The 131,628-nt window shown below is 49.7% G+C and overlaps 2 protein-coding genes across 7 annotated transcripts; one reads left to right on the forward strand and one right to left on the reverse strand.

The window, feature by feature from the left end:
* Positions 1-256: 256 nt before the first annotated feature.
* On the forward strand, positions 257-88,366 carry PALD1 (phosphatase domain containing paladin 1). Of its 6 annotated transcripts, none has more exons than XM_027962460.2 (21): positions 257-315; positions 6,346-6,454; positions 45,607-45,820; positions 50,950-51,052; positions 52,300-52,479; positions 53,496-53,660; positions 54,519-54,679; positions 54,881-54,956; positions 55,636-55,787; positions 56,131-56,230; positions 56,434-56,526; positions 58,417-58,512; positions 58,947-59,075; positions 59,560-59,676; positions 59,755-59,910; positions 60,224-60,406; positions 61,526-61,666; positions 61,888-61,959; positions 66,339-66,479; positions 84,574-84,729; positions 86,530-88,366. In XM_027962460.2, exons 3-21 carry the CDS (start codon positions 45,636-45,638, stop codon positions 86,680-86,682), a joined length of 2,559 nt encoding a protein of 852 aa, XP_027818261.1. In that variant the 5' UTR covers positions 257-315; positions 6,346-6,454; positions 45,607-45,635; the 3' UTR covers positions 86,683-88,366. The 6 variants fall into 6 exon arrangements, with proteins under 6 accessions (XP_027818261.1, XP_027818263.1, XP_060262572.1 ...); XM_042240759.2 differs by lacking the exon at positions 257-315 and adding an exon at positions 429-716; XM_027962462.2 differs by lacking the exon at positions 6,346-6,454.
* Positions 88,367-110,282: 21,916 nt separating this feature from the next.
* On the reverse strand, positions 110,283-114,881 carry PRF1 (perforin 1). The gene is made up of 3 exons (XM_004021436.5): positions 114,818-114,881; positions 112,710-113,249; positions 110,283-111,920 (listed from the first exon to the last, which is right to left on the reverse strand). Exons 2-3 carry the CDS (start codon positions 113,243-113,245, stop codon positions 110,792-110,794), a joined length of 1,665 nt encoding a protein of 554 aa, XP_004021485.2. The 5' UTR covers positions 113,246-113,249; positions 114,818-114,881; the 3' UTR covers positions 110,283-110,791.
* Between the last annotated feature and the right edge of the window lie 16,747 nt (positions 114,882-131,628).

The following is a 131,628-nucleotide window of genomic DNA, read 5'->3' on the forward strand; positions in this document are numbered from 1 at the left end:
AAAGCAGAGAGCGGCGAGGGCCCGCCGATCTCCCGGGGAGCTGGAGTCTGGACGGGGGTGTGGCGCCGAGAGCTTTTGCTTCTTTCTCCTGCCAGGGAGGCTGGATGTAGGGTTTGGGTTTCTTCCAGAAAGAGCCGAACTCATGACAAGGGAAGCGGAACTGGTTTCCCAGGCGGTCTCCCCCGCCCCAAACTTTTCCTCCTAGGCGGAGGGTGGGCTGGCGGAGGGAGGAAGCGGGGCCGAGAAAGGTGGGGCCAGCCGTTCCCTCTCCCCCTGGCAGCAGCGGCTCTGGAATGCCAGTCCGGACGCTGCTTGGTGAGTGTGCCTTTAAATCCGAGACCCCCGCCCCCTCGGCGGCTGGGGCCGGGGCTCTGGCTGGCTGGGCGACGGCGGGCGCGGTGATTGGCGGCCCCGCCGGGTCCGCCCCCGGCGTGGGGGTCGCGGGGCACCGGGAGCCGAGCGGCGCGCTCCTGCTGGGGTGCGCGGCTCTCTGCTCAGGCGAGCGCGGCCTCCTGCGCTTGTGCCCTCGCCTCGTCGCGCCCGGCTTGCCAGCCTCCGGAGCCGCCTCTGCCCACGGATGGGCTGGGGAAGTTGGGAGGAGCTAGCCGGAGCCAGTACCCGGCGCGACCCGCCGCTGCCTAACTCGGTGCCCGCAGTTCGGGCGCCGCGCGCCTGCCGCAGGAGCGCGGATGCCCCCCGGAGCCGCGGGCTGGCAGGTACCGACGCGTCAGGACCCGGGGCGGGCGAGGGAGGGCTGCTGAGGGACTCTTCTCGGTACTCCCGGGCCGGGGCTGCTCCGACCACCCACTCCCCATCCCCTAGGTCACAAGCCTCCCTGGGCTCTGTGGAGAGGAGAGAGCCTGGCCCCCTCAACGAAACCCGCACGGGATCGGTGCCTGGGAGAGAAGCGGAACCACACATTTTAAACAGGAGTTATTGAGGCGTTCTATCTGTCCGGCTCTGGGCTACGCACTTTCTCCAGGAGCTTTCTCTCCGGCTAGGGTAGATGTGGGATGGCGACGCCTCCACCCTTGATGGCTGGTTCTCGGGTGAGACCTGAGAGCTGGGCTTCCTGTGCAGCTGCGGCGAGGCAAGCAGCCTCATGTTCCACACCTGAGGTCCCTGGGCTCCTCTTTAGGCGCTTGAGGTCCATGGAACTGGGAAGAGTCCAGAGATCCCAGTGGGTGCAAGCTTTGATGTTGGGCCGCATCTGGTTCTTGCCTTCTGTAGGCCTGGGTCTCCCAGGGGAGCCCTTTTTTCATCTTCAGAGGTTTTTCTTGAAGGGGCAGGCGGCGTGTCAGAAAGCGGAGTGCAGTGTCAGGGAGAGGGCTGCCCTAGACTCTTAAAAACATCCAGGACGATTGGAACATGTTATTACCTCTTAGGGAGTCAGAAATGGAAGAAAAGCTCCCCTGACTTCAGGAAGCTTCCAGCTTCTTGCTCTCTCCACCAGAGTTCCAAGCAACAACTCCTTGGCTTCCTGCAGAGCAGCCTGGACCCCCGAGAGCATCTCTTAAATGCCAGGCACTGGGCTCTGCCAAGGAGGATGGGAGTGGTGGAAGGGGTTGGAGGGTTCTCCACTTAGGTGGCTTAGCCCCTCTGTGCAACCCCGTGGGGGGCGGTGAGGGGGGTGGGATGCAAGGCGTAAACACAGAAAAATTTCGTTACTATAGGACTAATAGTAACAGTGGAAATGCCAAGAGAATACACATGATTAATTGCTGAATGAGTGACACAGGCTGTAACTGCCAGGGAAGCTGGGATGCTGTTCTCATGCAGCCATGCAAATATGTTTGAAATATTCTTGTTCTGCCTCCATACCCTTCTTTTCTGATTACCCTGATGCTTAGGCCCTCTCACCGCCTCCAGGGACAGGGAGCAGCAGAAATGTGCCCCAGCCCCCCTCCCAATTGTTGGTGTTGTTTTTTTTTTTTCCTGCTGACTGAAGCTATTCCGGACTTCAGGAGAATTACATTTGGTTTCTGGGGTCAGGCTGACCATAGGACCTTCCTAGCTTCCCTGGGGCTTCTGAGGCTTGGGGTCTAGATCCAGCCTTACAGGAGGAAGTCCTCACTTCCTTTCTGAAGAGCCTCTGTCTCTGGGGGCTGGGGATGAGCTTGGCAGGCTGGAGCCAGGCACCATTTCCTGTGAGTGCAGACGGACAGTCTTCCTCTCGTTGGCCATTGGGGTTGAAATTGGGGTGTTGGAAGTGGACAGACCCGGCAGAACTGGCTTGAGGTTAGTGATACCTGGGACATCTCTGACTTCACCTCTGAGGTTCTGCTGTGCTTCGGGCTCTGCTCCCTCCCCCATCATCCCTGTCGAGATGTCCTGGAGCAGTGAGCTCGTGCCTGTGGCCTTGGACACTGTTCTGGGAGTGGGAGTTGCTGAGCTTACCCTTTAGCCCTTGGCTGGCACTGTGAGTACTTGGGTGGACACGTGCCCACCTGCCTCCAAACAGGTGGCGCCCATGGGGTCACCCAGGGACAGGTGGGGAATGCTGGTGTGGGCAGAGATGTGTGCCAACGTGCTCAGGTTTATAGCTGCGTGGGCTGGGCCGGTGAGGAACTGGATACAGTGGACATGAGGGCAGACACAGGAAGACAGTGGAGGTGGGCAAGCAACTCAGGGCACAGACACGTGCAGGGGCAGACAGTGTGAACAGACAAGCGGGGACAACGAATGGGCTGCAGATACCGTATAGACAGATCTATGCCATCATGGAGACTTGGCTGGCAAAAGTGGACAGACGTGTTGGTGGGCTCAGAGGAGCATAGACAGGGATGTGAGCTGACATTCACTGATGGGAGACATGGAGCCACATGGATGTGGCTTGAATCCCTGGGCAGACGTGGAGTTGGCTGTGAACACCTGAAATGCAGACACTTAAACCTGCTGAGTCACCGGCAGCAGAAGGCAGAACACAGTCAGAGGTGGGCACCGAGAGCTGCGGTGCTGGAGAAGACTCTCAAGAGTCTCTTGGACAGCAAGGAGATCAAACCAGCTAATTCTCAAGGAAATCAACTGATACTGAAGCTGAAACTCCACTACTCTGGCCACCTGATATGAAGAGCTGACTCACTGGAAAAGACCCTGATGCTGGGAAAGATTGAGGACAGGGGGAGAAGGGAGTGACAGAGGATGAGATGGTTAATGGCATCATTGACTCAATGGACATGAGTTAGAGCAAACTCCAGGAGATAGTGAAGGACAAGGAAGCCTGGCGTGCTGCCGTCCATGGGGTCACAAAGAGTTGAACAGAACTTAGTGACCAAACAGCAACAACCAAGATGTAGTCCAAGGCAGGCACTGTTGAGTTATTCCTGTGACTCTGTGTGGCAGCGGTGGCTGAAAGGTGACTTGTTTGGGATAGTGGCTGTGCAGGTGCTGAGTGGTGTGGCTTCATTTCTAGACTCCTGCTTTGGGGTTTGGAGACCCCAAAGGGCTCAGGATCCTCTGTTTAAGCCTGAGAATTCGTTGACCTCCCTATTCTCTAAGGGCTGGGCGCATGCCTTAAGCACCGGCAGGGGCTCCTTGAACTTTGAGGTTCATCTCCTCTGGGTCTGCACAACTTCTGAAGTGAGACTGTGCGGCCGGGATAGGGGAGGAACCTGCTGGGGACTCTCCTTCTTAGCCTAAACCTGAGGGTTTCTTGCAGGGAAGGGACAGTCCCAGGGGGCAGGGGGGAGAGAAAGAATAGACTTGAGCTGGATCTTTGGTGAGACCTTTGCTCTCTAGTGTGGACTGTCCCTCCCCCAAACCCTGGACTTGGACAGGGAAGGGCCCCGCCCCACCATTTGGCTCTGGCCCAACCTGGAGATGGGAGATACAGCTAACACTGACTCACTGTGTTACCTGGGCAAGTTACTCAATGTCTTAACTAACTCATCTTTAAAGTGCAACCCCTCATCTTTAAATGGGGCCAGTAACCCCTCACCCTTTGGGTGTGGCGAGGGTTTAATGTGAGTGGAAAGTGTGTGGCCCAGGATCTGGCACAGAGTGAGCCCTGTTGGTGGAACTTTGGTGACTGGACTTGCTCTGTGGCCAGGACTCCCCAGAGCTGGTCAGCAGCCAGGTGGCCAAGCCCTGGGAAGGTAGGCAGGCCAGCACCTCTGATTTGAAAGCTCGAGGGCTTTGTTCTCCCCTCTCACCCCGCAGTCACTCCTTAGCCCTGTGGGACCTCTCCACGCTTGCAGGAGGCTGTATGAAGCTCGGGCCTGGCCTGCTGGCCTCTGGGAGGGGAGCCAGTGGTTTGCTAAGAATAGCCCCAAATTATGGCTCTGCCTCCCAGTGGACAGCTGTGTACCTCCCCAGTCTGGGCCAAGGGGCTGGCAGATGGGCCTTTTGTGTTTCTTGTAACTGGCACTCAGCACAGGGATGAGCTTGGGAGCAGCAGGCTGGATCTGGGCAGAGGCCTTGCTGTTCTTCCTAAGTCTTCTGTTGGGACCAGGGAAAGAGAAGGCCCAGGGAGAACTAGCCTTTAAAACCCCCGAGTTCCTCTTCCACTCAGAGCTTGTCCTGACAACTGACCATCTTCCTACCCGCAGTACATCTTAGTGATTAAGATTACTGGGTCCAGAACCAGATCACTAGGGTCTGAATTTTGGCTTCCTCCCTCACTGGCTCTGTGGCATTGGGCAACTCACTTAACCTCTCTGTGCCGGATTCCCTTGTGTAACAGGATTAATAATAGTAACTCCCTTAGAAGAATGTCACAAAGATGAAAGGAGGTAGCATATGGAGTGCCCTCGCAGTAACGTGTGGCTCATAGTAAGTGCTCAGTAAACATTCGGTGCTGCTGTTATCATGATTAGAGTGATCTCAGCAGAGCGACAGGCCTGTGAAACCACAGAGACCAGGCTGTTTGCGCAGTGGCTCAAGGTGAGAGGGCCCCGGGATGCTGTCTTGGCTCCAGTTCCTGGCCTTTCATGCCCCAGGTTCAGTGTGAGGTGCAGGGGACCAAAGGTGAGTGAGACTCAGTCCCTGCCAGGTAGAGAGGCACCTGTGTACATTCTACCGTTGGAACCTGCTGGGGGCCGTGTCTGCTATGGTCAGAGCTGAAGGGAGGGAAGGGCTTGCCTGGGCACGAGGTGATGCTTCAGGGGGGCTTTGAAGGATGGCCAAGAGTTTACAAGGATGAGAAGGGCTTCCCAAACAGAATGAGCAACCCATGCAGAGATGTGGCATCTTGGCATGTTTAGGGAACTTGAGCAGATCCACAGACCTGGGGTGGGGCCCAGGCTCAGCTTTCCCGGCCTGTGATCTGCTGTTCCACACTGGGCTCAGAGGCAGCCCTGGCCTCCCTCTTAGGACGTGAGACGCCTAGAGGCCCCTCCTTTTACTGTAAGGAATCTATTTCGCTGTCGGTCTCCCCATTCTCCAGGAGACCTCCCTGCCCTCTTATGAAGGCCTGCCAGCCCTCTCTGTGTGTTAGTTGTCATGTCCAGTTGTGTCCAGCTCTTTGCGACCTCATGGACTGTAGCTTGCTGGGCTCCTGTCCATGGGATTCTTCAGGCAAGAATACTGGCGTGGGTGGCCATTCCCTTCTTCAGGAGATCTTCCCGACTCAGGAATTGAACCTGGGTCTCCTGCATTGCAGGCAGATTCTTTACCATTTAAGCCACTGGGAAAGCCCCGCCAGCCCTCCCTGGGACCCCTCATTTTTGACCTGGGGGCTCCAGACTGCCCCCATTGCAGCATCAACATGCCTATTTTTGCTCTTAGCTGAAATACCTATGGGTTAACAGATCCCCTTTCTCAGGAATGAACTGAGGCCTTTGAAACTTCTCCTAAGGAATGTCTGATAGTGGAATGCCTGGACCTTGGAAGTTGTTTTATTTTCTGTACCTGACATGTGTACTGGATTTTCAGCCCCTGCTGGGGCTGGAGCTGAAGCACGCTGATGAAGGAGAGACACGGGGCATCTGGGGTTACCTCCATGCCCGTGGCCGGCAGTAGGGAGCATCTGGGAACTGGGTGTGCCACTCCTGACCCTGTGGGCTCCCAGGGAGCAGGGCTTTTGGAAATTCCAGGCAGAGGGAGGGTGTGGTGCTAGGACGGCTGTGGGTCCATGGCTGGGCTTCCCGCCCTCGCCCATGAGAAACAGGCTCCACTGCCAAGAGGCTGGTGCAGGGGCATTTAGGGGGGAGAGAAGTGGGTGCCCTCAGACGACCCTGGGCTTTGCCGGCCTCTACATGCTGCTGGGCTCTAGGCTCTGCATGTCTGCAGGCGGTGGCCTCTGTCCGGGCCCTCCCCAGAGTGGAGGACGGGGCCACTGGGTGTTTTTGAAGATTCTGTTTAGAAAGCACAGAGGGGAACCTGTCCTCCTCTTTTCTTTTCCTGCAGAACTCAGAAAGGCGTGAACCCCTCTCCTGCTAGTCACAAAGAGGCTGGTGGATGTGTCTACTCTGACTGCCGTCTTGTAGTTGCTGAGGCCTTCTCCTGGGTCCCTGAGGTTGGTGCTGACTCCTTATCTCCCTAGGGCCCTGACTGGCAGGGCCCAGAAGACCTCATCCAGCCTGGATCTGATTGGGCTCATCCCCACCCCCATCCTGGCTGTAGCTTTAGTTTGACCACTTTCTTGCTGATGCTCGGTCCCTGCCACGGCTGCAGCCCTGTCTGTTGATGGAGTTCACAGCCTTCAGGAGCCCCTGCGGGTGCCGCACTGCTGGCTCACTCCGGGGTCTGTGGGGAAGCTCTGGTTTTCAAATGCCCCAGAGAAAAAGGCCCAGAGCCCTCCCTGGAGGTGGAGGCCCAGCATTGCAGAGCCTCCTGGAGATGTCCAGAGCAACTCTCTCACCTCTCCTGGGCTCTAAATCAGGTCTAAGGTGCAGGTGGATAAACCCAGGACTAGCAGTTGACTACTTCCTCTGAGCCCAGTTTTTCCATCTGCAATATGGGCATTATAATGTTTCCCTTGTCTACTTAAAAAGTTAAAAAAAAACGAGGTGAAATTCACTTGACGTAAAATTAACCATTTTGAAGTACAGCTACAGTGGCACTGAGTTCATTCACAATGTGTGGCACCACCTCTGTCAAGTTCCAGAACATTTTCATCACTCCCAGGGAGACCCGCTTCCCCATTAAGTGCTGACTCCCTCACTTAAGTTTTATTGAGGTGTGCATACCATAGCATTCACCTAGCCTACAGGTGCAGCTGGCTGAGTGTTGGCGAATGTCATGGGCATGCAGCCCCCACCCCAGTCGAGTGTGGGCACACTTCCATCACCCAGAAGTTTCCTGGGGCTCCCCTGCAGTCCGTGGTTGCTCTCACGCCTGGTATCTCCTGTCACTCTGGTTTTGCTTTTTTCTAGATTTTCACGTAAGTGGACTCATCTAGTTAATAGGTATTTTTTATTTCTGCCTATTTTATTCAACGTGATGTTCTTTTTTTTTTTCAATTTGTTTTTGGCTGCACGGAGTCTTCTTTGCTGTGAGTGGGCTTTCTCTAGTTGCAGTGAGTGTGGGCTTCTCTCTAGCTGTGGCGCATGGGCCTCTCATCGCGGGACTTCTCTTACTGTGGAGCAAGCACGGCGGCTTCAGTAGTTGTGACGCTAGAGCCTAGGTGCCCCAAGCCATATGGGATCTTCCCAGACGGTTGTTGAATCCTTATCCCTTGGATTGGCAGGCAGATTCTTTTTTAAAATTAATTAATTTTTTATTGAAGGATAATTGCTTCACAGAATTTTGCCGTTTTCTGTCAAACCTCAACCTGAATCAGCCATAAGTATGCATATGTCCCCTCCCTTTTGAAACTCCCTCCCATCTTCCTCCCCACCCAAACCCTCTAGGTTGACACAGAGCCCCTGTTTGAGTTTCCTGAGCCCCTACAGCAAATTCCCGCTGGCTATCTATTCTACATATGGTAATGTAAGTTTCCTTGTTACTCTCTCCGCACATCTCACCCTCTCCTCCCCTCTCCGCATGTCCATAAGTCTGTTCTCTGTGGCAGGCGGATTCTTAATCAGCGGGCCACCAGGCGAGTCCTCAACGTGGTGTCCTGTCATGTGTTCTAGGAGTGTATTCCTTTTTTTGTTGCTGGGTATGTATCCCAGTGTGTGTAGGGCCCATAGCTTGCTTACCGAGTTCCCAGTTGATGGATATCTACCCTGCTTTTGAAAATGTTTTCAGTTAAAAAAAAAATTAAGTGGTTATCTTTACAAAGGATTCGGGTGGTAGCTTCCTAGAGACAGGGAGTGAATTGGGAAAGCCCTTCCATTCCTTACTTCCTCTCTTGGCCCGAGGTGTCTCTGTCAGCAGTTTGTGGGTATCCCCCCAGTCATCTTTTCTGTGCCTCTGTATGCATTTGTGTAGTTTTAATTTGGGGACACAGAATTGCACTTGGTCCATGGCTCTGGGGCCCACTTCTTCACTTAGCACTTTTTGGGAGTGTGGCCAGCAGAGTTATCCAAGTTCTATACCTTCCCTGGGAGCCATCCCTGAGCTGAGGGCCCAGAGGAGGGGGTCCTGGGCCAGGCAAACCGGTGTCTACTCCTCCCCCTCCTCTGGCTCCAAGCTGGGGCTCAGTGAGCCTTTGGGGGAGACAGAATGACGGCTTTGTGGAGGTGGTCAATTCCAGGCAGGTTTCTAGAGGAGGAAAGCATTGGGACAAAAGGGGTCAGCCTGTTATGGGTAGACGTGCACTCCCGCTGGCTTCCCCAGCGCCTCCTACGCAGCAGCTGCCAGCAGGGGCTTCCTCTTCCTGTCTCTGTGAAGTGTCCCTGGAAGCGATAGGCCGAAAGAGAGGGAGGTTTGCTGGGTGGACAGAAGATGGACTGAGGCCTCCCTTCTTGTTGCAGCAGAGTTGCCCCTTGCTGAGGCTGGCTGCAGGCAGCATGCTTGGATAGGGTCCCTCTCCTGCGCTGCAGGCTATGCTGAGCGTTTTTGGGTGGAGGGCGGGGATGGCAGCTGCCTACCCAGGAAGGGGGGCTGCCTGTGCTCAGTTTTGGAGTGCTCCTGCCTCTACCCAAATCCCAGCCAGTTGGGTCGCTGAAATGCTGAATCTTTATTGTCATGCATCCTCCCTTGACGCTGCCTTTGAAGTATACAAGAATCACATTCCCTGCATACTTACTGACACTGGTTGTATTCATTGTTTTTAAGTTTTTCCCAATTTAATAATTCAAAACAGTGCTTTAATACTGTTCAGGAGATAGGAATCCTGAGTTGTGGTGTCCTAGGGCAGCCACCTGCTCACCCAGGGAGGGCTTAGCTTGTGACTTAGGGTTCCCTCTTAGCCTCTTCTGGCTCCAGAGCCCTTTGGGGACAGTATAGGGGGACGGGGATGTGGAGTGGGCCTGACAGGGAAGCCGTGAAGAGGTGGGTGTGTTCATTTCTCTGTGATTTCTCTAGCTTCAGTTCAGTTCAGTTCAGTCGCTCAGTCGTACCCGACTCTTTGCGACCCCATGAATTGCAGCACGCCGGCCTTCCTGTCGATCACCAACTCCTGGAGTTCACTCAGACTCATGTCCATCGAGTCAGTGATGCCATGCAGCCATCACATCCTCGGTCGTCCCCTTCTCCTGCCCCCAATCCCTCCCAGCATCAGAGTCTTCTCCAATGAGTCAACTCTTCTCATGAGGTAGCCAAAGTACTGGAGTTTCAGCTTTAGCATCATTCCTTCCAAAGAAGTCCCAGAGTTGATCTCCTTCAGAATGGACTGGTTGGATCTCCTTGCAGTCCAAGGGACTCCCAAGAGTCTTCTCCAACACCACACTTCAAAAGCATCAATTCTTTGGCGCTCAGCCTTCTTCACAGTCCAACTCTCACATCCATACATGACTACTGGAAAAACCATAGCCTTGACTAGACAGACCTTAGTCATCAAAGTAATGTCTCTGCTTTTGAATATGCTATCTAGGTTGGTCATAACTTTTCTTCCAAGGAGTAAGCATCTTTTAATTTCATGGCTGCAGTCACCATCTGCAGTGATTTTGGAGCCCCCCAAAATAAAGTCTGACACTGTTTCCACTGTTTCCCCATCTATTTCTCATGAAGTGATGGGACCGGTTGCCATGATCTTCGTTTTCTGAATGTTGAGCTTTAAGCCAACTTTTTCACTCTCCTCTTTCACTTTCATCAAGAGGCTTTTGAGTTCCTCTTCACTTTCTGCCATAAGGGTGGTGTCATCTGCATATCTGAGGTTATTGATATTTCTCCCGGCAATCTTGATTCCAGCTTGTGTTTCTTCCAGCCCAGCGTTTCTCATGATGTACTCTGCATAGAAGTTAAATAAGCAGGGTGACAATATACAGCCTTGACGTACTCCTTTTCCTATTTGGAACCAGTCTGTTGTTCCATGTCCAATTCTAACTGTTGCTTCCTGACCTGCATACAGATTTCTCAAGAGGCAGGTCAGGTGGTCTGGTATTCCCATCTCTCTCAGAATTTCACAGTTTATTGTGATCCACACAGTCAAAGACTTTGGCATAGTCAATAAAGCAGAAATAGATGTTTTCTGGAACTCTCTTGCTTTTAACATGATCCAGCGGATGTTGACAATTTGATCTCTGGTTCCTCTGCCTTTTCTAAAACCAGCCTGAACATCAGGGAGTTCACGGTTCACGCATTGCTGAAGCCTGGCTTGGAGAATTTTGAGCATTACTTTACTAGCGTGTGAGATGAGTGCGATTGCTCCGTAGTTTGAGCATTCTTTGGCATTGGCTTTCTTTGGGATTGGAATGAAAACCGACCTTTTCCAGTCCTGTGGCCACTGCTGAGTTTTCCAAATTTGCTGGCATATTGAATGCAGCACTTTCACAGCATCATCTTTTAGGATTTGAAATAGCTCCACTGGAATTCCATCACCTCCATCACCTAAGGCCCACTTGGCTTCACATTCCAGGATGTCTGGCTCTGGATGAGTGATCACACCATCGTGATTATCCGGGTCATGAAGATCTTTTTGTACAATTCTTCTGTGTATTCTTGCCACCTCTTCTTAATAGCTTCTGCTTCTGTTAGGTCTATACCATTTCTGTCCTTTATCGAGCCCATCTTTGCATGAAATGTTCCCTTGATATCTCTAATTTTCTTGAAGAGATCTCTAGTCTTTCCCATTCTGTTGTTTTCCTCTTTTTCTTTGCACTGGTCGCTGAGGAAGGCTTTCTTATCTCTCCTTGCTATTCTTTGGAACTCTGCATTCAGATGCTTATATCTTTCTGTTTCTCCTTTGCTTTTCACTTCTCTTCTTTTCACAGCTATTTGTAAGGCCTCCCCAGACAGCCATTTTGCTTTTTTGCATTTCTTTTCCATGGGGATGGTCTTGATCCCTGTCTCCTGTGCAATGTCATGAACCTCATTCCATAGTTCATCAGGCACTCTATCTATCAGATCTAGTCCCTTAAATCTATTTCTCACTTCCACTGTATAATCATAAGGGATTTGATTTATGTCATATCTGAATGATCTAGCAGTTTTCCCTACTTTCTTCAATTTAAGTCTGAATTTGGTAATAAGGAACTCATGATCTGAGCCACAGTCAGCTCCTGGCCTTGTTTTTTTGACTGTATAGAGCTTCTCCATCTTTGGCTGCAAAGAATATAATCAGTCTGATTTCGGTGTTGACTATCTGTTGATGTCCATGTGTAGAGTCTTCTCTTGTGTTGTTGGAAGAGGGTGTTTGCTATGACCAGTGCATTTTCTTGGCAAAACTCTATTAGTCTTTGCCCTACTTCATTCCGCATTCCAAATTTGCCTGTTACTCCGGGTATTTCTTGACTTCCTACTTTTGCATTCCAGTCCCCTATAATGAAAAGGATATCTTTTTTGGGTGTTAGTTCTAAAAGGTCTTGTAGGTCTTCATAGAACCGTTCAACTTCAGCTTCTCTAGCTTAATGCTGTTCAAAGCTGGGTAATAGGTCGACTCCCCTTCCCCCACTCTTAAAAACAGCTTTATGGAGGTTTAACTCACGTGCTGTACAATTCAGGCATTTAAGGTTTACAATTCAGTAGCTTTCAATGTATTCACAAAGTTGTACATCTTTCACTACTGTCTCATTTTGCAATATTTTCATCAGCTCAGAAAGATACCTTGTACCCATTAGTCATCACTCCCCACCCTACAAGTTTACTTTTTGTCTCTATAGATTTGCTTATTCTGGACATTTTGTATAAATGAAATCATAAGTATGTGTTTTTTTGTGGCTTTTTAAAGGAAAAAAAGCCTCACTTGTTTATTTGAATTTTCTTAAACTGTAACTTAAAGGTACAAATATAAGATTAAGTGTAAGTGCCTTAGACATGTTTACATGGCTTTTACATAACTATAAAGCAAGCATGAAATAAAACCAGAGTGAAACTAATAAAACCAGAAAGCCAGCGCATTTCAGATGAACAATGTTAATTTAATTGGAAGGATGTGAACTGAAACGAAATTGCCATTGTTGGGTTGATGGCCGAGAGCTGGCGCCTTCTGATTCCCCTGCTTCTGTCTTTTGTGCCTGCTGTGCAGAGGGGCCTTAGAAAAGGGGCTGGCTGGCTGGTTTGGGGTAATTCTGATTACAATTGTCCCTCTGAAGCATCTTTGGCAGTGGGATTGGTTTCAGGACCCCCATGGATTCCAAAGTTGGATTCTGAAGACAAAGACCCTGAAGCCCCTATGTAAAATGGCATAGTATTTGCATATGACCTATACGTAGCCTCCCCTAGCTTTTAAATCATCCCTAGATTACTTATAATACCTAATATAATGTAAATGTTATGTAAATAGTTGTAAATGCAATGTAAATACTATGTAAAAAGTTGCCAGCACACAGCAAATTCAAGTTTTGTTTCTTTTAACTTTCAGGAGTTTTTTTTTTTTTTCCCCAAATATATTCTGAAGATGCAGAACCCAAAGATGTGGCTGGCTGACTGTACTAACATTTGAGCCTGAACTGCCAATGAGTAATCCCCCAACTGTCTGTTTTAATAGAGCATCACTTTATAACCTGGAATGCTAGCTCGTTTGATCAAAGATAAGGCTGAAATAATGGTGTTATCAAAATCTACACATTGTTGCTCTTCAACCCACTTGTGGAATTTGGCACAGAGGTGGGCTTTGCTCTGTTCGCATGGATGAACATAGTCCTGACTGCTGAGAGACCAGGCTTTTGCACTGGGCATGTCCAGGCTGCTATGCTGGCTCCGTTCTCCGCCTTACACCCCTTCTCTTATTTGAACCACAACCTTGTCATTTGGCATTCACAAAGAAGGAACTGAATCGTGAACACAGGAGCAGGCTCGAGCCCTAGATTGCGCTGTAGCACTTGCTTGGGAGAGATAGTCATTTGGATGCATGGACATGCTCTCAGTACTTCTTTTATGAGGTGAAATTCATATAACATAAAGTTAACTATTTCGGAGTGTACAGTTCAGTGGTATTTTGTATATGCACAAAATTGTGCAAATGTCACGTCTACCTAATTCCAAAACGTTGAAAAAATTTCTTATTTTATTGTGGTAAGAATACTTAACATGAGAACTACCCTCTTAACAAAATTTTCAGTGTATAATATCATTTTTGACTATAAAGACAATGTTGTGTAGCAGATCTCTAGAGCTTATTTTCCTTGCTTAACTGGAACTTTGTGCCTGTTTATTAGTAACTTCCCATTTCCGCCTCTGTCCAGAGCCTGGCAACCACTATTCCACTCTGAGTTTATGAATTTGACTATTTTAAAACAATTTTATTTTATTTATTTTCGGCTGGGCTGAGTCTTTGTTCCAGCGCGGGGGCTCTCTTCAGTTGAGATGAGCAGGGACTACCCTTCCTTGCGGTGTACAGACTTCTCACTGTGGCGGCTTCTCTTGTGGAGCACGGGCTCAGCAGCTGTGGCTTGAGGGCTTAATTGCCCCACAGCATGTGGAATCTTCCCTGGCTAGGGATCGAACCCATGTCCCCTGCATTGACAGGCAGGTTCTTATCCACTGTACCACCCCTGGAAGTCCTGAATTTGACTGTTTTAGATACCTCACATAAGTGAAATCATGTAGTATTTGTCTTTCTATGACTAGCTTATTTTACTTAGCATAACAACCTCAAGTTTTGTCCACGAAGCATACTGCAGAATTTTCTTCTTTTTAAAGATTGAATAATATTCCACTGGGAAGCACCAACCGGCTTTGGTAAAGTGGTAAAGAACTCGCCTGCCAATGCAGGAGATGTAAGAGACGCAGGTTTGATCCCTGGATCAGGGAGATCCTCTGGAGCAGGGCGTGACAACACACTCTGGTATTCTAGCCTGGAGAATCCCATCGACAGAGGAGCCTTGAAGGCTGCAGTCCGTGGGGTCGCAAAGAGTCGGACGTGACTGGAGCGACTTGGCACGCATGAGCAATATTCTGTTGAGTCAGTGCCCCGCATTCTCTTTATCCATTCCTCCATCAGTGGACACTTGGGTTGCTTCCACCTCTTGGCTGTTCTGCCTAGTGCTGGAGTGAGCATGGGTGTTGTGCTGATGCCTCTTGAGATTCTGACTCAGTTATTTTGGATAAATACCCAGAAGTGGGATTGCTGGATCGTCTGGAAGTTCCATTAATTCATATTTTTAATTTTTAGGAACCTCTGTGCTATTTTCCATTCCCACCGACAGTGTGCAAGGGTTCCAATTTCTCCACATCCTTGCCAACGTTTTGTTGCCTCTTTTTTTGATAATAGCCATCCTGACAGGTGTGAGGTGATATCTCACTGTGCTTTTGATCTGCATTTCCTGGATGATTAGTAATGTTCAACATCTGAGACATATTCATCACCTCAAAGGAAACTCTGTATCTATAAAGCAGTCACTCCTGATTACCCGCTTCCCCCAGCCCCTGGCACCACTAATCTGCATTCTCTCTCTGTGGATTTACCTATTTTGGACTTTTCATACAAGTGGAATCATGCAGTATGTGACTCTTTGTGTTTGGATTGTAACGTATGAATATACCATGCTTTGTTTATCAGTTTATTATTTGATGGACATTTGGATTGCTCCTACCTGTCAGCTGTTGTAACTAGAACATTTGTGTACAAGCATTTGTTTGGATACCAGTTTTCAGTTCTTTTGGGTATGTGCCTAGGAATGGAATTGCCGGGTCATATGATAATTGTATGTTTAACTTTTTGGGTTTGATATTCCTGAATTGGGGCTTCCTTGCTTGCTCCGATGATAAAGAATCTGCCTGCAGTATGGGAGACCTGGGTTCAATCCCTGGGTCAGGAAGGGACCCTGGAGAAGGGAATGGCAACCCACTCCAGTGTTCTTGCCTGGAGAATCCTGTGGACAGAAGAGCCTGGCAGGTCCTTCGGGTCACAAAGAGTCAGACACGACTGAGCGACTAACACTTTCACTTTTCTGGGATTAGGTAGCCGTGATGGTTGCACAATAATGTGAGTGTGTTAAATACCACTGAGTGGTATAATTTATTTCTTTGTTTTAATATTTTTATGTATTTATCTGGCTATGCCAGGGCTTCCCTGATGACTCAGTGGTGAAGAATCCACCTTCAGTGCGGGAGACCTGGGTTTGATCCCTGGTTTGGGAAGATCCCCTGGAGGAGGGCATGTTAAGCCACTCCAGTATTCTTGCCTGGAGAATCGCTATGGACAGAGGAGCCAGGTGGGCTGCAGTTCAGGGGTCTGAAAGAGTTGGACATGACGAGCGACTGAGTGCATGCCAGGTCTTACCTGTGGCGCATGGGGTCTTTGTCGTCATTGCAACATGCGGGATCTTTCAGTTGTGTCCTGCGAACTCTTAGCTGTGGTGTGTGGGATCTAGCTCCCTGAGCAGGAACCGAACCCCTGCATTGCGAGCAGAGTCTTAGCTACTAGGCCACCGGGGCAGTTCCTGAGTTGTATATCTTATAAGGGTGAGCTTTATGGGGCATGAATTAAATTCCCATGAGGGAGTGGGTGAAGGAGGGAAGAGCTCCTGGGTCCCAAAGCAGATACCCTTGGAATCTGGGTTTGAGTCCTAGTCTCAACTCTGAGAAGCCCGGAGTTCTCGTCACCTCTTGGGATCGTGCAGACCCCCTGGCTGGTGGGGACGCTGGGTTTAGCCCCCTGGTCCCTGACTGGGATGGTGGGTGTGAGCTGCCTGCCACCCCGCTGTACCTCATCCTGGCCCTTCCAGCTTTTAAAAGAGAGGTGCTCACTGTGAAACTCAGTTCCCTCAGTTTCCCCACCTGTGAAATGGGTCCATGAGCAGCCAGTCATGGCCGTGGCCCGGGCTCTGTGGGCAGCAAGGCCTGTAGCGGGTCGTACATGCTGCCGTGATTTCCCTCTGGCCTCCCTTCCTCTCTCTGACTTTCATACCGCTTCCCAGAGGGAGCCACACAGGCCTCTGGATCAGCTCTTCTTTCTTTTCAGGTCCCCAGGCCCTGTGGCTTCCTTCTGAGATTGAAGTAGAGACTGCAGCCTCCCACCCTTCTCCGTCCGCTCACTCCTCACCACCCGTGGCTTCCCTTTGTCTCGTCTCAGGGAGTGGCGGGCCTGTCCTCTAGTTGTTCAGGCCAAACCTGAAGTTGCCCATGGTTCCTCTGTTTCTCTCACATCTCAGCAAGCCCTTTTGGCTTCACCTTCAGAATAGGTCCAGAGCCACACTGCAGGTCCGAGCCATCAGGATCTCCTGAGTGGTTGCAGTGGACTCGTAACAGGCTGCTGGGTTCTGCCTTTCTCTTCTATCCTGTCTGCCGAAAAGACTCATCTAACACAGCAGCAGGGTGACCTTATTGGAATGTCAAAGTCAGATCAGGACAGTTCTCCGCCCCAAGGCCCCAGTAGTTCCTCATTTACCTGCAGTGAAGGCCAGTGTTCTTCCTGTGGCCTCCATCTAGTACTCACCTGCTTGCTCCCACCTGGCTCCAGCCGACCGGCTGCCGCATGGCTCCTTCAACACAATGGGAACCCCGACCGCAGGGCATCTGCATGCTGACCCTGAGCAGCGATGCCTGTCCTCCCCAGAGTCACAAAGCTTGCCTTGTCACTTCCTTCTCCTCCTTACTCAAACGTGAAGCCTGCCCTGGGTGCAGTAAAATTTCATAGCTCATTCACAGAGCCTTTTTTTTAAATCACTCATCGCCCCCTGATATGCCATATATTTTACCAATTTATAGTTTATTTCTGTGTGTCCAGCTAGCATGTATGAAGCAGAAATTTTATTCTGTATTGTTAACTCCTAGAACAGTGCCCTTTATATCGTAGCTGTTGTTCAGTCACTCAGTCCTGTCTGACTTTGCGACCCCATGGACTGCAGCATACCAGGCTTCCCTGTCCTTTACCTTCTCCTGGAGCTTGCTCAAACTCATGTCCATTGCATTGGTTATACCATCCAACCATCTCATCCTCTGTCGTCCCCTTCTCCTGCCTTCAGTCTTTCCCAGCATCAGGGTCTTTTCCAGTGAGTCAGCTGTTTGCATCAGCTGGACAAAGTATTGGATCTTCAGCTTCAGCATCAATCCTTCAATGAATATTCAGATTGATTTTTTTTAGGATTGACTGGTTTGATTTCCTTGCAGTCTAAGGGACTCTCAAGAGTCTTCTCCAATATCACAGTTCAGAAGCATTGATTCTTCGGCACTCGGCCTTCTTTACAGTCCAGCTCTCACATCCATACATGACTACTGGAAAAACCATAGCTTTGACTATAATATGGACCTTTGTTGACAAAATAATGTCTTTGCTTTTGTAGTATACTGTCTAGGTTTGTCATAGCTTTTCTTTCTCAGAGCAAGCGTCTTTTAATTTCATGGCTGCGGTCACCATCTGCAGTGATTCTTCAGCCCAAGAAAATAAAGTCTCTCACTGTTTCCATTGTTTCTCCATCTATTTGCCATGAAGTGATAGGACCAGAGGCCATGATCTTCATTTTTTGAATGTTGTGTTTTAAGCCAACTTTTTCACTCTGCTCTTTCACTTTTATCAAGAGGCCATTTAGTTCCTCTTCACTTTCTGCCATAAGGGTGGTGTCATCTGCATATCTGAGGTTGTTGATATTTCTCCCGGAAATCTTGATTCCAGTTTGTGCTTCATCCAGTCCGGCATTTCGCACGTTGTACTCTGCATATAAGTTAAATAAGCAGGGTGACCATATACAGTCTTGACATACTCCTTTCCCAGTTTTGAACCTAGTCCATTGTTCTGGGTCCATTTCTAACTGTTGCTTCTTGACCTGCATACAGGTTTCTCGGGAGGCAGGTAAGGTGACCTGGTATTCCCATTTCTTCAAGAATTTTCCATAGCTTGTTGTGATCCACACAGTCAAAGGCTTTAGTATAGTCAATAAAGCAGAAGTGGATGTTTTTCTGGAATTCTCTTGCTTTTTCGTTGATCCAGCAGATGTAGGCAATTTAATCTCTGGTTCGTCTGCCTTTTCTGAATCCAGCTTGAGCATCTGGAAGTTCTCGGTTCACATACTATTAAAGCCTGGCTTGGAGAATTTTAAGCATTACTTTGCTAGTGTGTGAGATGAGTGCAATTGTGTGGTAGTTTGAACATTCTTTGGCATCGCCTTTCTTTGGGATTGGAATGAAAACTGACCTTCTCCAGTCCTGTAGCCACTGGTGAGTTTTCCAAATTAGATGGCATATTGAGTGCCACATTTCCACAGCATCATCTTTTAGGATTTGAAATAGTTCAGCTGGAATTCCATCACCTCCACTAGCTTTGTTTGTAGTGATGCTTCCTAAGGCCCACTTGACTTCACATTTCAGGATGTCTGTCTGGCTCTGGGTGAGTGATCACACCATGGTGGTTATCTGGGTCATGAAGATCTATTTTGTACAGTTCTTCTGTGTATTCTTGCCACCTTTTCTTAACATCTGTTTCTGTTAGGTCCATACCATTTCTGTCCTTTATTATGCCCATCTTTGCATGAAATGTTCCCTTGGTATCTCTAATTTTCTTGAAGAGATCTCTAGTCTTTCCCATTCTATTATTTTTTTCTCTTTCTTTGCATTGATCACTTAGAAAGGCTTTCTTATCTCTCCTTGCTATTCTTTGGAACTCTGCATTCAAATGGGTATATCTTTCATTTGCCTTTTGCTTCTCTTCTTTCCTCAGCTATTTGTAAGGCCTCCTCAGACAACCATCTTGCCTTTCTTTTTCTTGGAAATGGTTTTGACCGCCACCTCCTGTACAGTGTTACAAATCTCTGTCCATAGTTCTCCAGGCACTCTGTCTATCCTGTCTAATCCCTTGAATCTACTTGTCGCTTCCACTGTTATTTGTCCCTTCTATTTGTATTTGTCACTTCCACTGTAAGGAGTTTGATTTAGGTCATACCTGAATGGTCTAGTGGTTTTCTCTACTTTCTTCAATTTAAGTCTGAATTTGGCAATAAGGATTTCATGATCTGAGTCACAGTCAGCTCCCAGTCTTGTTTTTGGTGACTGTAGAGAGCTTCTCCATCCTTGGCTGCAAAGAATATAATCAATCTCATTTTGGTATTGACTGTCTGGTGATGTCTATGTGCAGAGTCATCTCTTGTAGATGCCCCAGCAACGTTGGTAGAATGGCTACATGAAGAGGGAGTGGTTTGGCCCATTGTACAGATGAGGAAGCGGAGTCTCAGAAAGGTTGACTTGAACCTAGTCTCCTGACTCCTAGCCCAGTGCTCTTTTGCTGAGCCATAATTCCACCTCCTTCTCCCTGTAGCCCTGTTTCCAGGGACAGGCATGCTAAGCCTCTGGGGTTTGAGGCATCCAGGCTCCCCATAGAAGCTCCCTGTGTTAGCATGGTGACTGTGGAGTTGGCATTCATGTAGGTGATGGAACAGCAGGCCCTGTTTGCTGAGTGTTCACTCTGTGCTAGGCACTGGGCTCAGCAGGTTGGGTGGATTTATTTCTCAGCTGAGGAGGAGGGTTTGTCATTTACCTTCTTGTGAATTGGGCCTGGAGAGTTTTCCTGTGGAAGTAGAGAGCTTTCATGTGGGCGAAAATGAAGAGGATCTGTAACTTATTGAACCAGTGAGGCTGTGGGGAAACTGGCCCTCTTAAATGATCCTGGTTGCTGTATGGAGTCCTGCAACCTTATGGAAAAGTAATATGGCACGATCTACTCTAGTTTTTTAAAATGCACATGCCTTTTCATCAAAGCAGTCCAAATTTCGGTAGCCTATCCTAAAGAAGTAGAATGATCAGGATGTAAGACTTTGCTCCAGAGACCACCCTGCCTCCTTTCACTTCTGTGTCCTCCTCGCAGCAGGACCCTGGCACGGCTGTATCCTCTGCCTGGCCTGCTTTTCGTGTGGCCCAAACCTCCCTGTTCTTTGGATGCCAGTGTAGGCCTTCTGGGACCATCATATCTCAAATATAGACGGTCCCCAACTTACGGTGGTTTGATTTAGGGTTTTTTGGCTTTATAATGGTGTGAAAGTGGTGCATCCATGGAAAACTATATTTGGAATTTTGAGTTCGGATTGTTTCCTGGGCCAGTGATGTACAGTGCACTCTTCCCGTGATGTTGAGTAGCGGCAGGTCCATCAGCCACGCCCTCAGGAGGGTGAATAATCAATACATATGTTACTTGCATGTAACAGTCATTCTGCATCCACACAACCCTGCTGCTTTTCACGTTCAGTACCCTAAAGGGAGTTGGGATTCGACATTGTTATAAAATACATAGGCTTTGTGTTAGATGATTTTGCCCAGCTGTAGGCTGATGTAAATATTCTGAGCGTATTTAAGGTAGGCTCGGCTAAGCTACGATGTGTAGTGGCTAGGTGTGTTTAGTGCATTTTTGATTTGTGATAGTTTCAACTTTTGATGGGTTTATTGGGACAGGAGTTGGTGATGGACAGGGAGGCCTGGCGTGCTGCGATTCATGGGGTCGCAAAGAGTCAGACACGACTGAGCGACTGAACTGAACTGAATACTGTTGTAAGTTGAAGCTCTATATGTCTTTTCCTATCTTATTTTCTAGCTGAGCATCTCAGCCTTCGGAGCCCTCATCATAGTGTACACAGTGTGTCATTATTGTATGTATTTGTTGATTTCCTCCCTCCCATCCTTTTTCTCTGTTGTGGGAATGTCTGTTCTCAGATGCCTGTCTTGTCGACAGGGTCAATAGTAGGTATCTGCTGAATGAGTAGTGATACAATGAAATGGCACGTCACCATTAAACAGAGTTGGAGATCTGTGTAGTTAGTTGGAGGGGTTTTTGTGTTGTGATGTTAAGGGAAAAAAATCTTGTTATAGAAGGATGCTTAAGTGCGGGGCTTAGAGAGGGAGGGAAGGGCATAGACTTTTTTTTTCATGTGTTCTTGTTTGACTTGTGGCATTAAGTACAAATTTCATGATGAAAAGTTTGGCCGACAACAACAAAATCACAAAAGAAAAAAATCATATTCAGTCAGAGGGAGCATCAGCACTTGAACCCTGGTCCTTCTGACTCCCAGCTCGTGTTCTTACGCACCACGCAACACTTCTATAACCTTTCCACAGCTGGCTTCTCAGAGTCACCTCACTGCAGTTCGCAAGACAGAGTATGAGTTACTAGCTGTTTGTATTTTATTTTGTAAATTGAGATAATTTTCAGACAGTAAATCAGGGTGTAGTTTGATGAATTGTTACAGGTGTATCCCCTGTGCAACCCATATTCAGAGCAAGATGTGGAACATTATCAGTGGCCTGGAAGGTTCCTGGTATCCTTTCCCAGCCAGTTACTGGACCCTCCCATCCTCTCAAGTGGCCACGCTTCTGAGTGCCTTTCAAGGATTGGTCTTGTTTGTTCTTGAACTTTATGTGAATGGGATCATACAGTATGAGGTGTTTTTATCTGGCTTCTTCTGACTTTTTCCTTTCAACGTGAGCCCTGCGATTCATCACTGATGCTGCAGCTTGCTCCTTTTCACTGCTGTGTAGTATTCCACTGTATGGATGCATCACTATATATATATATATATATATATATATATATTTTTTTTTTTTTGTAGCTGGACTTTTGTCTTGTTTCCAGTTTCGGAGGGATTCTGAGAAAAACTACTGAACACTCTTGCCATCTCTTGGTGGACACAAACACTCGCTTCTCTAGGATGTAGATTCAGGGGCGCTTGCTGGGTGATGGGGTAGAATCCTGGTTTTACAAGGAAGGCAAAGAAGATTTCAGAAGATCCAGAAGGGGAAATGACTTGCTCAAGGTCACATGGTGACTTACGGGGGAAGTTCAGTCTATCCACCCACCCCGCCAAGGCCTCTTACCTGTGGGCTTACCCACTTTCTGCCCTTGGCCTGCTTCTTCCCAGCGTTGGTGGGTGTTGGTCAGACCCCAGCTCACATAGGAAGGAGCCTGGCTGGCGCTGCCTCCTCTCACAGCCCTCCCAGGCAGCCTTTTGTCTCTTTGTCTAGCTTCCTCCACTCAGGTTGGTGCTACCAACTTCCTGGCGGGTGGTGCCTTTAGCTTTTCACATACCTATTCCAGCTCTTGATCCTGAGCTCTCCAAGGAATATGAACATTCACAAAAAATGTTCTTAATGGGTCTTAAATTTTTTATTGAGGTAAAATATACAGACCATAAAATGGTACCCTTCTAACCGTTTCAAAGTGTACAATTCACATTGCTGTGTAACCCTGATCACCATGCAGAGCTTCTTCATTTTCCCAAACAGAAACTGTGCCTGTTAAACACTACCTCCCCACCCCCTGCAGCTCCTCGCTGCTTTCTATCTCAGCGAATCTGACTTCTCTAGGTACCTCATATAAGTGGAATCATTGTAATTGTCCTTTTGTGTCTGGCTTTTTACACACTTAGCATGTCTTCAAGGTTCATCCAGGTTGGAGCATGTGTCAAAATTTCATTCCTTTTCAAGGCCTTCATTGTTCTTTTGAGCACATTTTAAAGGCACCTCAGATCTTCAGGACTGAGTCAGGGGATCAACTTGACAGTGTGAGTGAGAAATAAATAACATTTATTCACATCTACTAGGCGCCAGCCCTTCCCTTATGTTGTCTCATGTAATCCTCTCCACATCCTTATGGAATATGTACTAATATTATCCTCAACTTACACATAAGGGTATTAGGCTCAGAGAAGCTCACTAGCTTGGCCAAGGTCACACAGCAGGCCATTGGTTAGCTGGGATTGGATGCTGAGTCTGCCTGCCTGCACAGCCTGTGATCTGAGTGCCCAGCACAAGCTTAGAGTTGTTGTCTTGAATCCTCATCAGCTGCTAGGAGCTGAGTATGGAGCCGACAGGTGCCAGCTGGCACTGAGGAGGCAGTGGCAGCGGCCCCTCCTCCCTCGCCTGGGTCCCTCTTCCTGGACCCTGGCTTCTGTTGAAAGTCCCTTTGTGAAGCAGCGTTCTTGGGCCAGATAGGGAGCTGCAGGGGTGGGTGTGGGCCTCAGTGTCCCCTGCACTTAATCCGGCACAAGCCTGGCCGGGCAGTCACCAGCAGGATGTCTCTCTTGGCAGACCTTGCTCTGGACAAATAGCTACCAGGAGCTCTGGGTTTGAGAGGATAGATAAACAGGAAGAGGGAAAAGCTTAGAAATATTTTTCTTCCCGTTCTGTGCCCTGGTGTTTGCTCCCCGCTCTTTCCTTGGCCGCTGGAAATTTGAGGTGGTGGAGCTCTCCACCTGTCAGAAACCACGCTGAGGCTGGGGAGCCGAGGCCGGCGCTTTAGGTCTGAGGGTTTCAGGTTTTGTTTTCCCTGATGGGCTGGGCTAAGCGTGGGTCTGGCCTGGGTTTGAATCTTGGCTCTGCTCTTTCTTTGGCATGTGATCTAAGCTGACTCACTCCGCCTCACCGTGGGTCAGAATGGGGAGATAGCAAACTGAATATGCGTTGAACACGGGCTGTGGGTGCTCAAGTGGCGTGTACAGGGATTGTCATCTCAGTTAATCCTCGCAGTCCTCCAAGTGGGGCCGGGGTTTGTCTTTATGTGACAGCTGTCGGAGCAGATAGGTCAAGTGTTTCTGTCAAGGTCACACAGGTGGGGGTGGTGGAGCTCACGGGAACCTAAGTGGCTATGTACATAGGGCCCTGCTGTTTTATCAGTTTGGTGTCTGGTGCAGACCTGGGTGCAGTGGACTATCAGTTCAGTTCAGTTCAGTTGCTCAGTCGTGTCCAGCTCTTCGCGACCCCATGAATTGCAGCACGCCAGGCCTCCCTGTCCATCACCAACTCCCAGAGTTCACCCAAACTCATGTCCATCGAGTCAGTGATTCCATCCAGCCATCTCATCCTCTGTTGTCCCCTTCTCCTCCTGCCCCCAACCCCTCCCAGCATCAAGGTCTTTTCCAATGAGTCAACACAGGTAGTATGAATACCTTTCCCTTCTTTTTTACAGAGAAATCAAGTTGAACTGGGTGTGATGGCATGGTGGAGTAAAGCCCGCTGAAGTCTAGGCCCCAGATGTCCCCCTTGCTAAGTTGGCTCCCCTTAGGTTGCCTCCTCCATGCAGCCATTTTGGGTTGACACAGGGCATTGTCATGGCTCTCTCCTATTGCCTTGGCCTGGACAGCACATCTCACCCCACAGAGCAATATTCTAACTCTCTGGCATGGTCCTCAAGACACTTGGGACTTAAATCAACCTTACCTTACCTTGTATTCTGGCCTCGCAAGGCCAGAGTAATATTACTTCCTGGGAGGCGCTGCACAGTGCCAGGCATCTCTCTCTCTACGCTGTTCCCTCTGTGCTGAATGACTTTCTTATCTGGCATATGTTGCTTATCATTCAGGGCCCAGCTCAGTGGCCTCCTCTTGCAGGAAGTCTTCCCGGAGTTCCCAACTCTGAATTAGCGTCTCCCTCCTCTGTGCAGCTCAGGGTAGTGGGAAAGGTCTCAGAAACCCTGCTCTGTTGTCAGCCTCTCTGAGCCTCACTTTTCATCTGTAGGTTGGGGACCCAAGGACAGAGGGAGAGGAGAAAGCCTTCATTTTCATGCCCTGGCTTGTGTAAAGGTGGCCGGGGCCAGTGAAGCGTGGCCGCCTCAGGGTTAACTCCCTGCCATGCCAGGGGCGGAGGCGAGGAGGACTGAATGTGAAATGAAGTCACTTCCCCGCCTGGGGGTCTGCCGTGTGCCTGGCCTTCCGCAGTAAATCCTGTTTCCTCCTGGGCTTCTGTGTGCCCACCCACTCCTGGCTCCCATGACCCTGAAGGTCATCAGCAGGTGGGGCTCCCCATGGAATGTTTGGCCTGTCATTCATCCGGCAAGATCACTTCCTGTCTGGATAAGCCAGCCACTTTTCCTGCCATAGCCTTCCATGTGGGGGTTTCACAGGAATCATGGGTGTGGGGCCCAAGGGAGGCTACCTGAGGTCAAGTTCAATGTCCAGCTGATGCCTTTTATTCTGGGGGCACTGAGACCCAGGGAGGGCAGGGCACTTCCTGAGGTCAGGACTCTGGACCACACTGCAATTGTAGGGCCTCTATGGGTTTCCCCTGGGGTCGCAGGCCTGCAGGGTAAAGGAAGGAGGTCGCTCGGCCTCCCTGGGCCTCCTTTTCTTCTTCTGTGGAACCTGGGGGAGCCTGCTGTCAGATCCGCCTCCAGAACTGATCTGGTCAGCCCTGGACGTCCTTGACCTCGTTTAGCCCTCACTTCGCTGCAGGGACCCTGAGTCTCATGGAGGTTCAGGAACTGACTTGGGTCTCTGTCGGGAATGATGCTGAGGGTCTAGCCAGGTCTTTCTGACTCTAAAACCCTGGTTTCTTCCATCTTCCAGGGAAGGTATTTAGTTTTTGCTCAATGACAACTCAGGAACAGCCTCTTCTGACCTTTTCCTGTGGATCATGGTCCTCTTGGGCTGTTGAGTTGACACAGAAGCCTGGTTCCTGGCATCAGTGTGGTGTGCATACTGTGAATGTCCTTTTATCCCCCTCTTTTTTTTTTTTTTTTCTCTGTAAATAGTCTCTGTTCACATAGTAAAATCAGAGAAATAAAAGATATGCAGAAAGATTAGGAAAATCATCCATGGTCCCACTTCCCAGTGATAACCACAGTTGACCATTCGTGTTTGGAGATTTGTTCTTCCAGACATTTTTCGTTGTGTCGCGTGAGTGCGTGTTCTTGTACAGGATCCCTCTCTCCTTTTTAATGGGGCAAAGCTCTAAATTGCTGTTTAGTGTCTTTTCTTCCCCTCCACCAAACTAAACGTACAGTAGATATTTTCCTATCAGTAAATAAGGGGCTCCTTCTTTCTTTTGAAACTCTTAAGTTGGAGCTTAACAACACATCACGGATGTACAGCTTGATGGTCATACGAATTGAGCACAGCCTTCAGAGCTTTACCAGGTCAAAGAACATAATTCCTCCAGCACCCTGGCCCTGTACCCCATCGCCGCCCGCTCCTTCCTGCTTCCAGATGTGACTTCCAGCTCCCTGCACCAGTTTGGCTTGATTTTGAGTTTTAGACAAATGGAATCATATAGTGTTTGCTTAGTCTGGCTTCTTTGGCTCCACAGTCTGTTAGCGACGGTCATCTGAGGTTCCATCTGTTTGAATGATGATGTGATGACGTCTGTGGTATGTTCAACTTCGACCACTGTTGATGTGAGAGATGTTTCCAGTCTTTGACTAATGTAAACAAAGCTGTACCGAACACCTTAGTGGCCATATCTTTGAGTATTTCCTGTGACTTGACTGGAAAATTGCTGAAGAGTTGTACATTTTTAAGGTACTTTAGAATTATTGCCAGTTTGTCCTCCAGGGAGCCATGCCAGTTTACACCTTGCCCCGTCCTTAGGAGGACGCCCATCCCTGCCTGGCACCCTTGCAGAGACCAGGTGTTTTCACCCTGCTGAACTTGTGAGGCCATGAAAGGCAACACGTGGCAGCCGCTCCCAGTTTTAAAATTACAGCTTAGGGTGAATATCTTTTCTCACATTTATCAGTCATTTGTATTTCTTCTTTGTTGTGTCTTTGGGTTTTTTTTTTTGGTTTTGTATGCTTTACTTTTAAGATATACTTGTTTTCTCATTTTAAAAAATCCCTCTATATAAAATGATAAATAATAAAAATATGTTGAAAGTATTTTTATCTGATTTGTCAGTTGTCATATAACTGTGGTTTTTCTGTGTTAGATGAAACCTGACCATTAAAAAAAAATATTTTTAATTGGAGGATACTTGCTTTACAGTGTTGTGTGGTTTCTGCTCTACAGCAGTGTAAATCAGCCATAAGTATACATATATATCCCCTCCCCCTGGAGTCTCCCTCCCTATCCCCAGTTCCACCCCTGTCGGTTGTCACAGAGACCAAACTGAGCTCCCTGTGTCTACAGCAGGCTCCCACCTGTTCTCTGTTTGACACTTGGTAAAGCATCTCTCAATTCATCCCACCCTCTCCTTCCTTTGCGGTGCCCATAAGTCCATCCTCTATGTCTCCGTTGCTATTCCTCCTCTGCAGATAGGTTCACAGCACCATTTTTCTAGACTCCATAAATATGCATTAACATATATTTGGTTTTCTCTTTCTGACTTACTTCACTCTGTATAACAGGCTCTAGGTTTGTCCACCTCAGTTCGGCTGACTCAAATTTGTTGAAAAGCTGGCTATTTTATAATGAAGTCTGCTCTATCAATATTTTACTATATTTATCCCCTAGCATTATGCATAGAAAGTTCTTTTCTGCTCCAGGATCATCTACATAGTTACTTAGGTTTTCTTTTTTCACTTCTCTGGTTCCCTTTGTAGTCTGCCATTGTGCATCCTTCTCTGCTTACGTTGGGAGCGTGATGTTAGGTGAGGGACGGCTTAGTGGTTAAGAGCATGCGTGCACTTGGAGGCTTTTGGCCACTTGTGTACCCTTGAGCAGATTATGCAGTCTCTCTGTGCCTCAGTGTCTGTACCTGCAAAAAATGGGATGCTAGGCCACAATAACTGTTGGGTTATGGTGGGGGTGAAACCGTGGCTATTTGCAAACTTTTTAGTCTCAATACTGCTTCCCTTATACTCGTTATACCCTTCTTTAATACCCTTTTTATACTCTTAAAAATGAAGCCTCAAAGAGCTCTTGTTTATGTGGGTGATATATTTACAAATTGATATTGACATGTTAAGAATGGGCTTCCCTGGTGGGTCAGAGGTTAAAGCATCTGCCTGCAATGTGGGAGACCTGGGTTCGATACCTGGGTCGGGAAGATCCATGGCAACCCACTCCAGTATTCTTGCCTGGAGAATCCCATGGATGGAGGAGTCTGGTAGGCTACAGTCCATGGGGTCGCAAAAAGAGTCGGACACGACTGAGCAACTTCACTTTCACTTTCATGTTAGGAATTAAAACAGTATACTTAAAGACATATTTATACGTTCATTTCAAAATAACAATAGCAAACCCATTATATGTTACACATAAATAATTTTTTCTGAAATATAACTATAGGGGGATAAGTGGCATTGTTTGGCCAGTCTATAAATCTCGTTAATGTCTGGTTGAATAGAAGACGGCTGGATTCTGATATCTGCTCCTGTGTTTGGTCTGTCATGATATGCTTATCCATTGAAGTATAGGAAGAAAATCTAGCTTCACACAGGGAAGTCATTGGAAAGGGCAGGAATATTTTGTTAGCCTGAGGATGTTTTCCTTTGATGCTGCATAAAAGTAATAATTTCTTAAAGGGACTATAGAATCTGAAAACACATTGATGAACTTTTCATATTTTGTTACATTAAAATTCACTGGACTCTCTGGTACTGTGAATGGCTCTTTGACCAGGTGTGGTTTGGTGACATATATCAGTGATTGGGAAAGGTCATTGAGTTTGGATCTTCCAAATGTGGGACAGCTCATTTCATCATATCCCACAATTGCATGTGTTAGCATCATCAGTTATATCATTGCAAAATCTTTATGTTTTAGGAAGCTTTCAGATTCACAGTGGCTGATTCAGGTTTTCCAGAATTCTAATTTTTCTTTAAATGTTCAAACTTATCACTGGCAACAAATGCTGTCAGTTATTTTCCTTGAAGGGACAGGCTCACTTTGTTTGTTCTGGAGAAAATGTCTACCAGATACCCAGTTCTGAATAACATTTTTTTGTCTGTCAGCCATTCTTTTGCATAAAAGGGATGCTCCACGGACAAAGGGGCTGCTTCAGCACAGTGCAGACCAGTTCACAAGGGTTTATCTTGCAGACAGCTGCCGTGTGCTGGTAACCAGCCCACGTTCTTCTTCCCAGGTTATTACCCGCGTTATTGAAAAGACACATACTTCACTGCTCTATCAAGGACATCTTTAAGAGACGCTGGTGTATTTTGTCTTCTCAATTGATGACCAGCCCAGTCTGGGGCCACTGCTGAGCCTCCTGCTGAGCGTCTAGCACTTTCAACCACTGTGGCCTTTGTTCCTCATGGTGAGAAGGGCAGTGATGTCTTAGTACCTGAAATCACTTTGACCTTGTGCTTCATTCATTGGAGCAAAAGAGCTCTTCCTGGTCAGGGTCTTCCCTCCTCAGGAAAGTGAAGCAGATGTACAGGGAGGTGAGGGAGAAGGGTGGGAGGCCCCCGGTCCTGGCTCTTTCTTCCACTATCTCTGTGACTGGGCAGGTCTCTGGACCTCAGTTTGCTCTTCTGTAAAATGAGAGGGACAGACTGGAATCTCAGAGGTGGGTGTGGCTCTAACTTAAGATACATGTTGCTGCTTAGGGGGAAATAGACCCTGTCCCGTGTCTGCATGTGTGTGTGTGCTGGATGTTGGGGGATGAGACCCAGGGCCGGGGGTGGGCTGGTGTGAGCCCCTGCCCTGGGCCCAGGCTGAAAATCTGAAACCCCTCTCTCTCCCCTCCTCCCCAGCTCTCCCCTGGCCCCGCAGTAGGGGAATCCTGGAGCATGGTGACTTCCTCTGTGTTTGTTCTGTGGCTGAGACAGATGTTTCCTGCAGCTGGCCACTCAGCCTCCTGCCCTATTTTTAGCTCCATTGTTACCCACCCCAGGCATCTGGCTGCCAGCGGTCCGTGAGAGGCTGTGGCCCTGGAAGGGGCACTCTTCCCTGGGTCCAGCTTGTTTTCTGCCTGCTGCAGGTCCCTGGGTTAAGCTTCCCAGTGTCTTTTGGGAAACTGAGGCTGGCTTCAGGAGAAGTGGGAGAGTGTTGGGTGGATGGGGCAGTGGAAAGGGCCCAGGCTGCGGAACCAGAGGCCTGGCTCTGTTGTGTCATGTAGTGAACTCTCTGAGCCTCAGTTTTTCCATCTGTTAAATGGCACAAAAGGTTGTGCGTCTGCCTTTCTCATAGGGTTGTTCTGAAGCTGAAATGATAGTAGATGTGCAGTTCATTTAGCACAGTGACATTCGGAACCTACAACTATTGTGGATTCTACCCTGGGTAGGGGGTTGAACGGGGCGTGGCACAGAGGAGCATCAGATCCAGAGTGGGAGATGAGGCTTGTACTTACCAAATGCCAGTCCAGTGGGTTCAAGGTCAGGGTCGTTTGGGGTCCAGCCTGTGTGTTGGAAGGTTTGGAGGGGAAGGGGACATTTCCACTGCACGCTTATGGATGGGATGAAGGCGTGAGGGTAGGGATGGCATTCCTGGTTGTAGGACCAGGAGGGCAGAGGCATGGAGGCAGGGAAGGGCCAGATGCATCCTGGGAGATTCCAGCAGTCAAGGGCCTTGAGCATCCCTGGTCAGCAGCTCTGGTGTGTTCCTCCCTGGGAGGGGGGCCCCACAGTGGGTCTGGGGACCAAAAGCTTGGCAACCGTCTTTCTGGGCTAGCAGTCAGCACAGCAGCTCTGCTTCTAGTTGTTTTAGACATTGAACTTCTGTGAAAGATTGATTTTGTGTAGAGGGTTGAGCTGCTAAAATCTCGTCCTACCAATCTTGACCAGGCCTCCTACTTCCTAGGTGGACATTAAGTGTGACCCACAGAGGGCTCGGTTGAACTTGAGGCTTCTCAGAGAACCTGTGCTGGAGGGGAACATTTCCTGTGGCTTGACCTGCTCCATCCCATGGGGCAGCTGAGAACTTGGCTTTGCCTGGAGTGTCAGGGGTGTGGAGGGTAAATAGGGGATGCTGAGGGTGGGAGCTGGAGGCTTGAAGGCACGGAAGTCTAGACTGGAGGCCACAGGGCTGGGACGGATGGGGACCAACTGCAGAGTTGGGTCATCGTTCTTCCCAGCTCCTTAAAATGATGCTTCAGGTCCCTGTGGCATTGTTGGAGGTCAGGGATGGGGTTCAAGTGTGAGTTCCCGCTGGCCCTTTGGAGCCCAGTCCCTGGAAGCAGCCAGGATAGTGTTGGCAGGGTCAGGGCCCTAGACGTGGTGTCAGGAGACTGTAGGTTCTGCTGGCCTTGAAAAGCCCAAATGGCCAGCTTCTTGGGGCAGCGTCACTGGGCATGTGAGGGTGTCCAGATTCTTCTAACTTTGCTCTCTCTGGGGCTCTCCCACTACTCCTAATCATAGATGGAGAGGAGTTTCAGCTCTTTCAGGCACAGAAGGAATGTCCTTCCCAGAGTTGACTGACATCTCCCCGGGGATGTCTGTACTCCCCTCCTGCTCTACAGACCCTGTAGGCAGAGTCCCTCCCAGCCGGATAATACCTTCTTGTTTTCTGCAGAGTTGTCCTCCTCAGAAAGGCCTCGAGAGGGACTTGGAGAGACTCCAGATGGGGAGACTTGTGGTCTCTGTCTTCCTTTTTGGAGGAATGGAGCCCAAGCCTCTATCTATAGGGTGGAACGAACGTTTAGCAGCTTGGAACCTTCTAGATTTCTGCAGCTGGCTTGGAGAAGGCTTCTGCATCACATGATCTGTCAGTCAATGGTGGCGTGACATTTGTGCATATCCTCAGCTACCCCATGGGCCCTGGTGGCTGTGGACAGCGTCTTCTGTATTCCTTGAGCCGCTGTGGCCCCAGTATGGGCTGGACTCATGGGATCCTGGTGTTGTTGACCTGCCGGAGCACGACCAGAAAGAACTTGATGTTCTCCTGAGAAAGGAGGAAGAAGGAAGTTGTGCCTTGCAGCTTGTGGTCATTGAGGGCCATCCCTAAAAATAACGGAGTGTGCATTAGTCAGGATTAGATTTGGCTGCGAGAGGTAGGAAAAGCCAAATGACAGTGGTTTACACAAGATGGAAGTTTATTTCTGTGTCCTGTCTGAGCCCGGAGCTCTGCGGTCCAGGCCACGATGTGGTGTTTCTGCTACACAGATTCCCGGGGTGTGGCTTCATGTGCTCACAGCTCAAGACGGCTGCAAAATGTCAGCCATCATGTCTGTGTTCCAGGCAGCAGGCTGGAGGAAAGGAGTAAAGGGGGCTTATAGGGAAGGATCCAGAATTTGCCAAGGACACTGCCCCTAATGTTTCATTAGCTAGGATTAGTCACCTGGCCCAAGTAGCTGCGGGGGAGATCAGGAGTTTGGCCCTGGCTGTAGGCAGCCACACGCTCTGCTAGCTGCCCTGTCCCTCGTCCGGTTTGTTTAATACAGATGAAGGGAGGGAGGGGGGCTGAAGGCAATGTGGGCCTTCCTTTTTTTTGTGGGGGGGCTATGCATCTTGTGGGATCTTAGTTCCCCAGCCTGGAATTAAACCTTGCATTGAACCCCTTGCAGTGAAAGCACAGAATCTTAACCACGGAACCACCGGGGAAGTCCTCACTGTGGGCATTTACTGGAGGTTTTTCCCAGGCTGAGAAGCTGGGCCAGTGGTTCAAAGGTGGCAGAATCTCCATGAGGGAGATTTCTCTGGAGGAGGCCAGTCCTGCCTTGGGACCAGAAAGCCACATGCTCTAGGACAAGAATGGAAGCAGGGGCTGAGCCTAAGAGAGAAAGGCTTTCCAGGGGCTGGAGCCAGCCCGATGGAGTGGTCACAATGAGGGAGGTGGGCCACCTTCTTCTCAGAGGGTCGGTGTGTGCTGAGACAGTGTGACCTTGTCTGGGCTGCTGGGGCCTGGGGGAAGAGGACACGCTTGGGAAAGATGGAAGACCCACAGGTGCAGGGACACAAGTGGACCGGATACAGTGCTCATGGGGCTGGCCCAGGACGATGGCTAAACCGGAGCATGGTCCCCACCTGGCCCATGGCCTGGAGGGTGGCAGGGGCCCCTCCAGGGGCATCCCGCAGCACCCTGTTGTTGGGCATATTTGGGTTCTCTGGAGATCTGGAGCTGTATTTGAAATTCCTTGACGTTCAGGTCCTAGCAGCTGATGAGAATGGAAAGAAAGAAAACCACAGGCCTCAAGCACTTTGCCTGTGTGGACTGAAGACTTTGTCTTTCCAGATGAGATGCCTTCTCTGAGGCTTCAGTGAGGGGAATGTGTGGGAAGGTAGCTTCTTATAAGGTAGCTAAATATTTAAACGTTTTTTAATTTTAAAAATACTTTAAATACCAGTTTTTTATTTTGAAAAATTTCAAACCTACTGAAAAGTTGAAAGAAGAGAACGCAAGCCCCTCCTCACCCGTTGCTAGTATTTGTTCCCTCTGCGTCCCACTCCCTAAACCGTATGAAATTCACAGACGTCAGGATCCTGTACCTGTAAACTTCGGCTTGTATCTCCTGAGAATGAGGGCATTCTCCTCGTTTCCACATTTCATTGTGGCATCCAAGGAAGTCAGCTTATTTATCCAACAAAATATAATCTATGTTCAGATTTTCTGACTTCTCCTCAAGATGTCTATTGTAGCCCCCTGCCCCCATCTCCAACCTAAGGTCCCATCACATAGGCAGAGCTTCCTCTCAGGACAGCTGACCCACCATGGGGAGCTCCTGAGGTAGGGGGCTCCCTAAACCTGGAGGCAGACAACAAGGGGTGCTGGAAAGGGCGCTTTTCCTTCCTGAGGGTCCCAGATTCCAGGAGCGTGCAGGCCCTACTGGAGCCTCTGGTGACACGTGGCAGGGTCTTTGCTGGCGGCAGGAGCCCCCTCTCTGTTCTCCACCTGTCAGGTGAGCTGAGAGCGACGCTCGTTTGCCCCTCATAGAGAGTAGGGGCCTGCTGTTCCACCTGCAGCTTCTCCCAGCCCAGGGGTCCACCTGCAGGGTGATCCCCTTACTCTGACCTTGGCCCCTACTCACTGCAGTCCCTTAGCAGGCTGCCCAGTCGCTCTGCCCTGCCTGCCTTTGTCCCACTTCAAGTTCCATCTCTTGGGGCTCCCCACTGTTTGCAGGCCGAAGTCTGGAACTCAAGGCCCGCCTCACAGAGGCAGCCCACTGCTGAACATATGGCATTATTTCCAAACATTCATTCACCTTCTGATTTTAATTTTAAACCTTTTTTTTTCAGTTTAGAAAAAATGGAAACATTTCAGAAAGATATTCAGCTGGTGAAGTTCTCCTGCAATCTCAGATCCCAGATAGCTTCATTTTATTTCATTAAAATATTTATTTCCTTATTTGGCTGCACTGGGTCTTAGTTGCAGCAGTGGGATCTTTAGTGGGGGCATGCAGGAACTAGTTTCCTGATTAGCGATTGAATCTGGGCCCCTTGCATTGGGAGTGCAGAGTCTTAGTCACTGAATCAGGGAAGCCTCTTTTAATTTTTTTGAATTGACCTCATCCTAGTTTTAAAGAGGCTAAGGAGCAGAGATTGTGTGAAGGGATGGATCTGGGTGACCTGCCAAAGACATGAGGTGATGGGCCACACAGCAGAAACCAGATTTCTGCCTCTGCTAAGCCATATAGCCTGGGGAAATTCACATAGCTGGCCCTGCTTAGCAGTTTTCTTTTGGGAAAGTGGGAGCCATAAACCCTGTTCACCTGCCTTGAGGGTTGTTGTCAGGAGCAAAGACAGAGAAACAACAGAGACACCCCTCCAGGCTGTAGAAATGGAATGATTATCATGGGAACATGAATGACCATAGGCAGAGGGCACGCGGGTGGCAGACACCGAGCTGAGGGTGCACTGGGGGACTAGGGGTGGGTGAGGTGTTGGCTACACTGGGTGGGGAGCTGTGACCTTTGTCCAGCTTTGAAACTGTTGCGAAACATTCCCAAAGTAATAATGTTTGTTGTAGGAGATTTCGAAGTGGTGAATAAGCAAAGATAAATAACCATATTCACTCCCCCAGCTCAGAAATAAATACTATAATGTTTAGACATCTTTCCACCTTGTGTGCCTGCTTGTTGAGGACCATCCTTGGTCCTATCAACAAGGAGCTGGCCAGGGTGAGAGGGTGAAGTGATGGAGCTGATTTGTTCCCTCAGCAAGTGTGTGTCTGGTTCTTCCCTGGAGCCAGGCAGCGGGACCCAGGACATAGGATACCCACTGCTGGGAACAGCATGCAGTGGAAGAGAATGGAGAGTCCCATTTTGTGATGCTCAGAATGGGCAGTGGGAGCTGAGAGATGCGGGTGGGTGTGTAGTCAGGGAGAGGGTCCTGGAGGAGCTGGCGGATAGGATGTGGAAGGGTGGGGAGGAGGGCAGTCCTGGTGAGAGAGTCCAGGGTGGGAGCATGTTTCCCCACACCCTGTTGTGTGGGCTGAGACTGGTCCTTGATGTCAGGCGCTCTTCTGTGGTCCTGGAAGATGCCCCCAAGTCGTCACGTGTTCATCTCAGAAACGTTTCCTGAGCATCTCCTGGGACCCATGTGTGATTTGGTGCTGGGGCCAAGCCGTGGGCACTTTAGGCACCGACCAGCTCTTGGGAAGTTGGGGAGGCTACTGCTGTAGACATAATCCCATTGGTGAGGCAACTGAAAAGTAAAAGGAGGTCATGAGCAGAAGTGCTGAGGGGATGGAGTGTGGACAGCCAGTATTGCCAGGACCTCAGAGAGGCTTCTGAGGCTGGACATTTGAGCCACGACCAGCGGAAGGGGCAGCCGCGTGAACAAGCTCAAGGGTGTTCCAGGCAGAGGAGTGGTGGGTGCTCATGAGGAGGAGAGGGCCTGTGGTGTTGGAAGGAGGAGGTGGACATGACCTGTGGCTGGAGCATCAGAGCGAGGGGAGGGGGCTGGGGCCTGTCTGCCGGGGTGAGGGCTTTGCATGTCACAGTGTGATGGACGGAAATGACATGACCTCCGCCTGAGTGCCCTCTGCCTGTGGTCGTCCGTGTTCCCATGGTAACTATTCCTTTCCTGCAGCCTGCTGGGGCCTTTCTGTGTCTCTGTGGCTTTTCTATCTGTGCTACTGACAACAGCCCTTAAGGGAGGCGAGACAGGGTTTATGACTCCCACTCTACAGAAGAGGAAGCAGCTAAGTAGGGCGGACGATGTGAGTTAGGGCTTTAAAGATCCTTTTGGCTGCTTTTTGGAGGATGGGTGGCAGGGGGACAGAGAGAAGGAGGAAGCCTTCTTTCCTGGAGGCTGCTATTGGTAGACTAGTCAGGGGCCAGTGACCAGCGGTGGCAGAGCAGTTGGACTGACTAAAGATGCGGCTGGGTTTTCAGAGCAAAGAGAGGACTTGCCCAAGGCTCCAGAGAAGAGCTAGACTCTCTTGGTTCTTTTCTCTCTCTTTTTTTTTTTTAATAATTTTTTTATTTAAAAAATTTAAAAAAATTTATTGGTTGTGCTGGGTCTAGCTCGCTGCACGTGGGCTTTCTCTAGTTGCACCGAGTGAGGGCTGCTCTGTAGCTGTGGTGTGCAGGCTGCTCATTGCAGAGGCTTCCCTTATTGCGGAGCACAGGCTCTAGGTGTGTGGGCTTCAGAAGTTGCAGCTCCCGGGCTCTAGAATAATGGCTTAGTGGTTGTGGTGCACAGGCTTAGCTGCCCCACAGCTTGTGGACTATTCCTGGACCAGGGATCAAACCCATGTCTTCTGTGTTGGCAGGCAGATTCTTTACCGCTAAGCCACCAGGGAATCCCCTCTCTTGGTTTTTGACTAAGACCAGAAGCAAATTGAAACTTTCCTAGGTGGCTTACTAAAACAGAGTGAAACGGGGAGACTTACAATTGTGTGTTTCTACAGCAGGGCAGCTGCTGTGGCCCAGCCCCGCTCGGCCCTCTTGTTTGCCCAGCATGAGAGCCAGGGGATTACCGAGCCCACTTATTCCTCCAGACTTTCCTTTGATAGGCAGTGTCTAGATGTGGCCCTGGTCCTGGCCAGGGAGGGTTAGATCTGGTACCAGTCCGTGGTTACAGGGAGTGGATATGGAGAAGGTGGGGAGAGAGTACAGGAAGCCTGGGATCTGGGGTGATGTGAAGGGCAGCTAGTGAGCTGTGCCCTGCTGTGTGTTGAGCTGGGCAGGTGTCACCTAAACACATTCGCTTACTTCATCCCCAGATGATCCAGTTAGGGAGCTGAGTTATAGTCGGGGTTATAGAGTTTATAGTTGGTGAAACTGAGTCCCGGAGAAGTTAAGCCACGTGCCACGTGACTAGCACGCGGTAGGGATGGGAATTTCGGCCCCAGAGTCCGCCTTTCACATTAAGTTTTCTGTCTGCGTCTGTGCTTAGTCGCTCAGTTGTGTCCGACTCTTTGCGACCCCAAGGACCGTAGCCCGCAAGGCTCCTCTGTCCATGGGATTCTCCAGGCAAGAGTACTGGAGTGGGGTGCCATGCCCTCCTCCAGGGGATCTTCCTAACCCAGGGATCAAACCCAGGTCTCCCACCTTGCAAGCAGATTCTTTACCATCTGAGCCATCACACTGAGTTGAAATCACTGTTTCTCCAACTAGGCGTGAGGATATTGGGGAGTTCTCACTTTTCTGTTGAAGGGATTTGCTAGCACTGCCTTCCTGGGGTTTTCTCATGCCCCACACAGAAGGTTATAAGTTCATACCTGCCACAGTCACTGGGCTCAACTCTGAGGAGTCTGAGCTGACCAAGGGGGACCTTCAGGGGCCATGGAGGACTTGAGACTCAGTAGCACCGTCCAACAGGAATATGGGTTTCCCCGCTATCCGAAAGTAGTGTTCTTTGGAAGTTTTTTAGCTGAAATGGCGTTAAGCGGAGACAGAATGACCTTAGGACACCTCTTGCTGATGGACGCACAAAATGAATGGATGTAAAGCACAGATGCTCGCCCTGTGGTTCGGAGCTCTGGGGCTTGATGCTGAGATGCAGAGAGTGGCTCTGGGAAGGATTTTGGCGGGGCCACTCTTCCCACATAGGGTGCACGGCCTCTGTTGTGTCTCCTGCAAGACAAATGCTCAATGCTATTTTTATCTTCCACTTTTTTTTTTTTTTTGTAAAAGCAAAATCCTCTTTGGATTTCTTTTGGTTAGTGAAAACAGTTATTAATGTAGGTCTTTTGGAAGAGCAAAGTGGCATAAAGCGAACTTTCAAAAAGATGGGGGATACCTGTAGAAAGTAAGCCACATGTTTTTTCAATTAATGGTTTATAATGTGATAGTTTCATCATATTTGTCACTTTTAAAAAATTGATTAAGTTTTTGACTGTGCCATGCAGCATATGGGGGTCTTAGTTCCCTGACCAGGGATCAAACCCATGCCCCATTCAGTGAAAACACGGAGTTATGACCATTGGACTACCAGGGAAATCCCACATGTCATTTTAAATAGCCACATAAAAAAGTAAAACTAAATAGATGAACTTAATTTTAGTAACATATGTTCAGTTCAGTCGCTCAGTCACGTCCGACTCTCTGTGACCCCATGGACTGCAGCACACCAGGCTTCCCTGTCCTTTACCTTCTCCTAGAGCTTGCTCAAACTCATGTCCATTGAATTGGTTATACCATCCAACCATCTCATCCTCTGTCGTCCCCTTCTCCTCCTGCCCCCAATCCCTCCCAGCATCAGGGTCTTTTCCAATGAGTCAACTCTTTGCATGACGTGGCCGAGTATTGGAGTTTCAGCTTCAGTATCAGTCCTTCCAATGAACACCCAAGGCTGATCTCCTTTAGAATGGACTGGTTGGATCTCCTTGCAGTCCAAGGGACTCTCAAGAGTCTTCTCCAACACCACACTTCAAAAGCATCAATTCTTCAATGCTCAGCTTTCTTCACAGTCCAACTCTCACATCCATACATGACCACTGGAAAACCATAGCCTTGACTAGTGGACCTTTGTTGGCAAAGTAATGTCTCTGCTTTTTAATATGCTATCTAGGTTGGTCATAACTTTCCTTCCAAGGAGTAAGCGTCTTTTAATTTCATGGCTGCGGTCACCATCTGTAGTGATTTTGGAGCCCAAAAAAATAAAGTCTGACACTGTTTCCACTGTTTCCTCATCTATTTCCCATGAAGTGATGGGACCGGATGCTATGATCTTCGTTTTCTGAATGTTGAGCTTGAAGCCAACTTTTTCACTCTCTTCTTTCACTTTCATCAAGAGGCTGTTTAGTTCCTCTTCACTTTCTGCCATAAGGGTGGTGTCATCTGCATATCTGAGGTTATTGATATTTCTCCCTGCAATCTTGATTCTAGCTTGTGCTCCTTCCAGCCCAGAGTTTCTCATGATGTACTCTGCATATAAGATAAATAAGCAGGGTGACAATATACAGCCTTGACATACTCTTTTTCCTATTTGGAACCAGTCTGTTGTTCCATGTCCAGTTCTAATTGTTGCTTCCTGACCTGCATACAGATTTCTCAAGAGGCAGGTCAGGTGGTCTGTATTCCCATCTCTCTCAGAATTTTCCACAGTTTATTGTGATCCACACAGTAAAAGGCTTTGGCACAGTCAATAAAGCAGAAATACATGTTTTCCTGGAACTCTCTCGCTTTTTCGATGATCCAGCAGATGTTGGCAATTTGATCTCTGGTTCCTCTGCTTTTTCTAAAACCAGCTTGAACATCAGGAAGTTCACGGTTCACGTATTGCTGAAGCCTGGCTTGGAGAATTTTGAGCGTTACTTTACTAGCGTGTGAGATGAGTGCAATTGTGTGGTAGTTTGAGCATTCTTTGGCATTACCTTTCTTTGGGATCGGAATGAAAACTGACCTTTTCCAGTCTTGGCCACTGCTGAGTTTTCCAAATTTGCTGGCATATTGAGTGCAGCACTTTCACAGCATCATCTTTCAGTAACATATGTTATTTAACCCCAATAATATCAAAAGACTATAATTTTGACATATAATCAACTGAACTAAACATATAGTCAACAATACTAAGTTGTTAATGAGATGCTTCACCCTTTTGGTACTAAGTCTTTGAACCCAGTGTTTTTTTTACACTTGCCGTGCATCCCAGTTGGCAGTTACTGTATTGCACAGCGCAGCTCCAGAGTCTGATTGATGGGTGTTAGTCTGACATGCATGCTAGCAGCTGATTTTTATGGAGTACTCACTGACCAGGCCCTGTTCTGCAGGCTTGTCTAATTACACGGTGGACCCTTGAACCCCACAAGTTTGAACTGCGTGGGTTCACTTATGTGTGAGTTTTTTTCATAGATACCTGCTGTGCAGTCTGTGGTTGGTTGGATCCATATACTCGGTACATACCTTAGATTGCATGGAGGGTCAACGTCTCTAACCTTCGTGTTGTTCAGGGATCAACTCTATTGTTTACCCTTCATGGCAACTCCGCAGTGGAGGTACTACCACTGTCCCCATTTCACAGACATGGCAACTAAGGTCCAGAGAGGTAGCTTTGAGGTTTCACAGTTGTTGAGTTCTGGAGTTAAGGAGGAAGAGGTGATGGGAAGGAGCGAGCTCCTCTTGTTTTTAACATTTATTTAGGTAAACTTCATACAACAGAATTCACCCATGTTAAGTGTACAGTTCAGCATTGCCTAATGTGTGTAGTTATGTAACCAGCCTATTCAATATATGGAGCAATTCCATCTCCCAAAGGTGCCCTCAAGCCCCTGTGTGTTGGACTCCCGTGTCCCTGACAACCATCCATCAGCTTTCTGCCCATAGGGTTTTACCTTTGCTTGCTGTCATACAAATGGGACTATATAGTTTGAAGTCTCTGAGGCTTGGTGTTTCTCTTAGTATGATGTTTTCAAGGTTCATCCCATGTCGTGTGTATATCAGTTACTTTTTCCTTTTTTAAAATTGCTGTGTAGTATTCTGTTGTGGGCTTCCCTGGTGGCTCAGGGGTAAAGAATCTGCCTTCCAATGCAGGAGATGTGGGTTCAGCCCATGGGTTGAGAAGATCCCCTGGAGAAGGAAATGGCACCCCACTCCAGTATTCTTGACTGGGAAATCCTGTGGACAGAGGAGCCCGGTGGGCTACAGTCTATGGGGTTGCAAGAGTGTCACACACAGCTTAGCGACTAAACAGCAATTTCATTCTATAAAAGTGCACCTTTTTTTCATCTGTTCACCAGTTGATAGACTTGTGGGTTGACTTCTGTTGGGGCTATGATGAATAATGCTGACATGGTTTCATTTCTCTTGGGTAGTTAGCTACCTGAGAGTGGAAGTGCTGAGTTACGTGCGTGTTTCAATTTGTAAGAAACTACAATGCTGTCTTCCAAAGTGGCTATGCGACATCACACGTAAGCACCGTGTCTCCAGCTCTTCCCCAGCTTTACTAACACTCGATATGATTGGTCTTTTCAAGTTCGTCATTCTAGTGCGTTTTGCTAATGATGTAAGATGCTGAACAACTCATATATGCTTATTTGGCATCCGTATGTGCCTTCAAATCCTTTGCCATTTTAAATTGGATATTCTGTTAACTTAATACTGAGTTGTAAGAGTTGGCACCTCTTTTTTCTTGCTGCTGTTATTCATTCGCTGAGTCATCTCTGACTCTTTGCGACTCCATGGACTGCAGCCTGTCAGGCTTCCCTGTCCTTCACTGTCTCCTGGACTTTGCTCAAATATCCAGTCATCTCATTCTCTGTCATCCCCTTCTTCTCCGGCTTTTAAACTTTCCAGCATCGGGGTCTTTTCCAATGAGTCGGCTCTTGCTATTGGGTTGGGAATAAATGAGATATGTTAGGTGCTTTGCTGTCAGAGGTCCACCCGTTGGTCCTCCTGGCATGCCCCTGGGTCAGTACTCAAGATCACTGGCTATCTCAGGTACCTGTTAATCCCCTCCCCTTTCTGTTCACCCCAGGTAGGCATGGGAAACACATACTCACCAACAGCCCCTGACTTGGCCAGCGGTATAGTGTCTGCCCAGCACAATCTCCCTGCGCTCACAACAAAGGCTCCCCTTTGCCTCAGGCTGGAGTCAGCATGCCTAGCCAGGGGACTTGGGATGGGGGCTAGGGGCCTTGGGTCCCCCTTCTTTCCTTATGACCTCTTCCATTATGACTTGGAGCTCACCGCTTTTCCTCCCTGGACCTCAGTTACCTCATCTGTAGAAAGGGAAGTTTGGACTAGTTGACTCCAGGGATATAGCTACTCTGAATCTGCTCTTGTGCTTTGGTGATGGCCATTTGTGGAGGTTCCTGTGGTCGCAGCATTCCTTAAGGCAGGGCTTAGGATTTTGCAAGAGGGTCTTGTGGGCAGGAAAGGCAAAGAAAGGAATGGGGCAGGGTGATGGCTGGCTCAGGAGCAGATGTCCAGCTTTCTGCTTCAGTTGCAAGAGCCAGACTCTGGTTTGGAATAGCCACCATTCATCTTTTCCAAGCTCACAGGGTTTGACAAGCTGGAGATCATGGTTTCTGTGTCATGTCCAGGACAAAGGATAGAGGGGAGGTGGTGGTTTGAAACAGAGATGGAGAAACTGAGACCAGAGTGGTCCTGGGTCTGATCATTATGTGGTGGTATGAAGGGAGTGATGAGAACAAGCCACGTTTCCAGATGCCTGCAGAGCCACTGTGTGATGCGAAAATGTCTCTGAGCTCAATGGTGACTATGTCCTGGGCTCCGACAGGGGCAGCCTTCACTCGTGATTGAAGGAAATGCTTGCTTTTAGTCAGAAGTTAGGAAACTAAGGCATAAATGTTTGCAAACCATCCAGGCTCATAGGTCCTCCTATCTTACTGTCTAGTCTCATCCTAGTCTACCCCTGATTCTCCGTCTAGCAGAGGATTGAGCAGTAGGGACCTCCCCCACATCTGCCCTTGCTGGCCCCTGGCCCTGACCGTGGATAGCAGTGGTATCACCACTAGGACTGCCAATCTTAGGAGCCAGACCCATGTGGAAGTGGCCTTTAGACTATCTCATCCTTCACTGTCACTTTGTGATGGGGACAGTGAGGCCCAGAGGGGAAATGTAAGTTGCTGAAGGCCCCAGAGCATGGGGCCTGCAGGATGAAGGGCCCTGGACTGGTGAGGCTCACTCTAGACCGAGTTGAAAGAGATTTTTGGGGGGGAGCTGCAGAGGGAGAAACCTGGGAAGCCTGGGGCTTCCCCCTCCTGTAGATATTTCGGAGACAGGTCAGCTTTCAGAGGCTGCGGTCCTTCCCCCACTTCTGCAGCCTACAGCTGTGCACATCTGTGCTGTCTCTGGGCCGTCCTTTCAGGGACCGGCTGGGGCCTGTCATCGCCTCTGAAGCCTGTGAGAGACTAGAGCTGGAGCTGTGGGGGCGGCGAGGTAGAGGTGTCAGGCCCAGCCGCACCCCGTGGGAGCAGGGCTCGGCTTTGGCCTGGCAGCTGAAGCCAGCTGTTGCCTCCTGCAGGTCTTTCCCATGGCCCGTCCATCACTCCCTCCTTTGGGACAGCCACCGAGCCCATTCTTGGAGGTGGCTGTTCCTGCCCTCACCCCCACCCACCCTGCCCGATGCCTCCTTGGCCCAGGCTGCTGAGAGGGGTCTGGGGAACGTTGAGGAGCCATGGAGAGAAGGTTCTGGCTCTGCTGACAGTCAGCAGGAGATCCACTGTGGGGCCCTTCACCTTCTCTGAGCGCCTGAGTTTCTGTTTGGAAATAAAGGCTTAGTCCTTGCACCTTGTACCAAGAAAAAGAAGAAAAGAGAGAAAAATGAGAGAGAGAGATTGGCCTGGGTGTGGAGAGCTGTGACAAGGCTCTTATAAACACAAGGTGTGCATGTTAGCAGACCTGTCACATGCCTGCTGGGAGTTGTCAAGGATGACAAGGCTGGACTGGAGAGAGAGGGGACCCCTTCCAGACTGGGGAAGGAGAGGCAGTGGTTGGGGTGCTGAGGGGGGACAGAATGAACAGTTATTCTGTCTGGGTGACTCTGGGAAGGGGGAGCCTGAGGGCATCGCCCTGGAAGGCTTGGGGAGCACTGCCTTGGGACCAGGAACTCTGACCCCTGGGGAAATGAGGGTGTGGTGAGCTCAGCCTTCAGAGTGACCTGCTTCCCGGGCTCCTTGCTGACTCCTGACCCCACCATCCACTTCCTGAAGTGCTGCTGCTGCTTATGAGAGGGCAGGGCTGGGAGTGTGTGGATGGTGGGGAACAGCTCATGCCCAGATTAGGGCAGCTTGGGGAGGGGAGCAGAGGGGAGTCATCAGGTTCTAAAGACTGTTGTCCCTGTGCTTTCAGAATGGAGGGCTTCCCTAGTGGCTCAGATGGTAAAGAATTTGCCTGTCATTGCTGAAGACCCAGGCTCAATCTCTAGGTCGAGAAGATCCCCTAGAGAAGGGAATGGCTACCCACTCCAGTATTCTTGCCTGGAGAATCCCATGGACAGAGGAGCCTGGCAGGCTACAGTCCATGGGGTTGCAAAGAGTTGGACCCAACTGAGCGACTAACGCTCTCAGGGTGCAGGTGGGAGTGGGAACCAGCAGGCAGGGAACTCCCTCCCCTTCCTGATCCTGGGCCATCAGTGCCGTGGAGACCAGCTGCCACTGGGCTCTGAGAAAGTTCTGTGAGCCTGTCTCCCATGTCTGTCGCCCTCTTCTTTAGTCTGTGTGGAATTCCCAGCCCCTTCCCTTCCCAGCAGCCCTGGTTCTCGGACCCCTGAGCCAGTCTTCCCCACACCCTCTGCCAGCTGTTAGTGGCTCTCCTGGCCTGCTTCTGCAGCCATTCTTATGTTTTAAGTAGGTTTTACTACCCAGTGTTCAGAAAATGCAGATAGGAAAAAGGAGATAGTAAAAACTGTCTGTAATCTCATCACCAGGTGATGACTTGGTATTCGCCCTCCCAGACCTTTCTCCTGATTTGTGCTCACGAATTAAAATGGATTATATCCTATGCTTGCTTTGCAGCCTGTTCCTCTTCCCTTCTGGTTGCCTAGCTTTCTTTCCACATCAGTCAATATATTTTTAAGGCTGTTTAACATTCCACCTTAGAGATGCCCCATAATTTATTCAACAAATCCCCGGTTGCAGGCCATTTCCAGTGTTTTGTTACTATAAATAACATTGTGATCAGCAGAACACCCTTGTAGCCCACTCTGCACACATCCTTCACTGCTTCCCTAGGAGAGAGCCCTGCGGTGGGAATTGTGAGACCACAAGGATGCCCGGCATGCCGGATGTCGGGCAAAAGCTTTGGCTGTTGAGATGTTGTTGGTGATGTAGATGTTGTTGATGCTGAGGTTGTTGATGTAGAGTTCAGGGGCCTTGATCTGCTGAGAACTCACCCCGTCTGGACTTCCCTGGCCTCTTTTGTGACATTCACAGCTATGTTCTGTTCCCATCCAAACCCTTCAAAGCCATCTCCAGACTTCCCTCTGCCTCTGGTTCTCCCTCTGGTGACAGCCTTCCCTTTCTCCCGATCTGGAAGGCCTGGTCTCGATGTGGCCTGACCCAGGTATTTGGAGCCTTGGGTCCTGACCTGGTGGGGATGGTTAGCTCTTTTCTGTCTTATGTTCACTAGGGAGGGGTAAACTGTAAGGGGTCAGGGCTGTATCTGTTATCTGTCCATGTCCATAACTCTCCCCAAAGCAGTAGCAGAGGGCCAGGCACAGGGTAGGCCTCACCCAACACGTGTTTTGCTGAGTGACAGCTGCAGGGTGAGTAGGCCCTCTCTGGGCCTCAGACTGTGTTCACAGGCAGAGGTGAGGGGTGGGCTGGGTCCCTTCCTGCTGTGGCTTTTCCCATCCCCTCCTTGATCGCACCTCCTCTTACCCCACAGGTCTTGGGTCCTGAGGCTGCCAGCAGACTATGGGTACAACAGCCAGCACAGCCCAGCAGACGGTCTCGGCAAGCGCCCCCTTTGAGGGCCTCCAGGACGGTGGCTCGATGGATGGTCGGCACTCACTCAGCGTCCACTCCTTCCAGACCACAGGCTTGCACAACAGTAAGGCGAAGTCCATCATCCCCAACAAGGTGGCCCCCGTCGTGATCACGTGAGTGGCAGGACAAGTATGACCCTGTCCCCAGAAGGCATGGCTGGGGGGAGCTGCCTGGAGGGGTGGTGGCATACAGCACTTAACGTCTCCAATCTGCTTCCATTGAGGAAGACACTGAGGCCCAGAGAGGTTAAGCAGTGTGTCTGGAGTCACACAGCAAGTGGGTCGCAGAGCTGCTGTCTTTTGGGGTTCTCTTAGCAAACACCCTCTTCCAACAACACAAGAGAAGACTCTACACATGGACATCACCAGATGGTCGACACCAAAATCAGATTGATTATATTCTTTGCAGCCGAAGATGGAGAAGCTCTATATAGTCAGCAAAAACAAGACCGGGAGCTGACTGTGGCTCAGATCATGAGCTCCTTATTGCCAAATTCAGACTTAAATTGAAGAAAGTAGGGAAAACCACTAGATCATTCAGATATGACCTAAATCAAATCCCTTATGATTATACAGTGGAAGTGAGAAATAGATTTAAGGGACTAGATTTGATAGATAGAGTGCCTGATGAACTATGGAATGAGGTTCGTGACATTGTACAGGAGACAGGGATCAAGCCCATCCCCATGGAAAAGAAATGCAAAAAAGCAAAATGGCTGTCTGGGAGGCCTTACAAATAGCTGTGAAAAGAAGAGAAGTGAAAAGCAAAGGAGAAACGGAAAAATATAAGCATCTGAATGCAGAGTTCCAAAAGAATAGCAAGGAGAGATAAGAAAGCCTTCCTCAGTGATCAATGCAAAGAAATAGAGGAAAACAACAGAATGGGAAAGACTAGAGATCTCTTCAAGAAAATTAGAGATACCAAGGGAACATTTCATGCAAAGATGGGCTCGATAAAGGACAGAAATGGTATGGACCTAACAGAAGCAGAAGATATTAAGAAGAGGTGGCAAGAATACACCGAAGAACTGTACAAAAAGATCTTCATGACCAAGATAATCATGATGGTGTGGTCACTCATCTAGAGCCAGACATCCTGGAATGTGAAGTCAAGTGGGCCTTAGAAAGCATCATTATAAACAAAGCTAGTGGAGGTGATGGAATTCCAGCAGAACTATTTCAAATCCTGAAAGATGATGCTGTGAAAGTGCTGCACTCAGTATGCCAGCAAATTTGGAAAACTCAGCAGTGGCCAAGACTGGAAAAGGTCAGTTTTCATTCCAATCCCAAAGAAAGCCAATGCCAAAGAATGCTCAAACTGCGGCACAATCACACTCATCTCACACGCTAGTAAAGTAATGCTCAAAATTCTCCAAGCCAGGCTTCAGAAATACGTGAACCAAGAACTTCCAGATGTTCAAGCTGGTTTTAGAAAAGGTAGAGGAACCAGAGATCAAATTGCCAACATCCACTGGATCATCGAAAAAGTAAGAGAGTTCTAGGAAAACATGTATTTCTACTTTATTGACTATGCCAAAGCCTTTGACTGTGTGGATCACAATAAACTGTGGAAAATTCTTCAAGAGATGGGAATACCAGACTACCTGACCCGCCTCTTGAAAAACCTATATGCAGGTCAGGAAGCAACAATTAGAACTGGACATGGAACAACAGACTGGTTCCAAATAGGAAAAGGAGTACATCAAGGCTATATATTGTCCCCCTGCTTATTTACCTTATATACAGAGTACATCATGAGAAACGCTGGGCTGGAAGAATCACAAGCTGGAATCAAGATTGCTGGGAGAAATATCAATAACCTCAGATATGCAGATGATATGACCTTTGTGCAGAAAGTGAAGAGGAACTAAAAAAAGCCTCTTGATGAAAGTGAAAGTGGAGAGTGAAAAAGTTGGCTTCAAGCTCAACATTCAGAAAACAAAGATCATGGCATCCGGTCCCATCACTTCATGGGAAATAGATGGGAAACAGTGGAAACAGTGTCAGACTTTATTTTTTTGGGCTCCAAAATCACTACAGATGGTGACTGCAGCCATGAAATTAAAAGACGCTTACTCCTTGGAAGGAAAGTTATGACCAACCTAGATAGCATATTGAAAAGCAGAGATGTTGCTTTGCCAACAAAGGTCCGACTAGTCAAGGCTATGGTTTTCCAGTGGTCATGTGTGGATGTGAGAGTTGGACTGTGAAGAAAGCTGAGCGCTGAAGAATTGATGCTTTTGAAGTGTGATGTTGGAGAAGACTCTTGAGAGTCCCTTGGACTGCAAGGAGATCCAACCAGTCCATTCTAAAGGAGATCAGCCTTGGGTATTCTTTGGAAGGACTGATGCCAAAGCTGAAACTCCAGTATTTTGGCCACCTCATGCAAAGAGTTGACTCATTGGAAAAGACTCTGATGCTGGGAGGGATTGGGGGCAGGAGGAGAAAGGGACGACAGAAGATGAGATGGCTAGATGGCATCACCAACTTGATGGACATGAGTTTGAGTGAACTCCAGGAGTTGGTGATGGACAGGGAGGCCTGGTGTGCTGCGATTCATGGGGTCGCAAAGAGTCGGACACGACTGAGCGACTGAACTGAACTGACTAGGTCATATTACTGATTATGTCGTGGTTGCCAAGGAGTGTAGGAAAGGGAGGAGTGGCTGGCCGGGGGGAGGTTGGGATACTCTTTTGAAAGTAATTTTTTGCTGAACTTTTTAAAAGGAAGTTTATGTACTTCAGTTCAGTTCCGTTGTTTTACTTAGATACATAAAATTTAGAGTTTTTCTCCCCACAGTCTGTAATTATGGTTCAAAACTGAGGTTGACACCAGGCTGTTATAGGGCCTTGGGCTGAAAAAGCTGGAAGCTGTTGGTCAGCTTTCCTGGAGGGCCTTCAGGGACTTTCCTGGAGACTGCTGCAGGTTTGTTCTGGCCCTGTCCTTTGAGAGACCTGGATACCCTGCATGTGTCCTGTGGGCCAGGGGAAGGAGCGGGTGCCGAGAGCCTGAGGCCAGGGAGCCGGGGGACACTGGCTCTGTTTCCTGGTCAGTTGGGAAGCCTTGTTTTTCCCCGCATCCACCCACTGGGCTCTCTGCCTTTGGACCCCTCCAGGATGGAGGAAGGTAGACAGGATTAGCTAAGAACTGGATGTGTTCCATGGAGTGACGTTTGGTGGAGGCCTGGCAGATGGGGCTTTCTGTGTAAGGAAAACTGAAGGAGTGATAAATCCGGCCTGCTGGCCTTGGGGCCTGACAGGAAAGCTGTAATCATAATACATTACTTTGCTCGTGATAAGGGGAGGAAGGAGATGTTAAATAAAAGGGACCTGATATGTAGTCTTTTGACTAGCACACGACAGAATTTGGTTTGGGTCTTGATCACAGTGTTGGAAATCCTGGGCTCATCTCTGCCTCTCCCCTGCTCTGTGACCTTGGGCAAATCCTTTTCCCTTCTCATAAAGGCTTAGTTTCCTTATCAGGATATGTGGGGATGACATTCAAAAAATTTAAGCATGGCGTGGCTCAGAACATTCTCTGGCCTGCTGTAAAAACCCACTTCAGTGGTATTGTGCGTGCCTCCTAGAGCCAACTGTGACCTAGTGATCCTTGCGTTGTGGCTTGTTTGTGGTAGAAGGGACCTTAGAAAATCATCCAAAACTGGGGCTGGCAAACTGTATCCTTCAGGCCAAATCAGGTCACTGCTTGTTTTGGTAAATAAGTCTTTGTTGGGACACAGCCACGCCCACTCATTTGCATATCATCAAAGGATGGTTAAGGCTGCAGTGGTAGAGGTGAGTAGTTGTAGCAGACTGTGGGGCCCACAAAGCCTAAGTGAGTTAAGTGAAGTTGCTCAGTCGTGTCTGACTCTTTGCGACCCTGTGGACTGTAGCCCACCAGGCTCCTCCATCCATGGGATTCTCCAGGCCAGAATACTGGAGTGGCTGCCATTTCCTTCTCCAGGGGATCATCCTGACCCAGGGATTGAACCGAGGTCTCCTGCATTGGAGGCAGACGCTTTAACCTCTGAGCTACCGGGGAAGCCTTTAAAGTGTTTACTATCTGGTCCTTAGTAGAAAAGGTTTTCTGACTCCTGATCTAATCAATAGGTTTTTAAGATCAGGTATGAAAACTGACCTAGATATAGAAACTGGGAGTTTTGGGAAGGCAGGATTTGCCCGCCATGGGTCATGTGTGAAAGGGAGACAGAGCTGGCTGAGGGACCCCAGGTCTCACGACTCCTGTCTAGTGCTCCCCACCCTACTCATTCCATCACCTTGCCTATCCTTTTCTAAAGAGATGTCAGACCCCAGATCATGAGCCCTGGGAGGCTGTGTCTGGTTCATTGTTATAATCAGCACAGAAGCATTTGGGGTCTGTAATGCACAGCCCTCCCTCAGGTTTAGCATCTTCAGAAATCTGTGTTTTGTTTGAAACGGCCCTGGGTGGAGGTAGAACTCTTGCTTGTAATAGTAATTAGATTACTAGATGATGAGAGTCCCTGAGGCACTGTGCTAAATAAGCAGTTACTTCACTGATGCTTTGTCTTCTCACGGCAGCCCTTAGGAGGTGGGAATTCCTGGAGACTACAGACTAAGTAACTTCAAAGCAGTGGAGTCAAAGTCATACCCAGGCCCCAAGGCCTGTGTCCTGAAGCACTGCACTGTGCTGTGGGATTGTCAGTGTGGGGGCTCTTCTCAGAGACAATCTGATGGAGGGACCATCTGGGGCCAAAGTAAGCCTTGTTTAAGGAGGCTTTAAACAAGACGGCAGCTTCTCTCTACACAAAAGTCCAGGAGGCATTCCAGGCTGGAATGCCTGCTCCATAATCGGCCAGGCTCCTCCTTTTGTGGCCCTGCCATCACCAGCATCTACCTCCTGCCTTCACTTTTGGGTGCTTGCCAGAGGGAAGGAAGGAAGAGTAGAAAGAGTATGTCTTCTTTTCTTTAAGGGAATGGCCCAGAAGTTGCATACTTCTCCCATCCCACTGGGCAGAACTGAATCACATGATCATACTAGGTGCAAGGGAGGCTGGGACTTATAGTCTCCAGCTGGATGGCCCAGTCACAAATTCAGGGAACTATTGCTGAGGGAGAAGGGGAGAGTGGATACTGGGGGACAGTAGGCAGCGTCTGTCATAAATGCATGTGTGGGATGGGGTGGCCCTGCTGTGGGCCTGGTGAGCGTGGAGTGTGTCCTGGCCACTGTGCTTGCCTGACGCCGTCTGCATCCTGCCCCGGCAGGTACAACTGCAAGGAGGAGTTCCAGATCCACGATGAGCTGCTCAAAGCCCATTACACCCTGGGCCGGCTCTCAGATGCCACCCCCGAGCACTACCTGGTGCAGGTGAGGCCAGGCCTGCCCCTCTCTCCGTTCCTGCCTCCCGCCCCTCCAGCCCTCCTTCCTCTCAGGCTCCCTCCCCAGTCTCCCCCTGCTTTCCCCATGGCCTCCTTCTCTGCCTCACCCCATCCTCTGGGACCCTGATCCCACTTGCTCTCAGTCTCTGATACCCTAGGGCCTGTGCTCGCTGCCCTGTGGGGACCCTGCTCTTCTGTTCCCATGTGGCCCTAGCCTGGCCACCCGCCCCCCCCCCTCTCTGAGCACCAAAGAAGACGCACATGGGAACCTGAAGGGCTTGGGGCCCCAGACTGCTCTTCTCAGGCTAGAAATCGTCATCCCATGGTCTTTTGAAGCTTTAGGGCTTCTTTGGTGCATAGATAGAGATGTAGGCATAGACGTACATCTATCTAGATCTGTCTTTTTTTTTTTTTTATCCTTATAATATCCCCTGGAAAGTAAAGTCTCCAAGGGCAGATGAGTTTTCATGTGTTTTGTTGACTGCTATAGTCCCAGGTCCTAGAACGGTGCTTGGGTAATCATGTAGGTGTTCAAAAACAGTCAGTGAATGAATTAATGATAGTCATGATGATTAAACTGTATTTGTTGAAAGAGGGTCTGGGTGGGAGGTCGTGGTGGATGGGGAGGTGGGTGAACGGGTGGATGAGATGACTTCATGGTTTCTTTTTGCCTGGGAATGAATCTCCTGGTTCCTCCTGCTCCCACCTGACCCCTCTTTTCTCTGTGGTCTGCGTCCCCAGCTGGGGAAGGGAGAGACTTGCCCCTATGCATAACTGCAGGCCCCTGGGAAGTGGCTCACACTTTTCTCCTAGCTGGTTGCTGGTGCCCCAGCTGTGATTCCCTACTTGAACCCCTTCTCCATGATCTTTGCCTCTGGGTGAGAGATGTTTGTTTTCTGCCCTGGGGGCTGTAGGCACGCCCTGCAGGCAGCTTTGGTCTCAGTTCCCTGTCCCTGTAGTGCTTCTCCCTGCTCTGCTCCCTCAAGTCCTGGCTCAGATGCCACCTCTGGCCTGAAGCCCTCTTTGGTTCTCCTTCAGGAAGAGTTGTCTTCTCTCTTCCCACGCTATATGACACCCCTGCTGGCATCACTTTGCCCACGAGGCTGTAGACAACCTGAGGACCATGTTCCCCACCCCATCTCCCTGCTCCCCATCCTCTGGGGCCTGGGGTAGAGCCTTGTCTGTAGAAGACGTCCCCGCGGCATCTGAGTGACCCCTGTGGCTCTCCCCTGCCAGGGCCGCTACTTCCTGGTGCGGGATGTTACTGAGAAGATGGACATGCTGGGCACCCTGCAGAGCCGTGGGGCCCCCAACTTCCGGCAGGTGCGGGGCGGGCTTGCTGTGTTCGGCATGGGACAGCCCAGCCTCTTGGGGTTCAGGCAAGTCCTCCAGAAACTCCAGAAGGATGGACACCGGGTAAGCATGGCCGTTTCCCAGGCAGGGGCCAGTCCCCAAATCTGGGGAAATGGGTTTCCCGGAGGGGCAACTGCAGAGGCTCTGGAGGGGCCTGGGCATATTATGGGGGAGGTGGTGACTGGTGACCAGGGCCAGGTGCTGCCAGGCCTTGAAAGTCAATGGTCGTTGTGCTCAGCATGACGGGGAAATTCTGGGCAAGTGTTTATTGTGTTATCCTTTATGGACATGGGAGCCCCGAGGTCAGAAGCCCCTCTATACACTCATAGGATGATGATTACAGCTAAGACTTATATCCTCATGTTGACCCTACATGGGTGGGGCAGCTATTGTCCCATTTTACAGAGGAGAAAACTGAGGCCCAGAGAGGATAAGAAACACAGCCCGCGAGTGGTGTCCCAAGACCCAAACCCAGACCTCTGGACTCCATGTGTCTGCTTTGCATGACTCCTCTCTCCGCCTGCTGTGGCGTCTCCAGGACAGAGGTGGAGGGTCCACTGTCATTGCAGGCTCGTAGTGGGCAGTCTGATTTAACCTGGGTGAAGATGGAGAGGCTTTAGTGAACCAGAGTGACGAGGGGGTGTTAGCTGAGCCTGGATCCCACTCCATTGTCCCAGCAGGTTCTCGAGGGTAGAGCCTGCCCACCAGCTCCCTCTGTCTGTATGGTGCTCAGTGAGTGAGTGATTGCATGGTGGTGGTGGGCATTCATGTCTTCAGCTGATGTTTATCAGCACTTGATTTACTCAGGGCTCTATGTTAGGCTTTGTGGGGACATGAAAATGACCAGGACATGCTTCTACCTGCAAAGACCCTGTAGTCCATAAAGGGAGAAAGCTGTAAAGAGGAGGGAGGGTCAGGAGCTGGTGGCATTTGGCCTGAGCTTTGTTTCTGGGGTAAGATTCAGGTTGCAGGGGCAGAGTGGGGTGGTGGGCCTTCGAGGGGGCCCGGGGAAGGGGTGGTGGAGCGGGTGTCCATGCTGGATAGTGGTGATGGCTCCTTCCTCCTCGGATGCCCGGCAGGAGTGTGTCATCTTCTGTGTGCGGGAGGAACCCGTGCTGTTTCTGCGAGCTGCTGAGGACTTTGTACCCTACACGCCTCGAGACAAGCAGAATCTTCAGGAGAACCTCCAGGGCCTTGGACCCGGGGTCCCTGTGGAGCGCTTGGAGCTGGCCATCCGGAAGGAGGTGAGGGCCACCTGTGTGGGTGGGAGGCCGCCCTCCTGGTAGCCTCGGGCACCTGAGCTGAGCCCCAGCCCGCTCTGCTCTCACCCGCTCATGCTTGCCCACTTAGCTGTCCCACTTGGGCCAGTGGCTGCTGCAAGGCCAGCTCAGGGGCACCAGGGTAAAGACTTCTCTTCTCAGCTCTGTTTGCCTCTGCTCTTTCCCCACCCTGCTTTTCTCCTCCAAACTCAGCATTCTTATTTAGAAAAGGGTCAGGTGGAGGGCAGAGAGTACTTGACTGAAAGTCCCAAGACCAGGTTCAGCCTTCCGTGAGCCGTGAGGCCTGGGCTGGGCCGCTTCTCTCCCTGGGCCTCTGTTTCTGAGGTTCCTCTGGCCTCCTCCTTCACAGCATGGGGACTTGTCCAGGTCTCTGGGGCTGTTCACACACCACAGAGCTGTGTTAATAGTGTATAGAGGTCATGGTGTCCCCCCTCCTCTGAGACATCCCCAGGCAGGAGCAGAGGTCGCGCTGGCTGTGGTCGTTTCCCCGTCTCCTCCTCAGGCCTCGCCCCCTCCAGCTCCCAGCTGACCAGCTTCCTCCTGTCCTTCAGTCTGGCGGTTTGGCCAGTTCCTGCTGCCCACCGGGCAGAGCCCTCCGAGCCTGACCGCGGGGTGGGACGCAGCAGCTGAGGCATAGCTGGCTGCCCTCGGGCCAGCAGTCCCTCCGGTCCCTCCAGCACCGCCAGGGCGCAGAAAGCGCCTCTGGCTGTAGCTCTCCCTGGAGGGCAGGCAGCCTGTCCACGGCCTCCGTGTGGCTTAGGCGCCTACAGAGCTCAGCCAGCAAGGTCCGTCATGGCCCTCTGGCCCCTGGCCTCCGTCTAGATCCACGACTTTGCCCAGCTGAGCGAGAACAAGTACTTTGTGTACCACAACACCGAGGACCTGCGGGGGGAGCCCCACGCCGTGGCCATCCGGGGTGAGGACGACGTGCACGTGACCGAGGAGGTGTTTAAGAGGCCCCTCTTCCTGCAGCCCTCCTACAGGTACTGGGGGCCAGGCCTGTGTGGAGGCCCCAGTGTGCTGGGCATGGGTGCTCCCTGGGCCTGCTCTCCTGGTGTGGCCTCAGTCTCACTGTCTGCATGTTGGGCTGAGTCCCCCATGCCTCTGTCTCCCCTGGGAATGGTGGATGTCTGGGGTATGGGGTGTGTGGCTTACCTGATGGGCTGTTCCCTGTTACCCGGCAGGTACCACCGTCTGCCCCTGCCAGAGCAAGGGGCCCCCCTGGAAGCCCAGTTCGATGCCTTTGTCAGTGTCCTCCGGGTGAGTGGGGTCTGGAGGAGTGGTGGGTGCGCAGGTGCCTGGAGAGTGAGCCTATGTCAGGGCCCTGTCTCCTTGGAGGTGCTTGGGTGGTGTGTCTCCTGGAGGAAGGCCGAGGGGGTTGTGTGTGTCTGTGTGTGTGTGTACTTGTATACTGTCTAAGGACAGAGCCCAGCACGGAGCGTCTGCAGGACTGGGCTCTCTGGCTGTGGCTCGGCTCCTCACTTTGTTGTGTGATCCTGGGTGAATTTCCTAACTCTTCTAGGTCTCAGGTTCCTATTTCTTTATTAGAGCTACAATTTCTTACCCGTGGGTTTGCAGCTGGTATTTCCTGAGGACCCGTGTTGTAGTCTATGCGCCCCTGGGAGGTCGCCGTACTGAATCTGCAATGTAAACTGCATAGCAGTGTAGCTGCGGCCCTGAGTACCCTCTGAGTAGTTCTCACCTCCAGGGCCTCGCTGAGCCCCCTGGAGTGTGCGAAAGGGGCAGGGCCTGTGCTCCTGGGGCTGGTGGAGCAGGCTGAGCCATGGGATTGCTCCAGAGGCTGCTGGTCTGTCCCCATCTTGCCACAGACCGGGGGAGGCATCAATGACATGATGCCCCTCCACCCGCATCCTAACTTGGTCCTCAGCTGAGGGCTTTCTGGTCACACTGTTCCCTGCTCTTCACGGTCCTTTCCCAGGAGACCCCCAGCCTGCTGCTGCTCCAAGATGCCCACGGGCCTCCCCCTGCTCTCCTCTTCAGCTGCCAGACGGGCGTGGGCAGGGCCAGCCTGGGCATGGTTCTGGGCACACTCGTCCTGTTTCACCGTGGTGGGACTGCCTTGCGGCCGGAGTGAGTGGCATGGGAACCAGTGCCCCAAAGGGCTGCGGGGATGAGGGGTGGAGGGGGCGGGCCTCCCCAGGATGCTGGGGACACATCAGAAACCCAGAGCTACAGCTGGATATCATGCATTGGCAGCTCCTTTCCTGGTTTGCATGGACTTCCCTGGGTGACCTGGAGAAAGTCACTTGACCTTTCTGGCCTCGGTTTCCCCAGCAGGGCAAAGGCCTGTTGTTTCCCCTACCTGATTTGGAAGGGAAACTTGAACGTGTAGTCCAGTGCAGTCCAGGTGAATGGGAGGGTGTTGACGGCAGCCTTCGGGAGCGCTGATTATGCTGTTGTCCCTGCCTGTCAGGGCTGCCCCTGTGAAGACCAAGCCTCTGTCCATGGAGCAGCTCGAGGTGGTCCAGAGCTTTCTCCACATGGTGCCCGAGGGGAGGAGGATGGTGGAGGAGGTGAGAGTGGGGACTGGGCAAAGAGCTGGGGGTGGGAGCAGTGGGGAGCACTCGCTGCCCTTGCCGAGGAGCTCTCCTCCCCAGCCCTCCCGTCTGAACTGGTCATTCTCTTTGCCCCTCTCTGCTGCCTCCTGCCATCTTTCCTTGGCCCTGCTCCCTCCCTGCCTCTGTCCTCTCTCTCCTGCCCCGGTCCCTGACTCCAGGTGGACAGAGCCGTCGCCGCCTGTGCAGAGTTGCACGACCTGAAGGAAGTAGTCCTGGGAAACCAGAGGGAGCTGGAAGGCAGCCGGGCACAGGTGAGGCGCGGAGAGCTGCTGCTTTCGCTGGAGCTCGGCAGCCTCGTTGGGTGAGGCCTGTTGACTGGCCCGTTTCAGCCTGGCTTTTCTTGATTGCTGCTGCTGCCTCCATGAGTAGAGAGCAGTTTTCAGAGGAAGGGGAGATAGGGAGCTGGGCCTGCAGGAAGAGAGGAAGTTTACTTTCCCTGATTAGGACCCCTCACTGCAGAATAAACAGGATGGAGGAAGGGGCTGCTGGCGAGGTGCTGAAGGCCTCTGACTGCAGACGCTTTCCAGGCTGCTCCGGGCCCCCTCTGCAGATGAAACGCTTGCTGTTTCATTGGGAAGGCTGGGGTTAGGTCCAGCCCATCTTCTGGAAGAGCAATGCGCTCTGGGCTGTCTCAGCAGGCCCGTGCCCGTGCTCTGGAGAGAGGAGGCTGGCTTGACAGTATTTGCACACAGCTCACGGAAAGAATCTAAAGCCCACAGAGCCTTTTTCTTCTTTAATGCTCAAAGAAATACCTTATAAAAGCAACATTATGGAAACTTGAGAAATCAGAGAAGAAGTAAAGCTGCCCGTCATCCAAGCACAGCTGCTAGGAGCGTTTGGGGCTGGCTTCCTTCAGTTTCCATGTTTCTGATGTTCTTCTGGGGCTTGCCCAGGGCATATTCGCATCCTGTTTGTTTCATGTAACCCTGTCTGTCTTTTCCATGTCATCCCTGCTTGTCGTCGTTGAGATTTATTGCTGTGGAACCAAAGCCATTGTGAGGCTCGGCTTTCCCTGGGCTGTAGGTTAGGAGCAGGGCTCTGGCCTGATTACCGGGCTTCCGTTTCTGGCTCGGCCACCTACAGGCATGTGGGCCTTCACTGCTCTGTGCCTCAGTTTCCCCACATATAAAATGGGGCCACTAGCAGTAACTACTCCGTAGGGTTGTTGTGAGTTAGGGGAGCTCAGGCCATAAAGTCTCAGAAGGGAGCCCACAGAGCACCTGTTCCTGGGCACCCCCTGCTGTGATGTGCAGCCCCTTCCTGTTGCACAGTGGGGTCACCAGTGTACCTACTTTGCATGGAACTGCTTCATGCAAATGAGGCTCTTTTGTATTTAGGATTTTCCGCCTTATAAGGTCTGGATTAGGACTTGACAGACTGTGGCCTACAGGCCAAATCTAGCCCACCACCTGTTTTGATAAGTAAGTTTTGTTGACAGGAGATCTCACCCATCCATTTACGTGCAGGCTACGGTGGTCCTGTGCTGCGTTGGCAGTGTCGAGCTGTCACAACAAGGATCTGGTAGCCCGCAAGCCTAGAATATTTACTGTCTGGACTTCTTTAGAAATAAGTTTGCTGACCTCAGGCCTAGATTCCCAGAGGTGGGATTAAACTTCATCCAAGGGCATGGCCTCTTTTTCTGGGCCTATACAAATCTCACTTACCCTCCAGAAGGTGGTGCTGACCCAGCAGGAGAAGTCTGAGGTCCACAGGTGAAGAGAAGGACCCTTGGAATTCTCTGTGACAGCCGCCTGCCCAGTGGATGCTGGGGTGGGGAGGGTTACAGCTCTTAGGCGGGGCCTTTGGCTCAGGGATGGGTGTTTATACACTTTGCTGCTTCAGCATGGATTGTGTGGGTGGCACTGGGGCCATGCAGCGAGGCCCAGCCTCTCTGGGCACAGTCTCATCGAGAACTGGAATGCTTGGTCCAGCAGCAGCTCTGGTCCCTGAACACGGATAAACCACAGCAAATGGGATAGAGTTAGGTGCTTGCAGGAACTTCCAGCCTGGCAAAACAGTGTTATGAAGGGCAGGGTAGGTTGCCCTCTGGGAATTTCTGAGGCTTAACTTCCAGGGATGGGGTTGGGTGGCCTGAGCTGCCCCATCTTCACCGCTGGCCCTTCTGGGTCCCTCCCTCTCAGGGAAGCAGCAGCCAGCCCGCTGTCCAGCAGAGGGCGGTTCAGAGCCTGGAGCGGTACTTCTACCTGATCCTGTTTAACTACTATCTCCACGAGCAGGTGGGGCTGGGGGATGAGCGGACACACACTCCCTTCTCCTGGGGCCCCTCAAGTCTCCCCACTCGGTGACTGGCATGGGGTCAGTGGGGACCTTTGTGGAGCTGGGGAGGGGAGTGGGGACGTTCGCTGCTTTCAGAGGAAGGTGGGAATGGAGGAAGCAAGGAGAGACCCAGATGGAGGGACAGTCCCTGAGCAGGGCAGCCAAGGAGAGGCCCCATCTCTCTTTCCTCTGGGTCCATCTCTGTATCCTTAGCCAGGGCATCGGGGCCTGGAGGGATCTCGCTCCGGACATCCTGTTGCTCTCTCCCCACCCCCTTGCCCCTGCTCTGGGCCATGATGGGTGTCTCCTGGGTCCCCCACCATGGGGTAGGCAGGAGGAGTTTGGGCTGGCCCCGTGCCCCTGAAATCCCGTCTCTCTCTGCCTCGGGCTGCAGTATCCGCTGGCTTTTGCCCTCAGTTTCAGCCGCTGGCTGTGTGTCCATCCTGAACTGTACCGCCTGCCTGTGACACTAAGCTCAGCGGGGCCTGTGGCCCCCAGGGACCTCATCGCCCTGGGCTCCCTGGTGAGTGTGCCTGACTGACTGGGGAAGTGGGAGTGGGTGTGGGCTGGCCACTTGGGATTGGTTACAGCCCTGATTCCTGTGGGGTTGGGCTAAGCATTGCCCTCAGTGATGATGGGTGATGGGATCTGCCTGTGAACAAAATGGGGCCATTCTCAGGCCTTAAGAAGTGCTTGCAGCTCTGGTTACTGGTCAGTACCTGCTCTTCTGTCTCAAACCCAAGTGCTCTGGGCAGGGAGGGAGTGAGGAGAACTGCTTCTGGTAGCTTTGCCGCCAGCATCGCGTCTTTGAGTCTCAGCTTCCTTATCTGGAGAGTGGGCACCATCGTTCTTGTCCATGCTGGGGTGGTTATAAGGCTCCACGCGTGCAAAAGTGCTTTGTAAACTGTTAAGTGCTGGTCTTATCCCCCATCCCCCACGCCCACCTGGGGCCAGGCTCTGAACCTCAGTGGCTGCTGTGGGTCCCAGGCTTGCTGCTGTCCTGACAGGTGGCAGATGACCTCGTCTCCCCAGATGCACTCAGCACCATCAGAGAGATGGACGTGGCCAACTTCCGCCGGGTGCCCCGTTTGCCCATCTACGGCATGGCCCAGCCCAGTGCCAAGGTGACCGCCCTGGGGGGCACACTTGTGGGGCGGGGGAGGGCGATTGAGCCCTTTCACTGATGGCCTTCCTGTCCCCAGGCCCTGGGGAGCATCCTGGCCTACCTGACCGACTCCAAGAGGAGACTGCAGCAAGTTGTATGGGTCAACCTGAGGGAGGAGGCTGTGCTTGAGTGTGACGGGCGAACCCACAGTCTGCGGCCGCCTGGGCCCCCCATGGCCCCTGACCAGCTGGAGGTGGGGCTCCCCTGCCTTGTACCACCCCTCCATTGGAGGCCTTCTGGGGAGCTGGCCTGAAAGGGTCTTCAGAAGCTTGTATGCTCCTGTTGTACAGTTGGAGAAGCGGGCCCCGAGAGGAGCGTCTCAGGGAGTGAGTGACTGATTCAAGACTGTCGTGCTAGGCCCGGTCTGCTTAGAAACCTAGAGGCTCGAGAAGGTGCAGTGATAGGCCCCAAAGCCAGGACTGTCCTGGCCGCAGCCGGCTCTGGTCTTTCAGGGCTGGCCTGGGGTTTGCCTTGTGGCCTGAGCCCTCTGTCCCACCCTCCCCTAGAACCTGGAGACCCAGCTGCAGGCCCACCTGACCAGGCCTTCCCCCGATGCTGAGGGCCCGCAGACCCACAGGTTCCAGACGTGCCTTACCATGCAGGAGGTCTTCAGCCAGCACCGCGGGGCCTGCCCCGGCCTTACCTACCACCGCATCCCTGTCCCGGACTTCTGCGCCCCTCGCGAGGAGGTGAGAGGGCCGAGCAGCTGAGGCCTCCAGGGAGGGGAGGATGCCCTCGCTGTCTCCCTCGGGCCTGGATCTTGGCTGTGGGCACAGCTCCCGGAGGGACTAAGAGCCTGTGCTGCACGCTTTCAGAGCGGCCTCCATGGTTTATTCCCGTGCCTTCCAGGCTTTGCGTTTATATGTGTGTGTTTTATGTGATGGAAGTGTCTGTGGGGTGGGTGAGCATGTGTGTGCTGTTGGTGGGGTCTGTGTGTGTTCAGAGTAGTTGGGAGTGTGGTTGTGGAGTATGTGTGTGTGTGTGTGTGTGTGTGTGTGTGTGTGTGTGTGTATCTGGCGGCTGTGAGGTGCCGCTTGTCTTTCCTAGGGGACGTATGGAGAGCGGGTTTTGGGGAGTGCTGTGAGGTGGTGTGTGTATGGGGTTTGTGGAGGGGCTGCTGCAGAATGCTTTGCGTGACGGAGGGCATTTGTGTGTGCGTGTGTCATCTATAGGTCTGTGCGTGTGTATGTCTTGTGTAGTCTGTCTCTAAGGTTTGTGTGGAGTGTGTGCCTGGCGTGTATTGTGTGGGGGTCACTGTGTGCCTGTGTGGTGTGTCCGTTGTTGGGGGGGCATGTCTGTCTGCGCCCGGCCTGCTGAGTGCCTGGTGTGGTGCGTGGTGACGGCTTGTGTTTCCCCCGCGCTTGGCTCTGTGGTCTGGTTGCCTGTGGTTTGTTGCCCCCTAGTGGTCTTGTGCTGCAGTGCTTGGCTGAGGTCCAAACTGCCCTGAAGCTGGGACCTGGGGTGGGTCCACCTCGGGTGGGCAGTAGGGCTGGGGGTCCACATGTGGCCTGCGGGCACAGCACATGGCAATATGTATGTTCTCCCTGGCAGGTGGTAGCAGCTGGAGCCTCAGGTGTGTGCTTGTGTGCGCTCACCTGTCCAATGCCAGGTTATATGGGGGTATATATACCCCCTTACACGCACAAGGTCTTGTGTGCACCTCAGTGAGCGGAGTGTGTGCAATACCAGGTTATGAGCCTGACACGACCGGGCACTGGACAGGCACTCCCAGGGCAGCTGCCTGGGCCGCCTCGGGAATCAGTGCAGCAGGAGCACCCGCTGACTCTGACCTCCGTTTCCCTGTGCAGGACTTTGACCGGCTGCTGGGGGCCCTGCAGGCTGCCCTTGCCAAGGACCCGGGTACTGGCTTCGTGTTCAGCTGCCTCAGCGGCCAGGGCCGGACCACAACCGCCATGGTGGTGGCTGTGCTTGCCTTCTGGCACATCAGAGTATGTGAGGACAGGGGTCTGCCCAGGCAGGGGGCCAGCTGGTCCCTGGGGACCCTGCTAAGGCAGGATGGTCTGGGGGGCTGAGCTGGTGCCTGGTGTGGTCCCAGAGGCCCCTCCCATTAGCCCTGGGCAGACGGTGTGTGGGCTGGCAGACCCCCGTATGGGCTCTGGGCGTGGGGCTTGGGGACGGGCTCCCAGTCTCAGCAGTCGTCCTCTCTCAGGGCTTCCCCGAGGTGGGCGAGGAAGAGCTCGTGAGCGTGCCTGATGCCAAGTTCACCAAGGGCGAGTTTGAGGTGAGTGTGCCCCCTAGGGTTTCTGGGGGACACCTGGGGGAGGAGAGAGGGTGAGTCTCCCTGGCAGGTCTGGAGGGATGTTCAAAGCTCCTCCCAAGGCCATCACCTTCTTCAATCTCCTCGTATCAGCACTTCCCTGTCTCCATTTCACAGATGAACAAACCAGGGCACAGGGTAGCTTGGCTCTGGGCCCTGGCAGATGGCTGTGAGAAGTGGGGGCCGAACCCCTCCCCATTCTTCCTGCCCCTGCTGCTGGATGGCTGTGTGCCCTCGGGAGGCCACTGGCCACTGTCTCGTCTAGGCAACATTGATGACCACCTCACAGGCACCTGGGGCCCATCTGTGGCTGGCGGCCTTGTGCAGGGCCATTTTCCACCCACCCTCATTTCAGGTCAGGGTCTTGGATGGACCGCACTGACCGTGCACATTCAGCCACCAGGTACCCTACCCTGCCATGTGTCATCTTCCCTGACACCCTGCAGGGAGGTGGCAGTGTCCCTCCCTGTCTGACGGACGGGGCATGTGGAACTCAGGAGTTGGCATGGGGCTGCCCAGTGTCAGCGTCGTGCTCAGCTCCTGCCTACCTGGCCAGCCTCGCCAGTGCCCCTCTGCCGCCCAGCCCCTCCCTGCTGTCCTGACACCCAGGCCTCGGTGCAGCGCCTCAACCGCCCCAAGCGCTTTCGGCCTCCGGGCCTTTGCCCGGTCCCCTTGCCCTGGACCACTTCTCTCTTCTTTCTCCTGGCTGATTCACAGGTTCTTCTCCTTTGATTTTTTTATTGTGGTAAAATATGCATAACGTAGAGCCTGCCTTCTGGCATTAAGTACATCCATGCTATGGTACGGCCTTCACCACCATCTCCAGAACGTTTTCCTCAGGCCAGATTCACCATATCCCCTAACTCCCCATCATCCCTCCCTCCTCTAGCCTCTGGGAGCCACCATTCCACTTTCTCTCTCCGTGAATCTGACTGCTTTACGTGCTTTCTGTGCGGAGAATCATGCAGCCTCTGTCCTTTGGTGACTGGCTTACTTCACCCGACACGATACCTTCAGGGTTCACTCATGTCGTAGCAAGTGTTGCGATTTCCTTTTAAAAGGCTGCATAACGTTCCACTGAAGTACTGCCCGCGTTTCGTTTATCCATTGTATCTGTCTCTGGAGACCTAGGTTGGCCTCTCCTTTTGGTTATTGTGAGTAACGCTGCTGTGAGCATGGGTGTACACATATCTGTTTGAGTCTCTGCTTTCAATTCCGGAAGAGGAATTGCTGAATCAGTTGGTAACTCACTGGTTATGTTTTGAGGAACTGTATTATTTTCCACAGCAACTGCACCATGTACCTTCCCACCAGCAAAGTACCAGGGTTCCGGTTCCTCCACAGTCTTTCCAACACTTGTTGTTTTCTGTTTTCTGCATGGTTGGTTTTTTTAAATAGCCTTCTGAGTAGGTGTGAAGTGATACTTCGCTGCAGTGTTGATTTGTGTTTCCCCAGCGATTAGTGATGTCGGATGTTGTTTCATTTGTTTTAAGGCCATTGGTTTATCTTCTTCAGAGAAATGTCTATTCAACTCATTTTTGATTGCATTGTGTTGTTGTTGAGTTGTAGGAACTCTTTATATATTCTGGATATCAATTCCTTCTTAGGTATGTGATAGTTTGGGGGATTGCCTTTTTGCTCTGTTGATAGTGTCATTTCATGCAACAGTTTTCAATTTTTTTTTTTTCCACACCATGCAGCATGAGGGATCCTAGTTCCCCAACCAAGGGTCAAATCTGCACCCCCCTGCAGTGGAAGTGTAGAGCCTTAACCCCTGGACTGCCAAGGAAGTCCTCCAAGTTTTTAATTTTGATGAAATTAGTAGATTTTTTTTCTTGTTTTCTGTCCTTTTGATGTCCAAAAAGTCATTGCTAAGTGCAGTATTATGAAGCTTTTCTTCTAAGAATTTTATGGCTTTAGCTCTTAAGTTTAGGCCTTTGATCAATTTTGAATTAATTTTTGTATATAGTATACGGTTAAGGGTCCAAGTTTATTCTTTTGCGTGTGGATATCCAGTATTCTCAGCACCATTTGTTGAATAGAATGTCCTTTCCGCATCTAATGGTTTGGCAAAAATCTTTTGACCGTATACATGGCGGTTTATTTCCAAGTCTGCGAGTCCTTCAGACGTGGTAGTTAGAACTCTCTCCATTCACACCCAGTCCCGTGCCAGGAGCTCTGTATGTGCCTCCTTCTCCACCCTTCACAGATCCCAAGGGTTAGGTGCCCTGACTACTCCCAGTTAATGCAGGGAGCCAAGCTCATCACCCTAGAACCACATCAGGGATGGGATGGGACCCGAGCACAGCCAGGAAGTCAGCCTCTGAATCTGTGTTCTACCGTTACATCCTGTGACCCAGGAATACTCTGTACCCACATCCTCACCCGTCTCTAGCATCCTCATGTCTAGACCAGCTTCCTCTGGGATTAATTGAGGTCTGTCAAGCCCACAGCCCAGTGGGGAGCATTTAACAGAGTATGAAGAGGGCTGAAATAGACATTGGTGCTGAGGGCTGAGGGTATACCTTGGGGGAGTCCAGGAGGGCTTCGTGGAGAAGGTGACATTTGAGTGCATTTTCAGAAGGACGAAGGAGTCTGCCTGGGGCTGTGGGGAGGGGTAGTATGCAGAGAGGATCAAGTGTGCAGAGGAGGGAGTCTGGAAAGGGCAGGAGCTATGGGAGGCTGCGGTTGAGCAGAATGGAAGGGTTTGAGGTGGGGGACACTGATTGTGAGAACCTTGGAGGGCCACACTGTGTATTTGATCTTAACCTTGAGGCCAGTAGGGAAGCAGGGGAGGTTGGGATCAGAGTCTTATGCTGGAGGCCAGTGTGTGAAGGAAGGCATGGAGAGGGGAAGCTGGGGCCTAAGTGAGGATGAGCCTGCCCAGTGAACAGAAGCCCAGTCCCCACTGGTCGGTCTTGGGGACCATTAGTGGTGGAGCAAAGAGGGAAGACAGCAGGATGACCTTGGGTTTCCGGCTGGTGCTGGTGAGCCAAGGAGAGGAAAGGGAGGAACGATCCACCAGGAGAGGCTAAGAGTTTGGTGCCTTGCATTCGAAAAAGCTGCAGCCCTCTGCTGGGGAGCTGCCCCAGGGTCATGCTGGGGGCCTGCCTGTGGTCCATACTCCTCTCCAGTGAGGTGTCCTACCCAGAGCTCAGAATCCAGGCGTGGATTAGCCCAGGGTCCTCCTCTCCTGCCACTGGGCTGTAGCTCCACCCCCGCCCGGTGTGCCAGCTCAGGGCCAGTTCCTCTGAGAAACACAGGGGTGAGGGAGACCTACCTCCCCAGCCCGACCACCAGTGTGATCCCGCTAGGACGCAGCTGTGGGGATGGGTTAGATTGAGAGAAGAGCTGAGTTAGTCCGGTTTTGGTCTTTTGTTCATTTACATCATCCCATGGAATGCCTCCTAGGTGGAAAATCTCTTGCTCTTGGGGGTCTGGGGGCTCCTTGTCTGGTGGGGAGTGGATGTGAACAGGTGAGCACGTGGGTGTGTAAGATGGATGTGTAGGTGGCGGTCGACCTCAGGGCTGTGAAAGGACTATGTGGGCTTTTGGGATGGGTAGACTGAGAGGGCTCCAGGAAGGCGCTGGGCCCATAGGAGGAGTTTTGAGTGAGGCTGGGAGGCAGGTGGGGTCAGACACTGGGCGACCTTGTAGATGTGGGGAAGCTTTCAGTTTTTATGTTGAGTGTAAGGGAGCCAGGAAGAGATTGAAGTTACCCAAATAGGAAGCGCTCACACTTACACTTTTGTAAGGCCTCTCTGGCTACCAGTGAGGGGGAGGAGGCGGGGCCGCTGCAGTGGGTGGGGGTGCTGGAGGCCTGGATCGCTGCTGGCGCAGGGTGTGGGGGTGCAGGGTAGAGTGAGCCAGAGCGAGGTCCACAGCAAGTGACTGGGAGGGTGGGAGGAGCCCTGCACTGCAGAGTGACCTTAACTGGCCTCAGTCTCCCCAGGTAAAGGAAAGCTGTCTACACTGGGTTTCCCAGAGCTGGGTGTCCCCGAAGTGCCTGCAGGGTGGAGGGAGAGCCAGTGGGGCCCCACCTGAGGCTTATCATACGCCCGCTGCTCACCCCGCCAGCTCCAGTTACACGACAACTATCCGTTTTATGGATTAGAGTCCTGGATAAGGTTCCATTTGAAGCAAGGTTCCTGCTGCTTGAAAAAATAAGCCCCTTGGGAGCCCTCGCCTCCGAGCTATCCGGGAACACCCTTGGGTCCCGTCCCTGTCTGAGAAGTGAGGGGCCATCAGGGCCAGTGCGGCCCTTAGTGTGGGCGAGCCAGTTGCTGGCGCTGGAGGCCCCCGACTTGGTTTCTGTTCAGCTCACCCCCTGCCTCTGGCCCCAGGTGGTGATGAAGGTGGTGCAGCTGCTGCCCGACGGGCACCGGGTGAAAAGGGAGGTGGACGCGGCACTGGACACGGTCAGCGAGACCATGACGCCTATGCACTACCACCTGCGGGAGATCATCATTTGCACCTTCCGCCAGGTGAGCCCCGGCCCGCGTGCCGTCCCCACGTGCACAGCCTAGGAGGGGCTGACCTGGGTGAGAGGTGGCTAGGGCGCCCCACAGGACCCACAGGGGCTCTCAGGCCCTTCTCCACCTCCGGGAGGTCAGGGTGATCCCTGCCGTGGAAGCACGCCCAGCCCTGACTTTCCCCAGCTGGATTCTGCGGTGCTCGGTGGGGTGTGTGCGGGGGTGAGGTTCAGAGGATTCGGCAGCTGCTGTGGCCCTGGGATCCGTCAAGGCTGTGACTGCTCAGACGAAACACCCTGTCCTCAATCCCTGTGGTGCCAGGCATTCACCCTCCAGTTTCTGGGCCACAGGAGGCCCTGGGGGTCCTGGGCAGGAGGCAGGTGGGTGGATGGGTCCTGGGGAGCGGCTGTTTAATATCCGGCAGGAAAGCCATCCAGTGTTTTCACAGCTGATGCTGCCTGAGGGACTGAGCATTCAGTTATACAAATCAGAAGTTTTCTATAAAAGTCCAGATTTCATATAAAAATTCAGAATTTCAGCCGATTTAGAAAAAACAAGCCCTTTAGTAAACCATGGTCCCAGGCACTCTCACACGTGGCCCAGCTGGTGCAGTCACATAACCCACGGGGGCTGCTCTGGCCCTCAGACTCCGGCCTCTGGTCTCTGTGTGGAGCATACTGACCTGTCTAATTCTGTTCCTCTCTGACCCAGTGAACTTGACTGTCTGCTGGGCAGAGGAGGGTGCTGGCGTGGGAGGGGACAATTGTGAAGGGAGAGGGAGCTTTGAGAAGACTGTGCCCCAAGTGAGTGAGCACCCCCATGGGTGCTGACCTGCGGTGGGGCAGCGGTCCCCAAGAAGGGGCAGCTCCGAGCCAGCCCCACGCTCAGCCTGCCCTGGGCACGCGTTGTGAATAGCTGATCCAGGCCAACCTTTGCTTAGGGTCACAGATCAGATCACGGATGGGGGAAAGGATGTTTGGCTGGAGGCAGGCCACCTGGGGTCAGTTGGAAGGGATACCAAATTTGGGGTGGGGAAAGTGGTTAAGGAGTTTCAGACTTTGCTGGGCTTTGAAAGATGGGAGATAGTTTTCCCCACGGCCAGCAGCTCCCTTTGGAGTTGCCTGTGGGTCTCCCTCCTGGCGGTCTGGTATCCTGCCACCAGGTGGCAGCAGTGAACCGAGAGCCCGAGTGCTTCCTGCTCAGGAGACGTTGAGAGAGTAGAGAACCAAGCTTCCACTTCTCTCTGTAGCTAGAGGCCTGAGTAGTAGGAAAGGAATGCCTAGCTCTGCTTCAAAATACCGCCGGTCCCCTCCCGACGCTGACCACACTCAGTCAGAGTACCCCTCTTCACAGCCTCTTCCTTCTGGCCCTGCTGGCTCTTTGCTGCCTTCAGGCAATCCAGGGGTCCCCCCACCCCACCAAAGCTGATAGACCCTCCCTCCTCTGAGCTCTGCAGCCATGGATGCTCACTGTGGGGCACACAGAGGGTGCAGCAGGGGGCATCAGGAGGGCATGAGCCTCGGGAAGAGAGGAGAGGTCCCACAGAGCAGGCCTTGAACCGTCCTGATGTAAGGAGAGCCAGGGAGCGTTGCTTCAGATGGGAGGGACTGCCTGTACAAAGGCCAGGAGCTGGGAAAGTGCAGAGAGTTCAGAGGTGGTGAAGGTGCTTCGGTGCCCACGAACAGAGTTGTGTTGGAAATTGTCAGAGATGAGATTGGACGGGTAAGCTGGCTCTGCTCTGTTGGCAGTGGGAGGGGAGGGTGGGGTGGCTGGGACTAAGTGCAGAAGATGCTCTGGCTGCTTTTGGAGTTTGGGGTGTTCTAATGGAAACAGAACCAGCAGAGGACTCTCGTTCCCTCCCCATAAGATCTGGCCACTTACCCCTATTCCAAAGGCCAGGATGGTGCCAACCTCTGCTGTGGGAAGAGGGGAACCCCTGAACCCCATCCCTGGTGTTGGTGATTGGGGGATAAGGGTCTGGGACAGAAGCAGGGTACAGAGTCATTCCCCAATGTGGCCACCAGGTGGCCCCAGTGAGCTGCGCTTAGGCTAAACTCTGAAAAGAGCCCAAGAGCTGAGGGGCCTGAGACACCCTCCAATTCAGTTCTTCTCACCCTGGCTGTACAATAGATTCACCTGGGAGCTTTAAAATAGGCCCATGCCTGAGCTTCATCCCCAGAGAGTCTGATTCAGTTGGTCTACTAGGGATGGGGGTGGCTAGGGCATGGATCTTTTCCTTAAGTAACAGGTAATTCTGAAGAGCAGTTGAGCGCTGCATACTCCAAGCCAGGGCCCTGAACTTTAGGAGGTTCCGGAGTACCTGGAGGATGTTAGATGCATGTTTCTGGGCCCAGCATGACCTTTGCTCCTGTAGGTCTGGGTGTCTAGCAAGCTCCTAGATGCTGCTGCTACTCCTGGGCGGGGGCCACAGGGGGGTCTAACATGTCGTGTCTTGCCCTCTTGATCTCTCCTTTGCTTTTATATATATATATATATATATATATTTTTTATTGAAGTATAGTTCACTTAAAACATTTCAGGGGCATAGCAAGGTGATTCAGTTATATATGTAATATATATATGTTTTCAGATTATTTCCCATTACAGGTTATTATAAGATATTGGCTATAGTTTCCTTGCTCTCTCCTTTTCATAACAGTTGTTTTGAGGTGTAACTCATACACCATACAAATCACTTATTTAAAGTGTGCAAGTCAATGGTTTTTAGTGTATTCACAGGGTTTATAATCATCACCACAATCAAGTTTAGAGTATTTTCATCACCCTAAAAAGAAGCTTCCTGTGCCCATTAGTTATCATTCCCCGATTTCCTCCCTTCCTCCAGCCCGAGGCAACCACCAGTCTGCTTTCCACCTCTGGGGATTCGCCTCTTCTGGACATTTCATATACTTGGAGTTATACAGTGTTTAGCCCTTTGTGACTGGCTTCTTTCACTGAGTGTAGTACTTTTGAGGTCTATTCGACTGTAACATGTATCCGTATTTCACTCCTTTTTGTGACTAAACCCTCTTCTTGTTGTATGGACAGATCCCATTTTGTCTCTCTCTTCATCAGTTGATGGGCATGGGCTGTTTCTGCTTTCTGGCTATCATGAATATAAAGCTGCTATGACATGCATTTGTGTGGACGTCTTTTGTAGGAGTGGAATTGCTGAGTCACAACTTTAGGTTCCATCTTTCGGGGAAACTGCCAGACTGTTTTCCAGAGTGGCTGTGCCATTTTATGCGCCCATCAGCGGTGTGTGTGAGGTTCCAGTGTACTGTATCCTCACTGTTACTGGTGATTGGCCTTTTTTTTTTTAATTAAAAAATTTATTTATTTATTTGGCCATACTGCATGGCTTGTGGGATCTTAGGTCCCCGATCAGGGACTGAACCCACATGTTCTGCAGTAAAAACATGAAGTCCTAACCACTGGACTACCAGGAAATTCCCTGGAAATTGTCCTTTTTGGTCTGTCTAGTCAAGGCTATGGTTTTCCCAGTGGTCATATATGGATGTAAGAGTTGGACTGTGAAGAAGGCTGACCACCGAAGAATTGATGCTTTTAACTGTGGTGTTGGAGAAGACTCTTGAGAGTCCCTTGGACTGCAAGGAGATCCAACCAGTCCATCCTAAAGGAGATCAGTCCTGGGTATTCATTGGAAGGACTGATGTTGAAGCTGAAACTCCAATACTTTGGCCACCTCATGCAAAGAGTTGACTCATTGGAAAGGACCCTGATGCTGGGAGGGATTGGGGACAGGAGGAGAAGGGGATGACAGAGGATGAGATGGCTGGATGGCAACACCAACTCAATGGACATGAGTTTGAGTGAACTCCGGGAGTTGGTGATGGACAGGGAGGCCTGGTGTGCTGTGATTCATGGGGTCGCAAAGAATCGGACACTACTGAGTGACTGAACTGAACTGAACTGAACCCATGATAGCTGTGGTCCAGACGATTAGGTGGCTTCTTACCTGGTCACTGAGGACTTTTGTGGGTAAAATAGGACCTGAAGTCCTTGCCTCCTGTATGGGAGACTGTGTGTCTCTCTGCCCCTCTAGGAGGCAGTGACTGGGTGCTCTGGCAGAGTGTGGAGTGATGGGTTTCCCTAAGGTTCCTGAGTGGGGGTCCAGCAGATCCAAGAGGAAGGGGAGGTGGGGTGCTCTTGCTGACAGAGTCAGTTGGGAAGAGGCAGGGAATCAGTTTGGGGAGTATTGCCATCTTAACAGTAGTCACTCTTCTAACCCATGAAAATGAGGTATTTTTCCCTTTACTTAGGTCTCTAATTTCTTACATGACGTAGTTTCCAGAGTGTAAGTTTTGTACTTCCTTTGCTAATTTTATTCCTAAGTGTGTTGTTATTTTTATGCTATTATAAATGGAATTGATTTCTTAATTTTATTTTTTCAGTTTGTTTAATGCTACTGTATAGAAATACAACTGGTATTTATATATGGATCTTCTACTTTGCAATCTTGCAGAACATATTTTTTAGTTTTAATACTTTTTATTAGTGAATTTCCTTAAATTTTATGTATACAAGATCATGTCATCAGCAAATAGATACTTTTGTCTTTCCAATCTACATGCCTTTTATTAAATTTTCCCTGGCAAGGTCTTGATATACAATGTTGACTAGAAGTGGCAAGAACAGATAATCTTCTCTTGTTTCTGATCTTAAGAGGAAAGCGTTCTGTCTTTTCACCATTAAGTATGATGTCAGCTGTGGGTTTTTCACAGATATCCTTTGTCAGACTGAAGAAGTTCCTCTGCATTCTTAGTTTATTGAGTGTGTTTTTTAATGAAGAGATGTTAACTTTTAACAAATGCCTTTTCTGTTTCCATTGAGATGATTCTTTGGCTTTTGCCCTTATTCTGTTGGTGGAGTGTATTATTGGAATTGATTTTTGGGTGTTAAACTGAGCTGGCATCTGTGGGATAAATCCTTCTTGGTCATCTTGCATCTCTGGGATAAATCCTTCTTGGTCATGGTGTATGATCTTCTTTATGTCTTGCTGCATTTGGTTTGTTGAGGATTTTTGCATCAAATTCATAAAAGCTACTGATCTATAGTTTTCTTTTTCTATGATGTGTTTGTGTGGTTTGGCATTAGGTGATGCTGGCCTCATACAATGTTGTGTGTGTGTGTGTGTGTGTGTGTGTGTGTGTATGTGTGTGTGTGTGTGTGTGAGTTGCTTAGTCATGTCCGACTCTGCGACTCTATGGACTGTAGCCTGCCAGTCTCCTCAGTCTGTGGGATTCTCCAGACAAGAATACTGGAGTGGGTTGCCATTTCCTTCTCCAAGGGATCTTCCTGACCCAGGGATCGAACCCAGGTCTCCCTCATTGCAGGCAGATTCTTTACCATCTGAGCCACCAGGGAAGCTACCCATACAGTGTTACCTTCTAACTTTTACAGACGGGGACACAGAAGCCTAGAGAGGGAGAGAGGGCATCCCAAGTGTGTTAGTCAGCTTGGGCTGGCATACCAGAATCCCACAGACGGCATGGCGTAACCAAGAGAAATTTCCTGTCTCACGGTTCTGGCGGCTGGCAAGTTCCAGACCAAGATTCTGGCTGATCGGGTTTCTGGTGAGGCTCTCATCCTGGTTTCCATACAGCTGACTTCTCACTGTGCCCTCACATGGCCTGTGTGTGCCTGTGTGTGCGTGTGTGCGTGTGTGTGTGTGCAGAGATGGGGGAAGGCAGGAGGCTCTCTGGTCTCCTTTCTTATGAGGACACTAATCTCAGAGGCCATCTAATCATAGACTCCCAGAAGTGCTGTTGTAGAACAAAGACAGGACCTGAAGACCTTATTCCGTATTTCACACACCAGAGTAAACAAAGGGAAGGACCTTTCAAGGGTTGCCAATATGTGATGTTGTTAAACGTGTTCATTTTAAAGGAAGAAAGGAGCAAAAATGAAAACACCCAACTACTATCTAACATGGTTGGTGGTTTATAAAAGAAAGGCTATTTTAATACCAGAAAAGTAGAGTGAGTGTTCTCTGAATAGAGGACAGGCCTTGAAGAGATTTGTATGTCTGAATGCCTGTGGACTTGGGGAACTGGTTGTGAACCTAGATGTGGGACTTGCAGCTTTTGGCAACGAGGCTGCTGTTTACTTTGAAAGGCAGCATGCCTCCCCAGAGTCACCCTACACCTGCCCTGGCCTGACTGGACCCAGAGTCCCTGTCCTGCCTGGGAGCAGGGCGACCTGAGCTGTCCCAGCGGCTTCCAGACTTGAAGGAGCACGTGCATGCACCCCAGAATGGACTTCCCTATGATCGTCGATCCCTGTGTGGACGGGAAGGAAGCAAGTTAGGTTGTCCTGGGTGGACTGGCGCAGGGAATGAGGATGTGGGAGCTGGAGGGAGCTGGGATCTGACCGGGCCACCTTCATCCTCTCTGGCCGCCTGTGTCCCCCACCTGCCAGACTGGACTGTGGCTGCTTCCTGGTAGGGCTGTGTGTGGGAATGGCAAGGGCACTGGAAGCACAGGGCTTGGGTGGTGCAAAGTGAATGCTCCAGAAAGGGAGCCCCAAGGATCTTTGTGGGGCAGCGTATCCTGTGATATCTTCCTAGCTTTTACCCCCTGAACAGACTCTCAGATTTTAGTGCCACAGGGACTGAGAGAGCGTCTGACCACTTTGTTTACAGATGAATAGAGGAATGGGATGCCCAGGCTCCCACATGAGTTATCATAGGCAGAGCAGAGGTGAGAGGCAAAGACCCTCACTCCCAGCCCTGAGCCCCTCCCCTGATGCCTTAACCCCCGGTCTTGGTCCTTGTTGCCCTAGTGGGCTGTGCGGGGCTTGCTGAGGCTCCAGGAGGCAGCTGTTCCCTCTCCCCTTTCCCCCGATGGACTGACTCCTCTGGAATTTGGCAGCTGTGTCTCACTTCTGGTACGTGGCTGTGTATTTAGATCCCTGCCCTCCGGTTTCAAGCCGGAAGCCCTGAGGTGCTCTCCAATGGAGACTGCAGTGTCTGCTCAGAGCAGGCCAGAGTGCTGTATGTATACGCTTGTTTGCCCAGTTAGAGCCCCAGAACCTCTGCCTGGCAATGGGTGTACCACCTACATCAGCTGTCCACGTGCCTGGCAACATTCCAGGTCCAGTCCACACTCCGCTCACCTCAAGGTTTCCTCCCAGGAGCCCACCGCCTTGGGATTCTGAAACCCTCTGCAGCACATGGCTTCCTGCCCTGCACCCCAGAACCCTCAAACAGTGCATTTCCCTTCCCTGCCAGGTCCGACAGTCAGCTTACACCCTAATCGCAAGCAAGTAGGAAAACAGCTCCTGGAACTTGGCGAGTGCACTTCTGCCGGCAGTAAAACCATTTCAGGGCCCTCAGTGGAGACGAGCGGGAGGATGTGGAGGTCGCTGCTCTGTTGAGGATCAGGAGGGAGGGCTCAGAGCGTGTGTGAGTCTCCGTCTGCACGGTGAGGTCACACAACAGTGACGAGGACTGTCTGTTGCTTTTTTGTGTGGTTATGGGAACGATATCAGACCATTACCCAGTCTCCCAGGAATGGTTTCAGTTTGCCTTCTCTTTCTAGTCTTTTGTGCCTGTGCACATACCTCCTCTAACAGGAGGATCGTGATGTGTGCCCGGGCTGTTCACCTGGATGATGTTCTTGGATTGAAACGTGTACTCAGCACATTGCTTACTGAGTGCCTGTCCTGTGTCTGGGGATGGAACAGTGAGTGAGGCTTCACTGAGATTACCTTCTAGTAGAACGAGGAGAGGCTCATTAATAAATAGTTGGGGCTCGTGGACTTTTTAGCCTGTCTGTTGAATACCCTTTATATCTCCATATGTAATGTCGGCGTGATAACGTGGTGGAGTGGGCATGTCCCAGCATCCCCTGCTCTTCCTGTGGAGGTGGCCCGTGAGGCTGCTCCCTGTTGTTCTCTGAGCAGGTGATGGTACCGTGGATCTCACAGCGTGTGCCGCTCTTTCATCCACGTGGCTTGGTTCTGTAGGCTGATTCTTAGAAGTAGGATTATTGACTGAATGGAAAAGTAGGAACTTACTTTCTGTAATTATTTTGGAAAATTTCAAAGTAGGGAGAATAATTCCATGAACGCTTGTGTTCCCAGCTTCAGGAGTCAAGACCAGTCTTATCCCATCTGAAGCCCTGCCAGTGCTGCCCACCACCCTCTCTGGATTCTTTTGAAGCAAGTCCTAGACTGAATGTTACTTTCTCTGAAATATTTCAGCATATACATTAGAGAAGGGATCTTTTTAAAAAAAGACTGTCATATGCCATTATCACACCTCAAACAATAGTGATTTCTCATCCTGCAATACCTAGTTGGTGGTAGATTTTCTTACTGGTCTCCCAAGGTCTTTCTGCAGTTGTATCAGCACCCAAAAGATCCACACGTGGCATTTATCTGATGAGACCTTAAGTCTCAGTGAACACAGAACATTTCCCCTCCTTTCCTCCCCTGAAGTGAAGGTGATGAGGTAACCGGTTATCTTCCTGGGCGGCCCATAGTCTAGATCTTGTCGATTGTGCCGCAGGGTTTGGTTGAGCCTGTGTTGCAGTCCCTGTGCTTCCTGTAAACCTAGAGCTTTGGCTTGATCTGATTTGGCTTGGTGTTTGGCCGGCACAGTTGTGGGTGATGCTGGTGCTGCCGCGGGGCCCTGGAAGGTCCTGTGGTCTCTCTTGTGAGCTGGCAGCCTCTGGCGCTCATCTTCTGGATCCCTTATTTTATTCAGGGTTTACAAAGCGGTGATATCTTGGCTCCCTCATTCCTTCTGCATTGACTGATTGCAGTGCTTCCAGAAAGGGACTCCCCCCAAATGCTGTGAGGACACGAAGGCAGGGCCAGGGCTTGCTTTCCCCTAGATTTGCCATTCCCGGAGGAGCTTTGGGAGGTGCTTCTCTGAAGCCGAAGGGAGGGACTTGGTGAGCCCTAATGTTCCTGCAGACTCGGATGGCACTGGAGTCTGTGTTGAGGGTCTGAGGCTGACTAGGTGGGGGTGGTCTGAGAGAGGGGAGGTGGATGGGAGGCTTGGAGTTGCTGGCGGTGGGAAGACCCAGGCCTCATGTGTCCTTGGCCATCGGGGAGGTATCCTTGCCAAGCTGACTGTACATTCTCACATCCATGGTCTGGCTCAGTCTTCACTGTGTGGCTGTGCCTGGCCAAGGCAGCCTGTAACATTACCTCCATTTGAGGAGGGGAGGCACTGGGCTTGCCCAAGAACACACAGCTGGTAGATGACAGCGGGAGAGGGCGAGACCTCAGCCCCTGACTCCCAGGTCAGGCCCTGGCCGCTGTGCTGCACTGCTGCCCGAGGAGGAGAAGGCACCATTTCCCCTCCCTTGCCCACCTCCAGCCCCACTGGGAGAACAGTACCACCTGGAAACCATGGCCCAGCCTGAGTAGGGGAAGGAGGCCAGAAGACAAGAACTCATCTCAGACTCAGGTCACGGCTACAGAAGGGCGTGGGACCAAACCTGCACACACGTTTTCCGTAGAGACAGACCTTCCCTGGTCCAGCAGCCTGGGCCCCTCTCTCCACTGAGGCCTGCCGCAGGCTGCCGGGCCTCTGGGCTGCAGCTCGTGATGCCTCCTCCATTCCAGAGTGTCAGTGAGATTGGGTCTGGGCCCGATCACCCCACTTACGTGAAGGGGCCAGAATGCTCAGGGTGTTTAAAAGAAAATACCTCAGACAGAAAAATGAACGAGAAAATCCTTTGAACTAAGGCACTCCACGAAGTTGGGGTAGAGGTGAGAAGGCTGGGCCCCTGACTGAGGAGAATCCAAGATGGCCACCAGCCCGCAGTGGTGACACCATCTGGTGAATGAGTTGTTTCCTGCTGGGTCTGGAAAGGGAAAATATTTGTGACAGAAACCAAGGTCAGGGCTCCTGCAGGAAGTCCTGTTAGAATCATCAGTGCCAGGGGTACTTTTCCTTAGCCTTGGCTAGGGATGCTAATTCTGTATTGGTTCTGTGTTTGAAGCAGTATGGTGTGTCTCTCTTTCCTTCAGAAAGAGGCTGAGGAAAACCTGAGGTGAAGGTAGCCACAGAGGGAGACGTAAAACATCCCTTGGTCTCAAATTGAGGTTTGTTTTATAGACTGATGCTTTAACTCTGAGCTGTTCTTTTGAGTTTTCAGAGAACTTCCCTCTCTTTCTTTGGGTCCACAGAACAGCTGGTGAGGAGGCGTGGGTGGGTTTTATTAGACCCATTTTCCTGAGGGAGACACTGAGGCCTAATGAAGTTTTGTGACCAGCTGAAGGCAGGATCAGAACCTGTCTCCCAACTCCTCGGCCCATATTCCTTTCCCTCACTGCCACAACCCAGGGAACGGTTCTCTTGTGGCAGAATTAAAGGATTGGCAAGGAAGCCACCAGCCCTTCCTGGATGCACCACCCTGGGTTGCTAAGAGGTCAGAGAGGTCCAGCTCAGTGCCCCAAGGACTAAGATTATTTTTTAAGAAAAATGTAGCGAGACAGCTCTGGCCCTGACCCCCACATAGGGTCTCTCTCAGTCTCTCCAAAACTCTGGCTTGGCCAGAGTTGTTCCTTGGAGACCTCGTTCTGGTGGGTAAAATGTCTCAGGTCGTGCAGTTAGAGCAGTCCTGGAGTGCTGTGAGCTGTCACGTAAAGCATGTCAGAAGGATCCTTCCTGAGGCTCTTTTAACGTCGGCCCAAAATAGGGCCAGTGGATTGGTGAGCAGCTTTCAGATGGGGTGGGTGTTTGTGGGTCTGTGTGTTAACGTGAATGTATGAATGAGCGTGAGTAGGCTCATGTTCTCAGTCTGAGACCTCCTTAGCTTTTCCTTCTTTCCTATCATATGGCTGAGCTGGAACTGCTTCCATCCTCTGGGCGTACTTGCCTGGTTTCTTCAACAGCGTCCATCCAGTGAGCACGGATGGTGTGCCAGGCCTGGTTTTCGAGCAGGCACCATCAGACTTGGGGTTTTCAGTGGTTTAGAAGGGGTTCACCTCTCAACCCCAGCATATTCCCTGCTCGCCTGATACCCAGCCTGTGTGCTCACAGCTGTTGTTGTCAAGTTTGTGATTGTCACTGAAGTAGACTCTTTCTGCTGATCGTCTCTGTTCCATGCACAAGGGCTCACCCTGAAACCCTGACTCAGACCCTGCCTGGCTCGAGCAGGGCTCCATGAATGTCTGCCCGTAAGTGGATGGAAGGGAGACGAGGGACTAGTCACTGTGTGATTAAACAGGAAACTGGCCCCCACCATCTCTGTACCTTTTGGTTCTTTGTCCTCATTGTTGGTCTCCAGGAGAGGGCGCTCTTCTCCAGTGACTGACAGAGCCCTAGTGGGGGTTGGTAAGCTGGGTGTTAGCCCAGGCTGTGCTGGTAACTTCTGGTGCAACCATGGGCCCATCACTTTGACCTGCCTGGATCTGTGTTTTTCCATCTATCACTTGGGTTCACTGCTGCCGCCCGGCCTGCTTTGAGGGGTGGTGGTGAGCACCAGCCTGGGTACGGGTGATGTGGGAGTGGGCTGTGGGGTAGCTGGGACACCAGGCAGACTCCCTGGGTCATGTGCAGGGACAGTGGGCTCCTGAGGCTGGCACTGTATCTGGTCGGCCCTGAATCCCAGAGCCTGGCCTCCGGGTGACAGCGTTTGTTGGATAAACAGCACACAGAGAAGCCCATGGTGCCAAGTTTAGCTCCTTCATGCTTTGAAAGTGCTGATCCAAATATGACATCTTCAGAAAGCCAGTTACCCACGTCTGGGCTGAGGGCCTAATCCCTCTTGGGGATTAGGTGTGGAAAGCTTCCTTGGGCTTGAGGCCCCTCTTTCCCACAGGCCTGAGGATGGAGTCTGTAGGGACTCATGTGGAGCCTCCAAGGAGAGGGTAGCATTGACCTTTGAGAAGGAGGGTGGGGTCTGAATTCGGGAACCCTGCCCCTTAGGAACTGCCATCTTTTTTTTTTTTTTTTTTTTTTTGATATTTTGGCTGCGTATTTCGGCATGTGGGATCTTAGTTCCCTGACCAGGGATTGAACCCATGTCCCCTGCATTGGAAGCTTGGAGTCTTAACCACTGGCCCACCAGGGAAGTCCAGAAACTGACCATCTTTGAGTGCTGTCAGTCTCCTGACCAGCTGAACCCTGCTTCAACTGGAGAGCAGTGGTAACCAGAGGAGGGCTTGTTCTTGGGGAGCAGGCAGGGAGAGGGCAGCAGGGGGCTCCAGTAATGGTTCCATGATCTTTCAGGCTTTCTCTGGTGCTGTGGGGAGAAGAGACGGCAGGGACGGGGGTGAGGGCAGCGGCAGGGAGGCCAGGCAGGAGCTGTCCCTGAGATGTGATGGCTTTACTGGAGCATGAGAGGTGGGTAGCTTCTGGGGGTGTGTTGATGTAGAGTCGGTGGGATTCTCTGATTGATTGGATGTGGGGCTGAGACCCACTGACTCATTAGAAAAGACCCCGATGCTGGGAAAGATTGAGGGCAGAAGAAGAGGGTGACAGAGGATGAGGTGGTTGGATGGCATCACCAACTCAATGGACGTGAACTTGGGCAAACTCTGGGAGATGGTGAGGGACCAGGAAGCCTGGCGTGCTGCAGTCCATGGGGTCTTGAAGAGTCAGACATGACTTGGTGACTGAACTGAACAAAACTGGGGCTGAGAAAGGGAGAGGTCGAGGAGGAATGTCAAGTTCGGGCCTGAGCAGCAGGAAGGATGGAGTTTCCTCTAAGAGGGCAAGTTATGGGCAGGTCAGATTTGGGGAGGGCTCCCAAGGTCCGTTTGGGGTGCGGGTAGAATTTGTGGAGTCTGAACTGTATCCATGTGGAGCTCACGAGCAGCAGTTGCACGTCTGAGTCCCGATGCAGGTGTGTGTGTGGGAGTCCGCAGGGTCCTGCCTGTACTCTCGGTCCTAGGTGACACTGAAAGGGTGACATGACCTGGGAAGTGAGTGTCCATTGACTAGTCAGGCACCCTCTGCACACCGGGTCCTGTTCAGACACTTGGGGCTGTGGTGGGGAGGCAGAGATGGAAACCTGCTTATAATTTGACATCTGCCCCAGCTTATCATTGTCTTGAGGAGACCAGTCATGCCTTGGAGAAGCAGTCAGAAACCTTCATGATGGGACTTTGCTGGTGGCCTAGTGGTTAAGACTCTGAGCTCCCAATGAAGGGGGCATGGATTCAATCAACCCCTGGTCTGAGAACTAAGATCCCGCATGTCGTATGACATGGCCTAAGGAAAAAAGAAAAAGAAACCCTCATGATGGAATGTATTGTAGTAGTTAATGAATTGGTGCAGAGAATGGGAGCCAAGAAGGGCAGGTTGTGGGACTGGATGGTTCAGAGCCTTGGGAGAACAGGGGCTTGTCCAGGGCCTGGAGGGACAAGATGAACATCACCTGGCCGGGTGAAGGGAGAGAGCATTCCAGACAGGAGGAAGAAAGAAGGTAAAAGTACAGCTCCAAGAGTGAGGCAGGGAGTGGTTGAACTCAAATGTGGTGAAGGGGGCTAGGGTGCTGGTAGGAAAGCTGGAGTTTTGGAATTCATGTCCCAGCTTAGAACTCTGCGACCTTGCTGAGCCCCATCTGCAACATGAGATGACCCTCCTCCCTCATGGGGTCGCTGGAGGGCATATCAGAATCTCATCATCAGGTCTGCATGAACGTGCTCAACCTGGTACCTGCACCCAGGGGCCCTGTAGCCTCTGTGGGGCTCTCCCAGGTGGTCCAGCAAGCAGCAGAGCTTCAGGGGAGCCACTGCAGGCGCTGCTGGGCCCGTGCTGATGCTGGGTAGAATGGAGGTGGGAGAATCCTGACCTCCCCAGCGCCTGGGCCACCTTTCCCGGGCCCTGTCTATTTTAGTGTTCAGTCCCCAATGGGACGAGGAAGCCTTTGCTCTGCCACAGCTAATGACAGCCTGGCCTGCCAGGCCACTTGAAAACAGCCACTATTTTTATCTACTGGAGGCGGCTGGCCTGTCTTCCTCTCCAGACAGTGCTGACACGGGGTGATTTTGAGGAAACCAGGGCTTTGCTAGGAAGGTGGGTCATTGTCTCAAATCATAGACTGCGGTCTGGCAGGATGCACCTAAGGAACCTTCCGGCGGGTGTCAGGCGTCACCTTGACCTGGTGGTCTGAATTTAGAGATAATTCTACCCTACCTTGCCAGTAGGACTTGGAAGGAATCACTTGACCTCTCCATCCCAGATGGTCCTCAGAATCCTTGCTGGAGTTTCAGGGCACAGCAGGATTATGTCCCCCCCCCCCCAGCTGCAGGGGGTACCAAGAGGATAAGGGCTGGTGTGGCTGTGCCCCTGGGCTGAGCCCAGAGCTGGGGCCTCTTCACACCCCAGGACCTTACTTCTGAGTGCTCGAAAGTAGTTTTCAGTGGCTCTCACCTGATGGGACAGTGGATGAACTCCTTTCCTTCTCTCTAAGAAACTGTATTGAACTAGGCTTCTGGCCTTTGGATGGAGATTGGGGAGCAGGGTAAGGGATGGGGTGGTGGATGCCCAGTGCTTCTCAGCATGACATATTCATCCTTAGAGACAGGCAGAATTGTGCTGTGTTGGCCACAGTTGGTATTTAGGTAAAATTTTTTTTTTTAATTTTTGGTTCACTGCTTAATTTCTAAACAAAAGGTTTTTTTTTTGAGCACTTGGTTGCCTGATTCCTAGAACAACAGGCATCCTGGCCTGACCCTGCCCAGTCATCTTCCCAAGGCAGCAGCCATGGGGCCATTCCCACCCTCACATCCGCCGGAAACCTTCACCGGCTCCTCTGTCTGTAGGGTCTGGGCCTCCCCTGGCTCTAGGTCCCCTGCTGCTACAAACCCCTCCCCACTCCCTCCATTGAACCCACCTCACTCTTTGACCCTTGCCTCTCCTCTCAGGACACCTTCCTGCCCCCTTCTTCCTAATGCACCTCAAATCCTCCTTCTCCCAGAGCCCCTTCCTCTTCCAGCCACCCGTCTTGTCCGGATCCTGCCATCCGGCTGCTCTGGGTGTTTGCCGATTGTCCTTCGCCTCCCCCAGACCACAGGCATCTCCGCGGGCAGGGCCTGTTTGTGCCCCACCTTTGTGCTGGGCCCCCACCCCCTGTTCCATGAATGGTTGGACCCATGTGGCTCCCCAGGGCTTATAGGTGTTTCCTCGTACCATACTTTACTGAGCTATCTGACCCCAGGCGATGTGAGGCTGAGAGTTTAAATGGCAGAACTGGGACCAGAACCCAGTCCCATCTCCCAGGGAGTCAAGGCATTGGCCGTGGTCCCCTCACCCCAGTGGGGCCCCACTCACTGTCTGCCTTCCATCCCTGCTCCGTTCGCAAGGCTCCAGAGGTGCTTCTGGAAGGTAATGGGAGGGGCCAGCTGTGCAAGTGAGCGTCCACTCCCGACCCTGGAGCAATGATGACAGAGGCCCCAAAGGCCGAATCACCCGAGGCAGAGGTGGGAGGGGCCACAGGCCCCGCGAGCCTGTCTGCTGCAGCTCACTGTTCAGGGTGCTGTGGGTTGTGTCACATCTGGGGTAAGGGCCCGCCTGGGAGCCTTCCTGAAGGAGACGCATGAGACTGACATTGTGTGCCTGCGTGGGAAGGCTTCCAGCTGTGGCCCAGCTGTTAGGAGACCGCCCTTCCTGGTTCCTGGGGGCTGGGAGTCATCTATGCCCTCCCCTGGGTGCTCCTGGTGCCTGAAGGTACAGCCGCTATGCCGCACCCTCTTCCTGGAGTAGAGAGGGCTGCTGTGGGCCCTGGATGGTGGCCAGGCCTGGAATGGGTGCGAGGTGAGGTGTGGCGTTCAGTCCTTGGGGCTCCCCCTGGGTGGCGATCCATCTGTGGTGGGCTGAAGGGACATGCTCAGGTGTTGGGGTGGACACCCTACAGTGGGGGAGCTGGCCCTGTTTGTCCTGGGCCTGTGCCCCCAGCTACCCGCCGACCCCCATGCTGAGGAGAACCTGGAGAGGCCCCCGAGTAAGCCTCCTTCCTCCTGAGCATCAGTCTCCTGTGAGTCCTTCATTAACAGGTCACCCCTAGTCTCAGACCTTCAGTGGCTCCCCAGTGCTGAAGCCTCAGCCCTAGCTCCGTAGATGCCCAGGGAACTTTTCACAATCCAAAGCCCAGGCCCAGCCTGTGGAGATGCTCGTCTGGTCTGGGGTGGGGCCCAGCCATCTGCATGCAGGGCAGCTGATTAGAGGGTGGCCGTCTCAGCCCAGGGCTGCTGCCAGTGGGTGCCAACCCACCCCTTCGCACCCTCCTTCCAGCCAAGCTGGCCCCTTCCTGATGCCCACCTGCCTCGCACCACCCTCACCTCTGTCTTCCCCTTCTGCTGCTTACTGTCCATCGGAGTCCACGGAAGCCCTCACGGTCCAGCTGCATCCACGCTCTCTGGGAAGCTCTTTAATCCCCTGGCTGTCTCTTTTCCCCTTAGCAGGGACCTCGTGCTCTTCTCCTAGAATGTGTTCGGGGGTCACTCTTTGAAAGGGTCTGTGTCCCATTCCAGCCTCTTCCTTCCCTGAAGCGCTGCACCTCTTGCTAATTCTGTTTCTGTGGTCTTTCTATGACCTGTCGCCAGCCTTGGAGAGAGTGTGTGTGTGAGAGAGATTTTGTTTGTGTGTGTGTATGTATGCAGTGTGTGTGTGACTCTGGTTGTGTGGGGTGTGTGAATGAGGGTATGTGGTATGTGAGTGAGGTATTTGTGAGTGTATACATATATGTGTATGAGTATGGGTGTGGTGTGTACAATTGTGAGAGTCTGTGAGTGGGATGTGTGTTGAGTGTGTGATTATGAGAGTCTGAGTGTGTGTGGAGTATGTGAGTGGCGTGTTTGTATATCTGTAGAGTGTGTATAGTGTATATATGATTGTGAGAGTCCATGAGTGTGTGTGGTATGTGTGGCTGGGTGCATGTGGTGTGTGAGAGGGGTGTGTATGTATGAGTATATGTGTGTTGTGTGTGATTGTGAGGATCTGTGTGTGGTGTGTATATGAGAATGTGGTGTGTGAGTGGGGTGTGTGCATGAGTGTATGTGTGGTGTGTGTGATTATGAGAGTCTGTAGGTGTGGAGTATGTGAGTGGTGTGTTTGTATATGTGTAAAGTGTGTGTGGAGTGTATGGTGTATATGACTGAGAGTCTGAGTGTGTGTGGTGTGTGATTGTGAGGCTCTGTGACTGTGTGGTGTGTGTTTGTGAGATTAAGATGTGTGTACATGTGTAGAGTGTGTGTGGTAATGTGTGCATGAGTGTATGTGGTGTGTGTGATTGTGAGGCTCTGTGACTGTGTGTGGGGTGTGTGACTGAGTACCTCTGGGGTATGTGTGAGTGTGTGGTGTATGTGATTGTGTGTGGCGTTTGTGAGGATGGGGCATGTGTACATGTGTAGAGTGTGTGTATGTGTGAGGATAGGGTGTGTGTACATGTGTATGGTGTGTGTGGTGGGGCATATGTACATGTGTAGAGCATGTGTGTGAGTGTGGGACATGTGTACATGTATAGTACATGTGGTGTGAGTATGGGGCATGTGTACATGTGTAGAGCGTGTGGTGTGTGTGTGATGGGGCATGTGTACATGTGTAGAGTGTGTATGGTGTGTTTATGAGTGTGGGATGTGTGTACATGTGTGGAGTGTGTGTGGGTGTGTGGTGTGTGTACATGTGTAGAGCGTGTATGGTGTGAGGATGGGGTGTGTGTACATGTGTAGAATGTGTGGTGTGTGTGTGGGGCATGTGTACCTGTGTGGAGCATGTGTGGTGTGTGTGTGAGTGTGGGGCGTGTGTGCCTGTGTGGAGCATGTGTGGTGTGTGAGTGTGGGGCATATGTGCCTGTGTGGAGCGTGTGTGGTGTGTGTGGTGTGTGAGTGGGGGGCGTGTGTGCCTGTGTGGTGTGTGTGGTGGGGGGGGGCGTGTGTGCCTGTGTGGAGTGTGTGTGGTATGTGTGGTGTGTGTGTGTGGCATATGTGCCTGTGTAGAGCGTGTGTGGTGTGTGTGTGAGTGTGGGGCGTGTGTGCCTGTGTAGAGCATGTGTGGTGTGTGTGTGTGTGGCGTGTGTGCCTGTGTGGAGCGTGTGTGGTGTGTGTGTGTGGGTGTGCAGTGTGCTGGGGTGGGGATGAGGTCCATTCTGACCCCCGTCCCGTGCCGTCCGTCCTGCAGGCGAAAGCGGCCAAGTCGGAGCAGGAGGCCCGGAGGCTGCGGCTGCGGAGCCTGCAGTACCTGGAGCGCTACGTCTGCCTGGTGCTCTTCAGCGCCTACCTGCACCTGGAGAAGGCCGGCTCCTGGCAGAGGCCCTTCAGCGCCTGGATGCGGGAGGTGAGGGCGGGTCCTCCCTGCGGCCGAGCTTGTGTCTGCTCACTCGGGTCCAGCCGGCGTCTGCGCTGGCAGGCCGTGAGCGGGGGATGCGGAGGATGCAGACAGAGCCGGGCGGGGGCTGGGCTGGGCCCCTGCGCCCTGCATCCCCGGGGCAACGTCGCCTGGGTGCTTCACGCCCACCGCCGTGTTCATCCCTCACCTGCGCCCTCTGGCTTCCCGCTCCCCTGCCGCCTTCCAGCCATGACCGTGGGCAAGGCGCGTAGCCGCTCCGGGCTTCCGTCCTCAGTCACCACGGAAGTACTGTGGGCACAGTGGGCGCCCCCTCAGGAGGCCGCGGCGGGGGTTCTGTGAGGGTCGCGCACGGCCGTCTTCCCCAGCTCGCGTCAGCCCGCCTGCCTCCCGTGGCCGCTGGACGCTCCTGCTCTAGAGGAGGGGTCTGGGCGCAGAGGGGTTCAGTGCCGTGTCCATAGTCAGCGCTAGAGCAGTTGGTTGGCTCCAGAGTCCACCATTTCCGGCCTGGGACAGACATGTCCCCTGCCACCTCCTCCCTCCCCTCTGCTTGGCTCTTCCCGGCTTGGCTAGTTTTAGAGGCAGAGGGGCCGCCTCGGCTCCTCTAGGGTAGGAGAAAGGTCTCCCTTCCTGCTTGGCAGAGTGGCCTGTAATTACCCCTCCACTGGGACGCTGGCCCCTGCTGACCTCACCGGCCTGTCCTGGTGGTTGCCATCTGGGCTCCAGGCTGGAATTAGCTCCTGTGGGCAGGGTGGACGGGAAGGCGGGAGTGACAGGTGTAGGAAGGGTGTGGGGCTTCAGAAGGTGTGTAGGTGGGGTCAGAGCTGCGAGGGGACAGAGGCTGGGAGGCCACTGCAGGGCCCGGTGCCAGGACGGGTGGCTGCTGGGGGTTTGTGCCGAAGACAGGCCTTCAGGTAGTCCTGATGTGGGGGTGGGTCACACCAAGGTCACAGTGGGGCCACCCTCTTGAGGAGGCCTGGGCTCAGCTTCCTCTTGGCAGTAGTAGGGGACCTAGGACACTTCTGCTAGGAGAGCTGAAATAGGGGGAAGGAGCTTGATCCTCTCCCCAGCTGAAGCTGGGTGGAGGGTCGTGGGAGATGTCAAGGTTCTAGCCTCAGGGGATGAGCAGAGGGGCAGGGGGTGAAGGTTGCCTGGGGATGTTAGTTTGGAGTGGAGCCTACATCCTCCCCATCCCCAGGATGGTGGAGAGAGAAGAAGGCTGGTCATTGAGTGGTTTGAGTCCAGGGCCAGGGCCTGGGCCCTATGGCTGTATGGAGAGTATCTAGGGAGGCCTCAGTCAACCTGCCTGAGCTGAGGCCCTTGGTGGGCCTGCCGGGTCCACAGTCGGAACTCATGGCAAAAGGGCTCTTGCCGGCTGCTGCTTCCACGCTGGCTTCCCCAGCGCTCCCCGCAGGCCCAGCTGTAACACCAGGAGCAGCTGGGCTTGTGCTCCTGAGTGTGCCCGTGGGAGCATCGGGGCTGAAGGCATGGGGCGTGCTTGGCCTCCCCCTCTGCTCTCCGCTTCCTACCTGCCCTTACTGCCTGCCGAGCACTTTCTGTGCAGCGCAGCACTCCACGCTGTGCTCTGCCATCACAAGGAAACGGAAGCTCGGAGTAGTTAATCGGAATCAAGATGCAAACTTGTGCAGGTTGCTGAGCTGGTGGGAGGCAGTGCTGGGTCCCAGACTCACACATGTGTCAGTGGAGCCCGGTGAGAGGTGTGACAGAGGAGGGCACGGGACCCGAATGACGCCCTCCCTCCCCTTGAGCAAACTCTCCTGTCCTCCCCAGGTGGCAGCAAAGGCCGGCGTCTACGAGATCCTCAACCAGCTGGGCTTCCCCGAGCTCGAGAGCACGGAGGACCAGCCCTTCTCGAGGCTGCGCTGCCGGTGGCAGGAGCAGAACCGTGGCCCCGAGCTCTCCGCTGCAGGGGACTTCCTGTAGGAAGGGGGCTTCCTGTGGGACGCGCTCCCCCTGCCTCTGTTATCACCGCCTCCCGCAGGCCACCTCCCTCCCCATGTGGTCTGGGGGTACCCGATGCTCTTTGGTGGCAGTGGCCCTGAGAAACGACTCCTCGGCTTCCCAGAGACCAGGGTGGGTGGGGATCCCCTTTTTGAAAGAGTTGTTAAAGGATAGTTGGCCACAGTGATGCCTTGTGAATGGCCGCTCCTGGAGGGCCTGCAGGAAGGTCCGGTGTGGCATCAGCTCTCCAAGGCGCTCACTCCCCAAGCTGCCAAGTCAAACCTCTCGCCATTTCTGTCCTCCCCTCTGCCCTGAGCAGTTCTGATGGCCCCTGGCCTAGAGCAGTCCTGGCCAGTGTTGGTTCCTTCCCTGCAGCTCTCCCACGTGGCTTCTCCCCTTTTGCTGCCTGAGTGTTGCCCTGGTGGCCCTGGGCTCTCTGGGAGATGGGAGATGGGCCCTGGGAGATGGACTTTGCTCTGGCTAGATTTGTTACCTTAAAGGCAGTTTTCTGCAGTGTTCTTGCCTCTCATTCCTTGTCTCAACCTCAAGACATGAGAAAAGAGAACCACATTCCGTGCGGGTTCAGTGGAGGCCTCTGCCCCTCCTGCCTTTGCCTGCTCCCCTCCCCTGGGCTGGCAGGACTGTAGAGGTTTCCATGGAGCTGAAAACAAAAGGGAATCCGTCTTAGAGTTGGAAGGGGCAAGAAAGAGCTCCCAGAGGTGCATGCCGCCCTGTGGGAGAGGCCTGCTCTTTTTCCCTGGAAGCATGGGGGGGAGGTTTGGGGAAGCACCTCCTCCCTGCTCTGCCTGGCCCCCCAACAGTGGTCTGAGCCCCCACCTGGTGTGGCAGGAGCCATGGGGACTCCTGGGTGACCCTGAGTGAGCAGTGGGGTGTGTGAGAGTGGGCCAGGGATGGCACAAGGGGGCACGTGGATTGCAGGCCATCCTCACTGAGCACCCTCAAGTTGCTTTGTGATGGGAACAGAAGAGGCCAAGGCCTGCCGAGTTGGCAGCTGCTGGGACCAACTCTGTGTGGATGGTGGGAAGGTTGCTCAGAGAGGTAGGCGGCTGTTGAGCTGAGCCTGTGGCTCTCCCTCCGGGGACTGGTCTCCCCCTAAAATGCAGGGGCTGAATGGTGTGGACTCTGTCCCCCTGGCCTGGCTCATTGGGGCCAGGCAGGCCTCTTTTGGTTGGACACCAGCACTTGGGCAGAAAAACAGATGATGTATCACCGGTCGTGGTATTTTGAAAAGGTGGATGAGGCCAAAGTTGTTCATATCTACTTAGTATTGGAAAATTTATGACCATTTTGGCTGAATTCTTTTGCAAATCTACTGTATGTCTTTTCACTACCTTTTTAGATTTGTTATTTTTGGTTTTTATTTTTGCATGTAGTAAAAAGTGTTAATTTCTCTGCAGACAAGGTCTAGATGAGGGGTCAGAGATCAGGGCTGAACTGGGAGGGATCCTTTGCGTTCTCATAGTTGGCCCTGACTTTCAGCTGTGCTGGGATTACTCGCTGGTCGCATCACCTCTCTGCCTCAGTTTCCCCATCTGTAAAATGGGAGAATAATACTTGCCTACCTACCTCACAGGGGTGTTGTGAGGATTCATTTGTGATTTTTTTTTAACAGATCTTTTGAGCATTAAAAATGGCTAAATGTGAAGTGTGCTTGGCTGCCAATGTCTTTAGTGTGGGGCAGGTATTACAGAACTGGTACCAGCTGAGGTCCCTGTTCCCTCAGAGTAGGGTGGGAGGGCAGGGTGAGCCAAGAGCACCTGCCCTTTGTGCACCTGACTCTCAGAGAAGGTGGGTTTTCCTGGACATCATTCTCTTTCCTTCACATCCCCAATCATGTATGACCATCTCATTCTGGATGCCCAGGGCTGACGTGCTGAGGAGCCCCTCCTTGAGGAAAGTAATGTAACAGGCTAATTCACACTAAAGTGTGAAGGACTGTTATATTTAGGGAGATGGAGCAAAATTGAATTTCATGGGCTATGAAGCAGACTGAAAGCAGGGTGATCCTCAACTTCTACTTCCTTTTCTCATCCCTGCAGACTTTTCTTGGTCCCTTTAGGCCCCTCAAAGGCTCAAACACATTTGTGTTGAGAAATGGATGTGTAAAGAGGCAGGAGGGAGAGTGAGTCAGGCAGAGTGCAGACCCAGGCTTCTCCCTAGGCTCTTCCAGGATTAGGGGGAATCAGAAATCTGGAATGGAAGTTTCAAGGTCAGAATGGAATCCAGAGCCCCGACTGCACTAAGGTTGGGTTTCTCCCCAGCCTGGGTGAAGGGAGGCCTCCTGGGGTTACTTCCCAGTGCCCTGAGTCCAAGGATGCTCTGTGTGGCTTCTGAATGAGTGCAGTGGTGTGTATGCCCACGTGTGTGTGTGTAAGTGTGAGGGGTGGTCCTGCACTTCTCTGCCTGGGATGAAGGGATTATAAAAATATGATCAGTACAAAAATCTGGGATCCTTGATAGAGATGCGGCAGGCTCTTGGGACGACCTGGATTGGGAACTGGAAAACTGCCCAGGGACCCCCAGAAGCCCTCTGCAGCATCCACGGGGTACACTGCTCTGGTTCCCCCTCAGGAGGACCAGCTGCGAGAGCAGTCAGCACAACCTCCAGCCGTTGCAGCTTCAATCCAGCTCGTGCCAAGGCTACGCTCCCTGTATAGCACCGTCTCTACTCGGGCTCTCCCGGACGATGACCGAGCCCGGCAGGACTCTGAGCCACTAGCTGCACTGTTGCTGCCCGTGGCAGCCTTGCCTGGAGCCTCCCCGCTGGTCTGGCTGGGCGTTCCTCAGACCCGCCCTGCTATGTGGGGCTCTTCCTTGCCCCTCTCTACTCATGGGTGTCAGAGCTGCACCGTGGTTCTCTTGGCTCTTCCTGCCTTCTTCCTCCATCCTCCACAGGGGTTTCCACAAATAAATCTCTTGCGAGTCGATTCCCAGTGTCTGCCGCTCTAGGATCTGAGGGACACACCCTCACCCTCATCTTTGTCTCTCTGGGCAGCTGCTTTGGCCTTCTTTCTGGTGAAGGCAGCCTTCTCTGGCACTGCTTAGGGAAGCCACTAGCCCGGTTTCCAACTTGATATGTTATAGTTCCAGCCAGAATCAGTTGTCTTTCTCTCTCTTTGCATCGCCCTGCCCTTCCTTCTTAAGTGTAAGGCCACTGGGCCTGTAGACTGTGGCTGGAAGGGCAGGAAATGATTGCTCATCTTCCGTATAGAGGAGGGTGGGGTGGGGAAGGCAGGCCTGAGGCGCTCAGTGTGATCTGGGTGGATCACCCCCAAGTCTGCATGTGGCGGTGCCAACCTCTGATTATTTTCTAAATAAAGGGAATGCCCATTATAAAGGTTTTTCAAGATGTACTTCATTTGTCCTCCAGAAGTGTCCTATCTGATGGTCTCAAATAGCAATTAATGAGCTTAAGTGTTTCTCCAGCCTGGCCAGCACTGCTATTACATTTTTTTTAAACTTTATTTTATTTTGGAGTATAGCCAGTTAACAGTGTTGTGAAAGTTTCAGGTGGACATCAAAGGGGCTCAGCCATACATGAATACGCGTGTTTTCCTTCTCCCCGAAGCTCCCCTCCCATCCAGGTCTAGTACATTTTTTTTTAAAGTTCTTGATAGTTTTGTGGCTCAAAATAGAATTTCATACGTGTTTAATTTTATAGTTTATTTACTTATTTTCAAAACTGAAATATAGTTGCTCTACAGTATTATACACTTAAGACGTATAGTGATTTATAATTTTTAAAATTAATTTTTACTGAAGTATAGTTGCTGTAAAGCAACTATGTTATATTAGTTTTCATAATTTTTAAAGCTTATACTTCACTTAGAGTTCTTATAAAATATTGGCTATATTCTCTGTGTTGTACAATATATGTTTGTAGCTTTTTTTATACCTAATAGTTTGTATCTCTTACTCTTCAACCCTTGTATTACCCCTCCTCACTTCCCTCTCCCCACTGGTAACACTTGTTTGTTCTCTATGTCCATGAGTCAGCTTTTGTTTTTTTTTGTTATATTCACTGGTTTGTTGTAATTTTTTAGAGTCTGCATATAAATGGTATACTCTATTTTTCTTTCTTTATCTGATTTATTTCACAAAGCATAATATTCTCTAGGTCCATCTGTGTTTCTGCAAATGGCAGAATCTCACTCTTTTTATGGTTGAGTGCTATTCCATTGTGTGTGTGTTAGTTTATACACACACACACAGACCACATTTTCTCTATCCAGTTGTCTGTTGATGAGCACTTGGATTGCCTCCACGTATTGGCTATTGTAAGTAGTGCTGCAATGAACATTGGGGTACATTTGTTTGAATTAGTGTCTTTGTTCTTTTTCTGGACATATATTCAGGGGTGAAATTACTGGATCATATGGTAGGTCTATTTTTAGTTTTTTGAGGACCCTCCATAGTGTTATTGAAGAGCCTGTCTTTTCTCCATTGGATAGTTTTGCCTCCTTTGTTGAAGACTAATTGATCATAAGTGCATGAGTTTATTTCTAGGTTCCCTGTTCTGTTCCGCTTATCTGTGTGCCCAGAGAGTATCTGACTCCAAGCCTGCGCTCATTTTAGAGATGAATGTTGGTGCCAGCTCTGGGTACTGGAATCCTTTCTGACATTTTCAGTGATAGGAGAGAAATGTCAGTCCTTCTGGAAGTGTGCCTTTGCTGGGGCGGGTTGGGAGGGGGATGAAGGGAAAGAATGATTGCTTTGAAAACCCTCCCATGAGGTCTTGTGGTTCTCAGACTTGATGCTTTTCAAACCCTTGTGTCCTTTCAAGAGGTTCCCCTCAACACCCACAAGAAGGGCTTGTTTCCTATGAGTCACTCTGATAGATTATCAGTGACAGGGGCTTTTGAGTTTCATTTTGTGCCTCCCCTTAGCGTACTTTTTCCCCTACCATCTGCCCACCTCACCCGTTGACCTGCCGTACATGACAGAGTGCCCATGCTATCCAAAAGTAATTTCCGTTCTTTCTTTGAACTAAATGAGACCATCTTCTGGGCTGAATTAGACACTAATAATTTATGAAAACACCCATTTCTCCTTTCCCACCCTAGCATTTGAGGTCACCAGTCTTCTTAATTTTTGCCCATCTGATAAGGGAGAAAGCTGTTTTATTTTTATCTTAATATGGTTTTCCCAATTACGAATGAGATGGAACATCTTTTTATTCCTTTGTTGGCCATTTGGATTTGCTCTCTTATGTGTTTGCTTATTTTTTCTACTTTTTTTTTTTAATTAATAGGCGTAAGATATTAACATAATCTGCTTCATTTGTAGGTAGGGAGATCTGCAGCCAGTTCTTTCTCCTCATTTATCTGGTCTCGTAATTCTTTTGGAGTGTCTTTTGCCAAATTTTTGTATTTTGTGTCCTGTGTCAGCAGACCTCCTCTACCTAGGATTATTGATCTAATTTCTGGTTTTCTTGGATCACTGTACAGTACTGTCCTTTATGTTTCATTCTTTCATTGACCTGGAATAAATGTTTGTGAGTGACATGAGGGACAGAATATAATTTATTTTTTTTTAATGGGTATCCAGTTGGCTCACGTTAATTTATTGAGTAGCCAAGATTCTCTACTCCTTGAACTGCAGTCCTTGTCATTTGATGGGTCCATACGATAGACATGTGGTCGCCATTGCCTATAGCATTCACTCATCATCCAGCCGCCATGTCTGACTTTCCATCCTAATCTAAAAAAATCTTGACTGGATTTTTAACTTTTTAAATCTTTATTACTCTTTTCTGGCCTTTTACTTTTTCTTGGGTCAATTTTGATAAAATACCAACATTTCCCCAGAATAACATATGGACATCTGTCAAGAATTTCAAATTTCTTAATGTAAAATCATATGTAATATTCTCTTAAATATTTAAAAGCCTCCTCTGCATCTGTGGGGCTTCTCCAGGGGCTCAGATGGTAAAGAATCTGCCTGCAGTACAGGGGACCTGGGGTTCAGTCCCTGAGCTGGGAAGATCCCCTGGAGAAGGAAGTGCCAACTGATGCCAGCATTCTTGCCTGGAGAATTCCATGGATGGATGAGCCTGGTGGGCTGCAGTCCATGGGGTCACAAAGAGTCTCATGTGTGACTATCTTCTTTCTCAATTTTAATATTTATGAATATCTTACATATCTTTCTTGGTTACATTTGCAGGTTTCTCTGTTCAATTGTTGCTTTCAAATAAGCTGTTTTCATTCTTCTAAATGTGAACACTGAGAGTTTGTGATCACGTAAAGTAATAGAGGTGAATTTTTGCTATAGTCATGCTGCTTGATTCTGTGAACCTCTTCTGAGTAATATGCCAAAAAGCACATCATGATATCTCTGTAAAACATTAAAAAATTTTTTTCCATTAGCTGTCAATCAAGGGAGTACACCTATAATCTTTTTAAATAAGTTTATTCGTTTATTTTTGGCTCTGCTGGGTCTTCACTGTTGCAAGGGCTTTTCTCTAGCTGTGGCGAGCGGGGGCTACTCTAGTTGCACTGTGCGGGCTTCTCATTGCAGTGGCTGCTCTTGTTGCAAAGCAGAGGCCGTAGAGCTCTTGGCTTGAGTAGTTGAGGCATGGGGGCTCAGAACTTGCAGCTCCTGGGCTCTAGAGCATGGGCTCAATAGTTGTGGGGCACAGGCTTTGTTGTGCCATGGCAGGTGGGATCTTCTTGGATCAGGGATCGAACCCCTGCCTCCTGCATTGACAGGCAGATCCTTTACCACTGAGCCACCAGGGAAGCCTTCCTGTAATATTTTTTTATAAGCAGAGAATTGGAAAACACCTGAATTGCAAAAGGATCTATTGCCTGGATAGTAGAGTCATTAACTCTCTCTTTTCTGGAAAATATGCTTTGAAAAGTTTATTATGACTTGTCAAGTGACTACTAATTATATCTCTTACTCTGAGGTACCCTACTGCTAAGTCACTTCAGTCGTGTTCGACTCTGTGTGACTCCATAGATGGCAGCCCACCAGGCTCCCCCGTCCCTGGGATTCTCCAGGCAAGAACACTGGAGTGGGTTGCCATTTCCTTCTCCAAAGCATGAAAGTGAAAAGTGAAAGTGAAGTCGCTCAGTCCTGTCCAACTCTTAGTGACCCCATGGACTTCAGCCTACCAGGCTCCTCCATCCATGGGATTTTCCAGGCAAGAGTACTGGAGTGGGCTGCCATTGCCTTCTCCCTGAGGTACCCTACCCCCTATATAAATTAGCATACACAAAATAGATGAGAAGAACATTGTTCATTTTAAAACTGTTACAAATATTCCAGTCTTTCTTTTTTCACACTTCCATGAAGTTTTTAAAAACAACTTTGTGGAGGTATAATTGACATACACTAAACCACAAAGTATATAATTTTTTGTGTTGACATATATACACACCTGTGAAATGATCCTCAAGTTAATGAAGAATATCCATCATCTCCAAAAGTTTGCTCAGGACCATTTGTTATTCCTCCTTTCCCCCTTCTCCATCCCTCTCGCCAGGCACACTTTGATCTGCTTTTTGAAATCATAGATTTGTTTGCCTTTTCCAGGGTTTTATATAAATGGAATCATCTAACTTGTACTCTTTGTTATCTGGCTTTGTTCACTCAGCATGATTATTTTGAAATCATCTATGTTTAATATATGTCAATTGGTCATTCTTTTTACAGCTGCATGGTATTCCACCATATGGCTATACCTTCAGTTGGTTAATCCAAATTGTTGCCGGGTATTTGGGTCATTTCCAAATTTTAGCTAGTACAGGTAAAGCTATTATGAGCATGTGGAGGTCTTTGTATGGACATATGTCTTCGTTTCTCTTGGATAAATACTTAGGGAGAGAATGAATGATGTGGTATATGTATGTTTAACTTTTTGAGAAGCTGCCAAACTATTTTCCAGATGGTTTCATCCCCACCAGCAGCATGTGGGAGTTCCAGTGCCTCCACGCCCTTACCAGCCCTGGAATTGTCAATCTTTTTAACTTTAGTCATTCTAATAGGTGTGTAATGGGTATGTTTCCTACCATCTTGTGGCTCAGCAGGTAAAGAATCTGCCTGCAATGCGGGAGACCTGGGTTTGATCCCTGGGTTGGGAAGATCCCCTGGAGAAGGGAAAGGCTACCTACTCCAGTGTTCTGGCCTGGAGAATTCCATGGACTGCATAGTCCATGGGGTCGCAGAGAGTTGGACACGACTGAACGACTTTCACTTCACTTCACTTCACTTCCTACTGCCACCCTCCCAGGTCACATTTTTACTTTTTAAGATTTTCAGTTCATTTCTTAGGGGAAGCCTAAAAGCATGAGACGCCTTGTCTCCTTGAAGACATTAGCGTGGTGTGGATGCTCAGTTGTGTCTGACTGGGTGACCCCATAGACTGTAGCCCATCAGGCTCCTCTGACCATGGAATTTTTTTTTCCAGGCAAGAATACTAAAGTGGGTTGCCACTCCAGGGGATCTTCCCAACACAAGGATGGAACCCACATCTCCTGCATTGGCAGGCAGACTCTTGATCACTGCACCACCTGGGATCCCCTGAAGACATTAGTTACCCGTATGTGAAGGTTTATTCTGTTAGCTCTGTTTTATTGGATGTGAGTTCTTCTCTTTGTTGAGTTTGGGGTTTGTGTTTCATGTTGCTGGTTTTCCGTAGTGGTTGCTGAGTTTGGTTGAGCACTCATCTTTGTCTCAAGATTTGAGGTTATCCTGTTTGTGAGACCTGTGACTCTTTAGTATATCCCAGACGACTGACTGCTGGGCAGGGACGAGTTGTGTTGGTGACAGTGTGTACTGGTGGCTGTCCTTCTGGATAAGGGTGGGTATCAGCCCTGGGCTGCTGCCCTGAGTGCCCCTCTCACTGCTACCACCTGCCGACACACTACCCTGACCTGACCTGGGCTCCTCAGGGGGCACAAGGAGAGCCAAATTCTCCAGCCACTCCGCTGGAATGCTCCAGCCTATGTCCTGATGGGTGTTCAGGCTTCCTCCTGCCTCCTGGCTTGGCATCCCTGAGCTGAAATCTTCCTCAAAGCTGGTTCCTCCTCTCTCAGAGGCTTTCACCTGCACGACTTGTGGGCTGTCATCTCCCCTGCCCATCCAGTTCCGTCAACCTCTGTCTTTCAGGGATTCCTCACCATTTCTGACCCCTTCTAACTCGAGCACTGGCATAGAATCTAACAAATAAATACTTTAAATGATATTTTGAGGACTGTGGGTTGGGAGGGGGAAATCAGAACATATGCTCAATCGTAATTTATGTATAAAAATCACTCACACTATGTAGCTATTGCCCTGTAACGGTTAGGATTCTGGCAACAAACTTGAGGTCCGACGGTGAAGAGAGTTTAATGAAAGGACCATTTGCAGAGGTGTGGGCAGGGTTAAGGGAACCAGTGGTGAGGTGCTCAGGAACTAGTTACAGGGGGAAGCTGTAACTGTCCCTAGACCTAAGGGGGCAAAGGGACAGCACTGTGTTTCCTGCCCCTGCCACAGGGCACTGGGGACCATCCAGCAGAAACTGAGTTGAGGGGGTAACCACAGTCAGAGCAGCATCATTGAACATGGGACTGATGGAAGAGGGGCAAACACTTTGCCTTGCTCTCCTCTCCTGTCCTCTGAGCTCCCATCAGTCCCTTCCTTTGATTGCAGGGGGCACCAGTGACATGGTCTGCAGGGTGGGTCAGCCTCTGGAGAAAGGGAGTGGGGAGAGTCAAACAGGAGAACCAGTGCAGCCTCTTCCAAGTATGTCATCACCTCCTGTGGTTCTACGACAGCCCAAGGGGGTAGGCCTGTTCCTTATTTCACAAAAGAGGAAGCTCAGGCACCTAGATCCAGTGAAACCTCCAGATTTTCCTTCTACTCTTCTCTTTGTTTTTCCTCCTTTCTCCAGCCCACTGCTCCTGACGGTTCAAGTTCAGTTTGATTCAGGTCTGCTCACCCCTGCCATCTAAGTACCCTTAAGATATGTAGAGAAAGGATTCTGACTTCTCAAGATGTTGTGCCCACATTACCTCCAGCGTTTCATTATGAAAATTTCAAAAGTACAGGCAGGTTGGAAGTATTATATGGAGAACAGTCTGTACCTCTGTGCCCATTTCTCAAAAACACTTTCACACTATTGTCCAAAAGCTTGTCTAAACCTCCTCTAACTTGTCAGTTCCTTAAAGCTGCGATCCCCAACCTTTTGGGCACCAGGGACTGGTTTCACAGAAGACAGTTTTTTCATGGACGAGGTGTGAGGGGAATGGTTTCAGGATGACTCAAGCACCTTGCACTTACTGGGTACTTTATTTCTATTATTATTAAATCAGCTCCACCTCAGCTCATCAGGCATTAGATCCTGGAGGTTGGGGACTCTGTATCTCAGGGTCTGTGATGGCCTGGTACACGGAATGTGGTCAGTAAATATTTGATGAGTTGATAATTCACAAGGCATTTGGTGTTTCTCAGGAAAAGGGGAGTTTCATTTACTGAATGCCCGTGGGTGGTTTTCATACATCATGTTGGGGCACTGAATTCATTATTTCACCAGAGCCTCCCAAAACAGATGAGGCTGGGATTACGATCTCTGTTTTATGAGACCAAGAGAGGTTCTGTAATTTACTCAAGGCTCACATCATATCCCTAAGGGATCTGGGATTCAGGACACCAAGATTCCCTCAAACCCATGCTGGTGACTCCGTGCCCTCTCTGTGGCCTAGAGGCTACTTGCGGCTGGGGACTGTGTTTGTGCTTTTCTGAATGTCCCAGGACCTGGCAACTAGCAGGTACACTCAATGTTTTTGGAAAGAATGAGTGAATGAACCTTTGCTGAGTATTTTCATACTGCTGGAATATGTCACTCGCTGCTGGAAATTCATTCACCATGGGAATATGACACCTAAAGGGCGCTCGGGCACCTCTTCACTTAGCAGAGGAGGGGTCTGCGGTTGGAAGGGTGATGACAGCCCAAGTCGTGCAGGGACCAGAGAGCTGACTCCCTGCAGAGCGCTTTCTTTCCCCTTCCTCTCCAGATCTATCTGAGCATCTGCACTGGTACCACTCACTAACCCAGGGCCTGGAGACCCACAGAAACCACCTTTCCTAAGGCTGTGTGGGTGTCTTCCCAGGCCCTAGCTCATGGTGCCTGTCTTTCTTCTTCTTCACTGAAGATCCCCATGGGCTTCAGATGCTTGAAGCTGTGTGTGGAATGGTGTTTATATACTTAGCTCAGGAGAGGATCCAGTGTTTGCGTCCGGCTTTCAAAACAAATACAAAAACTGGGACTCCCCAGAAGTGGGTGGGGGCTCCTTTATGTGTTTCTCCTGAGGTTCCCAACTTCTTGATTGCAGAGACAAATAGAATTTTTCAAAGAATATTAGGTTGTAAACTTTTGCAAAGTTGCCCTACTAAAAAGGAATGAACCCCTCTTATAACACTATCATATCATAAAAGGGTATTTTTAACCTCTCCAAACAAGGACAGATTCTCTGGGGTATAAAAATCATGGGCCTCCCAATTAGATGCAATAGCTATAACACCCTACATGGTCCTTATTTTGCTCATGTTACTCTTGACTGAAGAAGTCGGTGTGGGCCAGTCTTTGGGAATCTTGCCCTCCACTGAGAAGCAGCTGCTTAGAGCTTGTGTACTGGTGGCTGTGTAGAATCCTCCTGAAAGGCACCCCCTACAGGTGGTGGCTGGGTGTGGGTTCTCTTGGATCCCTGGGTGGCAATTTCCACTAGTTTGACTGCCAATTGGCATGAACTCTGGTCACATGGGGAGGTTATATCATTGTCTCTTGGCTTAAGTTTTCTCACAAGAGTTTTGGGTGAAATTCTGGACAATGCATGCTCTAAGTGACAAAAGCAATCTCCTGTCCCTAATTCCCTGGGAAAGGAAGTACTGGGCGGGGGCGGAGGCTGTGGCCATGTGAGACGACCCCGCTCCCTTAGGGTTACCTGGGTCCCTCTGTCCATCTTCTGCTGATGCAGGAGCCAGGCCTTTGTCCCTCCTGCCTCAGATTCCCCTATCAGGGCATTGGGTGGCGTTCTCTCTGGCAAGGTGCACTCTCTCTTTGGCCGGACGGGCAGGCTTGCAGCTTCATGAAGAGGTTTTCCAGGGAAGGCATACTGATGAGGGACTTGGTCGCGAGCAGCAGCGTCTCGGGGCAGAGGTAAGAGCAGAGCAGCACAGGCTGCTGCAGTCGGTGGTGTCTTTGTGGTTCCTGTGGTACCACTCATGGTAGCATCTGTGTGAGTGTTTCTTGAGTGACAGGTGCTATTGAGCATCTCATGCGTTCCTGACAAATCACCGCAGCCCCGCTTCTGTGTCTCTAAAAGGAGCTGACAGTGCTCTCCTGCTCCACACCCTGACTTGCTGCGCAGCAGGATTCCCTAGCTGCCTGTGGGATCTGGGGCAGGACAGGCATCCACCTGGAAGTTGGGCCCCTTTCCGATGCTGCTGCTGCACCCGATGTGTTGGTAAGGTGCTTCTATATCCTGTCCTCTCCCCCACAGAAGCCCACGTGTGATCTTACACCCTGCCTGAGCTGTCAGTGTGTCCGGACAACGTGAGGAACAGCAGACCCAGAGGGGAACTTGCTTGCTCAAGGTCACGTAGCAAGCAAGAGCGTAGCCTGCCACACACATCTAGTCTGGGAGGGCTGTGAAAATGCTCTTCACTCCAGGTGGTACCAATAAGGGCCCTTCTGCCCAGTTTGTTGATGCAACGAAACAGTAAACAAATGCTTTTTGGAAGCAGTTGGACATAATTAGGGAAGAATGGACCAGAACATCTAAATCATTGAACTTTTTCAAGGAAAGCCCTAGTGTTATTTTCAAATACATTACAGATGAGAACCAAGAATAAACTACCGTCTGGACCCAACTAGGGCCCTGCAGCACCTGCTTAAACACCAGATAAGAATCATGCGGGATTACTCTTGGTTTGTAAGCTGATTTGCATGGCTTGCTTAATAAGCACGCTTACATGGTTTTAAATGGTTTCCAAAAGACTTAAAAGCAGTTTGCGTTCCTAACGAAGGTAAAGAATCCCCCGCCATGTCATTCGCCCTGCAAATTGATTCAGCAAACTGTTTTTGTTTTGTTTCTGAAATCATAAACAGATGCTTATGTTTAGACTGCTGGCTCCAGCTTAAACACAGGCTTTCTGTTTCTTCTCTGCCCAGCTTGCTTTTAAGGGGCAGGGAGGGGGCTTCTAGCTGGGTCGGAGTCCTGTCCCTGGGCCCCTCCTGTAAGCTGCCTTCAGCAACTGGCTGCTCCCTTAGCAGTTGGCCTCCTGGGAGAGGAGAGGGTTGTGGGAATTAAAGAGAGCGGCTGATGAGGAGTGAGGCCCTCTGGGTCAGTGTATGTGGCCTGGAGCAAGTCCCACTCCTGCCCTGCCTGTGGGGTCTCTGCCTGGCAGCCAAGGGGGTTAGAGTAACAGAGAAGCATGGTGCCTGACACAGGGATGCCCAGGAAATTCGTGCCCCCTGCTTTCCCTCCAGGCTCCCTGGAATCCCCAGCCAGCCTTCCCCACCCTCTTCTGGTCCAGAGGGTGGGCATGGGAGTTGGGGGTCTGGTTCATTGAGTGCCCCAGGGAGGGGAACCAAGTGCACCCCTCATTCTAGCCCCTGGAGAAGCGATGTACAAACCTGCAGGTGTCATTTTCAAGTGCCAAGGAAGACAATGGGGGACACCAGGGTGCGCCAGGAGACTCCAGTGTAATGTGGACCAGAGTGGAGGAGTGAGGAGCCAGAGTGGAGGGGTCCTGGTGAGAGCCCTATGCCCTGGCCAGGACAGGAGTGACTGAGGGCACCTGGGCATTGCTACAGGCCTGCAGGAGCGAGGGGTGGATGCCCGGGGAGGACAGATGGGGAGGTGGGGAAGTGGGAGCAGAAGCAGGACATACCCAGCGCCATCGGCAGCAGAACCCCTGGTTCGAATCTCTCCATTCCCAGCATAAGCAACTGGGAGACTTTGGACAAGTTCTCAAATCTTGGTTAGCCTCAGTTTCCTCACTTACAAAGTAGGGCTCTTAGAAAAAATAAATGAAATCGTGCATGTTTACACAGCACATGTCTCACAGTAGGCGCTTTAAGAAGTGGTCAATAAAGGGAAAACCAAACGAGAAACCCTGAAGTCGCATCCTCACCTTGGTATTGTCATGAGCTTGTGCGTGAGAGTGGGGTTGGCTCTGGTCGGAAGTCCCTTCCTCCCAAATGCTGGCTCCCCACAGTGGGGATCTCAAATTGTTTCAAGGTAAAAGGAGGAAGAGTAGAGGTGGAGCTGGCCTTTTGGGGGGCTCGGGGCCATGGGGGGCAGTGGGAAGGGAGGAGCAGAAGCTTTCTCTCCAGCCCACCCTCAACTCTTCTTTTCCAGGAGCAAGACTCCAGTGCTTGCTCTCCCACTCTCCCTGGTCTCTGTCTCCCCCTAACCCCACAAGCTCACAGTTACGTGAAGCAGGGGGTAATATATGCCAACATTCACTCATTCAGCAGTGTCTATTGAGTACTTGCTAAGTGCCAGGTCCTATTAGGGACATAGAGGCAGTGATGATCAAGACAGTACCATGCAAAAGAGTCTCAAGGCCTAGTGACAGCCCCACCCATTTGGCTTTCTTCACAGCCCCCCACCCCCACCCCAGGGCGGAGCATTGCTCTAATAGGGAGTTCTGGGAGGGGTGGCGGAGCAGTGAATGGGGCTAGGTCCTTGGTGCTTGGAAGGCTTGGAGTCTCATGACCCTACCATGAGCATGAGGTTGGTCTCCCTAACGGTGGAGAGCTGAGTGGGATCTTGTTTTAGGTCCTGGCCTGACAGGTGGGAAGATAGACACAGGAAGGTCAAGGCAGAGGCCAGCTGAGAAGCCAATGGCAGGCTGCCGGAAATAGAGCGGTGGTTTCTCAAGAGGTTAAACACAGAAATACCATCTGACCCGGCAATTCCGCTCCTTGTTGTTGATCTAAAAGAAGTGCAAGCGGGGACTCAAACAGAAACTTGTACCCCAGTGTTCATCATAGCATTATTCACAATAGCCAAAAGGAAGAAACAACCCAAATGTCCATCCATGGAAGAATGGGTAAACAAAGTGAAATATCCATACAGTGGACTACTACTCAGCCATAAAAGAATAGAGGCCTGACACAGCTGGCAATATGAATGGGCCTTGAAAACATTATGTGGAATGAAAGAAGCCAGAAATGATAGACAAATACTGTATGATTCCGATCATATGAGGTACCTGCTGCTGCTGCTGCTGCTGCTGCTGCTAAGTCGCTTCAATGGTGTCTGACTCTGCGACCCCATAGACAGCAGCCCACTAGGCTCCTCCATCCCTGGGATTCTCCAGGCAAGAACACTGGAGTGGGTTGCCATTTCCTTCTCCAGTGCATGAAAGTGGAAAGTGAAAGTGAAGTTGCTCAGTCGTGTCTGACTCTTCGTGACCCCATGTACTGCAGCCCACCAGGCTCCTCCGTCCATGGGATTTTCCAGGCAAGAGTACTGGGGTGGGGTGCCACTGCCTTCTCCATGAGGTACCTAGAGTAGGCAAACTCATAGAGACAGAAAATAGAATAGAGGTTACTAGAGGCTGAGGAGGGGGAGTTATTGTTACTGGGAACAGCGTTTTTGTTGGAGATAATGAACAAGTTTCAGGTATTGATGAGCTGCCCTGGTGACTCAGAGGGTAAAGCGTCTACCTGCAGTGCTGGAGACCCGGGTTCAATCCCTGGGTCAGGAAGATCCCCTGGAGAAGGAAATGGCAAACCACTTCAGTACTCTTGCCTGGAGAATCCCATGGATGGAGGAGCCTGGTAGGCTATAGTCCATGGGGTCACAAAGAGTCGGACACGACTGAGCGACTTCATTTTCACTTTTCTTTCTTTCAAGCATAGATAGACTCATTGGGAAGGACCTTGATGCTGGGAAAGATCGAAGGCAAAAGGAGAAGGGGGCAGCAAAGGATGAGGTGGTGAGATAGCATCACTGACTCAATGGACATGAATTTGAGCAAGCTCTGGGAGGTAGTGAAGAACAGGGAAACCTGGCGTGCTGCAGTCCATGGGGTTGCAAAGAGTTGGGACTTGACTTAGCAACTGAACAATAAAAAATAGAGGTGATGCTTACACGACATTATGAATGTAATTAATGCTACTGAACTGTATGCTTTCAAATGGTTAAAATGATAAATATTATGCTCTGTACGTGCGTGCTTAGTTGCTCAGTCGTGTCCGACTCTTTGGGACCCCTTGGGCTATAGCCCACCAGCCTTCTCTGTCCATGGAATTCTACAGGCAAGAATACTGCAGTGGGTTGCCACTTCCTTCTCCAGGAGATCTTCCCAACCCAGGGATAGAATCTGGGTCTCCTATATTGCAGGTGGCTTCTTTACCATCTGAGCTACCAGGGAAGCCCTACTATGCTCTGTATGTTGTCTTATCATATTAAGTTAAAAAAAAAAAAACGAGTGGCTGGTGGCATCAGGGAGTTGCTCTTCCTGAGAGCATCCCCCTAAAGTGAGTCTTCTTCACATGATGGCTTTGTGTGGTGATGGTTGGGAAGACTATGAGGACAAGATGTTAGGGGACATGGTGCAGAATACATTCTGGACATCTCAGGAGTCACACAGTGGGACAGCCAGAGACGCATGCTCCTCAGCTTTCTGGGAGACCTCATTTCTAAAACAGGGATGAATACATCCATTTTGTAGGGCTGCTGGGAAGATTAAATGTGCTAATGCAACTAGAGCCATCAAAATTCTACCATAAGCACTCAAGCACTTATTAGTATTTTACTTGTAGTGTTAGTAAGAGAAAAATAAGAGTAGTGTGCTGCTGCTACTACTAAGTCGCTTGAGTCGTGTCCGACTCTGTGCGACCCCATAGATGGCAGCCCGCCAGGCTCCCCCATCCCTGGGATTCTCTAGGCAAGAATACTGGAGTGGGTTGCCATTTCCTTCTCCAATGCATGAAAGTGAAAAGTCAAAGTGAAGTCGGTCAGTCGTGTCCGACTCTTAGCGACCCCATGGACTGCAGCCTACCAGGCTCCTCCGTCCATGGGATTTTCCAGGCAAGAGTACTGGAGTGGGGTGCCATTGCCTTCTCAGAGGCAGTAGGGGGTCTCTCAATTACTGCAACTTGGAAAAATGCCTCACAAAATGAAGTCTCACGAAGCCCCACATTCCCGTGGGAGAAGGATCTGCAGAGGTGGGAGTGACATCCTTAGTGACGGCCTCCACGGAGGCGGGACCTTGGGGGAAGGTCCCCCGTCCACCAGGTGATGATTCCTGTGCATAGAGAGGAGAGGGAGACAAATATGTTTTCCTGGGGGGCCAGCCGTCTTTCATGGTGGTGGATCTCATGGGGAGTTTGGGTCTCCCCGGGGAAAAGTCAGTGTCCTGCCAGTAAGCTGACGTCATGGGCCTCTTAAGAAGAAACAGGGAACTGGCTGTTGTGGAGATTAACTGAGAGCTCCAGATGTGCAGTCAAGCCCGGCAGTAAACAGATTGCCATTATAGTCTGCAAAACAATAGCAGCTGTTCTGGTTTGGCTGGCCAGGGTTGCAGATCTGGCTTTGTGAAGAGAAGCGCCTGTGGAGCAGTACGTCTGAGAATGGGGGGTGGGGGCGGTGATTGTGGGGTTTGCCCACCCAGCAGATTTGGGGTAACAGGGCTGTCGGGTTCTTCAGCCAACACCCACGGAGTGTCAGGGACCAGCCGACTTGAGGACCTAGGGTCAAGTCCCTCCTAGCTGGAAAACCACGCAGAAATCATTGTTCTAGCTCCATGTTCTACAGCTGGGACCTGGGGCCTGAAAGGAGTTTTATGTGACTATGAGGTGCAGAAGAGAACTGGTTGGGGTTGGGGCTCAGTGTTGGATCAAAGTCAAGGTTCATACGGTTGAGTTTCTGTGGCCAGTTTGGGGTGAACCTGTGGCTGGAGTCATCTCACTGCTGCCTGGATTGGCCATCAGTCCTTGGCTGCTCTTGAGGATCCTGTCTCTGATGGAGGTTGGTCTCTTTCTGTGCAACACTAACCCTCATCCTCATCACCCCTTGAGAATATCACCTGTGACCCTGGTCTCATCTGTACACACCCACCCCCCACCCTATCACCCTCTCCCTAATGATGAGAAGCCAGGCAGATGCCCAGTCTGCCCTGTCTGTGCGTGTGGCTGCCTGGGCTGTGGAAGTTTTAGCTGGAAAAGACCTCTTTGGGCAGAGGCAGATGGGGGAAGGAGAACTCTATGAGCAGGTTAAGGTGGTGGGCCTGTCCCTTCTGGGCTCACAGCTTGCCCAGACAAGTGGGTACCAGCTATGCCCCAACTGGGACTTTCTCAGTTGGTGACTGAGCCCATTGAGAAATAAAAGGTCTGGGTAGATGATAATCAAGAGCCATCCCTCACCTTCCATGAAAGCTTCTTGTTTTCACTGTCAGAGAGGAGGATGGCTGACTGACCCAGTCCCCTGTCCACCTTGACCTGGACAGTGGGTGGCCCTTCTGTGGCTCCTTCACACAAAGAGGGATGAGGGATAGCCATTGCCTGGACTGGAGTCAGCTTAGTGGTCCTTCTGCCCAACCAAGTGAGAGATGGGACTGTATATTTAGACACTGTATCCCTGATCCGTGACCACGGCTGGACTTCATAAAGGGGCAGGTTTCTATGTCACATGATGGTTCATGGTTAGAACTTTCCATATGTAGAACAACTTCTGGAGGTATGAGTTCTATCTCTGGGAGAATTTAAGTGAGGCTAGAAGATTCTTTGGTAGAATTCATTCATTCATCTGATCATCCACTGTTTTTCAAGCATCAAACTGATGTCAGGAGCTGGACTAATTGATTCAACTGTGAATAAGATAGAAATGGCCCTTGGCCTCACAGTGCTGTGATGGGGAGATAATGAGGTCTATGGGAGCAGGGTATGGGGGGCCATGACCCAGACCTGCAAGCCAGGCTTCCTGCAAGAAGGCTTCCTGGAGGAAGCCACCTTTGAAAGCTGGAGCCCAAGGCTGAGGAGGACTTAATTTGGGTGTAGGATAAAAATTCCAGAAAGAGGAGGCAGCACACATGAAGGGCTAGAGACAGTGTAGCCATCAGAAGAATCAACTTGCTCAGCGAGGAAGGGCTTGCTGGGGGATGGACTGGGGGCAGAGTTGATCAGGGCAGAATGTGGGTCACACAAGGGGCTTTGAACTTTATCCCAAGAGCCACAAGGAACCAATGAAGAGTTTTAAGTGAGGCAGTGGTGTGGTTTGCTTAGCTGGGTTTCCCCAGAGTCAAACCTTGAGACAGGGATTTGCCAATGAGAGTTGTTTGTGTAGGAAGTGATCCCAGAAAGTACCCCATAGGGGAGTGGAGAATTGAGCCAGGAAAGGGAGACAGCCAAGAGCATGGGTGGTCAAGCAGGTCACCATTGTGGATACTGGAGCTTAACCCTGTTGGGAAACTCTGGGAGTCACTGAATTTGAGTATGTCCCTTGGAGTTATCCCCACCTCCACTCCAGCCCTGAGACGGAGGGAGCTGGGGTATTTATATATCACCTTCCATCAGGCATTGGTTGAGGGCTGTTCTGGGCTGAGTGGGGCATGGCATGATTCCCCAGCACTTCTGGCCTCCCCCTGGAGCCCTCAGGCAGAGAGGCAGGGCCAGCCTGCAGTAGGGCCCAGGGGATTCAGCAGGGTGTGAGCACCACTGTGGCTATGGGGTGGAGGGACAGTGAGGGGTGGACAGGAGCCCGAAGATCAGTGAGAAGGCCACAGGAAGACTTGTCCAAGCAAAAGATGTGGATGGCCTGTGCTGGAGAGGCTGTGATTGTGAGCAGAAGGGGGCGCATGTCAGGAGGCTGAGTTGGCTGACTCTGGTGACAGATGTTGGGGAATGATCACTGTAGAGAGGATTCACAGCCTCTCAAAGCTGCAAGGGGCCCCTGTGCCTCCCCTCGGGCTCTCTCCACCCCCACATAGCTGCTCTCCAGCAGATCCTCCCCTGTTCACACATGTCAGAGACACTGACACGGCCGCCGCACCAGCTGGGGCCACACCTCAGAGACCACGAAGTGTGTCTGCAGGGAGATGAGGGTACTGTGGTAACTGCTTAGAAAACAAAACCTCAGCTGTTGTCAACCCAAGCCCTGAGTCGTGGAAGAGTCGTGGAAGGGCCCAGGTGACGGGGTCAGTGCTCCATGAATCTCTTCCACGCTCACATCATCTCCCCATCAGACAAAGGGCACGAGAAGGCAGATGCTCCACACGGCTTGTCCACTGGCCCCAGGACCCAGTTGACAGAAAGTGCCCGGTAACTGTGGGTGAATGCTGGAATCTGTGAATAGTCCCTGCTTCATGCCCTGGGGAGGGGAGTGCTGGGAGCAATTGAGTGTGGCTCTAAGACAAGGGCCTACCAGGGTGGAGTGGGAGGAGGGCTGGGAAAGGGGGTGGTGTGTTGAAGCAGCAAGGGAGAAGATGGAATGGTGTCATCACCAGGGTTTTTAGTTGCCAGAAATAGAAGCCAAGTCTGGATGAAATAAGTAGGGAAATAATTCAGGCCTAACCAATGATGGGTGGGAGGTGATGTATGGAAGCCCAGCTCCCTCCCTCCCAGCTGGGATAACTCTTTGTTGGCCCTGGTTGCCCACATGGTAACTTGTTGGATCATGCCTCTTTTATGACTACCCTCTCTCCCCTGGCCTACTACCCCTCTCCCCTGCTGGGCTCCCTGGGGTCACCGCCCACATAATCGCCTGGTCTCAGCATCAGCTTCTGTAGGAATCCCATACCAGAGCCAGTTGCATCCGACTGGTAAACCAGTCACACATCTTCTCCTAGTTGCAGGGGAGGTTGGAGAAGGAAGAATCAGGCATTTTCAGCTTCCAGGGCAGAGTGGTCCTTCTTCCTGCCAGACTCACTGGTATGTCATCAGCGCCCCTATAGGAAGCTGTCCGGAAGCTGTCCTAGTCTGTTCTTTTTGCCCCTTCTTCCTGCCAGACTCACTGGTATGTCCTCAGCGCCCCTATAGGAAGCTGTCCTAGTCTGTTCTGGCTGCTATGACAAAATGCCACAAGCAGGTGGCTTATAAACAACAGAAATTTACTTTTCACAGTTCTGGAAGTCCAAGATCAAGGGGCTAGCAGATTCAGTGGGCTTGCTTTCTGGTTCAGAGAAGGTTTTTCTCACTGTGTCCTCACATAGGGGAAGGGGCCAGGGATATTTCTGGGGCCTCTTTGATAAGGGCACTACCCTACATTAAGAGGGCTCCACCTTCATGACTAATTGCCTCCAAAGGCCCCACCTTCTAATACCATCACCCTGAGGATTGCTATTTCAATACATGACTCGTGGGGAGACATAAGCATTTAGACCATAGCCTGGGCATATTCAAATTATAACTTGAGGAGGGTTTATAAAGGGGGCTTCTCAGGTATCCCTAGTGGTAAAAGAACCCACCTGCCAATGCAGGAGCATGTGAGACAAGGGTTCGATCCTGGGTCGGGAAGGTCCCCTGGTGGAGGGCATGGCAACCCCCTCCAGTATTCTTGCCTGGAGAATCGTGTGGACAGAGGAGCCTGGCGGGCTACAGTCCATGGGGTCACAGAGTGGGACACGACTGAGCGACTCAGCATGTGCATGTGTATCTATAAAGGGCCTCTTGACAAAGGTAGGGGGCTGTCAAGAAGCAGAAGGCACAGTGTGATAACTCAGGATTGGTAGTGGTGGAGCAGTCACGTCCCTAGGTCTGAAGGGATGAGGGGAGGGAGCAATGTCTGGAACACAGGAAGAGACATGCAGGGACACCCAGAGAGGAGTGGCAACACAGGGACAGTGATCCCAAGGCCACCTCATTTGTCTCCGAGACCTCCCTCCCTCCCTCTTATCTCCTGCCCGCTGACAGGCTCAGATTGGCCAGCCTCCGGGCCAGAGCAGGATGGAGCAGGGTGAGGATGAGATGTGGAGGGTGGATGGAAGACATCAGGCACAGCAAGGAATTTCCTGAATAAGCGAGGGGCCCCAAGTGTGACAAAGTGTCAGTGGAATGTCAGTGAAAGTGTTGCATTGGAGCTGAGGGCTCCTTGGCTGCCCCTCAACAGCATCAGCCATTCCTTTTCCTTGGTAACACCACCCCTTTCCCTGTGGGCCCTCCTGTCTGAGTCCCGCTGGTCTCTCCAGAGCTGTTCTCTGAGTGGAGCGCCCACAACTCACAGAGCCCTCGCTCGCCACTGACCTCTGCAGCCCTGGCCCAGTCACTTCTTCTGAGCCTCTGCTTGCTTAAATGCAAAACCAGGAGGGTTAATCAGATGACCTCCCAGGATCGCTTCCATAGCACTGACCTTCTGGGAAGGCTCATGACCCCCTTCCAAACAGTCCTGGGAAGGGAGTAAAACACAGATCGTCCTTTTGGGGAAACCAAGGCTCAAGGGGACTTTCTGGAGGTCACTGACCACGTGGGGCCTAGACCAAGACTGCCAATCTCTGGTCAGAGCTGCTTCTGGAGCCAGGTCTGCCCTGGCCCCACTCTTCTCAAGGGTACGGCCCATAGCCATGTTTATTTTCAACAACTACAGCAGCCAGAGGGAAGCTGCATGATTTCTCTTGTGCTCTTGTGTGTGTGTGTTTGTGTGTGTGTGTGTGTGTGTGGTTGTGAAGGGAAAGGTGTAAGAACAGCAGTTTCAACCAGGCTTCTAGAGCTTGCCAATCCCCCTGCCCTACTTGGGGATTCAGGGTGAGTATAATGTCACTGCTGGGCTTTTGAGCCAGTGGGTCCACAGACCTCAAAGGGCTTAATTTATAGGGAGTTTCAAAGAGACCCAGGAGGCCTGTGCCAGCAACTCTGAGCCCCACCGCCAGCGGCCCTGCACAGCCAAATCCCACCAGGTCGAGGAGGCCGCCCACCACATGGGCCTGTGTTCCAGGCACATGAAACTAAGACCAGGTCATGTTACATCATAGCCTGAGGCTCTGCAGGTTCCTTCATGCCAAGGCCAGGAGCCCTTGAAACCACTGCCTTCTCCCCTGGAATTGTAGGATGCAGAGAGCTGTTAAGTCAGCCAGGTTCTGAAATTAGAATTTTCAAATGATTGCTCTGGAACAATCATGACCTGTGTACATGTCCTCTGGCTTGTGCTGCGCTTGCCTATGTTGGTTTATTTTTACAAAGTGAAGGGAATTGCCAACACTTAGGAGTCAAACTGGGATTTCTGGTTACTTTAAGGAATTAGGAAAAGCTCTGGGCTCACGTTCCTGCCTGGGAACCTTTGGTTGTTGCAGAAATGCCCCTCCTCTGCCCCGACCCTGGATAAGACATGCCCTTCAGCTCATCCCAGACTTCACCATTCCCTCTGATCTCCCCGCTCAGAGCTGAGCATCCACTCGTGTTTATTCCTGTTTACGCTGCTCTTTCTCGAATCAGAGAGTTATGAGGAGACTGAGATATTTTGGGTCCTCCCCATTTCCAACAAAATTGGGAAAACAGTTTATTTACATTCCTTGCCTGCCCCTGGGGTCAACCACCTGTTCTGTGGGGTCGGGTTGCTAAGGTCAGAGTTCATCTCCGAGGCTATGGCTGGTCTCTGTTGTCTCCCCTGCTACCACCACCACCATCATGATCATCATCACATCACATTTATTGGTCAGACTGTGTACACGATGAGACGAGTCGAGACAGTCCTGGATTGTGGCTGAGAGGCGAAGCTTGGTGGGCCAAGAAAACAGAGTAAATGGAGGGGCCGGGGCCAAAGAGGTTAGGTCTAATATGATGAAGAATGCATCACGCTAGGAGAGGGGCTGCAAGGGAATGCTGTAAATGACACCAGGCAGCCTGGCTGGAGCAGCCTCCTGGCTTTCTGCCCTGTTTTGACCTGTAGGGCAGTGTAGCACTAGCTGTAGGGCCTAACCCAGCTCCACCTCCGTTCCTGGGCTCGAGAATATTGAAGAGCTAAGGCAGTTTGGACAGGGCTGAGGGCTGGCCTGTAAATTCAGCCACCTCACTGGAAAAAAAAAAAAAAAAGTCTCAGTTTTCCATCTGTCTGATGGAGACATGGAGATGTAGACCCTCTGGGTTCCTGCATGGGACCTTTCTAGTTTGGCACACTGGTCCTCTCAGGACCCACTTCTCTCACCACACTGGCCCACTCCGGTTTCCTGGAGGGTCCCCCAGAAGCCCTTGGGGGGCATACTCCAGGCACCTCTCCCCAGTCAGGTGAGGCAAGCATTTGACCTGGTAGGAGAATTTCAGGAGACCGTGGTTCATGGGGCACGATACCTCATGTGAGCCAGACTTTGGGGTGAGGTCACATGTGCCAAGAAGGTCATCGTCCCAGCCAAAGTCTGCATCCCAGACCTGCACCCTCAGGGGGCCCCCGGTGGCCAGGAGCACATCCCCGAAGTCCAGCCGCGTCATCCACCTGGGGTTGTTATTGTTCCATACTGTGGCGGTCCTCTGCTCCTGGCCGCCGAAGAAGACCTTCAGATAGGCGTCTGTGGCTGTGATCCAGTCTCCCCACAGACCCGATGCCTTGAAGTTCATGACCTCCAGGTGGGCCAGGCCCCTCTGCCGGGGACAGCAGTCCTGGGTGGTGGCTGCTGAGCCAGGACACATGCATTGGCATGGGTTCTTCGGGTTCTTGTGTTGCCCCGGGGGGCATGGGCGGTTGCAGTCCCTCCAGCGCGCCCTGTCAGTCACATACTTACTCACGGCCCGCCTGAGGGCCTCCCGCCGCGGGTCCTGGCTCTCCACAAGAATGTGCAGAGGCTCCAGCGTGTAGTCCACCAGGCCAGGACTGTCCTGCAGTGAGGCCACCCAGGCTGAGAACTGCTCGGGCCCAGCCTGGTTCCCGAAGAGCAGGTCATGCATGGTTGAGTGGTGGCCACCATCGACATTGTAATGGCGCTCCCGGTAGGTCTGGTGGAAGGAGGTCCCCATCTTGTGGTTCTTCTTCTTCTCCTCACATGCCTTGAACGATGGTGAGGCACTGGCGCGGCTGCTTATGCTGACCTCAGCCTCGACAGCCAGGCAGTCCTCGACCTCGTTGGTCGTGAGCCCCTCCAGGGCCAGCTCGCAGGTGCGCAGGGCAGTGAGGGCCGAGATGCGGCCGCCCAGCTCCATGGACCGGATGAAGTGGGTTCCGTAGCTGGAGATGAGCCTGTGGTAGTCGGGCTCGGTGGAGGTGTTGAAGTGGGGGGGCAGCGTCCTGAGGGCCCTCTTGAACTCGGGGTGTACTGGGGGAGTGTGCACCAGGTGAAAACTGAGAGGCGAGAAAAACAGCAGGTGAGCCCAGTGGTGGGCCCCTTTCAGTAACCCCCTGGAGATTGCCCAGGGTCAGATTAAGTGTCAGAGCTAGGACTTGAACCCAGGTGGCCTGGCTCCAAAGCCCAAGCTCTGAATCACCAGTCCAGCAGGGAGACCCCCTCTGCCCATTGCACCTTGGTGACCTAGATAGTTTGTATAGGTATTTCTGTTTTTCTTACTCAAAAAAGTTTGTTTTTTTTTCTCTCTATTTTCTAATTTTAAAAGCAATGCTACCTTACTGTTGGTAACCTTCTGGCTTTGGAACCTAGTCCTGTGGACTTTGTCTGTTTGTCTCTTGGACTGGGTCCTGTGTGCCCAGGCTCCTGACAGCTCTGGCCATGCAGTCAGGAGGTGCCCTGTCTCACTGTGTGGGAAACACGGCCTTCCGTGAGAAAAATCAGGGTCGGCGACTCTAGGTCCCATGGAGACATGCATTTCTCAGGGTGACGAGGTCCCTGAGGACTTGGGGCGTGTCGACTTTGGTTCAACCTGTAGTCATAGCTCCCAGCACAGAGCCTGAGAAGGCAGAAGTGAAGAGTGCTTGAGTGGATGAAACAGGCCCAGGGAAGAGGGACTGAGCTGGGTCTCCTGCCCACTGGAAGCTGGCAGTGCCCACGAAAGAGGGGGTTGGGCATCTCCTCCTGGTGGAAGTAGCCTCCAGTCCCCACCTTACCCTGCCAGGACTCCCAGATCACCCTGAGTTTCCCATGCCTTTTCTCAAGTCCCCTCCACCCCCAGTGCTCACCTATAAAAGCGACACTCCACTAAGTCCAGGCTGAAGCGGTAGTTGTCCTGGTGAGTCTTCTGGGCGGCGAAGTTGGCATCCTGGGAGTGGGAGCCCGCCACTGTCACGCGCACATTAGCACTTGGCTGGGGAGACACGTCCAGCCCCACCTGCCAGTTGTTTTGGATCCTGTTGGCTGCCTCCCCAGCCACATCCTCTGTGGAGCGGCCCTCTAACTTGACCACCCTGCGCTTGCAGCCCGCTCCGTGGGCACGCCAGTCTGTGATTGCCAGGGGCAGGCGTTGGAGGACATCTTTCTGCAGGGCATTGCGGCAGAGGGTGCAAGTGCCGTCGGGCCGCAGGAAACGCTGTGTGTCCACTGGGAATGAGCCTGAGCGCTGGAGGCTGGTCACATCCACGCCCTCCCCTGCCAGCCAGGAGCCCGGCACAAACTTGAGGGTGCGCTGGCACTCAGAGCGCGCGGCTGTGTAGCAGGGGGCAGGGGCAGGTATGGGCAGAAGCAGGAGGATGCCGAGGAAGAGCACTCGAGCAGCCATGGAGCTGTGGAGACAGGGGGCATTTGGTCTCCCAGAAGCTGTGGGCAGGGGCGTGAAGGGTGGCCAACCCTTCCTCCAACTGTAGGTTATCAGGACATATGTGGTGGAGAGGGATGGAGATACATCTCTCAAGTCACTGGGTGTCAGAGATGGTATGGCCTTTACAAATCTGGTCCACCGCCTGCGTTGTACAGCTGGACCCAGAGAGGGGAAGGGACTTGCCCAAGGTCACACAGCCAGGCGGAGACCTTCCTAGGATTTCGAATAGGAATCCAGATGGATGGTTTTGCCCCCAGGACCGCAGCTACTGTTGGTGGAGAGGGGTTCTGCATGCAGAGGAGGGGGCAGAGAGTGGCTGGAGCAGATTTGAGGAGGAAGTTGGGAACTCTAGGATAGCCTGGATTCTGGAGAGGGATCATTTTGGATTCAAGAACAAGCCATGCTTTCTTTACCCACCCCACCTCTCTCACTCCACCCCCTCCCCCATTAAGCTCTTAGCAGTACTGGGGAAGAAATGAGGTTGCGCATCACCATCTTCCTCCCATTGCGCCTTGGGGGCCTCTCTCTGAGCTCATGGAAGAACACCAGCCTGAATTCTAGGATAAAAGCTGCCTGAGCACCTGTGTCCCTAGACCCAGTGTGGGGAGGAGCCATTCGGTTTGCTCTTCTCCTGATGCTCATCTCCTCTTTTGCCTTCCCTGCCCGGCTCTGCTGAATTCTGCTCATATCTGTGAGCCTATCACTAAATGCTTAGCTAAAAGGTTCTTCCTCAAAAAATAAAAAAATAAATAAAAGGTTCTTCCTCAGTTGGAGGTAGCTCAGGAGCCTCACTGGGGCTGCTTATGAACTGGAATCTCCAGTCTATCCCTGTCCAAACTGAGCTCCTCAGAGACTGCTCCCCTCTTGCACCTACCAGGGACAGCAGCTTGTTGGAGGCCCAGGGGATCACGGAGGGCAGGAACCTGCCCTGCATTCTAGCTTGGAGCCTCCCATGCCTTCCCCAAAGGAGTGGCAAAATTCCAGGCAACACAGCAGGCCCCAGGGAGATAAACAGGAGAAGAGGAGTCTTTGGAATGCCCTCAGATCATCTCACTTAGGGAGCCAACGTGGTTCATGACTTTAAAAAACTGAGTCTCGGGACCTTCCCGGTGGTTTGGCAGATAAAGCTCTGTGCTTCCCCTGCAGGGGGTGCAAGTTCGATCCCTAGTCGGGGAGCTAAAATCCCACGTGTTGCGTGATGTGGCCAAAAAAATTATTACTCATTTCCGCCCTGACCCTCATCATATTATCTCCCAGAGAGCCTGTTTCTGGACTTTTTGAAGTTTTAATTTGAAGGGGCCTTAAAGACGATGTACTCTAACCTCTTCATTTTGTATAACAGAAAACTGAAGCCCTGGGTGGGCATGAGTCTGCCCAGCGAGTCAGTAGTAGAGCGCAGTCTAGACGCTGGCCTCTTGTCTTATGGGGCACAGCACTTCCTGCTCCATCAGGCTCTTCCCCAGACAGGCTCTTGTGTCCCTCTGTCCCCACCTAGGGGCTCCCAGCCTCCCTGGCCCCCTGCTTCCTCCCTACCTGGAGTCCGTGCTGAGATGCTCCTATGCAGACACCTTCTCTCCCCACGGACAGCTCCTGAAATGGCGCAGCCCCCCAGGCAGGCTCACCACAAGCTCATCACCCAGGCCACAGCTCACATCACGTCTGCTTCCTGCCCCGCCCCCACCAGCTCTAGTCACGGGTCCCTTGTGCTCTCTCCACTGGCCACCGCCCACCGGCACCCACCCTGTCCTCACCTCCCCATCCGGCTTGCTGACAGCCCTCAGGAAACAAGTGGTGAGGGCCAGAGGCTCATCTGCCAAGCAGCGCTGCCTGGCGCACGGGAACCTGGGGCAAACAGGTGAGGTTTCGTGGGTGGAGCAAGAACACAGGGGTCTGAGAGCTTTGAGATTCAACTCTGGAGTTGATGACAGGCCAGCAGGGACAGTTTCCCTGCTTCTCCCCGCAGCATCGCATGTGTGAGCTGTAAGAGGCAGTGTAGAGTAGGAGCTTGGGAACCAGGCTGCCTGCGCTTGGGCCAGCTCGGCTGCCCAGTAGCTGTGTGGCCTGGTCAGCGTCTTTAGCCTCTCTGTGCCTCAGTTTCCTCATCTCAAAATGGGGCTACCCTTAGTGTGGACCCCATGGGTTATGAAGATTTGAAGGCTTACTATGTGTGAGGTGCTCAGACCAGTGCCTGGCCCTCTGTGAGTATTAAGGCATGTGACCATTCCTTCCTCCCAGGGCAGTGGGGAGAAAATAAATTCTTGTTCAGACCTCTTTGCCCACTTCCTGCCCACACCTGCAGCCCAGCCCCAGGGCCAAGTTCTGGACCCCAAACACATGTTCCAGGACAGCGTCTCCTGCTCCTCAGTCTGTGAGGAGGACCAGTGGCCTCGCCGGTCTCCAGCCTCCGCGCTAGCCCTGGTCTGGAATAGCACCCATAGCGTGGATGGGTGGACAGCTGTGTGACCCTGTTGGGGAGAGGGATGTGGGTGGGACCAGGGGCCCGGGGTCTTCTCCAACTTCTGTCTTTACCTGAGGTTTCCATGGGTTGAGTGACTCACAGAGCAACTTCTGGGAGGGGGGGCAACGTCATAGTGGTCTGAGGTGGAGATAGCTCGGCAAGTGGGGCACCGTTCTTATGAGTTCACCCCCCAACCGCATCAGTAACAGGAAAAAATAGCCACAGGCCCCAGACCACGTGTGACACCACGGGATGGCTCAGTCCTCTGAGTTTATGCCCCCGGCTGTGTCCCCTGCTCTTACGGGAACTGGGGCTTAAGCTGTCTTCTCGAAACCCAGCCCTATCTCCTCTCCACAATGTCCCCCTTTCTCTCTTAGAATTCGCAGCCTCCTGACCCCCTTCTAGTTCCTGCCTGCGGCCAAGGTCAGATATCCAGGCTGTGGAGTTTAGTTTTGCCTGTGTTGAGAAGACCAGCTTAAAGAGCGTGGAACCCTGTAGAAAATCTTTAGGAAGACAGCGGGGAGATAGGGAGACCAGTTCCAATCCCCACTTCAGTGTAGGCTTGCTGTGTGACTCTTGGCAGTAGAGTTTACACACCTTTCTAGGTTAGTTTCCTAATCTATAAAATCAAAGGGAGGACTTTGAAATTTCTAGGGATCCTTAGGCTCCTAATGATGAAATGTACATTTAGCAGTTTTAATCTGGTGTATAAAGTAGCTAATGTCCAACACATGCTGCTTAGGGGCAGTCCATGAAAGAGCATGATGACATTGACGTTCGCAACTTCTGATGACAGCTGTCCTCTCCAACTGAAACTTCTCACTTGAAATGTGTTTTAATCACAGTTTTTCCTGAGAGATGTAAGTTGCAATTTTCAGAAACCATCTGTATGGTTTATTATTAACAACTTTGTTGAAATAGAATTCACATACCATACAATGCACACATTTAAAGTATATGATTCAATGGGTTTTAGTGTATTCACAGAGTTGTGCAGCCATCACCACCATCAATTTTAGAACATTTTCATCACTCCCTCAGAAAAACCATGTACCCATTAGCAGTCACTGCTCATTTCCCTGGATACCAATCTACTTCCTGGCTCCGTGGATTTTCCTTTTAACTGAATCACACAAGGTATGACTTTTTGTATCTGTCGTATTATTCCACATAATATTTCCAAGGTTCATCCTAGCTGTAGTATGTATCAAAACTGCCTGCCTTCTATGACTGAATAATATTCTGTTGTATGGACATACCACATTTGTTTATCCATTTATCATTTGATGGATGTTTTGGTTGTTTTCACTTTCTGGCTATTGTGAATAATGCTGCTTTGAACATTTGCATACACATTTTTGGGTGAGCATATGTTTTCACGTGTCTTGGATCTACATGTTGGAGTGGAATTGACGGGTCTATAGTAACTCTTTAGGAACAATTTTCCTGTGTGCACCATTTTACATCCCACAAGCAGTGCATGAGCTCCCAGTTTCTCCACATTCTTGTGATTATCTGACTCTCTGACTGTAGCCATTCTTGTGTGTATGAAGTGTTGTCTCATTGTGGTTTCCATTTGCATTTCTCCAACGGCTAATGACGTTGAGCATCTTTTCATTTGTTTATTGGTCACTTGTGTGTGACCAATTTCTTTGGAGACCGTTTCTTTGGAGAAATGTCTATTTGAGTCCTTTGCCCACTTTTGAATTGGGTTATTTGTCTTTTTATGATTGATTTATAATAGTTCTTTATTTACTTCAGCGTGTAGACCCTTTTCAGGAATGTGATTTGCAAATATATTCTCCTATTCTATGAGTTGTTTTTTCACTCACTTGATGGTATCTTTCAAAGCATGAATGTTTTTAATTTTGATGAAGTCCGACTTCCCTATTTTTTCTTTTGTTGTTTATACTTTTAATGTTGTATCTAAAAATCTGTGCTTAACCAAGGTCATGAAGATTTAATCATGTTTTCTTCTAAGAGTCTTATAGTTAGCTCTAATGTTTAGGCCCATGATCTCCTTGGAGTATTGTCCAACTTCATTCTTTTGCATGTGGATATGGATTTATATGGGCTTCTCTCGTGGCTCAGTTGGTGAAGAATCTGCCTGCAATGCAGGAGATCCATGTTTGATTCCTGGGCTGGGAAGATCCCCTTGAGAAGGAAATGGCAGCCCATTCCTGGGCTGGGAAGATCCCCTTGAGAAGGAATGGCAACTTCTCAAGATCCCCTTGAGAAGGAGAATCCCATGGACTGAAGAGCCTGGCGGGCTACAGTCCATGGGGTTGCAAGAGTTGGACACGACTGAGTGACTATCATCTCATCTCTTGCACGGAGTTATATTTATTTATATATGTTTATATTTATTTATATTTATCTATCTATCTATATAGATATATAAAGGTTACAAAATGTTTACTCTTGACAGAAAAACTTCATGGATACTCTAGTAGAATGCATGAGAAAGATACTGATCCTGATGGTATCTACCTGCATAAACTATACCTACAGTAGACATGAGCCATAATCAAAGACAGAGATCCTTTAACAAATCCAGTGTTTAGACTGTACTTACTGTGCTTATTTGAGAAATCCAAAATGTAGTCCCAGACATTGTTCCCTTCATCCTGTCGTCATTCTTTGTTCCCTTTTCTTTACAGATTTGTGAAACTTTGGGATTCTTCCTCAAATGAGTTATCCATAGTTATGCTCGAGTCACCACCTTTAGTTTCTTTAAATAAATTGGAATTTTTTCACTTTCTCCATGCTGTGGCAGAGTCTGTGGAAGGCTCAGTCTTTGTAGCTAGGTAGATTTGCAGATTTGTAACTGTAGGGTCCATGTCTTCAATAGCTCTATCTGAGTTTCCGGCTTTTTTTTTTTTTTAATCTGATATTGGTTTTGGCAAGTTACATTTTTTTAGGAAACCTTGTCTGTAAAATTTCACACTTGCAGACATGAAGTTGTTTACAATTGTTTCTTTCTCTTAAAACGTTTTTTTTAAAAGACTGTAATTTTTATTATGGTTTTTCTCTTTTTTTTAGATCAGTTTTGTTAAAGATTTTCATTACTTTTCTCAAAGAATCTGCTCTTGGCTTTATTCATCTTCTTTATTGTATCATTATTTTCCCTTTTGTTCATTTTATTCTTATCTTTTTATTTACTACCTTCTTCCTGTATTCTTTGGACTTTTGTTGTCCTTTTGCTAACTTCTTGAGTTGAATCCTTAGTTCAGTAATTTTCAGTCTTTTTTTTAACTGATGTATACTTGACATGTAAACATTAGTTTCAGGTGTACAACATAACAAATTTTATGTGTATATATTGTAAAATCATTACTACATTAAGCCTAGTTAACATCCGTCACCCTGCTTAGTTACAAAATCTTTTTTCACTTATGATGAGAACTTTAAAGATTTATTTTTTTTAACTTTTAAATAACACAGTATAGTACAATTAGCTATAGCCACCATGCTGTAGATTATATCCCCATGACTTACTTATTTTATTACTGGAAGTTTGTGTCTTTTGACCTCCTTCACTCATCTCATTGACCCTCTAACCCCTATCAATTTACTCTCTGAATATATGAATTTGGCTTTTTTTTTTTTAAAAAAAGGAATCCATATATAAATACGATCATATGGTATTTGTCTTTCTCTGACTTATTTCACTTAACATAATGTCCTTAAGATCCATCCATGCTGTTGCAAATGGCAAAATTTCCTTCTTCTTTATGGCTAAATAATAATTATATGTGTATATAAAATTATAAGATGCTGGGAGGGATTTGGGGCAGGAAGAGAAGGCGATGACAGAAGATGAGATGGCTGGATGGCATCACTGACTCGATGGACATGAGTTTGAGTAAGCTCTGGGAGTTGGTGATGGACAGGGAGGCCTGGCATGCTGTGATTCATGGGGTCACAAAGAGTTGGACACGACTGAGCGACTGAACTGAATTGATAAAATTATGTATATATATGATTTTCTTTATCCACTCATCCATCAGTGGACACTAACGTCGTTTCCGTTTCTTGGCTATTGTAAAGAATGCTGCAGTGAACATGGGTGTGCAGATGACTTCTCAAGTTGGTATTTTTGTTTTCTTTGAACAAATACCCAGAAGTGGAATTACTGGATTAGACTTTCTTCTTTTTTAATGTAAGCACTTAAGCTTCTATGAATCTTTCTAACTGCATCTCTAAAGTTTTGAAATATTTTCATTATTGCCTAGTTTTTTCATATTTTCTAAATTTCCTTATGATTTTTCTTTGACCTATGGATTTTTTTTTAAGTGTGCTTTTTGCATTTTTAGTAAAATGGAGTTTTGCTTTCTTTTGGTTATTGGTTTCTTACATAGTTGCATTGTAGTCGGAAACATGTCTATATGACAACCATTCTTTGATGGTTGTTGAAATCTTCTCTGTGGTCTACTAAATGTGCAGTTTTTGTAAATGTTCCTGTGTACTTGAGAAGAATATCTATTTGCTAATTTTTGGACGTAGGGTTCTATATTCAAATCTTTGGTTTTGTTGATACACTAATTACTGAGAGAATCATGTTAAAATCTCCCATTGTGAAGACAGTGTTCAAGATCTGTGACTTTCTCTCTGCATCTGGAGTTCTGTCCATTTTAGCTTTATGTTTTGAGGCTGTTTTATGAAACAAGGGTAGTGTCATTTCATCTCAGTGAATTTAATTGTTTGTTTAATTGCCCTTTTAATCCCAAATAATGTTTTTGCCACAGTATCCATTTTGTCTGATATTAATCAAACTATCCTAACTTTTAAAAAACTATATTTTTAAACTGTGCTAGATGACATGTAACATAAAATTTACCCTCTTAATCATTTTTAACTGTATCAACTTTCTTTTGATTAGTATTCACTATGGAGATTGGGTTTCCCTGGTTGCTCAGTGATAAAGACTCCACCTGCAATGCAGGAGATATAGAAGACGTGGGTCCGCTCCCTGGGTTGGGAAGATCTCCTGGAGGAGGGAACGTCAACCCACTCCAGTATTCTCACCTGGTGAATCCTGTGGACAGAGAAACCTGGTGGGCTACAGTTCATGGGGTCACAAAGAGTGGGACACAACTGAAATGACCACACACTCACACACTGAGATCTTCTATCTTAACTTTCAAACTCCCTGTGTTCTTATGTTTTAAGTGGGTCTCTGCTAAACATAATTAGATTTTGTTTTGTCATCCAATTTGAGTAACTACATAACTGCATTAAGTCCATTTACATTTATTGTGATTATTGTTCTGTTAAGAGTTGATTTCTACCATCGTGGGTTATATTTTTTTTCCTTGTACTGCTTTTTCTGTGCTTCCCTTTCCCCACTCCTTTCCTGCCAATCAATTCTTTTAGATTGACTAAATTTTAAAAGAAAAAGTACATTCTTTTTTTTCTCTAATGGTTTAGCTCTTAAAATCTTTCTGATTTTTTGTGGTTACCCATAAAAATGCTAATAACATCCATTCTTTGTAAGTATCTTTCTAGGGATACTTAGTATACTATTACCTAAAATCACCCTTTCTCATTCTGAGGGCTATTTTTTTTTTTTTCCAGTATTTTAGTTCTAGCTTACTTTTTCTCTACTAAATTAATCACTATTAGTACACTCAAAGTTTGTTTATATTTCCTTATACATTTACTGATTTCTTTGCTCATTATTCTCTGGGCTTCCTTTGAGGACAATTCTGCTTTTTCTTAAAGTGTGCCCATTAGAAGGGTTTTCAATGGGTGTCTCTGGTGGTGCACACTCTCACTTTCTGTTTCCCCAAACGTCTTTGTTTCACCCTTGTTTTTGCATCGTGATTTCAGCTGACTGATGCTTTGAAGTTATTGCCGGTTGGCATCTCTCAGCTCTTTGAAGTTTTTTTTTTTTTTTTCTTTCTCACTGTTTCTGGCTTCCATTGTTGCTGTAGTTTAAGTATCATTCCTTTTATAGAGAATTTTCTTGTTTTTGTGCAGAGAAGGAACTGTTTTTAAGAGCTTTTCATTCTTTATTTTCTAAAACTGTACAGCAAAGTATGTGTCCAGATATGAATTGCTCTGAATTGATCTTGTTCGGGGTTTATTCCTCCCGCACCTGAGGATTCACATCTTTCATCACTCTAAGAATCATCTTGGCTGCTATCCCATACATCCCATCTTCCTCATTGTCTCCATGTTTGACTTTTGGAATGCCAATTAGCAACAGAACAGGCCTTTTCATTCTCTCTTCCTGATCTATTATATTGTTGCTTATTGGCTACTCTTTGTTTCTCTGTACTGTGTTCTCATCATTTTTCTCCAGTTCTTTGTTTCAGTTCACTGATTCTTACTTTAGCTTTGTCTAATTTGCTATTTAATTCATCCATCGAGGTTTTGTTTTGAGGTATGGCTAAATTTATTTATTTTTACTGGGTTTTTCTCTTTTCATTTTTCAGAAGGCAATTTGGACAAGTCTCGCATTTTCTTAAAAGACCACAGGTATACTGAACTGATAAAATGTATGGGGTTTAGAGTTGGTTTGGAGCTCAGATCCCAGCTCTGTGATTCATCTTTAGCAAGTGAATTGATTTCTTCAAACTTTTTAGTTTCCTCATTTTTTAAAGATAAAATTGATGTATTAATATATTTCATCATTAAATACCAACATCTTAGGGTATAATCTATACTTCTGAGTAAAAGGACTACTGGGTTATAAGACATATTTAAGGATTAGAAGCCTGTTACAGTCACATCAGCAAAACTGCTAGAGACTGTGGCAGGTGAGGAAGAATTCTAGTTTGGAGAGATGTGGAGATCTGAAAAAAAAAAAAAAAGAAAAGGAAAAAACCAACAAGAGCAAAAGTTAGATATGAATATACATTTTTTCTTCAGTAAACGTTTTGCTTTTTCCTGTTATTATGATTTGCTTAAGTTAACGTTTTAAAAGTGAAATTTATTTATTTCAAAAATTAAAAAAATATTATTGCAGTAAAGTCAGTTTCAGTTTCCTCATCTTAAAAAGGGGTTAAAAGTAGCACATAGCTCACTGAGTTATTTTAGGGACCAAATAACACATGAAAAACACATAACATCATACCAGGTATAACATACAAAATATCAGCTACTATCTAAAATCCCTGAAAAGTCCCCACTGCCTGTGGGGAAATCTAGAACTGAGATTTTAGCCTAGATGGGAATACCAGACCACCTGACCTGCCTCTTGAGAAATCTGTATGCAGGTCAGGAAGCAACAGTTAGAACTGGATATGGAACAACAGACTGGTTCCAAATAGGAAAAGGAGTACATCAAGGCTGTATATTGTCACCCTGCTTATTTAACTTATATGCAGAGTACATCATGAGAAACGCTGGACTGGAAGAAACACAGGCTGGAATCAAGATTGCCAGGAGAAATATCAATAACCTCGGATATGCAGATGACACCACCCTTATGGCAGAAAGTGAAGAGGAACTGAAAAGCCTCTTGATGAAAGTGAAAGAGGAGAGTGAAAAAGTTAGCTTAAAGCTCAACATTCAAAAAACGAAGATCATGGCATCTGGTCCCATCACTTCATGGGAAATAGATGGGGAAACAGGGGAAACAGTGTCAGATTTTATTTTGGGGGACTCCAAAATCACTGCAGATGGTGATTGCAGCCATGAAATTAAAAGACGCTTACTCCTTGAAAGAAAAGTTATGACCAACCTAGATAGCATATTCAAAAGCAGAGACATTACTTTGCCGACTAAGGTCCGTCTAGTCAAGGCTATGGTTTTTCCTGTGGTCATGTATGGATATGAGAGTTGGACTGTGAAGAAGGCTGAGCGCCAAAGAATTGATGCTTTTGAAGTGTGGTGTTGGAGAAGACTCTTCAGAGTCCCTTGGACTGCAAGGAGATCCAACCAGTCCATTGTGAAGGAGATCAGCCCTGGGATTTCTTTGGAAGGAATGATGCTGAAGCTGAAACTCCAGTACTTTGGCCACCTCATGCGAAGAGTTGACTCATTGGAAAAGACTCTGATGCTGGGAGGGATTGGGGGCAGGAGGAGAAGGGGACGACAGAGGATGAGATGGCATCACGAACTTGATGGACGTGAGTCTGAGTGAACTCCGGGAGCTGGTGATGGACAGGGAGGCCTGGTGTGCTATGATTCATGGGGTCGCAAAGAGTCGGACACGACTGAGCGACTGAACTGAACTGAACTGAATACATTCATCATGATGCAAAAATCAAAACTATAAAAAGATATACAGTGACTAAACTTCCTGATCCTTTCCCCACCTGCCTAACCCTCTGATTTATATTCACAGGTACCACTTTTTTCTTTTCTTTTTTCTTTTTTGAGTTTTTTTGATATCATCTCAGATTTTTTTCCCACACTAATATAAGCAAATTCTTGTAAATTTTTTTATTTTCTCTCTTTCTCACACAAAAGAAAACATGTTATACATCTTGCTTTGCAGTTTGATTTTGTTATTAAATAATATTCTTTGAAGATATTTACATATCAGCATATAGAGAGTTTCCTCATCCTTTTAGTTTTTAAACACTTGCATAGTATTTTACTATGTAGATGAATATATATATATATATATATACACACACACACACACACACACACACACACACACACACACACACACACGGCTGCAGTCCATGGGGTCTCAAAGACTGAATGACTGGATAACAACAATATATACACATACACATGTATATATATTTATATATACCCTCCATAGGTTTGACATCAATTTTTGTTCTTACAGCAATGCATGTGTAGCCCTGTTTTCCTTAGTCTTATCTGTAGAATATGTGGTCAAACTTCCCGATTTTTGTTCAGTTCATTTTTGCTTTCTTTTTTCTTTTTTGGCCATGTCACATGGCATGTGGGATCTTAGTTCCATGACCAGGGATTGAACCTGTTTCCCCTGCAATAGAAGTATGGAGTCTTAACAACTGGCCTGCCAGGTCCCTCATTTTTCACTTTCAGTGATTTATTTTTTACTTATAAACACTCTGTTTCATTCTGTTCCAGCTTTTGTGATAATGTTTTCCATTCCTTTAAAAAATTTTTAAAACATTCACACATACTCATTTAAAATTTTATGTCAAGTCATGCCAATACCTGTCACCCTTGGTGCATCAGCCTCTCTATGTTGTTATGTCAGCTGAATCTCCCCTCTTAGTGGCTTGTATCTTTGAGTGTTTTGTTTGTAAATTGAGATTGTGTGATGCTTGACTGTCTTCACCTGGGTTGAAAAATTCCTCCAGTTCGATTTGCATTTGGTTTTGTGAGGCACTTCCCAGTTTGACCAACCCAACTATCTGTATTTATTTTTTGGCTTGGCATATTCTGGTCCATACATGTGGCATAAATGTGAACCTCAAATGACGGGAGACTAGATCTGTGGTTATGATGTTTTAGGAGAGATTGTGTTTTTCCACTCAGATTTGAGAGTAAAACAAACAAGTGTCTTTCTTGGCTCCCTTTCCCAGTAAATAAATTTCTTTTTCGAGTCTACCCTTTGATTTACATTATTAGCCCTTTGAGCATATATTTAGGTCTTCTGTGAGATGATTTCAGCTTCTCTGCCTCCACACCCCTCCCCAAGACATGGTTGCCTTTTTCAGCTCTGGTCATTGTAACTTAAGCTCTGGTTTTCCTGGATAGACACATACCCTCAAGGCATCCTCTGCTGTCTGCCTGCCGCTGCTCCTGCTAAGTCCCTTCAGTCGTGTCCGACTCTGTGCGACCCCATGGACAGCAGCCCACCAGGCTCCACCGTCCCTGGGATTCTCCAGGCAAGAGCACTGGAGTTTTTTCCCTAATTATTACTTCTTTGGTTTTTGGCATCTTGGGATTTCTCTTACTTATTTTCAATTTCATCTGTGTTTTCTGATACATGTTACTATATTTACTCTGGCCTTTCTGGTGTTTTGCAGCAAGGGAAATTTTAAGGATAATTATTCCATAATATGTGATCTCACAAATACTCATTTAATAAGTATTTATTCAAATGTTCATATTATTCAAATAAAATAGCATCTACCATGTGCTAGGCTATTCTATTTTTTCTGTTTTATCCCAAAAGATTAAAAAGATTATGCTTATTGGTATAGCAACCACCAGCTAATTCACACACTTAAATAAATGGGAAATTCTTTCCTATTTTAAGAAAGAGATCTAAGTATGGTAGATACTGACATTTTCATGTGAAGTCAACCCAACTTGGATAGCACTAAGAGGGCATTTGTAACACTCTTGTTTGAGGTTCATCCCGCCACACTAATCTCTACTGATAAATCTGTATTAATAAAACAGTGTTAATAAAACATTCTAGGAATCTAGAATGCTAATGTGTATATCACACAAATGAGTAGTAAAAAGTAGAATCTCCTTTAAAAATTCTTTTTTAATTTATTGTTTAATTTTTTGGCTCTATCATGTGGCATGTGGGGTCTTAGTTCCCTAACCAGAGATTGAGCCCCCGACCCCCTGCATTGGAAGTGCAGTCTTAAACACTGGACTGCTAGGGAAGTCCCTTAAAAAAAAATCATTGGAGATAATGAAGGTTGCTCTAAGGATATGTTTCTGTGGCAGTCTCTCAGAATGTGGAAACTACGAAGACGTCAGGCTCTTCCTCTCTCCTGTCCCTTCCGTATTTCTCTTTCAGACTCTGCACCTCTTTCATGCCCTCTTGTCTCTCTGCACCACTCTGCATGTTCATTAGGCGCCTCTTTGGCTTACTCAGCTGCTTCGGTGGTTCCATCGCGGCTGTTTAAACATGGCGGCCGTGGGAGGCCTGGTGGTTCGGCCAGCAAAGATGGCAGCCCAGCCTTCCCAGTTGGCTCCCACGGCTCACCCTTTTGATTGTACAGCATGGATTTTACGTTTACAAAGACTGTCACATACATTATTGAATCAATATCTAACAGTGTTGTGACATAAGCAGAATCTTGTTCTTCCTAATTATTTTATTAAATGAAAATCTGAAACCCAACGAGTAGTACTTGCCCACCATTACACAGCCAACAATTGGCAGAGCAGGGACCAAACCCAGGTTTTTTGGCTCAAGACTGAGTCTTTCTCAGGAGCCCAGCTCACATACAGCTGCCTGGTAAGTCCACATCCAAATGAAATTCCAATGTCTGGAAAAATTGAATTTCTAACTCATCAGTGCGCTCCCAATTTTCTGAGATTTCTATTAAAGAACAGAAGGTCTGAGATTTCTTTGTGAGAATGGTGGCCTCAGATTATAGAGTTTAGAAAACCATTGTGGGTTTCTTGAATGTCTTGAGGGCTATGCTTGGCCATATCGGGAGTTTTGCAGTGGGTTACTAGTGGCCAAGGGCTTGTGAAAATATACACGTCTCACTGAGCTTAAACCTGAATGGAAAAAAAAAAAAAAGAATTTCTGAGTAAGAGTCTGACTAATGGCTCTATGGAAGAAATTGAGCAGTGTCTGAGACTTTTCCATGTGCCTTTCAGCTAGAAAAATTTCATCTTAAAACTCTGTCCTGTGCACAGTCATCTATTGTGCCTCAATGGTGAAGTCTTTACTGAACACCTACTATAAAGTAGGTGCTGGCAGTAATAGAACCATAAGATAAGACTCTATCTTTAATGGAGACTATAGTCCAGAGAAGTTTTAGCACCCTAGTTGACTTTATAGTCTTGTGAACTGCCTGGTCAAAACCACTGCTCGATCCCAACTGACAATCAGCCTTGGATAAGTAATCTCTTTCAGCCTCAGTGTCCTCATGTGTAAAATAAGGCCAGTGATTGTTCCTACTCAGCTGTGCCTATAACTCAGAGGATTGCTGTGGAGATTAAAAGGTAACGTATGTAAAGGGCTTGGCACAGAGTGAAAGATCTAAACAAAAGGTAGGTTGTTGGCATAAAATCTTAAAGAGGGTTTTGGATGTATGGCTTAGAAAGGAGGAGCTAGAGTAGTCCAGAGTGGTGGCTTTAGATTCAGTTATCCCACTGATGTCACCAGACTAAGATGCTCTTGAAGGATTGGCAGGTGGCAATGGTGCAGAGGTTTTCAGGGAGTGGAATAGCAGGAGCAATGGCAGAAAAGAGACTCACATCAAGGAAATAGCTTGTGTTTATGAGTAGGCCTAGTATGTAGGGGAAAGATAGGTAGGTATTAGTGATTATAAATATTATAAATATCACACATTTAATACTCACTATCTGCCAGGCACCTTGAGAAGTGCTTTAAAATTATGATGTAAATTAATCTTCCCAATACCACATGAAATATCCCCATGAAATGCTGAAACTTGCCAGCCAAATACCTCTTTTAGGAGAAAGCCTTACACTGAAGAGAAATGGTTAGGAGTGGAATCTGAACCAAATGGGACAGTGAAGAGTCAAGTGCTTTGGCCACCTGATGCGAAGAGCCAGCCCTGGAAAAGACCCTGATGCTGGGAAAGCTTGAAGGCAGAAGGAGAAGCGGGTGACAGAGGATGAGATGGTTGGATGACATCACTGACTCGATGGACGTGAGTCTGAGTGAACTCTGGGAGTTGGTGATGGACAGGGAGGCCTGGCGTGCTGCAGTTCATGGGGTTGCAAAGAGTCGGACAGGACTGAAGGACTGAACAACAGGAAGCAATTCTTAAATTCCTGTCGTGTTTTAAAGACATTTTCCAGTACAACAGAAGGGGGAGCCCTAGAGTCACGAATCTTGGCCAAGAAATCTGCCCGTTCTTCCCATTCAGGAGAACAGGGAAATCTACCCCACTTAAACATGGGCAACAGGAAAGAGCTGAAGGGAGAAACTCAGGGTTCTTATAAGAAAGGGAACTGATGAGCATAATAACAGGCCAGCAGACAATTAGGTTCTCTAGAAAAGCATGCCTATAAAACAAATGAAAATTTTAATTTAATATTTCAAAATAAGTTAAAAATTTTTTTAAACGACTAAAGGTATGAAATGAAAGCATAACACAGGATAATAAAAATTCATAAATGAGATGATGGGACAAAAAAAGAGTTAAAAAGAGTTCGTGTAGAATTCAGTAAGGAAAAAGTGTTTTTCTCCTTTAAAAAGAAAAACCATCTCAGAAATGAAAGCATGTGAATACAGGAGGGAGTAAATAACACAAATAATATCATAAGAGAAACAGAAGGTAAAAAGGAGGAAAATTTAAAAGAAATGAAAATAAACTGGAGAATGGGGGAAAAAACGATGCGAGAAAATGATTGATATGGAAGAGAAGATCCAACCTGTGTATAAAAGAACCTGAGGAAAATTCAAGCAAAGAAATAGAAAAAGGAACAGAGTAAATACACAATCTCAGTGAAAGGCTTTAATTTACTTCTCTCTGTAACTAATTAAACAAATAGACAACAATAAAATCAGTAAAGATATAAAAGATTTGAAAAGCACAATTGGTAAGCTTGACCCAATTAATATACATAGAATACTGCACTCATGTACCGAAGAAATTCATCTTTAAGTGTACACTGAACACTGCTCTAAATCATCTCTCTGTTGGGCCATAAAATAAGTCTCAGAAATGGAATCAATTTCAATGGATTGAAATTTTACAGATATTATTGTTACCTAATGGTTTTAGCTAGGAATCAATAATAAGAACAACAACAAAAAAGAAAATCCCAAGATGTTTGGAAATCAGCAAATAGACCCTAAGACAAAGAATAAATTAGACAATACTTTAAACTGAATGATAATAAAAATATAACATGCTAAAATATGTGGGATATGATGAAAGTCATGCTTAGAGGGAAATTTGCGGTCATACATGTATCAGATAAGGAGAAAGATTTATTATCAGTAATTAAGGTATCTATTTCAAGATGTCTAAAAGGGTAGAAGATTAAATCCAGTGTAGAAAGGAAATAATAAAGAGAGGAAATTAATGAACTAGAAAGCAAATATGCTATAAAGAAAAATCAATAACTATAGTTGTTTGTTTGTTTGTTTTTAATTTTTATTTTTACTTTATTTTACTTTACAATACTGTATTGGTTTTGCCATACATTGACATGAATCCACCACGGAGTTTTTTTTTTTTTTTTTTAATGGCAAAAATCATTAACCTTTAGCAAGATATATAGAAAAAGAGAGAAAGAGAAGGCACAAATTGACAAGATCAGGATTGAAAAAGATGATATCATTACAGGGCCTGTGAACATAAAAAGATCATAAGATGATATTAGGAACAATTTCATGCCCATAAATTTGACAATTTAGATAATTAATACTTTTCTTAAAACTGTAGCTTACTAAAGCTAACATGGAGAGAAATAAAGAACTGGAATAAGCTCATACCTAGAAAATAAATGTTTTCCCTTTTTATGATTAAGATGTGTGTTCCACAAAATCACCCATTTAAAGTATAAAATTTAGTGGCATTAAGTACATGTGCAGTGTGGTATAACCATTACTGTGATCAGTTCCAGAACACTTCCATTACCCTTGAAAAGAAACGCATGTCCATTAGCAGTCACTCTCCAATTTCTCCTCCCCTCCCAGTGCCAGTCCCTGGCAACAACTGATTTACTTTCTCTCTCTGTGGATTTGCCTATTCTAGAAATTCCTTATAAATGTAATCATATGATGCATATATGTGGTCTTGTGTGTCTGGATGCTTTCACTTAGCATGAGCCTTCAAATTTTATCCATGTTGTAACATTTACCAGTGTTCTACATTTTTAATGTCTGAATATTATTCCATTGTATAGTTATAGGGACTACATTTTGATTATCTAACTATCACGTGATAGATTGTTTCCACTTTTTCACTGTTATGAACAATGGGGCTATGAGCATTCATGTACAAATTTTTGTGTGGACGTACTTTTTCATTTCTTTGGGACATATACCTAGGAGTGGAACTGCTGGGTCGTATTGTAACTCTAGATTTAACTTTTCGAGAAATCACCAAACTGTTTTTCCAAAGCAGCTGCACCATTTTACATCCCCACCAACAGTGTATGAGGGTTCCAGTTTCTCTACAGCTACTCAACACTTGTTGTTATCTGTTGTTTCGGTTATAGCCATCCTAGTGCATGTGAAGTGGCGTTGAGTTGTTTGTCTTACCATCTAGTTGTAAATTTCTTTGGTGTATTCTGGATACTAGACTCTCTTCAGATGTATGATTTGCAAAATTCCACTCCCATTCTGTGGGTTGTCCTTTTCACTTTCTTGATAGTATTCTTTGAAGCACAAATGTTTTTAACTTTGATAAAGTTCAATTTATTTTTTTCTTTTGTTGCTTATGTTTTTGGTGTCAAGTTTAAGAAACAGTTGCCCAATACAAGGCAGGATTGCCTAATCCATGAGGACTTACAGTTGTATTTTATTCTACAAATTTTGTGATATCAGATTTTGCCTTTAGGTCTTTGATCCACTTTTTTTCAGGTGATAAATTAATTTTGCTAAATATCCTAAGAAAATCTCCACTATTAGAAAAACATGATTACTATCAATGATAAACGTTACCATGAAAAAGACAGTATGGATATGAGAAATCTAATCCTAAAGTATACAGTCTGGATGATGTAATGGTGGAATAAAGAGAATTCCTGCTTACTATTATTGTTCCCTTTCAATTTTGTTGAGATCCTGTGTAAGTTTAAGGTGTACGTACAGCATAATGACTTGACTTGCCTATGTTGTGAAATGATTACCACATTTCAAACAAACGATGAAGTTAACATCCTTTGATCCATTTTGAGTTAACTTTATAAATGATGTGAGGTAAAGGTTCAGCTTCATTTTCCCTGCATATGTATAGCTAGTCGAGGCTTCCTTGTTGGCTCAATGGTAAAGAATCCACCTGCAAGGCAGGAGCTGCAGGAGACGTGCATTCGATCCCTGGGTGGGGAAGATCCCCTGGAGGACAAATGGCAACCTAATTCC

This window comes from Ovis aries, chromosome 25, assembly GCF_016772045.2.
Source record: "Ovis aries strain OAR_USU_Benz2616 breed Rambouillet chromosome 25, ARS-UI_Ramb_v3.0, whole genome shotgun sequence".
Taxonomy (NCBI): Eukaryota; Metazoa; Chordata; class Mammalia; order Artiodactyla; family Bovidae; genus Ovis; species Ovis aries.

Excerpts from the sequence above, each read along its gene's own strand:
- PRF1 (XM_004021436.5), bottom strand. The coding sequence starts at position 113,245 with ATGGCTGCTCGAGTGCTCTTCCTCGGCATCCTCCTGCTTCTGCCCATA. Across the intron at positions 111,921-112,709 it reads GTGGAGTGTCGCTTTTATAG|TTTTCACCTGGTGCACACTC; the intron begins GTGAGCACTGGG and ends CTCGCCTCTCAG.
- PALD1 (XM_027962460.2), top strand. The coding sequence starts at position 45,636 with ATGGGTACAACAGCCAGCACAGCCCAGCAGACGGTCTCGGCAAGCGCC. Across the intron at positions 56,527-58,416 it reads TGGAAGGCAGCCGGGCACAG|GGAAGCAGCAGCCAGCCCGC; the intron begins GTGAGGCGCGGA and ends CCTCCCTCTCAG. Across the intron at positions 61,960-66,338 it reads TCACCAAGGGCGAGTTTGAG|GTGGTGATGAAGGTGGTGCA; the intron begins GTGAGTGTGCCC and ends CTCTGGCCCCAG.